The sequence below is a fragment of the Miniopterus natalensis genome, chromosome 9, assembly GCF_054644295.1.
Source record: "Miniopterus natalensis isolate mMinNat1 chromosome 9, mMinNat1.hap1, whole genome shotgun sequence".
NCBI lineage: Eukaryota > Metazoa > Chordata > Mammalia > Chiroptera > Miniopteridae > Miniopterus > Miniopterus natalensis.
In genome coordinates, this window is record NC_142089.1 from 8,662,816 (window position 1) to 8,773,071 (window position 110,256).

A 110,256-nucleotide genomic window follows, 5' to 3' on the forward strand; every position below is an offset into this window, starting at 1 on the left:
AGAACCCGGCCTGCTTAGTGTACCCCTTGCTTCCAACAGGCTCCCCAACCCTCACCCTCAGTAGTCCCTGAGGCACTTCCACAGAATCCCAGGGCTTGGAGGAACCCAGTTTGAAAACCACTAGACAAGAGTCACTCTTTAGGGTCCCTCCCAAGGTGCAGGATCCCTGGGGAATGGTGGGGAGCCCCTGCTTCACCCAACTTGCAGATGAGAGTTGATCCTTGAGCAGCTGTCCAGCTGTGTCCCGAGGGTCATGAGAAAGAAGGCAAGGGCAGGCTCAGGGCGCAGGAAGTAGAGCCGGCCAGCTGGGAGGCAGTGACAGGCGCGGGTACCCTGGCCTCCTGGATGGGCTGGTGACATCACAACCCCAGGAAGCAGCTGCCTGAGAGGCCCTCGCTGTCCCCCAGCCCTTCTCTGGGAAAATCAGCCACCAGCTGTTGCAGTCCTCTTCTCGCTCTCTTGCTGCTCTGGATTGTCCCCTCCTGATTCATCATCTTCAACAGCAGCAGCCACTTCCTTTTGTGAACAACCTACTAAGTGCCAGAACTGCACCGTCCTTTACGGAACAGCTTGTGAGCGTGTGCATTCCCTCATATCGTTTAATTCAAACATCACAGCAACGTTATGGAGTAGGGATCAGTACCATCCCCATTTTACAGACAGTGAAACTGAGGCTCAGAGGGGCATGACAGATCGCACAGGTTCCCCCAACTGCTAGATGCCACAGCCAGGATTTGCACCTGGTTCTAACTGACTGATTCAAAGCAAAACAAAGCCAGGTGGAGATTTCTTCCTACATGGCAAAGTGACTGTAAATTTCAAAGGCAGTTTTGTTTTGTTTTAATTAATGGTGATTCCTGGCCTATTATCCAGGCCCAGTCGTTGGATGCATGGAAAGGGCTTGGCACGCTACAGATGTTAGCTGTTACTATGACTCTCCCCATTTTACAAAGAACAAAACTAAGGCTCAGAGGAGCAAAGTCAATTAATCAAGACCATAGAACAGGTGGGTGCCAAAGCCAGGTCTGTGTGACCCCAAAGTCAAAGCTGTTCCTCTCTCAGCCCTGAACTTCCTAGCCAGGATTCTCCTCCGGCTCAGCCCGTCTCCTAGGGCCACCATAACAAACTTGGGGACTTAAAACAACAGAAATGTATTCTCTCACTGTTTGGGAGGCCAGCAGGCCAAAGCCGAGGTGTCAGGAGGCTGGTTCCCTCTGGAGGCTCTCAGGGAGAGCCCGTCCCATGCCTCTAGCTTGCGGTGGCTGCAGAGGTCCTTGCTGCTCCTTGACTTGGAGCTTCAAGATGCCAGTCTCTGCCTCTGTCTTCCCTGGCCCTCTTCCCTCTGCGTCCCAGATCTCACTTTCCTTTCTCTTATAGGGACACTAGTTCTTGGATTTAGGGTTCACCCTAAATACAGGATGTTCTCATTTTGAGGTCCTTTTTTACATCTGCAAATACTCTATTTCTAAATAAGGTCACACACACAGGTACCAGAGTAAGAACTTGGGCAGATCTTCGTAGGGGGCATAATTCAACCCACTACGTCACCAGGCCATTCAGCAAATCTTCACTGAGCACAAACAACGTGCCAGCCAGGGACAGAGCAGGCTCAGGCCTTAATGCTGCCCACACTCTAGTGGGAAAGGCGGACGGGACACATAACGGTGGAGTGGTGGTTTTGTTTTTTATAATCTCACCGAGGATATTTTTTCCATTCCTTTTCAGAGAGAGTGGAAGGGACGGGAGGAGAGAGAGAAACACTGATGTGAGAGACACGTCAATTGGTTGCCTCCCACACATGCCCCGACTGGGGCTGGGGATCAAGCCTGCAACCAGTGGAATGGTTTAAAACTAAGTATAGAAATAAAGACTATGCACCTACAAAAGAGCGCAAATAATATTTGGGATAGGGTGAAGTAGGGAGCCTGATGGTTGTCCTAGCAGGCAATAGCTGTTTATTAAGCACCTACTATGTGCAAAGTACTTTAGGGAAATATATATATATGTGTGTGTATATATATATTTGGAAAGAAGCAATACAGAGCAGAAGAATGAGCCTGAACTTTAGCTTTGGAGGCAGAAAGACCTCAAATTTAGGTTTTAACCTGTCTGTGCCTCAGTTTCCTCATCCCTAAAATGGGAATACTAATAGCATTTGCCTCAAAGAGTCATTATCAGGTTTAAGTGAAATCACCCAAGCATTCAGTCAGCAGATATTTATGAAACATTATCTATGTGCCAGGTACATAATACACAGTGAGCGGCTTGCAAAATGCCTGGCATCGAGAAGGCACTCAGTGAATGTCAGCCATCACCCCCTTTCCCCTAATTCACAAGTTAGGTAAAAGTTCAGGACAGAAATGCGAGAGAGGTCGCAAGGCGGGACAGGCTAAAGGTCAAGTCAAGAGCACAAGTCCTGTGCGTTAAGGAATTAGTGAGAACATGGCCAGATAGGCCTGCAAATGCTTCCTGGGGGAAACGGGCTCTGAACCTGACCCTGGGGGACAGATAAGAGGGAGAAAAGGGAAGATTCCATGTAGGAATAGTGGTGTGAACATAAGATTAGGCCGAATGGTGACCCTTTCTGCAGGACTCTGGGAGCAACTGAAACATCAGTGAAACAAGTTTTCTAACTCGATGCCCTGGCCGGGTAGCTCAGTGGGGTAGAGCATCGCCCCCATACACCAAGGTTTCAGGTTTGATCCTGCGTCAGGGCACCTACAAGGAGCAATCAGCGAATGCATAAATAAGTGGAACAACACATCTGTGTTCTCTTTTTCTCTCTCCCCTTCCTCTCTCAAATCAATAAATAAAATTTCTTTAAAAGTTTTCTAAATCGAACACAAAAAATCAAGGGTAAGCACAGATGAGAACGTACTTAACCCTATCACAAGTGTTTGCATTTCTTTAAATTTTGTTGCAACTTTGGCATCAATTTTTATGCAGGACATTTCCTATAAGGAATTGCTCCATATGCTTCTACGATATTTAACTTGTCTGCTTTTTCTGTTCAATTCCTATTCCTATTAATTTTAGAGGGGAAAAAGGTTCCATTTCCTTGAAGGCAGGGGCTACATCTTAGCAACAGTACATCCTAGTGCCTAGCCCAGTGCTTGGCATATAGTAGGTGCCCAGTACGAATTTCATTGAATGAATAAATTACTTTTATATTTCTATTTTACATAAGAGCACAGCATTTTAAATGGCGTGCTTAAATTCATGTTTCCTGGTCTGGGGCAGGTATAACACGGATACGTACAGTACCCATGCCAGGTAGGATTGTTTAGTTGGAGACGGTCATGGGAACGGCCAGGCCAGAATCTGGTAGGGCAGAGCCTTGCTAAACGAAACTTATGAACGCACAGGCTGTGTTGTAAACGCATTAGGCTCTGTTGCTTTAAACTCGGGTCAGCCAACCAAAGGTAGATGCAAAAGACTTTCTTTAAACAAGCCAGCAGCTTGAGGCCTGAAATAGAACAGAAAGGGAATTCACAGGACTCAGCCCTGTCTTCTGGGGAGCCCTTGAGACCTGGGGATGCTGGCCTGGCTAGCTCTGTGTTGAGATAAGAAATGGCAGCTTCTTTAACGTTTATTTTGTTTGTTTTTGGAGCCACCAGATCCAGTGGGTGGATCATGCCTTGAAATAGAAGCATCTTGAAAGGCCTGTGAATCATTTCTTAGCACTGGCCTGCAAGGTTTCATATCCTGTTCTCGGAGTTGCACTGGGTGCTGTGTGCGCGCGTGTATTGTTTTCAGGGGTGTTTGCTTAGGATTTGGTTTTGAAACTTTTACTTTCTTTTAATAGCTTTTTTTATAAGCTGGAAGAATTTTTCAAATGGCTTTTGCGAGAAAGTTCAAATCCTGGAATGACTAAGTCTCTGAAAGAATTTGGACTTTGTGAGGGGAATTTGTTTGTACTGTATTTGGTATGAGTCACCCAGTCACTGGTTTCTGCAGTGAAAAGACTTTTTGGAAAGCTTTTAGGTCAACCCCCTCATTGTACACATGGGGAAACTGAGGCTCGGAGAGGGAAAGCAGTTCCATCAAGGCCACACAGCATGTCAGTGGCAGCGATGGGACCAGGATTCAGGTCCGACTCCTGGAGCCAGCTTTGGGTTTGCAGGAAGCTCTCAAGCACCCAGCCTACATTTAGCTGGGCTCATCTTCAAGGTCAGTAAGGAACAGAAAGAGAAAAAGTGTTGTGAGGGGTCAGAATTCACCGAATATAGGTAGAGAAGGATGGGGAAAGGAGTGAATGGAGGCATCTTATATGTGTCACCTCATTTAATTTTCCCCAGATCCTATTAGAACAGTGGTTCTCAGCCAGGGTAACTACCCCAGGGAACATTCGGCAAGGTCTCGAGACATTTTTGTCTGTCACAGTTTGGGAGAGAGGGTCGCTGCTGTCATCTCATGGGTAGAGGCCAGGATGCTGCTAAGCATCCTATGATGCTCAAGGCAGCGCCCACAACAAAGAATTGTCTGGTCCTAAATGTCACAGTGCCAAGGCTGAGAAACCTGCTTGTCTTTGGTAGATGGAGGAAACTGTATATACATCCCAATTTGGCAGCCGAGGAAGCTGAGGCTCAGAAAGCATATCCATTCCCCAGCCAGGTGGTCCTGGGCAAATTACTTAACCTCTCTGTGCCTCAGTTTCCTCATCTATAAAATGGAGATAACAGTACCACTGTCAACGGTTATTATGATGGTTAAATGAATTAATATTTGTAAAGCACTTAGAACAGTGCTTGGCACATATTAAGTATTACATGAGTATTTTATATAGATAAATATAAACAAATAAACAAAAACTTGCTCAGAATACACAGAGCGTAAGTGGAAGAATTGTAATGAAAGCCTGAGGACATTTAAGGGCACGGGGGCTGGAAGATGGGAGACTTTCTGAGGGTGTGGGAGCTTGAGAGCAGGTGAGGCATGTGGCTGTCATGAAACATCCTACACCCTCCTGGTCACGAGGTTTTCCTTTTCAGAAATGCTACTTTAAATGCCATCTCATCTTTTTATGCTAAAGCTGAACTGTTAAACATGAATATCTTTGGCAAGTCTGACACAGTAAGCCACTATCAGTCATCAATAATTTCCCAGGCCCTGGCCGGGTAGCTCAGTTGGTTAGAGCATCTCCCGATACCCATCAGTCACGCCCATACCAGCCAGCACCACCTAAAGCGGCCTGGACCAACCCTGTGCCCTGCCCACCTTGCACCTCACTTCAGGACCTGCTCCTGATGCCCCCACCTGCAGCTCTGATGGCCCTTTTCCCAGCCTGGGCCTAGTTCCTGCTTTTCCGTTTTGACCCTCTAATCCTGTCGTCAATCAGGGATCAGATTCCTCCTCTGGCTGCTGCCACCTGCCACCTCTCTGAGTGATTACCGGGTGCAGCCCCCAAGGCCCAACGGCTCAGCCCAGCTCTCGGCGAGCACTGGACTCGGAACGAAACCAGGAGGAGGGGTGTTATGAGAGCAGAGGGAGAAAGAGCCAAAGCAGGAGCCACCTGTGTCTCCCCTCTGGGACCTACCTTACATGCTATTTACGGAGCAATTTAAGCTAAGTGTCTTACGTACTTACAACAGTTCCCACCAGCTGTGCCCCATTCCCCCAGCCCCAGGTTTCACTGAGCAAAAATCAAGGTGTCCACAGGGCTGTGTCTCTTTCTGGAGGCTCTGGAAAATGATCCATTTCCTTGTCTTTGCCACCTTCTAGAGGCTGCCGACATTCCTTGGTTCATGGCCCCTTTCTCCAGTTTCAAAGGCAGCAACATGGCACGTCTATGGCCCTGTTTCCACAGTCACATCTCTCTCTCTTCCCCTGACTCCCTGTTCCCCTTTTAAGGACCCTGTGATTACGTTGGACACAAGATAATCCAGGAGCATCTTCCTACTTTGAGATCAGCCGATTAGCAGTCTTAATTCCCCTTTGCCAAGTAACCTAACGTTCACAGGTTCCAGGGATTAGGATGTAGACATCCTTGGAGGGGCTGGTAATGTGCCTACCACATTAACTGACGGGGTGTGATGGTGACCGTGACAATCCAGACAGCACACACTCCTTCTCAAGGGGTTACTGCCACTCAGCACCAGCTGACTGCACCATGCTCCATCCAATACAGGGTCAGTGTGGCTGGCTCTGCCAAGAAGCTGGAAAACCAGATTTTCAGGTGAAGTTTTCCAACTTTGAAATCACTGGGCAAACCTCCACCCCACCTCACCCCGCCAAAAAAAAATTCTCATGGCTAGATTTGGCCTGAGGCCACCCAGGTGTGACCTCTGGATCCACCTCCCCCGTCAGCTGCGGTGAGGTGAGACTTTCTCTGGCTCTTACAGGCGCTGCGGGCTCCACAGCAGGGCCTGCAGGTAGCAGGGCACGTGGTCAGGAGCGCAGTGGGGACTGCAGGGGATTCCTGGGGAAAGTTGAGAGGGAGAAGGGACCAACCATCCCCCTAAGGGGCCCAGCATCACCTGCAGGAAGCGGCGATGCTTCAGAGGGCACAGGAAGTCAGGCCGGGCCAGCCTGAAGCAAGCAACCAGAGTGAGGCGCACTGTGTGCCTGGCGGCCTGGGACAAATCCAGCACCCCCTTCTGATGCCACCAAGGGCCGGCTCCCCTCGCCCTGGAAAACGAGCCGTATTGGCTGGCCCTGAGGAGAGGCAGGCTGCGGGAGGCAGGGGTGCGGGTGGGAAGGAGGTTTTCACCTTATGCCTTTTCATGATTTTTGAAATTGGAACCAGGTGAAAGAGTTACCTATTTAAAACATTAAACTGAAATCCTTATATTCATTTTAAGATATTTAAAAATGCAACAGTTTACATTCAAGGTAAAATCATGAATGCAGTTGTCGTGGTGACCCTGTTGCGCTTCCAGAAAGAGGATACATGGGACCTCATGGCAGGATGGTTTAGAAATGGTGAGATGTTGATAAATTGGGCCAATTACTATGGATCTGTCTTAACTGACTGCTGCTCTTCCTTAGGCTCACAAGCCGGGTCTTGAATAAATTGGACTGGTGTGTTCTTGAGTTCTGTTCTGTTCCATTCTTAATGGCAAAAAAGTTAAGGTTCCACAGGCAGTTCGCTTGCCCCTTCCATACTGGGTGACCTTGAGCAACTTACTTAACCGCTCTGAGCCTCAGTTTTCACATCTGTAAAATGGGGGTAATAATGACACCCACTTCATGGGTTATTACAAAGATTAATGAGTTAATGCATGTAAAGCACTTGAAATGGCACAGAATCAGTGTCCATAAATGCTCTCGCTTAACTTTGCTTCTTTTGAGTGGGGGAATTATTAAAACCATAACTGAAGACATGAAATGTAGGTGGTATAAAATGAAGTGAATTTCACCTCTGGTCCCCCCAATCCTTGCAGCCGCCCTTTGAGAGGGTATCATTGTCTCCATTTCATAGATGAGGAAACTGAGGCTTGGAGAAGTGAGTGAGTGCTCAAGCACACTGAGTTTGGAGATAAGATAGGGGCTTGAACAAGACTCTAGGCCCCACGACTTCCAACTCAAATCTGTCCTATGGCATAATTATAAAACAACAGAGTTGAGTGGGACAGTTGTTTTTTGGTTTGTTAGTTTGGTTTGGGGACAGTCCCTCCCCCATCATGGCCTCAGATCCAGTAGATTCCAAGGTGGGGGTCAGGTCAGGTCTCTGGCTCATACTCTGCCCTCAGCGATGGAGCCAAGTTCCTCTTCCCTTGGGAGGGAGGCAGGGCTGGGGAGGGGGTGTCAGAGCCTGGGGGTTGCCGCGATGACCCTGGCCCAGCTGCCGCCTGTGGTTTCTCACGAAGGAGGCTCTCCCAGTGTCCCAGGCCCTCCGCCACCCCTCCCTGACCCTCGTCGTTGAAGAAGCAGTTGCTGCAGCTTGAAAATATGTCTGGCATCACCCTCGAGAGCTAAACGCCCCAGGAAGATGGAGGGCAGCGCCCGAGCAAGCTCCAGCGAGCGGGAGAGCCCAGGGGCAGGACCGAGACCCGGCTCCCCCACTCCCCAGCCTCGGACTTCACCTTCCTGAGGTTCTGCAGCCGAGACGGAGGATAGGAGTGTGTGTCACCAAGGCTGTCAGGAGAAGTCTCCTTTTTTAAAAGAGCTTTAAAAAAAGCTCTTGAGGGATAATTTACATACCATAAATTCACCCACTTTCAGTATACAATTCAATGATTTTTAGCATATTTACAGAGTTGTGCAACCATCACCATGTTAATTTTGGAGTATTTTTATCACTTCCCTCCCCCCCCAAAAAACCCTGTACCCATTAGCAGTCACTCCCCTTCTTTCCAGCTTTGGGCAACCGCTAATATACCTTCCGTCTCTATAAACTTACCTTTTCTGGAAACTTCACGTAAATGAAGTCCTACCATATGTGGTCCTTTGTTTCTTTCTCTTTTCACTTAGCATAACTCTTGAGGTCCATCCGTGTGGATCTCATGAGAGGTCATCCAAACAGACAGTCATTCTGAAGAATTAATGCCCACATTCTTTCTGCTGTTAGCCTGGCATTCAAGGCTCTCCACAAACCCTGCCTCCAGCTACCTACCCAGCCTTGGCCAGCATCCACCCCACCCTCTAGCTTCTGCCCAACCCAGCCGATCAACACCTTTGCTCACCCCATTGCCTCCTCTCCTGTCTTCCTAATGCCTTCTCGTCATGTGTTAAAATCCCACCTGACCTTCAAGACTAAGCTCCAAGGTCCTTTCCTAAGGTCTATCTTGACTTTCTAACTAAATCAGCGTCGGCCAGTTGGTACCACTAGCCGCATGTGGCTATTGAGCGCTTGAAATGTGGCTAATCTGAACCGACTGAGATGTGGCTAACCTGAACCGACTGAGATGTGCAAAATTTTTCATATTCTAATATGAAAAATAATGTAAAATTAATAGTTTGTTGTATTAACTACATGTTCAGATAATACTCGGGTATATTGGATCAGGTAAAATACACTATTGACATTAATTTCACCTGTTCTTACTTTTTTAAAATGTGGCTGCTAGAAAATTTGTAATTACATGTGTGGTTCACATTTGTGCTGCATTATAATCCTCTTGGACAGCATTGGTACAGACCAGCGATTCTCAGTCTTTTCCATCTCAAGGCACATAACCTAATTACTAAAATTCTGCAGCACCCCAAAAAACTATATTTTTTGCCAACCCGACAAAAAATAGGTATAATTTTGATTCATTTACATCGGACGGCTATTGTTGTGCTGGCTGCTGTCACTTTTTTTATCTGACAATCTAGAGAAAAAGAGGTCAGTGCCCCTGACTGAATAGTCAGGTACTGCATGTTTTAAAAATTCTTGTGGCACATCGTTTGAAAATCGCTGGTATAGACGATCAATATCCTAATAGTTGCTATTTATCGGGCACCTATTTCTTACATTTTTATATGTTACCTGACATCATGCTCAGCACAGTCCAGGAGAGCAGATATTACGACTCTCTCCTTTTTACAGATAAGGTAACAGAGGGAGGGTGTGACCTCCTCAAGGTCACACAGCTGGACACTAGCAGATTCGGGATTCAAACCCAGGTCTGCCATGGGATCTTGCTGCACAGACTACTAAAGCACCAAGGGCTTTGGGGGTCTCCCTGGGGCGTGTTGGGCTGGAATTAGAACAGCTCTGCGTGGCAATGACTCATGCTAATCAGAAGCTCTGAATGAATGCTTGTCTTTCATAAATACAAAATGAGAAAGCAGATTAATTAATATAAGCAACGCATTTAGAATAAATCGGATCTTGGGATATGTGGGTGCAAGAAAAGGTTGAGGACCACTGGTCTAAGCAAATACCTCATGTCACAGGTGGGATGCTCATGCCCACAGAGGGCGAGTGGCAGAGCCAGGGGCAAACCCTGGGCTTCCAGGATCCCAGGCTGAGCTCCCCGCACGGACCTCAGTCTTTGCACGGATGGCCCCTACCCCCAGCCACCTGGAAGCCCTTTGTCTGGAACCGGCCCCCCTCCTCCCCCAAGGACTAGAGAGGAGGGGGCCAAGAGACCCAACCCATTTCCCATCAGGGTCCCAAGGCCACCATCCGGTCCTGGGCCAGGAATTCCTTTCAGAGACTGAATTAAACTCAGCGGAAAATAATTCTGAGCCCTTGGAGGCCTCCAAGAGCCCCTGCTCCTCCTCAACCCTGGCCTAGGGGGCCAGGCCTCCCCAAGTCTCCCTGGGGCTTTCTGGGCTCCCGCAGACTTCCCCGGCCGGCTCCATCCGCACTCGCGCGTGTGCCGGGCGAGGGGCGTCCGAACCAGCTGCCCGCAGCCGGGCTCCCGCCCCGCCCTCCCCGCGCGGACAGGGGCGAGGGACCCCGACGGCTGAACGCGGCGCGTCCCCAGGAGCCCGCGGAGGGAGCGGGGCCGGGGCGCGGGGGGCCGCGGAACCCGCAGAGAGCGAGCGCGTCCCAGGCAGAGGGGGGTTACGAGGCTGGGCGCTTAGGCCAAGATAACGGGCGGAGAGCCACAGGGGAGATGAGGGCAGAGAGGTGCGGGACGAAGGGACCCGCGAAAAGTCAAGTTAGGGGGGCAGTCGGAAGGAGATGGAGAAATGAGAACCCGAGAAAACTGGCTGGGGGGAAAGACTGAGAAGCAGCGCGCGGGGGGCGCGGGGGTCCGGGCGCGGGGCCCTCCTGCCCGCGGCTCGCCCCGCGCGCCGGGCCGGGCCGCCACATTCCTCCGGGTTTCCCACACACTCGCCATCAAAGAGTCCCCAAAGCCCCGGCTTTTCCCGCGCCCCTCCCCCGCCCGGGCTGGAGAAGCTATTTTTCACCCCCTCCTGGTCTTTAATCTGTTGTGGGGGAAAGAAAGCGGCTTTTGTTGGGCGAGGGGCTGCGCGGGGGGCGGGGGCGGGGAGGGGGCGCGCGCGATTGTGTGTCCCGCAGCTGCGCGCCTGGGGCCGCCGGGGGTGGGGGCCGCGGGGCGCGGGGCGCGGGCGGGGCCGGAGTGGGGGGCGCGGGGCGCGGGCGGGAGGGGCGTGTTGGGTGAGGGAGTGGAGGAAAAGGCCACCCGGGCGCACAAGCCCATTGTCCTCCTGGCCCCGTCTGCACCTGGCCCGGACACGGGGACGCTGCGCAGTCACCAAGGCGGGCGCCCAGGCGGAGGCTGCGCGCTCGGAGGAGAGGCCGCACACTCAGGCGGGGGCCGCCGCGCTCGGGGGACGCGCAGCACGTGTAAATAGGCTGCGACACTCGGGGGACACTCTCCAGGGGCCCAGGCACACACAAGCCTCGGGGAGGGCCCCGCGCTCAGAGAGGGAGGAACACACGCGCCCAGAGGAGAAGCCACTTACTCAGAGACACACACACACATGCGCACACTGCTTGACTCCGTAAGAGCAAAATGGATTTCAAGTATGAATTTCCTTCTTCCATCCCCAATTTCCCCTTCAGACAGTCGCCCATTCTCCAGCACTTGCTTCCTTTCTTCCCTCCAGTTGGTCATCTGGCTCCTGCTTCAAAGCACAAGCTCTGGATTCAGGCAGCCCTGCTCTGCCTCCCAACAGCTGTGTGACCTTGGGCAAGTCACCTAACCTCTGAGTTTCCATCGATGTGAGGATGGAGGGAGATAATACATGCAAAATGCCTGGCTCATTGTCTCAGCACAAGTGATCTTTTACGAGCTTGCTGCTGCTTGGGCCGCCGTAATAATTACGCTGAAGGACAGCTTTGGCCAGCAGAACTCGCTGCAGAGTTCTGGCCAGGTTGGGGTGGAGGAGCCCTTTCCTCTCTGGCAGGGTCAGCTGGGTCCCCAGGCCAGATCCCCGCTCCCCTCCCTCCCTACTTACTACCCTCCAAGCCTTTGAATTGCTGCTGGGACCTAGGCCAACACAAGATAATATCTAGACAAGCTAAACATTGCTTTTCAAGGCCTTTTTTTTTTTTTTTGGCCTTCATCTTTTCTTGCCTTGGACTCCATCATCTTTCTGAAGCATTTTCTGAACCCTGTTAGTGGGAGCCCAAATCCAAATGTCAGCATCTATCTGCAGCAAAGAACATTATGCCTGAGAGTAACAATCAGAGAGTCATCCAGCACAACTTGTATTTGAGTTTTAAATCCCCCTCTAAGTGGTCTCCCAAAAGTGATGACTGGGGTGGAACTTAATTGAGTACATTTCCACTAAGTGCCCACTCTGTTCTAGGCACTGTGATACTGAGACCAGGACACAAGACTTGACTACAAAGCAGGTGAGCTCTATGCCCTGCATGGTAGATGGGAGTGTTCAATGAAACCAGGACTATAGGTGCTTTGGAAATAGCAAAACCACTGCAATATATTCGTAAGTCAGAGTTAAACTCCCACATGACCTACTGATGCTTTCCAGAGTCTAGAAGTTCCAAAATTTTCCCTTTGCAGAGCTATGAGGTTGTCTCAGTCTGTCCCCATTAGCCTAGAAATGCTGGGGTGAGGGAACGAGTCCTTTTGTGTCTGGACACTGTGCAGTTTGAATGTCAGTCTCCATCTTCGTGTGTGTCAATGTTTGAGCCACAGGCTTGGGTTCAAATTTTGATTGTTGGAGTTTTTTCCCCTACCAGCTGTGTGGACAAATCTCTTTGAATTTCTGTATCTTTGTCAGAGTAATACCTACCCCTAAAGACTTTAGAGAAGATTATACAAGACAGAATGTATAAAGCACCAAGATAGGTTCTCAGAAAATGAACTCCCTTCTTACTTCCCTGTGGGTGTCCACCCCCCACCCACCCCCGCCAAGCTAGCCCCTGGACATCCCACGGTCACTACCTACCTGCTGAACAAGCAGTTAGTTGTAACTTCAATGCTCTCTGAGTCTCTGCTTAAAAAACAATGTTTTTCCCAGCCCTGGCCAAGGAGCTCAGTTGGTTAGAGCATCCTCCTGATATGCTAAGGTTCTGGGTTTGATCCTTGGTCAGGGCACATACAAGAATCAACCAATTATTGCATAAATAAGTGGAACAACAAATAGATATTTCTCTCTCTCTCCCCCCCCTTCTCTCTCTAAAAACCAATTTTAAAAATGAATTAAAAAAAGAGGACACACTCTTTGAGACAGGCAGACCTGGTTGCAAATCTTGGATCTGCTACTTACTCTTCTTGCTAGGTATGTGACCTTGGGCAAGCACAAGCACATTAACCTCTTGGAACCTCCGCTTCCTGGTCCATAAAATGGGTCAATGAGATAAGATAATGTGAGATAAGATAATGTGAGAGAAGGCAAACAGGGCTTGGCAAACACTTAAGAGTTGTGCCATCAGGTACTTCTGAACTGTAGTGTAGCCCACCCTGGAGGCCCTGAAATCCCCACCCCTCTAAGGACTCATGACTTAGCTCCAGATGCTCCCACACTCCCCTCCTCAGTATTGCCCAGATTCCTGAAAACAGTCTCTCAGGAGGAACCATTAAACTCACCCGGCACCACCTCTCCCACTCACCAGGGACTACTTTACATCATAACACATAAAAGTAATTACAGTAATTGGCTCCCACAGCACTTTCCATCCCTTGTCCCTTTTGACTCTCCCAGCTGTGAGGAAGATGGATATTACTTTCCTCCCCATCTCACAGAGGGGACAATTGAGGCAGGGTGAAGGTCCACGCAAGGATCTGAGCGTGGCCCTGCTTCTGAATCTCCTGTGCTTTCTTGTGCGCACAAGTCTCAAGCAGTACTCCGAGGGATAGCCTTGCTGAGGTGAGAAGGAGGCATGGATATGCCCCACGGATGCGGCTGGGAAGTCCTCAGCACACCTCTACAGGCACTTGGTGAGCAAACAGGTACACGTTAGGAAATGCAGCGTCTGGGGATGTCCTGAGGCCACAGCAGCCCACTCTGATGCTAATGAGAGTTAGAGGGCAGAGTGGGCAGAGGAGGAGGTCTGGGCCTTGGCCACACGTGGGCAGCTGACATCCCAAGTCACCTTGGGCAAGTTTCTGAGGTTTCCTTGATCCTCACTTTCAAAATAAATGGCAAAAAAAAATGATAGGTAGATAGATAGAAGCTCCGTTTAGGCAAAAAGACATCTGCAACTCTCATCATCATTACTTTGGCTTTGAAATCGACAGCTCAGAGACCCCCCACCACTTTAAAAAATTTTAAAGACAAAACAGTATAACTTAATAGTTCTGCCAACTCTTAAAAAAAAAAAAAAATCAGAGTACAACACTGATTTTTTTTTTTTTTTCTTTTGTCTCTCTTTTTTTTAATTTTGGCAAAGAAAAGATTCAGTTCCTGGAAATGCTTACAAAATAATTCCTGACACTGGGAGGAGATAGTTAAAAAAAGGAAGGAGACTACGACGCCGAAAAGCTATCTATACATATATCGATAAAGGAAAAGGGTGGAAAGAAAGAGACTAAACAGAAGAGAGAGGAGAAAAAGCAAAAAAAAAGACTTTAAAAGGCACCAATTCAAGGAACCTTATCAAGTTCTCAGTATCTGCGATTCACTAGCCGCTCGCGGGTTGGGGCGGCGCAGGCCCCGCCCCTTTCTCGGGTGTCGGGCGCCCATTGGCCGGGGCGGCCGTCGCCGGCCGGTGACTGCCCGAGGAAAGGTTGCCTGGGACACGCATCCCTGTGTGAACGCATGACGTCCCACCCTGGCGCCAGGCTGTCTGGGGCTGAGTCTTAGATCAACACAGCTGTGGGACCGGGACCCACAGCTGGGCAAAGGAGCGGATTCCTCAACAAAAAATAGGATTGTGAGAAAAGTTCTGAAACAAAAACAGTGCAGACAAAAGCCTTAATGACATCCTTTCATAAAAATAAAAAATGCAAGAGGGGGGAAAAAGCTGGTAAAAGGAGCAGAACTGGGAACAGAAAGTTCAGAGGCATTTGGAATAAGAGGCTTGAGGCCCCGCCGCCGCTAAACAAGTTGCAGAAGGCCTGAGCTAGCCCTCCAGTCTGCTGTGGGGAACAAGACGTCTTTGGGGTTCAAACTTCGTTCTGGGTTCCAACCTTAACCTGCTTGTTTCAGAATTAGAATCTTAGATTGGAGAGGACCCTTAGAGGTCATGTGCTCCCCCCACCCCCAATTGTACAAAAAGCGAGGCCCAGGAAGGAAGGAAATTCATCCAGGGCCACACTGGGAGTAATTGGCATGGCCGGGACAGAATTCTGCTTGCTAATCCCACTGCGTCCCTCTCTTGCCTCATGTCATACAGCCCAAAGGCATTTCAGTCTGAAAGCATCTTGGGAAATAATAAATGTGAAGGTGTTTTGAAAATGGCTTTACAAGCCTGAGGAGAACCTGTGAGGACCTGTGGACGGTGCACCTACCACACACCTGGCCTGTGCTGCGTCCCCAGGCACGAAGACGACTAACCGATCTGATGCAGAGAGCATGCCAAGCGCCTTGCAGAGAAGAGACATTCAACAATTATTTGTTGAAGGGATGAGGTTGGTCTAATTAGGTCAATTTTATAAATTAGGAAATTGAGGCACAGAGAAGTGACCTACCCAAAGTTCCCATCATTAGTAAAAGCAAATGGGGATTTGAACAGAAATCTGCCTAGCCCTAAAGACCATGATTTTTCCAGAACCTCCTGAGCATGGCCATTTTGCACAAACCGTGGAAATCTGCATGATGAAAAAGGAAAGGGCTTTCTGTTTGGTCATTCAGGAATCCCCATATACACCATTTCCCGTTTCTAAGACCAAATAGCTGTAATGTTCTTCATTTCATGTCTGTAGTATATGTAGACTGACTTGTCCATCCACAGGTTACTTTCTTCCTTTTACTTGAAGAGGCTATCCTTGAAAACACTCATCTCTCTCAAAGACCTTTCTTGGGACACAGCCCTGTGGCACGTCGGCAAAGACTTCAAGTCTGGCTCTGCCATTATTTGTGGTATGACACTGGATATGTTTTATAGCCCCTCTCTGCACCCTTTACCACCCCACACCTGCCTGTCCAAAATCACAAAGCCTTAGACTTCCAGAGTTGGAAAGGATTTAAAATAAGCACTTGGCACCATCTCCCCATTTATTCACAAGGCAAATGAGGCCAGGGTAGCTGGGCTTCTTCAAGGTCATGTGACAAATTATTTGCAGGGTTGGGGTGTTGAACCTAAAGCTCCTGATTTCCAGTCCCGTATCCTATTTTTTCTATGACAATTTTGAGACTCTCCTAGCTCTGAGCTCTCATTGTCCTGCCAGTCGGTGCCACATACTATAGAACTCTTAATTGCTTCCTGTGTTAACCTCAGTCTCCCCAAATTGTGAGATTCTTGAGAGCAGGAGCCACTGCTTCCAACTGATTAAGGAAGCAACCACTGGGGGATCCCACTTGGTTGGTGTCAAGATGGAAACCAGCATTTTAAGGCAGCCAGTTCCCAAAATTTGGGGGAAGTGATAAGAAGACCATCGAAGGATACCGAATGGAATGCCCTGTTGCAATACAGGGCTTAACTTGCCTGTTCTCTGGTCCCTTTCCTGGGCTTTCAGATAGAGCTAGAGCTATTTCAGCAAGTCCAAGAATAACCAAGTCCAGGTGGCCTGCCCTTCCACAGCAGAAAGGGATAGACAATAGAGCTGTGGTGTCACCAAACTATTGTGTTTCTGCATGGAGGTGTTTGGGGAGTGGGGAGAAAGGCTAACTCCATGGGGGGGGAGGCTCCTAAAAAGGCTATATAGAAATCATCCCGTCTGTCACTCCCCACCCTCTATTCAAAACCTGGTCCAAAATTCTAATCAAACTCACTTCCAAAACATCACTGGGCATATAGTTGGCTCCTTGTGGAGTGCATGGGGCCAGAGGGTGGGAACCCTTTTCCTTCCCTGTGCAAAAAGCACCGATTCAGACTCCTTTTTTTTTTTTTTTTTAATTTCTTTTCCCCTGTTGCTCAAGTAGTGTTTTTTGCTCAAACCCTTTCCCCCCTCCTCCTCCTGTAATCTCAGCGCCTAGCCCAAATCTGTTTTCTTCATTGTAACCTCAGCTTCACCGCAATTAATTTTTTTCCCCTCTGGTCACAAGATAATTCCTGACGCCAGTGAGTCTGGAGGTCAGACAACAGCAAATTGGGGAACAAGGCGGCACTAATTCCTTACAAGTTTCCCTTGAAAAAAAATCTTTTGCCTTTAAAAAAGAAAGAAAGAAAGAAAAGCTTCTTTGGCTGTTCAGGGATTTATGACCTCGGAGGAGCTGTGGGTTCGAACTAGTGTTGGGCTGTGGGTGGACCGGCAGGGGGGCAGGGGAGCTCAAAGATCTGGGGCGCTGCCAGGAAAAGGCAAATTCTTAAAGTTAATGGTTTTAAGTGATTTTTGAAATCCTCGCTGGCAAAGAGGCCCGCCTCTCCCCAGTATCAGCGCTTCCTCATTCTTTGAATCCGCGACTCCGCGGCCGCCGGCGTCAGACCGGCCGGAGAAAGCCTGTTTGCAATTTACCCGCGCCGCGGCCGCCCAGGGCTGGCGGGGGCGGGGCCGAGGCGGGCTGTTTAGCATAAAGGGGCGTGTCTCCTCGCGGGAGCTATAAGTAGGGGCCGAGGCAGGCTCGCGAGCCTGGCCAGCCGCTGCAGGGTCTCCTTCGGTTCTCTCGTCCTCCCGGCGCTTCCAACCGCGGTCCTCAGCATGAAGGCGCTCAGCCCGGTGCGCGGCTGCTACGAGGCGGTGTGCTGCCTGTCGGAGCGCAGCCTGGCCATCGCGCGGGGCCGCGGCAAGGGCCCGGCCGCCGAGGAGCCGCTCAGCCTGCTCGACGACATGAACCACTGCTACTCGCGCCTGCGGGAACTGGTACCCGGCGTCCCGCGAGGCACCCAGCTTAGCCAGGTGGAAATCCTGCAGCGTGTCATCGACTACATCCTCGACCTGCAGGTGGTCCTGGCCGAGCCCGCCCCTGGACCCCCAGACGGCCCTCATCTTCCCATCCAGGTACGCGTGGGCGCGCGCGGGAGCCGGGGTGGGACTGAGCTCCAGGGCTGGGATGCTGCTGGACCCCCGTCGAACAAACCCCTAAGTGCTTGCATAACTCTCACCCTCTTTTCCTTCGCTTTCAGACAGCCGACCTCTCTCCGGAACTTGTGATTTCCAACGACAAGAGGAACTTCTGCCACTGACCTGGCTGTCCTGGCGCCTCCAGGTGAGTATCCCCACCTTCTCGGAGGGGGTGTGTGTGTGGGGGGGTGGTGGCGCGCGGTGGAGCTTAACCAGTAAATCTTGGAGTTGGTAGGCGTTTTAAGGGATTACCACCCCCTCTGTTTAGAGAAACCGAGGCCGGAGAGGGGCAAGTAACTTGAGCCCAGGGGTCATAGCAAATGAATGACGGGAACCAGTTTTCATCCCGTGCGCGTTGCGTTTGGCCGCTGCCCTCCCCCAGCGGCCAAAGCCCCAAGAAAGTCGGCGCAGGTCCGCCTAAATAGCCGTTCTGTTGGCGGTTCGGAGTCGTAAAGGGAGCTCTGTCTTCCGCGGCCCCCTCCCAACCAGTGTCAGTTCCAAGAGGGGAGGGGTGGTGCAAGCTCCGCCTGTGGTCCTTTGGCGCCAACTGGGTGGGGGTAGCGTGGGGCGCGGAGTTATCAGCTGGAGGTAGAGACCAAGTTTCCTCCCTGGCGCCGGCCAGTCTGCGGACGGCCCCCGCCTCGGCGCGCTCGGCGGAAACCGACGGCTCTCTGGTCTTCTTTCCTCCCCCGCCCAGAACGCAGGTGCTGGCGCCCGTTCCGCCTGGGACCCCGGGACCCCAGGACTCTACGGCCGGAAGCCCGAGGGCATGGATGGGCCCTAACCTCTCCCTGCCCACTTCACTTCCCAAACCCCTGCCTCGAGGCTGGACCTGGCGCCCGGGAGCGAAGGACTGTGAACTTGGGTGGCCTCAAGAGCAAGAGCTAGCTCTGGGCACCAACTGGGCAACCCAGCTCCACCCCACCCCCAGGTTTTAAAGACTGTCTTTCAGAGTGTGGAGGGGTATGTGTGGGGGGAGAGGGGCTGCTCTCCAGACTCTGCCAAGGCAGCAGTAGAGCTGGTCTTCTGGTCTCCTCGGAAAAAGGCTCTGTTGCCCTGATTATGAACTCTATAATAGAGTATATAGCTTTTGTACCTTTTTGCAGGAAGGTGACTTTCTGTAACCATGCGATGTATGTTATTAAACTTTTTATAAAAGTTAACATTTTGCATAATAAACGGTTTTTAAACACTTGTGTATATAATTTGATTCCTTAAGTGCTAACACTCACACAGCTGAATTTAGGGGAAATATATGTTCTTAGAGCCCAGGGAAAACCAGTTATTTCCTTAAAAGGGAGATGGGAAAATGCCCAGCTAACACTGGGGTGGGGGCGGGGGGAGGGGAATAGAAAGGGCTCAGGAAGAGAGCCCTACATCCATTGAGGGTTGGGTGCAGAGAATATCCTGGCGGTGGCTCATTTCACAGGTGAGGGAAGAGTGGGGAAGGGGAGGTGACTGGCACAAGCTCACCCAGCAAGTTGGAAGCTCAGGTTAGAAATCTGGTCTAAGTCCCAGTTCTTAAGTCCCTTGGGCTTTTGTGCTACACTAGCAGATGGCAGTCCTCAATTTAATTATTCATGTCTTTCTAGCAGGGGATGTGGAAGAGTGGAGCCTCACCTGGTGCCCAAAGAGGGGTGATGGTTCATAGACCCACTTTAAAGATGAATGAACAAGTCACTGGGTCTGGTTTCATTTCCCTCCTCAAGCTCTCAGGTTTGGCTTCCTCTCGGGCTTCCAAAATTGGGAAACAGGAGAGGGGTCTCTTCCCTCAAATCCCTAGGCATTCTGATCAGGATTTTGGTGCTGGTTGGGAAATACTGGCACTAATCCCTCCTCTGCCATCAGGTATTTGAAGACTGACCCTGGACTGGGAATTGGAGCAAGAGGCCCTACAGCCTCATTCCTTCTGATATTTTCTTCCCAAACATCTCTGTTGGGAGCCTTCTCTGTGAGCAAGCATCTTTATCCCTACTTCAGAAGTGGAGAAACTGAGGCTCAGTGGAGAATGGGTCTGAGCCAGATTATTACAGCCCCTTGAGAGGCAGAGATGGAATTTTAATCAGCTACAGTGACTAACGTGACAGGAGCAGGGCCTGAGACCCCAACCCATGCCACTTTGCCCCCTACCTGGCAGCTCCCCAGGTGGGTTCCACAGGCATCTGGCCTCACAAGATTCCTGTTTATGATATGATCTCATCTGTGTGTTGGCCCCTGGCATGAATTAGTTCAATATTTCATAACAAACAGCTCACGTCATTACCACCCTTAACCCTGGTGAGCTTTCAGGGGTGAACAGGGGCATATGGTGGGGAAGGCAATCAACCTATCTTTGCCAGGCATCCTCCCAGCCCACCAGTGGTTCTCGATCTGTTTCCTAGTCTCCTCAGATGATCTGATGGGAGGTATGAACACTCTTCAGAACATAAAACAAATATACACACACAACTGCAAAGCAACCCCCTGGAAAGCCCCCAGTCTTCATATGCGGAACTCTTGCTTCAAACCAAGAGGTACAAGACCCAGGCTGGGTCTGTCTACCTTGGATCATTAATTAGGTGTGCTGTGCTGGCTCTGGAGACAGCCACACAAGGGTGCAAATTTTTTTGCTCTGCCACATAATAGCCGTATAACTGAGCCTCAGTTTTCACATCTGTATAAAATTGCTGACCTTGAGGATACAGTTCTGCAGCATCTGGCCCCACATTACACCATTAATTGCAGTAGAGCCAGGCACTGAACTCAACGTTCTGTACCCTTCTTGCTGCTTCTTGCTTGCTCAAGTTGTGGGGTTGTGGAAGGCCAGAAAGAGCAAGCCACTTCCCCTCTCCAAGCCTCTCTCCGCCCTTGCCCAGCAGCTGGTGGTTCTTGCACTGCTGCCTCCCTGGACAGAAGATGGTGGTGGGAAAGTTCTTTGAAATGCATCACACACCTACAAGGTATTATTAAGCTAATTCCAAGGAAATTGCCTGTTAGGTCAGCTGAGACTTGGGCTGTTCAGGTGGCTGAGACAAAAGCTGAAACCAGCACACCAATTCATTAGTCCTTAGAGAGTGAAAGCAATTTGGCCCTAAGGTCAGAAAACTCTCAGGAAGAGGATAGTGTCTTCTGTCAAATCTCGTATCCAGTGCCTACCAAGTGCCAGGCTCTATTTTATCTTAATTTTTTTCTAATCATCACAATCCAGAAAAGTATCATTCTTTCCATTTTACAGAGAAAGCAGATCCAGAGAGGCTGAATAATTTGATCCAGGTCACACAGCAAGGATTAGTAAACCCATCTCCATCTAGCTTCAAAGCCCATGTTCTCACCTCCACGCCCCGCCAGCTCTTTTCCCTCGCCATTTCCCCGGCCAGGCACATATTTGGGTCTCCAGCGGGTGCTTGCTGAACAAAAGACCTAAGGCCACCCTAGGTCTCCCTTTGATTTGTAAAAGGGCGATGAAGGTGCCTCCCTTGCAGATTTGTGGTTCAGATGAAAGATAACGCGCCTAAAGCATCTACCCGGCTCCCTGAAATGCAAAGTTCACTGTTAACCGCGTGTCTTAACACGCATTATCGCATCAGCTCTGATATGCGGACATTTGGAAGGAATTTTTTACTTTGTGAAAAAACAACAACACAGGCAAAGTAACTTGCCCGTGTCCACACAGCTCCTAAGCAACAAAACAGGGATTCGAATCCAGGCCTGCGACACGGGAGATGGTGGTGCCCCCTCGAGAAGACCAGTGACAGCTCTTCCCAGGTCGGGGGCGCCGCACAGCCATCAGTTATCTGTCTTCCCGGCCTCATCACCTCTCACGGCCACCCCTCTTCTCCATGCCCCAGGCTACACCCTAAAACCTCCCGTCGCTCTCTTTCCTGCAGAGGCGCCTTTCAGGGTCCCCTCCGCCTGCTCCCGGCCCAGCGAGAAGAGCGCGGCTCCCCCGCGGCCGCTCCGCCCCGGCCGCGCGGGGCGGGGCCTCGGCCCACGTGGACCCGAGCGCGGCTGAGCTGAGCCGCGTGGCCCCGCCCCTCGCCCCGCCCCCGGCCCCGCGACCCGCGCTCCCCCCGCGGGCCCTGGGGGCCGCTCGCAGGTGTTCGCTGGCGCCCGGATGTCTGAGCTCTGGCTCCGCTCTGGCTCCGGCTCCCTCCGCAGCCTGCGGGCGGGGCTCCCAGCCCATCCGGAGTCTTGCGGCGCCCCCGCCGCTCTGCCAGCAGCGTGGCCTCCCGGTTCCCAGCCTCCCGGCCTGGGGGGCCCCCCCACCCAGCGGAGTCGCTGACCCAACTGCTCTCCCGCTGCCCCCAGCTGCGCTCGGGCCGCTGCAGCCTCGGCGCGCCCCCACCCTGCTTCCTGCCTCGGCAGTTTTGCAGTTTTTGCCCCGGCCGGCCGAGCGGCAGCCCTGGATCGCGCCCCGTTCCTTCCTTCCTTCACGCATTCCTCGAGCGCCTGCGGCGTGCCCCGCACAAGGCCTCCCCGACCTTCTGAGTGGGGCCTGGGGCCCGCTGGGGTCCTCCGGGAAGCCGGCCCTCCACCCCCGTCCCCGTCCCCACCCGCCTCGGCCTCTCCTCTCTGAGGCCCTAGTTCACTCGCAGAGCTTAGCATTTAATTGTTCTCTCTGATTATTTCTCCCCGTTAAGGGTCAGTCGGTGGCTGGGTCAAGAGGTCGCTTTGCGACCAAAATCAGGGGTCGGTGTGAAAGAGCGAGGGGCCAGAGTGTGGCCAGAGTCGGGGTTTCAGCCTGACTGAGGCAGGGTTTGGGGATAAGTGTGGGTAGAAGTTGGCAGCAGGATTGGCAGCCTGTGGCCCGGGCTCATAGACGGGGTGCGAGGGGTTAGTTAGCCTGAGTAGCATCAGTGGCCAAGGTTAGTGAGTCAGTCTTTGGGTAGGGTTAGCGGATGGTCTGGATCAAGGTAGTCAGTCACCCTGAGACCAGGATTGGGGGGTTGCCTTTGACAAGCCAGGTGAGCAGAGGGGGGCGCTGTAGCGGTCTGAATTCAGCTTCACATTCCTCCCTGGCTGGGGGCTGATCATGGTCTCTCCCTATGCCACCCAGGTGGTGGGGGAGCCGACCTGCCATCTGGGCACACTGCCTCTCCTCCTCAACACCATCCTGCTCCTGCTTTGTGCCAGAAGCTGGAGGCAGAAGCCCTCGCTGGGCCAGACTGTGGCCAAAGGCGGCCCAGACCTGCAGTAACACTGGCCATGGTAGGGAGGCCTTAGGCTTCCACCGCCCCAAGTCTGGAGCCACCCATATTCAACAGGTAAGTCAGTGCTCTCCCCTGTACCTTCTGTCATTTGTTCACAAATCTAAAGTCTGTCGGGGACAGAAGAGCCGGTAGAGGTCATGAGTGTGATCCAAGGGGGGAAGGAGCCTACTCAGGAACACAGCAGGTTAGTAGTTGAGAAAGGACTCAAGTCCAAGCCTCCTAGCTGGGGACCATCCAGGGCTCTTTCCGTGCTCCTCTGCCTGCCCTGAGTAGGGATTGTTATTCCGGCTTTAGAGATGGGACAGCTGAGGCCTCACCCACAGCTCTCACAGACGGACTGCAAGGGGCTGGTGGGCTGCACAGCCCCTCACCCTGAGGATCTGGAAATGTGAAGTCGGAATGGTGGTTCCCTAAGGCATTGTCTCCTTGTCATTGCCACCCAGCCCCCTCCCTCCCGTTCTCATTAGGAGCAAATGAAACAAGGGTGGCCAAGCATGAGTTGGAAGCCTGGGAGGGGAGAAAACACTTTTTAAGAACTGCTGGGGAAAAGCTTAGCTGGTTTCTTATGGAAACATATGGAACTCATTACTCTAAGTCGAGGTGGTCGGTGGCCAGCTGGCAGTTGGTTGGTTTGGGGCTAAAAGTGTGTGTTGTGTGGCAATGAGGGTACCCAAGACACAGCAGACTCCCCAGAATAACCCTCCCCCTCACTGGCCCAGGTTCTTCCTAAACTTGGTTTTGTTTTTGGCCTATGCCATTTCTAGACTCAAAAAAAGGGGGTGGGGGTGTTCAAGACACAACAGGATATGGGATCTATAGGTTATGCAGGGAGGTGATGAGGACTTGGGGACTGTCAGGACAGACAACCACATGCCCCCACTCCCCACACATGCTCCAATTCATGCCAGGGGCCCCTAGCAGGTCTTGCTGTGGGTCCAGCTACATGAAAGATCGATCCCAGCTTCCATTGAGGGTTCATCCAAATGGGCCACCAAAGGTCACCCTGGAGTAAGTATCAGAGCCCAGGCCTCCAACACAGCCTACATATCTAGTGCTGTTGCTGTCTGCAGCTAATTTTAAAACTTTCTACAAACCAATAGGTCATACAGAATTGTCCTCTCTTAGCCATCACAGCCCTCCTGGTACTTTCTGTGAGTCTGAGAATTAGAGAGATGCTGATTGAAATCTTAGCTTTGTCCTGTATCAGCTATGCCACCACAGGTAAGTTATTTATACTCTCAGAGCCTCACACGATTTGCAGTAGTGATTAAATTAGATGATATATGTAAAGCACCTGGCACTTGGTAGGTCCTGTGTGGCCCCAACCATGGAGCTGGCTGGGCATCGTCAGATTCCTAACATAATTCCTTCCTTAGTTGTTGGCATAATCCAGTCACAGTACCTCAGCATGGCCTGTCCAGCATCTGTGCTCCTCAGAGCCCTTTCACACACACCCAGGATAGCCTGGTGCCTTGGGGAATAGCACAGGGACTAAAAGGGGACCTCCAGCCCAGTGCCTTCATTCCTAGGATAAGCCACTGTGGGTAAGCTCTTCACCTCCCTGAGCCTCAGTCTCCCCCTGTAATACTGTCTGGAACCTGTCCACAGAGTCGTGGTTAAGATTTAGTAGGGAACTGATGTCAAGCACCTAAAAGCCTGCTAGCATGCGGCAGGCACTCAGTAAGTCAGGCTAGTGAGCGTTACCATCCTCTTCCACAGATGGAGAAACTGAGGACCAGAGGAGGAAGCGACTCACCCAGTGTCATGTGGAAAGATTCCCTCGAAGACCTGGGGATTAAAAGCCAGGTCTTCATGCTCCCAGGCAGGGCCCAGCTGCTACTTTCTTATTGGGATTTGCTCTTACTGTATTTCATGGCAAATGTGTTATCAGCTGGTGGAAGGCCAGAGCTTCAGACCTGTGAGCCTGCCTGGGCTCAGCCTGATCCAGAACCAGCTCACTCATGAGATCTCCCCTGTCTAGAAGAGAATGGGGGCTGGGGGGGGGGGGGGGGCATAGGCCAGAGGACATGGAGACCAGAGGTGGTGCACTCATGGGCATGAGCGGCAGCTCTGTGATCAGACAGACCTGTGTTCAAATCCTTTCTTTGCCGCTTCAGAGCTGTGTGACCAGCTAAGTGACACTACCTCTCTGAGCCTCAGTTTTTCACCCGTAAAACTCCATATAGTAACCGTTTTAGAGGTTTGTGGTAGGAATTAAATAAGACAACAGAGGTAGAGAACCTGACACAGCTGAGCTGCTAGCAATTGGTGGTCCTTGTAATTTTATCAAGAGGAAGTCCAGTGGCATCCAGCTGCTGCTTCATCATCATTCGCAAATCAAATCTGTTTGTAAATTTCCAATAGAACAAACAATGGAGAATACAGATGTTCTAATATGTGGCTACTGCAATGCCTATGTGCCCAAACTCCTCTTCTTACCAGCTGCGTGAACTTGGACAAGGTACTTAACTTCTTTGTCGTCAGTATCTCCACCTATAAAATGGGGATCATAAAAGTCTCTGCCACAGACAGTTGTTGTGAGGACTAAATTAACATATAAAACTCTTAGACTAGTGCTTGGCACAAAACAGAAATCCCCAAATGCCAGGTGCTCTTCATTCTCTTAGCGCACTATGAAGTTTGTGTTCTCATACCTTCTACAGCCACCTGCGCTTTCCTATAAAATCAGAATGCCTCTCCCTCTCTTCTTTAAGTAAAATTGACATTTTAGGAAGATATACAGATTTTTATCACGTGGCCTTTGTGAGACCTGGTACCCAGCCAACTTCTCACACAGTCACACATGCGTGTGCGGACACACATGCTTTGAGAAGACCGTGCTCCGTGGTGCTGCTCCCCAAATGGGCTGAAACGAGCCCTCTTACCTTGGAGAACTGCCTGCACTCTCCCTCCCACTCATCACGCTCTGTGGGGTGAGGCGAGACGGGGTGCTCACCTCTCAGCAGGAGCGTAGTCCTTGGCAAAACTGACCTGGGAGGAAGTCCTGGCTCCAGCTCTGGACCTGAGTGTCAGAGCCCGGGGCCCAGTCCTGGCTCTGTCCCCTCTTTACTGTGCAACCCTGGGCACATAGTTTCACCTCTCTGAGCCTTGGCATCTTATCCTTGACAGGCAACTGACCATGCCTACCTTTCAGGGTTTATGTGGGAATTGAAACACATAAAAAGTGCTGGGCACACAGTCATTGCTCTATGAATGACAGCACTTAAAGCCTGGCTGGCTTCTTAATTCTGTAAAAACTGTCTTTTCTATATTCTTTAGTAAAACAGGGCTATGGTCTCTGTGCCTTACATAATCAATATACTCTTTTGTTTAGTATATCCATTAATCCAATAGAGATGTTTTTCTTCCTAGAATTCTTTTATTTCATGTTTTATTCATATTTTATAATGTCTGGGCGAGTCATTGGAGCCCACTGAGCCTCAGTTTCCTTATCTCTAAAATGGGAAAAAAAGCCTTTCTCACGAGGTTGTTTTGAGAATTCATGAGATGGTGTAAAGGGCTCTGTAAATTGTAAAGTTGAACAAGTGAGAGAGATTATTTTTTTTTGCACCCCACCCCCTTCCCTCTCACTAGGCTGAATTCCTCAGACAGGAAGGAGTTTTATTTACCTTTGTAACCCCAGCATTGAATGTGTGGCAATAAATTTAATAATAATGGTGGCATGGTGATAGTGATAAGAACTTTTATTTCTTGAATACTTGACTGCGGGGGAGGGGGGAGGCTCTGAGCTAAGTGCATTTAATGGAAAGTTGACTGATAGACACTTAAAAGTGTTTGGTTCCCTCTGCTGATTGTTTAAAGGTGAACAGATTGTGTTCCTTCCCCTTGGCCAAGTTCTGTCTTCCTTACTGCAGACAAATTAATTTTATTCTTGGGTCTTACACATCGTTTGACCAATTCAGCGGAATAACAAAATAGCAATCTTTAGTTTCCTTATCTTTAAAATGGGGCTAATGGTCAACTTGCCTCATATAAATGGGTCCCATAAACGACAATAAGTTCGCCTTACTCTCCGCCTGTACACACCCTTCCCTTGGAGAAGACGGCGGGACAGGCAAGATGATGACACTGGGCAGCACAGAGCTGAGTCCCTTCACCCTTTGGTTCTTTTTGGCATAGGGTGGCAGATCTTTCTAGAGTAATTCCCCAACTCTGAACCCCCCCGCCCCAAGTCTTGCCTCCTTCAGAAAATCTCTCTTATTTGCCGTAGCACCCACCAAAACGTCAACTCACCCAAATGCCACATGCTCACCCCCTATAATCATGTTGCATATTTCAAGTAGACTTAAGTCCTGGGAGGCAGGGTTGTGTGTTAGGGGTTTGATTTCTGTTTTTCCAATTGCTGTTTTTTTAAAATATATCTTTATTGATTTCAGAGAGAGGAAAGGAGAGGGAAAGAGAGAGATAGAAACATCAGTGATGAGAGAGTCATTGATCGAGCCCGCAACCCGGGCATGTGCCCTGACCGGGAATTGAACCCCGATGGCCTGGACCCTAGGTAGATGCTCAACCACTGAGCCACGCCCGGCCGGGCTCCAATTGTTTTCTTATCATCATGTTATTTAATCTTTTAGAAACCTTTCAAAATCCCCAAGTCACAGGTAGGGCAGCTAAGGCCCAGAGAGAAAAGGCCTTCCTAAGGCCACAGAGTGAGTGACAGAACCAGCCCTGTGACCCAAAGCCTGCCATGAGCCTGTCTGAGCCCAGGTTCTCTTTGAGCACCTTCTTTTGTTTGTTTTTCTATGAGAATCCCCACCTCTACCCTGCCCACCACCCGCTCGGAGCACCTTCTTGACAGGAGTCTTTGTGCTTGGCGCTTCCTCACAGTAATTGTGTAAAGCAGGTGTTGTCCCCACTTTCAAGATGAGCAAACTGAGACTTGGACGGGTAAAATAACTTGCCCAAGGGACATCATGATTTGATCAGGGCTGACTCCAAAATGTGTGCTTTTTATTTAACACCCTGTGGCCTCTGCAGCTTTGCTGTTTTGGACCCTCAGAAAGACAGGCCTCTCAGAGCCTGTGCAGCAGTAATGTGCCCTAACACAAGAATCGATTACCAAGGCTGACCCCCACGCCCCACTCTCTCAGCCCCAGCAGCCGGGTCAGGGGATTCACAGAGCTGGGCACACAAGGCCCCTGCCGCAGTGATCTGCATGGAGTGCCCCGCCCCCCAGCCTATTGTCTCTCCAGGAGACAATACAGATAAAGGACCCAGCCTAGTGGGCTGCCTGCATCAATCTGTAACCATGGAAACCCCCAGGGAGACAATTCCAAAGCCCTCCCTGCCACCCTCCACCCTGCAGCTGTGGCTCCAGGAACCCAGCCTCCAGCAGAAGGGGCATGGCTGATAATTGCCACCCCCCACCACTACCACCACCAAATAGGACACAGCTGGGCTCCCCTCCTCATGCACCCTTCCCCCATGCCCCCCGCCCCCAGGCCCAGAACTGTTCTTGGCAAAGAGGCCTTGGATGGTTTAAGGCCTAAACCTTATTTCTTTTTCAAGAAGGTCAGTTCTAAGAGGTTCTGTACTGGTTAGATATGTCCTTGGTCCCAGGGTTGGGCACAGGGCAAAAAGGGTTCCCCAGAATTCCTAACCATTGATCAGTCAACCAGGTTCCCCGGGCAGGGCTTAGGTCTTCAGCGCATGTCTCCCCTCTGGTGGCCAGTTGCTGCAATTGTCCGCTGAGGCTCTGGAGAAGAACAAGAATTATTCCCTCTTCTTCCTGGGCATCTACTGTGTTCCAGATGCCCACACATAATAGATCTAATCATCACAACCACCCTGGGAGGTGGGTGTTCTTACCCAGCTTAGACATGCTGAAGCCAAGGCTTTCAGAGGCTATCCCAAAGCAGAGGGGTCAAGAGGGAGTACCCAGGCTAACCTGCTCCACCACCGACAGCCCTGTGACCTTGGGCAAGTTGCCTAAACTCTCTGAGTCTCAGTTTCTTCATCTGTGAAGTGGGAGTTACAACAATACATACCTCAGAGGGATGTTATGAGGGTTATATGAGTTAAGATTTATAAGCCTTCAGAATGGGGACTGGCACATAGTAAATAAATAAAAATTCCAGGCCCTGACACTCAAACTGTGTGCCTTCAGGCATATCATTGAACTACACCTAGCCTCAGTTGTCTCGGCTGTAAAATGGGGCTAATCGTGGCTTCCCCACAGGGCTCTGGTGATAACTGAAGTGGATTTGGGGTGTGACTGTCCTCACTTTGCTACTATTAGCATTGTTATTTTGGATCTGCCTTTAGGGGGGAGGAATAATCATGGGGCCAGAGGGCGGATGAGGTTAGAAAGTGAGAAGTTTTGCTTCTCCACAGGCCAGGAGAAGGAGGTGCCTGAGAATTCAGCCCCCCATTTTTTCCCATGCAGAATCACAGAGACTCTGACAGTGTAGCCAGAGACTTTCCTGGGAAGAGATTAGGGGTGGTCTTCAACTATTCAAAAACCCTTCCCTGAGCTCACTTCAATAATCAATTGTTGAACTTCTACTCTGCAGTGGGCACTGGCCTGGATATTGGGGTGTGGAGATAAAGAAGAAAAGGATTGCCTGGCTGGTGTGCTCAGTGGTTGAGCATCAACCTATGAACAAGGAGGCCATGGGTTCGATTCCCGGTCAGGGCACATGCCTGGGTTGTGGGCTTGATCCCCAGTCGGGGGCGTGCAGGAGGCAGCCGATCGATGACTCTCATCATTGATGTTTCTATCTCTCTCTCCCTCTCCCTTCCTCTCTCTGAAATCAATAAAGACATATTTTTAAAAATGAAGAAGAAAAGGATCGTCCTAAATCTCCACAGGGAAGGACAGAACAGCAAAACAACTGTCCTCATGTTATTGGCGGGGAGCACTCCTTGTTGCTGGGGAAAGTGGGTTTCTTGGTATGCCACTGGAGTAAGAATTTTAAGAGGCCCCCATGGGAGGATGAGGTATTGTAGGAAGTTTTATTTCTGTGGAATTACACGCCGAATTTCCAAGGTCCCACTTCCCTTTGTCCCTCCCTAGAGGAAGTGTAGTGGCGACTTCCCTAGGAACAGGATTAAAGCCATTGCCCAGAGTTTCCATTCCACGGCTGCACGGCCCAGTGCAGCATCGGGCCAGCTTAGTCTGTGTCCCAGTTGCAGCCTGGCTGTCCATTTTGTGTAAAGTGTGCATGGCCCTGAGGCTATGGGGGAACCCAGATGAATGCAAGGAAGCGGGGGCAAAACTAAAGGACCCAGAGAGGAGAGAGAGAGAGAGAGAGAGAGAGAGAGAGATCCTTTGTCTAGGGGATTATGTGTTCCCAAATGTTGGTGGGTTTGCAGTGGCCCTGCCCCATCTGGCCAATGATCTCTGTCCCCAGGTTTGACTTACAGGCATCTTCCCTTTGTCATCCCGACTTTACTGCACATCCATCTATCTTCCCTTTGTGCAGTCCTTTCCCCCAGTGACCTGTAGGGAATGGGATGGTGGTTCCTAGGGAACGTGAAGTTGCAGCTTCCTGGTGAAGCTGCCCAAATGGCAATGCCTATAATGTCTGGCCTCTCTTTTGCTCCTTTCCTATTATTAATAACTAGCTAATTACAATAGTATCAATTACAATGTGAAATGACGACAGGCTGAAATTCCTAACAGGAGGTGGGGAGCAAGGTCAGAGTCAGCTTCTGAGCTGGATTCCAAAGACTGAGTGTCTTGCTTATTTCAAATGAATTCGGAGTCTTATTTTTCAATGGAATTAATCTGTATTCTTTTTTTTTTTAAGAGAAAGTTTGTTTAGAAAGTCACAGACATAGTAGAAGTGAGCCCACTGGGCTGCGTAGGCTCAGAACACAAGTTACGGAAGCAAAAGAAGGGCCCTTGGAGCTTAGAAAGGCAAAGGTAATGCTGGGAGGGGGAGGGAGAGGGGGGAAAGGCGCAGGCTTGCTCCTGAGAGGGAGAGCGCTGACCTGGATTCTTGATTTTGCTGCCCCAGGTTTCAATTCTGTTAGTCTGCCCACTTTTATTGATGTTGTCTGAGATCATGTGTGCATATGGGGGTGCACAGCATTCTCAGTGACTTGTGTATCTGAGAAAATTGTGTCTGGGGGCAGGCCTCTTTTTCCTGGTGAAAGAGGTGGAGAGAGGCACCCCAAGCAGAGAGAACAGCATGGCCAAACAGGGAGAGCAGGGAGGTCTGAAGGGGAGTCTGAAAAAGTGTGTATGATCAGAGCCTAAGGTCCCTCTGTGAAGGGGGCTGCAGATCAGAGGGGCTGGGGGTGGGGTGGCCAGGCCTCAGCGGGGAACTACTTGCCAGACCTTAAGCTAGAGAGCAACAAGGTCAGGTGTGCGTTTTAAAGAGTTCCAGCAGGAAACAAGAAGGAATACACTGCTAATCAGAGGAATTATAGTGGCTTCCCCTAAGCTCCTCTGGGCACCACTGTTAGGACCTGAATCCGATTGCCCCCCTCCAATGTGGGGCCACTATCACAGGAACAACATATGTGCAAAACCTCTCCAGGGCCTGGAGGCATCTGGAGAGAATCTGGCCAATCTGGCAGCCCTGGCCTGCCTTTCCCCCCTCCCCAAGCCCGTAGGGGTTAACTTGTTGACTAGCCAGCCTTGCAGGCCCTGGCAGGCGCTGGAGTTCACCTCTAGATGGCAGCCGCAACCCTTAAACCCCATCAGCTTCCCCACGAAGGCCAGAGAGAAGGAAACAGGAACTAACACACAGGCAGGATGTGCAGCCGCCCTCTCACATGCATCCATTATCTCCAATTTACAGTTGAGAAAACTCAGCTGCTGGGGATAAAGCCACTTTCCAAAGTCACACAGATAAGCAGACCCAGTGTAGCTCTGCTTGTCTGACCTCAGTTTCCTTATCGGCGAGATGAAGCTGATCCACCCCCTGGTAACACTAATCTCCTTTCCGCCTCGATAGATTTTTCTGTTCTGGATATTTCACCTAAATGGAATCACACACTATGATTTTTGTGGCCTTTTGTGTCTGATTTTGTTCACTTAGCGTAATGTTTTCAAGGTTCATCCATGGTGTAGCGTGTGCCAGCACTTCATTCCTTTTTTGTGGCTGAATAATATTCCATTGTGTGGTACGCCTCATTTGTTTATCCATTCATCAGTTGATGGACATTTGGGTTGTTTTTAATTTTTGGTTATTCTGACTAGTGTTCATGTGCACATTTTTGTGTGAACATTGGTTGTCAGCTCTCTTGGGTATATATATATCTAGGAGTAGAATTCCTGGGTTATCATATGGTAACTCTGTGTGTAACTTTAGGGGAACTGCCAAACTGTTTTCCAAAGTGGCTGCACCAGTTTACATTCCCACTAGCAATATGTGAATGTTTCAATTTCTCCACATCCTGGCCAACACTTGTTATTGTCAGTCTTCTTGATTATAGCCATCACAGTGGGTGTGAATCTCACTGTGGTTTTGATTTTCATTTCCCTAATGACTAATGATGTTGAACTTCTTTTTATGTGCTTACTTGGTCACTGTATATCTTCTTTGGAGAACTGTCCATTCAAATTCTTTATTTTCTCGGTACATTTTGGTAATATGCTAAGTACACACATACAAAGTACATTCGCACACCACCCCAGGTTTACTTCAACCATCACAATAGCCCTATGGAGCAGCCATGACTAGCCCCATTTCTCAGGTGAAGGAATTGAGGCCCAGAGTAGTGCAATGATATGCTCCAAAGCACACAGCTTGAGTGTCAGGCCCAGAATTTTATTTAACAGACATTCATGTAGTATTTACTATGTGTCAGTCCAGAGAACCCATGAACTTCACATTCCAACAATTTTCCAGTAAAAGTGTTATCACTAACAGAACTTCCCTGAAGCAACTTCAATCTTTCTATTTTAAATACACTTTTCAATTACCAAAATAATACATGCTTACTATATAGAGAAGCACAAAGAAGGTTCAGCAAAAATATTTCTCCCTTCCCACAGCTCCAATAGGGCTTCTCTCTGGTTTTGGATTCATGTGAACAGGTGATACACTGGGGAGTCCCCGGACAGGAGATCATGCCTTTAGGAAGCTAATATTCAGCATTTTGTATTTTGATATATAGGACTTTGGGAAGAGGGAACTTGAGGCATTTTTCAGGAGAAGATACACCAGGGATGAGAAAGTTTGCTGTGGGGGCTTCGGGCCTGGCTGGAGCAGGGGCTTCCTCCTTTACGGGCTGTGCAACATCAGGCAAGTCACTTAATATCCCCTACACCTTGCTTCCTCCTCTGGAAAATGGGACTATGCATCCCTAACTTACCTAGTTGTGAGGCACACTTTCCATGCCCAACAATGTCTGCAGCACTGGAAGCCCTGATTCATTGGCAGAACATACCCTCCTTTGCATGGGTACTGGGGCTAAGTTCTTTGTTCAAAATGGCTCAGTTCCTTGGGAGACAGCTAAGTTCCAATCCTGATTTCATCTTTAATCAGCCCTCAGTCAAGTCCTTTTACATTTTTGAGCCTCATTTCCTCATCTGTCCAAATTGTACCTGTGTTATAGGGCAGTTGGGAGGTTTCAACGTAATAGTGCATGTAAAGTGGTGCTTTACACTGAGAAGGTGCTTGGGAAATACGAGCTGTTACCACCACCCTCATTGACTGCAGCCCTACACGTCTGGCACTCTCAGCGAGGAGGGCACAAAGGGGAAAAGAGAGCCTGGATCCTGCTCTCAGGGAGTTTGAAGTTTCACTGGCTATCTGACTTCAGACTCTTTGCTCCTGCCACTCTACCATTTGAGTTGGACCTGGATGGATGGATCAGATTTGAGCACATGGGGATGGAAGGGAGGAGGGGCCTTGTGGATATGAAGCCAGTAAGCAAAGCCTGGATACAAGAAAGTGTAGAGTATGTCAACATTAGGAAACATCCACACCTGTGGAGAATTTGTATGAGTTTATTTAAGCCAAACTGACAGCATATGACAGGGGGTAAGGTCTCAAATGCTCCAAGATAGTAACAGTTTGGCAGCTTCCTCTATGCATTTGAATTTATGTGGAGGTGAGAGAAAGCAGCATGGAGCTGGATTACAGGACAGTTAGCAAGACCATGTGCTCTCTTGGGGGTTAATAGCCCCTTTCAGGGGTGCTACTTCTGGTTGCGATTAAAGGTGTGTTTGCCCAGATGCTCGAGAACTATGGACAGGGCTTGCTTCAAACTTTTCACTAAAGAAGTTACAAGTTCTGGGGCGTGACTACCCACCATGACCTGCCCAGTTAGGAATTTATGATCAGATCACCCTGGGAGGTTACTTTCCTTAGAACTCCTTTTTTTGGTCCACAGGCATGAATGGAAAACTGCAAGTATTTTAGCTCGATTCCATGTGAGGGCCTGTCTGGTTCATCTCACACAAACTTTAGCTAAAACATATTAAGTACCTACTATGCATGCACCCCTCTGAGGATTTTATATCCAACACCTGTCGTCCCCACAGTAAATGGAAACATCATTTCTGCCATTCCCATTGCAGAGATGAGGAAGTTGAGGTTCAGAGAGGTCCAGTGGCCAGACCAAGAATAGAACACTAGGGGTGGGTGGAGCAGGAATTCAAGTTCAGGGAGGCAGACTGCAGACCTGTGCCCCACACCTTTTGCAGGAATTAGTTCCCAGGCAGTGAAACTCTAAAGCCAACCCCAGCTGCCCGAAACTCAACCGCAGAGAGCTGGCTCTCAGCCCCCTTGCTGGCTCCCTTCTTTCGTCTCAGCCCCACCCTGCCACCCCCATTTCCCTTCCTGGCCCTGGGGCTCTGCTTCTTCCCCAAACCTGCTCTTCTACAATTTCTTCCAGGTTCCCACATCTGTAAAATGGGAATAAAAAGAGTGCCTGTCTCAGAGGGGTGTTATGAGGATCAGGGGAGATGCCCAAGAGCTTGGAGCCTGGCACACAGTAGGTTCTCATAAATATTAACAATCATCATCACCACCATCGTTTTATTTTTTTTTTTCTTTCTGTCTTTTTAAATTTTTACCACCACCATTTTAATAGTGTCTCTGAAGTCCTGTGAAATAGGCATTATCCCTGTCCGATGGTTGAGAGGTGAAAGCAGCAGTTTGTCCAAGGTCACTCAGCTAGGAAGTGGAGAGTGGGACTTGAATCCACTCTTTGGGACTTGCCACTCTTTACTGGGAAGAGGAGTGGATCAATCATATAGTCAATATTTATTACCTACCTTCTGCATGTAAAACCAGGCTCTAGATGGTAAGGGGCATTCAGAGGGAGTTCCTACTACATCCTTTGAGGCAGAAGGGTTGAAAGTGGAAGAGATGCTCTGGTAAAGGGGAGGCAGGCAAGGAATGCTTCCTGGAGGAGTTGACGCTTAAGCTGGGCCTTGACGGACCAGGGAAACATGTAGAACGGAGTGAAGGGGTCTGGTACTGGAGATGGCAGAGATGTAACTACAGCTGCCATTTCTTGACGTTCCTTATGAACCAGGCTCTATGCCGAGGGCTTTACATGCATTATCTCATAAAATTTCCCCAGAATCCTATAAGGTGGTTGTTACTAGGGCTGAGAAAACCTAGGCTCAGAGACTTTACAAAACTTGCCTGTGGTCACACAGCTAGTAAAGTGACAGGACCTGGGTTTAAACCCGAGGCTGTCTACTTGTCTACTACAAAGTCTGGGCTCTTAATCACCATGTTACTGCCACCTTAGCCTCACTATCTGAGGATAAGGTCTAGGTATTAAGCTGGGTACTGACCCTGAAGGGCTACAAACGCCAGGCTCAGACGTGCAAAACATCACGCGGCACCGGGCAGGAACCGGCAGACCTGGAATTTAACAGCAGCTTCCAGCAGCTTTGCCATTCGCTAGCCGAGGTCACTCCTCTGCGCCTCAGTATCTCTAAATTGAAGAGAAGAGGAATGTAAATGGATTATCGACAAAGGTTTTGAATGAGGGAGGGAGGCTCTTGTGACAAAAGGGATTGCTTAGGAGAAACCTGCAGATATTCAAATATTTACTGAGTGTTGGGCTCTGGGAATAGGACTGTGAACAAGACAGAGCTCTGCACTCTGGACACCCCCCTCCACCCCCACCCATGCCTACCAGGGGCAGGGCACAGCCTGGGAGAGCTGGGGAGGAACCTTTTACTGGAACAAACACGGGCTCAGGAGCTGGCCTGTCCCAGATTAGACTGCTAGCTCTCAAATCAGCAAATCTCCCCATGTGACCAAGTTACCCAGCCTCGCAGACGCTCCATCTTCCGCAGGAAGATCCTCATTCCTCTTCCCAGGGATTGTTGGATTAAATAAAATAAAACAACACTTGTAACCATCTGGCAGGGCGCTCAGTAGATGCTAGTGTCCCCCTGCTAAGAGGTGTGTTAGGCTCCGTTCCTCGCCCCCGCCCCTCCCCCACCCCTCACCTGCCAGGAAAGAGAACAGGTTCCTGGCTTTCATTTTAGTGAGAAAAAGGGTGGAAATGCATATATGCCCGCTGAGCGACCATGCCCAGTAACAAAAGGCCCTCCAGCGTGGGTGAGGTACGGTTGGGTCCGGGCTCGGGGCTGCGCTGTCGCCGCCCCGCCCCCGGGGGTTCGGGGCTGCCGTCCTGAGCGCCCCGCGCCGCGGGGCGGCTCCTGCTCTGCCCCGGAACCGCCCTCCCGCCCCGCTGGGCCCGCGACCGCAGGTGCGCCTGTCCCTTTAAGCGGCGCAACTCCTGTTGCAATCGCCGCCAGGGGGACCGGTCCTTTCCGGAGGGCGGAGCCTGCGCTTGTTGCAGCGACCAATTGCAGCGCGGCATTTTCCGCGGGAGATCCGAATTTCGCGGCACGCAGTTTGGCGCTAAAAAAAAAAAAAAAAAAAAAAAGAAAGAAAAAAAAGGAGGCAGAGAAAAGCTCGGGGACTACGGAGTGAGGCAAGAAGGAGTCCGTGCCGTCGGTCCCCCTCCCCCGTCCGAGCGCCTCGCGTCCGGGTCCAGCCCCGCGGGCACGCCAGAGACCCCTCCCCAGAGCCGCAGGACCCCAGGCGCCCAGGCCCTCAGGGGCGCGGCGCCGGCCCGGGTCGCCGCAGCCCTCGGGGCGGGGCGGCCCCTGGCTGCGCGGCCGCCGCAGTCGCAGCCGCGGTGCGGTCTCCTAGCCGGGATCTCCAAGCGCCGCTCCGCTGGGCCGCGGGCCAGGAGGGGAGGGTCCGGCCTTGCCCCGCAGGCGTCCATTGGCGGCTTCCCCTGGCCTCCGCACCATGCCGCGGGCCGTGTGAGCCGCCGCCGGCTCCGCAGCGCGCCGGTGCCCGCGGGCGCGCCAGGGGAGGGGGCGCCGCGCTCGCCATGCTGCGAGGGCCCGGGGCCCAGGCGCCGGCCTCCGGGCCGCCCCTGAAGGCGCTGCCCGCGGTGAGCCCCACCGAACTGTGGGCGCCTGGCCTCGGCAGCCCCCAGCTCTGCCCGGTCACCACCACCTACTACACCTCGCTGTACCCGCAGGCTGTGCCTCCCGCTGCGGTGTCCCGCACCTGCCTCGACGCCACCCCCCACGGACCGGAGGGCCAAGCTGTGCGGTGCGTGCCGGCTGGCCGGCTGCCGGTAATTCTGGGGACCCCTTCCACCCCCACTCCACCTCTTCCCCCTATGCTTTCGGGGTGTGGGAAAGGAGGGAGGGGCGCCTGGGATCCAGTTTGAGTGAAGCAGGTAGAGTTTGGGGAGGAAGCAGGGGAGCTTTCAGTTTCCAGAATAATCCAATACCCCCAATGGAGAAGAGCCCTTCATTTTCAGACTTGGGATGAAATAAACTCATCCATTGGAATGGAGTGGAATGAACCTGAACTGGGAGTGTGGAGACCCAACCCACTATCCCTAGGGCACCCTGTGTAACCTTGGGGAAGTTCAGGGAGCCAACTTTGCTGTCATTCATTCATTCTTCATTCATTGTTTGGCCCAGTAACCGGTACTGGGCACCTGCTATTGTGCTGGCACAGAGCTAGGCCTGCAGATACTGTAGGGACTTTAAAGTGTGTGTGTGTGTGTGTGTGTGTGTGTGTGTGTGTGTGTGTGTGTTGGGGGTGAGGGGGTGGGGTCTTTCAGGTCCAGTATGGCTTGGACAGACTCCAAATTTTCCATCCAGCCAACTCTCTCCCAATTATTTGCCTTGGGCCCTCCCCCAGGCCCAGTCTTCCCTCCCAGCCAGCCAGTAGCAGGTGCAAGTTGGGGGCAGCTCCCTGTTCCCTCCTCAAGCCCCCAATCCTGCTGCCAGGGAGGGCTCAAAGTGTGGTGGCACTACAGGGTGTGTTTTGTAGGAGCGGAATTCCTGGATGGAGTCCATGTGAATCTAAACAACCATAGGGTGAGGGTGGAGTGGGAAAAGCCCTAGGGGAATGGGGGTGGTGGTTGGAGAGCCTGGTTTCTGGTCTTAATTTCCACCAATTCGCTGTGTGTCCTTGGACAAGTCTGGGCTTCAGTTTTATTTTCTTGAAAATGTGTGTGTGCACTGGAGTAGCTGTGGGGCTAACTCAACTCAGGTCACTTCCAGCTCCAGGGCCCGGGTTTTGGAAGCAGGCTCCAGGAAGAGGTGTTGTAGGTTTCTTAGTTGTGAGTGAATAACTTCAGGTACAGGAACAAGGTCACGCCCTTCAGAGGCATCTGGTCAGACCTGTGTCAGCAGGCACAGACCCCCAGCCATTTCTGGGTGCAGGTAGAGCCCCAACTCCCTGCTACCAGAATCGTGCTTTGCCCATATTCAAGGCTTTGACCTTTCCAGAGCCCCTTCCTGCATATCATTTCCAACTTGGAAGGAGAGCTGCTCCCATTTTACAGGTCAAGCAGCCAAGGATAACTAGAACTGGGTATCTATCTTGTGTTCAGCATTTTACAGCCAAAAACAGTTTTGAACCCTGTGAAGTAGATGGCATTAATAGCTCCATGTCGCAGGGGAGAACTGAGGCTCAGAGAGAGGATGTCACCTGTCCAAGGCCATGTAGGGAGACGTATGACCCACAGGCAGGTGATCATTAGTCTCTTCTCTGCAGCCTTGACCTTCCCCAGTATGGCTTAGCTTGGGAGCTGGGCACTCCCCAGGGCTGGGCTCAGTGGCTGGCCCTGGTTCCTCTGGCCAGCTGCTTTCAGGCACCCAGGCGGAGTTTCAGCAACAGCTGTGGTTTTGAACTGCTGCCCTCCCAGAGGAGCCAAGTGCATCTGTTTGTACCTCCCCCCCAGAGGGGCTCAGTAATCACAGCAAGAATGGCTCTCTTTTTCTGAAAGCCTGTTGTGTGCCAGGCACTGCTTGTCACTCTTCATTGGTTATCTTGGTCAAGATTCCTGGGATGAGGCATCTTACAGATGAGGAAACTGAGCAGAGATGTGAAGTTACTTGTCTGAGAGCCAAGAGGTGGGAGAGTCTCCTTGCATCATACCACCCTAAAGGCCTACCAGGCCCAGAGTCCCTCTCCTGTCAGTCCTCAGATGCATGGTGCCCCCAGCCCTGTTTGCAGGCCTTGGCCCCCTGCTTACTCATTTTACTAGGGTGTGACCTGGAGCAGCTCCAAACCCAACCCTGGGTGTGGCCACTTGCTTTGTGGCCTGGCTGCAAAGTGCAGGGTGAGCAGGATTTGTCAGTGAGCTGCTGTTTAAAGGGACCTCAGGCACTGCCCAGGGATGGCAACCAAGTTCAATGGCAGAATGAGGGCCAGAGCCCAGGCTTCTGTACTCCCTGTGGAGTGCTTTTTCCACCACTCTCTGGAGAAGGCTTGGGATGATTATCTGTTGAGTCCCTAACCAGCCTGGCACACTGCACCATTGTCTTTCATACCTGCAGGAATCTGTGAAGAGGGTGGGATTCTGCACTGCTCCCCCTTCCTTTTAATGTCGCTATGTTTTCCAAATTTCCTCTGAGAATCATGAAAGAAAATCTTAATGAACAACCCTACAAGGTGGGTCGGTTGAGGAAATGTGGGCTTAGAGGGGTGAGGTAGTGGATCCCAAGCTGGGATCTGGAAGTGAGGCTCCCCACCAAGGCCTTACACTTGCTCCTGCCCCCATTATCTCACCTAGGACTTGGGCCTAGGAGAGGCCTGGCTCTACTCCCTGTGTGACCTTGGGCGAGTCACTTCCCCTCCAAGCCCCAGTTTCCTCACCTTGCTGCCTGTAGAGGGGTAGTGTCTGGTGGGCTCTGGCCTCCTCTGGGGCAGCCTAAGAAAGGAGCTCTGCTCATCTCCCTTGGGGTTGGCTGGGTGGCTTGGAATCTTAACCTGGCCTTTAAGAAACAGCCAATGGGGCTACCTAAGAGGGTGCAGGATAGATCCAAGCTGGCCCCTGGGTGTGGTCCCAGACTTTTGCTCTTGGCACATCCCTGTCTTTTCAGTGTACCTCTGAACTTTCCCCCTCCTGGTGCCCCTGGGGCTTTAGTGATAACAGCTCCCCTGTGTGAGCAAAGTGCTTTGTTGACTGTCTCACTAAATCCTCAGCAGAGGCCTAGCAGCTTATTCCCATTCTACAGGTGGGACTCAAGAAGTCAACTGCCTGGGCCAGTTCACCCAGCTAAGAAGTGGGGTGGGAGAGCTAGATGGAACCCAGGTGGGTCTGACTCCAAGGCTTGTGCTCAGCCTCTCCTTGGTCCTCACGTCCTGGGCTTGTCCTCTGCTACTTGTGTTCTGCAGGCTCAGGCATGAGCTGACCTTTCTCTGGGCAGTGCACAAAGGTGTCAGATGTCCTTGGGTGAGGGACACTTTGCTGCTTGGGGACTGTGAGAGTGCAGGATAAGGGCGAGAGAGAGTGAACAAAAGGGAGAGGGCTGGTGTGTGTGTGTGTGTGTGTGTGTGTGTGTGTGTGTGTGTGTGTGTGTGTGTGTGTGTCAAGTAAAGTGATGGGAACAGATGGGTATAGCTAGGCCTTGGCCCAAATTCCAGCGGATTCTGAGGGAATGTGTGTGGATGGAGCTGAGGCAGGCTGGTACATGGCTTTGGAATCAGACCTGGGTTCACACTCTGGCTCTGCCCTTTGTCTGTGTGACCCTGGGCACATGGCTTAACCTCTCTGAGCCTCTACTTCTCTGCCAAGAGAGATTGCCAATACTGATGTTGCAGGACTGATGAACACATGATAGGCCCAGCACAGGTACTCTGTTCAGGTCGTCCCTTCCTTCTCTCCAGTCTGCAGGTAGTGAGGTTCTTCCTGGTACATTCTATGAATTCAGCAGGGGCTGGCTTCTGTCGGGTAGGGGAGGTCATTGGGGTTGGGGAGATTCTGGGTTGCCCTACCTCTGTCTCAGATAGAACTCAGCCTGACTTCCCTTCTGTTCTCTGCCCTTGGCATTCTTTTTGAAGGATTGGATGAAGGATTCTGGGATCAATAACTTTGATCTGGATTGATAAAGGCCTTGGAGCTCACCAAGTCTCAGTTACTTGAGCCGTAAAATGGGGGTTAGTGGTGTTGGGAAGATTCGGTGAGGTGATGAATGTTGGGGCATGGACCAGGGCATGTGGATGATCTTGGTGAACGACTGGGCCATTTTCTAGAGACAAGATGGGGCCAGAGCAGGTCGCCTTCCCTGGAATCTAGGATATGATCAGCTGGGAGGTTAGAAAAGGAATATTCCAGAGAAACTTAAAGAGGAATGAGCAGACAGGCATTTGCATTATGTCCAGGTCTGAGTAGGTATGGAGGAGAGAAATATCATATTTAGGCTGCTCAGATCAATTCAGGAAGACTTCCTGGGGGGGGGTGCAGAGGGGACCGTAGAGCAAGAAGAATTGTCATCACTTCCCACACCTGTCAGCCCAGCTGTGCTCAGCAGCGGTTAGAAGCATCAGCCCTGCCGAGCATGACCTCACCGCCAAAGGTTAAAATAGGCCTCTCTGTCCCAACCAGGGTAAGGCTGACTGGGGGAGGGGGAGAGGAAGAAAATAGACTCAGCAACCCCCAGAAGAGTGTGTCAAGAAAGAGGCTGAGATTGGGTTTTAGAGAAAGGACTGCGTTTCCTGAGCATCTAATGCATGCTGAGCCACTTTCTGGCTGAGCACTTTCTGCCCCATTTTACCGAAGAGGAAACTGAGGCTCCTAGAAGTGGAGCATTTCCCCAAATCACACAGTGAGCTGGGAGGTGCAAGCCCAGGTCCCTGACCCCAGTGCTGCAGTGCCCCAGTGCCCTAGCCCTGCCCCTGCCCAACCCTAACTAGGAGAGAGGCCCCTTCCGGGCCAGTGCAGCTTCTGGTCCTAATGGGGCGGGTGGCACTGGGGTGTAGAGGAGCAGATGGGTCTGTGGTTTGATTTCCCCAGCAGGTGTTTCCCAAGCTTGGCGGGAACAGGGAGGGGGAGCAGGGGGACCTCAGCTGCTTGTCCTTAAGACAGGGGAAGGATTCATTGTCTGTCCCTCTCCACAAAGAAAGAATGGCAAATGGAGTCTATTCAGGAGGCTCTGGGGCCCTTGAGCTGGAGCCCAAACATGGGGGTGGGGGATGTTTGCACTGCTTCCCAATGTGGGCACCTCCCTGAGGTGTGGCACCGATCCAGGAAGTCCCCTGGGCCTGGGCGGATGCCCGGCTCCACCCTGATAAGGGCCAGCTGTGGGGCTGTGATGGGCACCCAGTCTGGCTGGGCCAGCTGCTTCGGGGGGGGGGGGGGGGCTCTCCCCAGTCTGATGTGGTTTAGGCCCCACCCACTCCTTCCTGCATCATCCTCTGTACATGGAGGGGAGGGGGCAAATGTAGAAGTGACCTTGTGGCCTGTTACTAAGGAACTCTGAGCTCTTGGCCGGACTGGCTTTGGTAGGATCTCAAATGCCTGGGCCTCAGAGGATGGGAGTATTGTGTGCCTCTCAGAAAATAGGACTTCCTTCCCCTCACAGGTCACTTTTCAGGTCATTGATATTTCCTTACCAAGTATAGTGATGTTTCACCAGGACTAGTGGTAAACTGAGGCAGGAAGTGTCTGCTGGTGGCCTCAGTGCTTTGGCTCTACATTGGGGAAAGGCTGAAGGACAAATGATTCTCAAACTCTGCCTCTCTCTCCAAGGCCAAAAGGAAGCTGGACCTGGAGGGGATCGGGAGGCCTGCGATCCTGGGATTCCAGACTCCCAAGGGGAAGTACATTAGAGTGGATGGCTTCCCCAGCCCTAAAAGTAAGTTGTGCTGATGGGGCATCTGGGGACGGACTCAGGAGACTGGGGGTGGGGTGGGCAGGGGCAGAGGGCAGCAGCCCTACCCAAATCATCAGGAGTAATATTTGTAACACACTTCCTGGTGTATAAAACAGTTTCCTGTATGTTCCCTCTGGATCCTGCCAGGTAGGCAGGATTACCCCTCTTTTACTGATGAAGCAACTTGGGACTCAGAGCTTGAGTGTCTTGCCCAAGGTCACTCTGCTGGTAAGTGGAGTCCAGACTACAACCTAGTCTTGTATTGCTTCTCTCACACTATACCCTGCTCCTGGATTCTAAATGTGATGACCAACGATTTGTTTGGGAACTTACTATTTTTGTTCAACCTGGCCTTTTCTAAAGAGAGAATCCAGTGCAGAGAGGAGCAGAGTCTTCCTCCCACATTCAGACAGAGAGCTAAATAAGGGATTCAGGGAAGTGAAGCTTGGGTCAATCCAGCCCATGCTACCTCAGAGTTTTTTAAGATTCAGAGGCTGCCCAGGTAGTGACTCCCTAAAACTAAGGTGGAGGGATTTTCTGCCTCGATATTTGCAATTAATATTCTGGTTAGAGTGGGATTCAGCACCTGTGATAGGGAGGAAGACTAATTTTGGGGGGTCAGAGGCCTAATGAAGAAGGTATGTGACTGGGTGGGAAGCATGAGGGTCAGGCATTTGGGGACCCTGGCAGGGCTGTGGCCATTCCTCTTCTGTAAACCCTAGTTGTCTCATCTGTAAAACGAGGTACAGCTAGATCAGGAATAGCATGAAAGTTTCCTTTCCAATTGATTGGTGGAAGCTGTCCAGAGCTCTTTATCAAAGGGTACTAAGTGCAGTTATCAATTAGTAATGTCTGCCATGGGTGCAAAAATTGAAAAAACAGCCAGTGTGCCAAATACTTGTCATCTGTATGTTAAGGGTTCTTAAAGTCTCCTTCTTGAGGAATCTGAGACTCTTTAAAACTCAGTTTCCTGAACTAGTTTGGACATTAACTTGCTCTATGACTTGCAAGTGACTTGATTGCAAAAGTTCTCTTGTGGTTTAAGATGTTGCAGCTGAGATGTGGTCTTGTGACATCAACTTCATTAAGAAAGGGACCTTTTCATGAACCTGTCCCATTTGATATTATAGGATTCATCTCAGATAACCTTGGGCTGCATATAGAAAGAAAAGGCAAGTCTATAAGAATGTTCTCAAATCCAAGCTCATCATTCCCTCCCTAATCTAATTCCAAATTCCTGACGTAACTGGCAGGATAGGGTAATGGTTAAGAAGGAAGACTTGGAGCCAGACTGCTTGGATTTTAATTCCAGCTTTGCCACTTTCTAGCCGAGTGAGCTGAGCAAGTTACTTAACCTGTCTGTGCCTCAGTATTCTCATTTATAAAATGGGGATGGTTATACACCAAATTTATAGAATGCTGTAAGGATTAAATGTGTTGTATATGGAAAGTGCTTAGAACAGTGACCTACATTCAGTAAGTATTTGCTGGTGTTTTGTTGTTGTTTTTTAAATATATCTTTATTGATTTCTGAGAGGGAGAGGGAGAGAGAGAGAGAAACATCAATGATGAGAGTCATTAATCGGCTGCCTCCTGCATTCCCCAGACTGGGGATCAGGCCCGCAACCCAGGCATGTGCCCTGACCAGTAATCAAACCGCGATCTCCTGGATTCTAGGTCGATGCTCAACCTCTGAGCCATGCCTGGCCAGATGCTCTTGTTGTTGTTGATGGTGGTGATATGGCGGCCCTAAACTGTGGTGGAAAGGTCCTCTGAACCAGGAATTAGGACACTGGTTTCCAGCCCTGACATTGCCCTTGACTGTGAGACCTTAAGCAAATCACTTGCCCTCTCTAGGTATCAGGCTCCCTGTTTGGACAATAGTAGTGAATGACCCCCTGCCTCACAGTGCTCTGTAACTGGAAAGTGGGTGCCCATGTGAAGGGTGGTACTGAATGGGTCCAGGACAATGGAGGATGCTCCTTAGTCTGGCCTCTCAGCAGTGACTGGGTCCCTTTCCTCCTCAGCACCCAAGTCCCCTGGGGAGAAGACTCGGTATGACACATCACTGGGGCTGCTCACCAAGAAGTTCATTTACCTCCTGAGTGAGTCCAAGGATGGGGTCCTGGACTTGAATTGGGCTGCTGAGGTGCTGGACGTGCAGAAGCGGCGCATCTATGACATCACCAACGTGCTGGAGGGCATCCAGCTCATCCGCAAGAAGGCCAAGAACAACATCCAGTGGGTGTGAGTGCCAGGGCTGGGGCTGGTGACACCCATGGGTGCACATGCTGGCGGTGGAGCCAGGAGCGAGGGCTGAGAGCAGCATCCAATAGGCACACGTGCTAGGGCCGGAGCCAGTGTATCTAACACGATCTCCTGGACCCTAGGGCGGTGCTCAGAGCGCTGCGGAAGAGCAGGTGTATATGGAGGAGCAATAGTAGGAGGGCAGGGCAGGGGCAGGGTGGGGAATGCTTTCTAGTATGTGTAAAGCCAAAGAGGACTGCATCCTCGAGTCAGGGATCCCAAGATTTCCCTCTTCTAGTTTAGGGAAGTCCCCTGGGAGCTGAGAAGTAATAACCCAGACTCCTTCCAGCTCAGAGATATGAGTGCTCCAGGCTCCTCTCCTCACTTCTACAAAGTCTTAAAGAGCAGCCCTGCAGCCCCTGGCATGAACCCTAAGATAACCCAAGCAGGGGGTCAGGACTGAGGTCATTCTAGCTCCCTGCCATTTGGGGGAGGCTGGGACAGGGTGGACAGAGTTGAAAGCCCGCCACAAGTGGGGTCATGCCCTGATTTGTTTCTTTTCCCTAGCGCAACCCCCCAAACCTCAATGTTCAGTTCCTGGCAGCTCCCTGGAAGCTAGACAGGACTGCTGATTTGCACAACCCAGGAGCACCCTTGGGGACCATGTGAATGGCCTCATCCTGGGGTGTTACATCGTCTGTGCAGCTCTGCACAGCAGTCCTTGGGTTGGGGTCCCTGGTTGTGGACCAAGACTGACGCTGAAGGGCTGCTCTGTTACAGGGGCAGGGGAGCTTTTGAAGACCCCACCCGGCCTGGGAAGCAGCAGCAGCTGGGGCAGGAGCTGAAGGAGCTGATGAGTACAGAGCAGGCCTTGGACCAGCTCATCCAGAGCTGCTCTCAGAACTTCAAGCACCTGACCGAGGACAAAGCCAACAAGAAATATCCTCTTTGGATGGGAGGTTGTCAGGGAGCTGGGGCCTGCTTCTTGCTCATATCTACCCAGAGTTGATACAGTGCCTCCCTCAGGGTCTGGCACATCTGCATATCTGCTTTATCCTTTCTGGGGGGCTATCCCTCCTGACTCTATTGAAGTTACTTTCTCATAGTAGAAGCAAGACAAGTACATTTCTTTAAACCTGCAAAGTGGAGAAAAGAGGAATAGCTGCTACCATAACATAGCCATTGTCCTTTAACCATACACAGACTATTATTTAAATATAGCCTATGACTGCTGTACGTAACATTTTACATCCTGCTTTTCTCCGCTTTGCATATTACCAAAGACAGTTACGTGGTTACAAATCCTTCCCCACTGTTTGGTTGAGCCATATGAAATGGTTGATATTGAACCTTTTTTTAAAAATATCTTTTTATTGATTTGAGAGAGAGGAAGGGAGAGAGAGATGAGAGACAATCATTGACCTACTGCCTCCCACACGCCCCCTACTGGGGATCAAGCCCACAACCCGGGCATGAGCCCCTACCAGGAATCGAACCCTGACCTCCATGTTCATGGGTTGACGCTCACCCATTGAGCCACACTGGCCGGGCCTTGAACCATTTTTTATCTATAAAAACAGCAATCTCATGTGGTTTACTTAATATTTAAAATAGTTTGAGAATGTCGTACTCAGACTACACTCCGGTTTGTTGATAAGGCCTGAAATCAACATTTAGATCTGTTCTGGATTTCTGCTTTTATGAAGTGACACAACAATGAATCCCTTCGTATATAGAACATTTTCCTATGTTTTAACTTATTTCCCTAGGTCTTAAGATTAAAATGATCAGATCACAGAGCATAGACTTTGCTAAGGTTTTTCATATATTTTTTCCAAATAGTTTCATCATCTAATTGGTTTTGAGATAGGACCTTGTATTTTTAGAAGGATGCTAGGCATTGTGAGAAATTTAAAGAAATAAGACATGTCTTCCTTACTGAAAATCAGCAAGTGCAATAAAGACAGAATTACAAACAAAAAAAGAGACATGTCTTCCTGTCTTCTCTAGTTTGAGAAATGAAGCCTTTTATGTAAATTCTGATAAAAGGCAGCATTAAAAAAATGATTTATATCCTCATTTGCTTTCTAAAGGGATCCAAAGTAGCTTATGATATTAAAAGGACAGGTTGCAGTTTGGGGTTATTTCTAAGCTAAATAAGCAGTGAGAAGAAATGTTCAGAGGCCTGGGAGAGGTGGGTTGGATCCATGTTTGGAGGGCTGGGGGTGTGAATTCTGACTTTCCTTGACTTTCCTGCCCCCTACACTGGCCTATGTGACTTACCAGGACATCCGTGCTATTGGCACCTTTAAGGAGCAGACAGTGATTGCTGTCAAGGCTCCTCCGCAGACAAGACTGGAAGTGCCCGACAAGAGCGAGGTGAGAGGGGAAGTATTTGGTGGAGAGCAGGGTTAGGAGGGTCCCGGGCAGCTCTGCAGGCTCTGTCCCCAGCACTGTCCAGCTCCAAGCTACCCCAGTTCATGCTGGTGCCCACAGCAAGATTGATGGTCTCTGACTTGGGGCAGAAATGACAAGCTGGAAAGGGTAACAGATTCTGACCTGAGGAAAACCTCTGTTTCTGGTTTCTTTCTGCATCCCACCAGCCCCTGCATTCCTGCACACATTCATGTGTGTGCCCACACACAGCAGTGTTAGTGCTCACAACAATACTTTCATGTCGACCATGCTGTCCTGGATTAAAGATCAAAATTCTTCTTTTTTAGATTGATTTTAGAGAGAGAGGAAGGGAGAGAGAATCAAAGATCGGCTGCCTCCTGCACTCCCATTACTGGGTGGGTATTGAGCCCGCAACCCGGGCATGTGCCCTGACGCGGAATCAAACTGGTGACCTCTCGGCACTCAGGGCGTTGCTCAATCAACTGAGCCACACCAGCTAGGGCCAAGGCCAAAATTAACACTCCCTGTGAGGCTTTCTGTGCTCTGACCTCTCCAATCTCCTCTCCCATGCTTCTCTTCTTCTCTGTCTTTGCTTTAGCCACAGACCTACCTACAGTTTCCCCGCCACACTAAGTTTGTCTCCAGTACAGGACCTTCACACATGCTGTTCCCTCCAGCTGAAATGCTCTTCCCTCTCTCTGCCTGGTTTACTGCTATTGATCTTATAGAACATCACTTCCACAAGGAAGCCTTCCCTGATCACCCCCAGGCTTCATAACCACCTGTGCTTTCCCACCACACTTAGCCTCCATTCGCCGGAGTATTTGGTGCTTATGTGACGTTATTCTGCTTTGTCCATTAGAGTGCAGACTCCACAAAAGTATGTCCTCTCATGTGGTACCCGCAACCCAGAGCAGCATTAAGGCTCAAGAAATAATTTGTTTAATGGAATAACAGTAAGATAAATAAGGCCCTACCCCCACCACCTTGGGGGAGCTCCGAGCTGAGAGGGGAAAAGACCCAAGCCAGCAGTGATGCTGTGCTTTGCGGGCGGGGAGGAAGGCGGGTTGGAGGAAGCACCCGAAAATGGTGACAGTTAAACTAGGTCCTAAAGAATGAATAGGGTTTTGTTTTTAAATTAAGTCTTATTTATTCACATGTAGTTGTACACAATATTGTGTTAGTTTCAAGTGTACAGTATAATGACTTGGCAATTATATACCTTACAGTGTGATCACCACACTACGCTGCTGGTGTGTGGTAGATAGAGGCAGGGGTGGGAAAGCCAAGAATCAGGACTCGTGGTTACAAGCACCAGAAAGGCCCAGGGGGAACATGAGGGTCGCAGGCAGGGCTGGACGCGGGGGCTCACGTTATGGCCAAGTTCACCGCGCTCTCCATCTCTCACTGTGCCCTTCTCTGTGCTGACTCTGTTCCCAGGCGGGCTCTCCCCTGTGGCAAAGATAGCTTTCATGACCCCAGCTCAGCAACCCCAACGGGAGGGGAGCTTCCATTTCCAGGTCCTGGGCCTGATGCTGGTTGGACCAACCCAAGTTATGTGCCACCCTGCACCAGTCACCGTCACTCTGACTCTCTCAACTCGCATCCCAGGCTCACCCAGTGGAGCTGGGGGAGAATGCCGCCTCCCCTCCCAATTACATGACTTGAGAGAGGGGCAAGACTGATTTCCCAAAGGAAAATCCAGGCATCCTCCCTAAAAGAAGGGGCCTGGGGCCAGACAGACAGACAGACAGAGCAGCAGATGTTCACCACAGGCCAGACGGAGCAAGCCCGAGTGCCCAGCACAGGAGTTGAGCTTGTTCTCATGAGTGGTGGAAGCCACGTGTGTCCGTCCATATGCACTGATCCATGAGTAAGTGTGCAGCTGCCCAGAGCCATGACCTGGCTTCTCTTCCTTCTCCAGGAGAACCTGCAGATACATCTGAAGAGCACGCAGGGGCCCATCGAAGTCTACCTGTGCCCGGAGGAGATGCAGGAACCAGACAGCCCTGCCAAGGAGCCCGTCCCCTCCACGTCCACCCTCAGCCCCACTCCTGACTCTGCCCAGCCCAGCAGCAGCACCAACCCTGGGATCCTGGAACCCACGGCATCCCCAGGTAGGGCCCTCTGTCCAGAGGGACAGGAGGTGGGGCGTGCAGCTGGCCTTAGTTTCCTCTTTCATGTCAACATCTGTTGGGTAGTGGCCGGAGGTCTGGTCCTGCCTTGTGCGTGCGCGTTGCTCTCTGCGCTCTAAAGCACGCGCATTCCTCGTCTCATTGGCAGGCAGATCCTGCTTCAGGGAGGGGGAGCCAAGGGGCTTGGATTTGAATCCCAGCTCTTCTACTTACCAGCTCTGTGACCTTGGATAAGTTATTTAACCTCTCTTTGCCTCAGTTTCCTCATCTGTAAGTTGGGCCTAGTTGTTAATAGTTTCTACTTCCTAGGTTGTTGTGAGAATTAAGTGAGTTTAATACAAGTAAAGCACTTAGAACTGTGCCTAGCAATAAATGTTAGCTGTTATTGTCATTATTACTGCCACGGCCATCACTGCTGCTGTGACAGCTACTAACAGCAAAGCTCCTGGCTCTCTATAAGCCCACAGTAAATGGAAACTATACGTTTTCTGGGGAAGGCTCAACACTTTCTTGGTCAATAATAACAGATTTTTTGAACCATGACCATACCAGGTACACCCATTTTCACATTACTTTTCACAGCAGTTCTTGAGGTAAGTTTTATTACTCCCAGTTTACAGATAATAAACTGAGGCAGAGAGGTGATGTGACTTGCCCCAGGTCTCCGAGCTGGGAGACAACAGAGTTGTGTCTTGAAGCTTAGTGTCTACATCCTAGCCCAAGTGCTGTCTCGAGGCACAGAACAAATCGGGGCAGGGGATCCTGGCTCAGCCTTGGCTGGGAGGTGGCCGGCACAGCTGAAAGCTGCTACACTCAGCAGCTAGAATGAGGCAGCTGCCAGGGAGTAAAGAGGTTGGAGAGGTCCCCAAGGGCTTCCCAGGGAGGGCAGGAGCCCGGAAAGAGTAGAAATGGGAACCTGTGAAGGCCCCTCTACTGGAATGGTTTTTGCCCTTTCCTGGGATCACGCATCAGGTCAGACTGGCAGGATTCTTCAAGGCTGTGTAGGCTGGTGATCCACCTTTTGTGTTCTTAGCAGCAGAATTTCCCTAAGTAGAGCCCTAGTGTTTAAACAAATGCAAAGCGAGAACTGATCTGATAGAAGAGACATGTTTGGGAGGGTCTATAGAACACAGGTTGGATTCCATGTCTTTATTTAACTCAAGGATTGATAAACTATTGTCTGCAAGTCAAATGTGGCCTGTTTTTATATAGTTCATGAGCTAAGAATTGTTTCAATTTTGTTAAAGAGTTGTAAGGGAAAAAAGAAAACAAAGTGACTGTGACAGAGACTGTAAGTTTCCTACAAAACATAAAATACTATCAGCCCTTTACAGAAGTTTGCTGACCCCTGATCTAACTCAACCCTTCAGTTTTCATATGAACACAACAAGCTCAGGGAAGACAAGTGACTTCCCTAAGGTCACACAGCAAGTTGGTGATAGAACTTGGGCAACAACCCAGACTCCCAACTCTTCTCTAGTGATCTCTCCCGTGTCCTGGCCTGGTCGGGGGACCAGGGCTTCTCCCTTCACCAGCCATCTGTCCCTCAGGGCACCTCCCAGTGCCTATCTCCAACTCCAGACCTGTGCCCCGCCCTGTTCTCCCTCCTGCTTCGTCTGCCTTCTCACTCCACTGTCAACAAGTACACTGTTGTCTAAAGTTACAACTACTTTCACTTCAGTTGTCCTCTGAGACCTTGGGCACAGGGGAGGGGGGGAATTACGAAGTAAGCAAGGGCAAGGTTTTTGCTTCAGTTGTATAGCTTAAGAGGCTGAGGCTCGAAAGGAGTAGAGGCTTATAAAGAGCAGTTGGTGGTGGGACCAGCCCAGAAGCCGGCTCTGTCTACCTTTGCTATGTGGCCCCTTAGTGTTATCCCTGCTGAAGAGAGCAGAGGGATCTTTCTGGATGGTGTACGCACATGCACACACTCCATGTTCTGGCCTGAAGCAGGGTCATTGTGAGGCCTGAGTGCCTGGGGTCTCGCCCACAGAGGAGGACACTGTGGTCTTGGGCCCAGGTTCAGGCTCTAGTTTGGCATCCCAGGGGAATCGCTAATCCATTTGGGGCCTCAGATTCTGTCATCTGTAATGAAAGGGGTTTGAACGGGAGTCATCTCTAATATCCTTCCAGGCTCTGATGTTCTGAGCTAAACCTAAATGTGGCTGATGGCACAGGAGTTAAAATTGGGAGACTCGGGTTTGAGTCTGTACCTTACCTCCTGTGACTTGGTGACAGTGGGCAAGTCGCTTTAACCTCTCTGAGCCTCTGTTCCCACATCTCTAAAATGAGGACACTGGAAACTCCCTCATGATCATTGGGTGGGTTACAGTGTGCATGTGATTTTTCTTTTTTTAAATTATCTTTATTGTTGAAAGTATTACAGATGTCCCCTTTTGGAATGTGATTTTTTAAAAAGCTGATGTGAGCCCTGGCCAGTGTTGCTCAGTTGTTTGGGTGTCGTCCTGTGCACCAAAATGCTGCCAGTTAGATTCCCCGTCAGGGCTCATGCCCAGCTTGCAGGCTCGATCCCTGGTGTGGGGCATGCAGGAGGCAGGCGATCGATGTTAAGCTCTCACATTGATGTTTCTCTCTCTCTCTCCCTCTCTCTTGCTCTAAAAATTCAATAAACTATTCTTTAAAAGTTTTTTTAAAACAAAATAAAAGAGTAAAAAGCTATGCGAACTGAGCACCTACTGTGTGCGGTTTGGGAGATACGGAAGTGAATACGAGCCATTCAGAGTGAGGTGAAGGCACAGATGTGACAAAGAGTAATTCTCTTCCGGATCTGATAAAGCCCGAGAGGGAGCAAGGTCCTGCCGGTAGCAGAGGCTCTCACACGTGTTACCCCAGCTACTGCTTCCAGCAACTCACTGAGGTGGATCCTTATTTTTTCTTGTGATAAAACTGAGGTGCCGGGTCCTACAGCTGGTGATGTGGGGTCTGAGCCCAAGTCCTTCCCAGTCCCGAACCAGGCCTCTTACTATAATACCTGCAGGCTCCTGCAACGAGATAAACAAACATTTGGGGTTGGTTTTATTTTTCATTTTAATACATTTAATTGACCTCTTTGAGCCTCAGTTTCCTCATCTGTAAGTAGGGGTAACAACATTGACACTTGAGTGTACTAGGAGGTGAAATGTGCCTCTGCCTGAGAGCAGAGCTGGGCCCAGCGAGCCCTCGGGAAATGGGAGCCTTTGTAGTTATTGACAAGGGGCAGCGTGCAGACCTGATCCGGGGCTTCTGCACACCAGCCGTTCTTTACCTGCACTTACCACCTAATCCTCTCAGCAACCCTCTGAAGTTGGTACAGTCATCCCCGTTTTAGAGGTGAGGAAACACAGGCTCATAAACGTAAAGTCACTTGCCCACAGTCACGCAGCTAGTGAGGCCAAGGAGTCAGTGTTCCAAGCAATGCTTGGTTGGGCTTTAAGGAATGACCCAAACGGTGAGATTCTAGGCATTGGGATATATTTGGCAGTGGGTTTCTGTATTTCTGTGCCCTACTCCACATCTCTGTATAGGAAATCACCTTCTTTCCTCTACATGGAGTTGAACTTGGTGTCTGAAGAGTAGCTGATGGCCAGTGCGCTAGAGCAGTTGAGGGTGAGATGTGGGAGGGCGGTAGGCAGGGGCCAGATCATGCAGAACCTTCTCAGCCCTGGTAGGAACTTGCATTTTATTTTAAGTTCTCTTTATATCAGAGCATAGACTGCAAGGGGCAAGAGTCGAAGCAAGGTGACTGCCAGGAGGCTCCTGCAGTGGCCCTGGCAAGAGAGGAAGGGGCTGGGACAGGGATCGAAGCAGTGGAACTGAAGAGAAATGGACAGCCTGGGGAATTCGTGCGGTTGTGGAGACGAACTTGCTGCTGGATCGGATGCAGGGGAAGTGGCAGGATTACAGGATCCTTGGGCCTTTTGGCCTGGGCGAATGAGTGGGTGGTGGTTCGTTCATTGTGAGTGAGCACAGGCAACTCGAGGAATTTTACTCTGAAGGGGAGTGGTAACATGGGCTGGTAACGGGAGAGTCATGAGGTCAGAGACGGATGCTTTTTTTGATGTTGATTTTTAGAAAAAGAGAGAGAAACATCGATTTGTTGTTCCACTCATTTATGCATTCATTGGTTGACTCTTGCATGTGCCCTAGCTGGGGACAGAACCCACAACCTTGGCATATTGGAACAATGCTCTAACCAACTGAGCTATTCAGCCAGGGCGAGAGGGTGCCTTTTTTTTTTCTTTACTCTTCACCCTAGGATATTTTTTTCCCATTGCTTGTCAGAGATCGTGGAAGGGAGAGAGAGAGAGAAACACGGATGCGAGAGATACATCAATTGGTTGCCTCCAGGGCGCCCTCACCAGGGCCAGGGATCGAGCCTACTTGAGTATATGTGCCCTTGGCTGGAATCGAGCCTGGGACCCCTCAGTCCTTGGGTCGACACTCTAGCCACTGAGCCAAACCGGCTAGGTAATGGGAGGATGCTTTTTTAAATACAGGAGTTATTGGAGTATGTCTCTGTGTTGATGGGAATGATCTAGAAGAGTGAGAGAAATTGATGATGCAGGGGGGAAAAAAAGATTTCCGGGACAAGCGCCTTGATGGTGAAGGAGGGTGGGTTTTGGGAGCAGGAGACCCCAGCCACTGTGAGACAAGAGAGGATAGTGCAGGAGAGTGAGGGCAGGTGTTAGAGCTGGTGCCGGGAAAGGGAGGGTAACCCTGTGCCACTGGGTGTGGGGCAGGGTGGGAGAGCAGAGAAGGGTACTCAGTCACCCAGAGAACCGGAAGGCTGTTCTTGTGCTCCGAGGTCTGACCAGAGGCTCTGGCACCCGGGCCAGTCATAACCCTTGTCTTTTTGTCTCCAGCGCCACTGCTGACTTCCCAGCAGGTCCTGCTGCCACCAGCATCCCTTGTCCCCCTGGAGGCCACTGACAGCATGCTGGAACTGCCACACCCTCTTCTGCAGCAGACCGAGGACCAGTTCCTGTCCCCAACCCTGACAGACAGCTCCCCTCTGATCAGTTTCTCTCCGCCCTTGGACCAGGATGACTACCTGTGGGGCCTGGATGGGGGCGAAGGCATCAGTGACCTCTTTGACTCCTATGACTTTGGGGACCTGCTGATTAATTGAGTCACCCTGCCTGCCCCCAGCAGCTCTGCCACTGTCTCTACCTCCTCACAGACAGACTGACAGGCCCTCTGCCTGCACGGGGACATTGGACACAAGATGCTACCCTTGGGGTACGGGGGTCTCCTCTCCTTCCTGCTCCCCCTTCCTGCCAGCCGAAGCTGTCAGGGGGGTTTGTGGAGGGTATGGGTGAGGATCATATCAGGGTTTGGGTCCTGTCTTTCGTAGTGGAAGCTGGGCCTGGGAAGGCCCATTTAGCCTTCTGACCTCTAACATGAAGGGCCACAGATGAGATGACCAGGTCCAGGGAAAGGCCCTGCCACTGCCTTTTGAGGGGTAAATTGAACCCTCAATTTATTGAAGAGCACTTACTGCATTGGTATTTATTTCAGGTTGAGTTTTGTTTGTATGTTTTCCCTGAGTTTTAGCAGGGACATTGTTCTAGATCTAATAAGACTTCTCAGACAGGCCCAGCACTGTCTGCTGTCCAAGGGCAGCCCTGGGCTTCCAGGGACCCAAGGCCAGCCCCCTGATTTTCCCACCACGGTGGGGACAGGGTCTCTGAGGGGCCATCCAGTCTGCTGGCCAGATCACTGCACTTCGGCTCCTAGTTCTAGTAAGCGGTAGCTGAGGCCCCAGCCCTGGCTTCCTGGTCTCTGTTCTCCAGATGGTTCCAGGGAGCCATCCCAGCGCAGGTGAACTGAAACTCCTGAGGAAACAGAACCAACCAGTTCAGGAGCCTCCCTCCCTGTGGAATTCCTTATTTCCCTCCCTTAGAATGTAAAAGATGATCCTTCAGGGAGACCCGGACGCCCCTGAGGAAGCAGGGACAGGAGAGTGGGGGCGGCTGCAGTGGCTGCCCCGGGCACCTCTCCGTTTTTGCCTCTTGCTGGGATGGGCTGTTTCACACTGAGGACCTGGGAGGCGGAGGCGGACGCCAGTGCACCGTGGAGAGGGTGAGATTAAACAGGAAACTGCCAGCACTCACCCCCTTCTGTAGCCACCGGTATCCTCCCCCTTTCTGGAAGGATGTTTTTTTTGCTTTGTTTGTTGAAGGGGTGATTCTTTAAGGACATCCTCCCCCCAGCTCTCACAGACTCCCAGGGACAGAGGTGACCAGGGCTTGATGGCATGTTGACTCCTTTTGTCACAAGAATGCAGGAGAGGTGGCAGAGAGGGGTCTTCACTGCACATCAGACCTGGGCAGCTAATGGAGAGATGGGCTCATGTTACCTCTTCAGACCTGGGGTTCTGAGAAGGTCTTTTGGCCTCACCCTGCCCCCCCCAGAGGTTTGACCATCCCCCATTGTCCCTGTAGTGGGGGGTGGGATGGACAGTCAGCTCTCCTCTCCCACCCAGCCTGGGGTTGGAGTGCTCTGGGCTGAACCAAGGCTGTACCTTCTAGACATAGACAGCCAGGGGCAGTGGTCTGAGAGGCCCACTACCCACCTACCCTCAGGGAGCTAGGTCTCCTTAGAGGCTCAGCTGGGCAGCACTTTTCTTTTTTTTAAGTTTGTAGCATTAAGTTGTTTTAAAATATGAATTTGGCCTTGTGGGATTGCTCTTGAGCTGACCAATGGGTATCTGAAGTTTTGGAGGTGGGCTTCTTTGGGGCTGGGGTCCAATGTGAGCTAATGCCCAGCTGATGACAGTTGTGCCTTGCCATTTGCAGGTCAAAGATGCCCAGTTCTATAAACAGGGCTAATTTTGTACGATTTACAGAAGTGCTTTTGGTCTTCCCTCCTCCACAGCTCCACAGGGCTCTCATCAAAAGCCTATTTTGAAGCCCAGCATGCCCAGGGCCAAGGGCCCACTTTGGCCCGTGCGGGCAGGCGGGGCCGCATGGAGGGTTTGGGCATGTGGGGCTGGAGGTGGCGATGCTGTTCGGGGTTCTTTGCTAGGCTGCTGTCAGCCACTCGCCATCTCTGAGGATGGCGATGTTTGCCTTCCATGCCTTGGGCTCTCTCTAGAGCAGGGGTGGGGAAACATTTTTCTGCCAAGGGCCATTTGGGTCTTTATAGCATCATTCGCAGGTCAGACAAAAAATTATCAACTGGAAAATCAGCCTGCTGTATTTGGTCGAACGTTTAATTAACTCGCTCCTAACGTGATGGCTGGAACTGCCTCTCTTTGGTGAGGCCTTGCCAGGGCCACACGTTCCCCGCCCCTGCTCTATAGCTTTCTCCTAGAATTAAATCAGAGAAAAGGAAGAAGAGACCCGCAGGACCCGCCGGGAATGAGTTTCATGGTGAAGTCTGGCCAGAATTCAAGTTCATTCTCCAAAGCCCCAGCCATAGGGGTGAACTGGGGCTGCCCCGTGGGCCCATGGCCTATATTCTGAGCAGTTGCTCCTGCCCCCTCCTGTGTTGTTCCCTGCCCGGCCCAGAGGCTGGACCACCCAGGCGAAGCCTCAGGCTCAGGGTAGGAAACAAGTTCAAGCCTCTTTCTTACCAGTGACACTTGGAAACCTCCCAAGTTCACACAAGTGCTTTAAGAGCGCATTTTGAGAGGTATTCCCTTTAGAGGCCAGGTAAGCTTTAAAACTAGGGCAGAAAAAAAAACCAGTTTCTTTCTAAGGTATATTATTTCTGCCAGGAAATTCCCCAGCCCCACTGTCAGCTCCTAAGTCACCTGTATCCCCAGGGACATCAAAGGCTCTGGGCTCCGGGGAACCCAGTAGTATTAAATTGTTGAGTAGAGTCTAAGAGATTTCTGAAAACCAGGGACATGCTCCCACGTCCCTTCCCGTTGAAAGTGTCAGCTAGACCAGGGCGGTGTCCCTTCACTGCAGCGATGGGGAAGCTCCTGAAGCTGGCTCTAAGATAGTTTGGGCTTTACTTTTTCTTTCCAAGTGTTCTCAGCATCAGTTCTGCACAGTGTTTAGAGATTTTAGTGACAGAGTTTGGATGTTCTGTGTCCAAGCCTTGTGTGGTTTATGCATCTGAAGTGAAAGCCTTTGGGGGTTGTTTGCAAGCAGCTTTCTGGTTCTCATTGTGTCCTGAGTCCCCACCTCATCCCGGTACCCTGTTCTCCCATGAGGACCCTCAGTAACCAGAAGCCGGGCCAGCCTGGGTGAGTGAAGGAGCCTGGTATGTGGCACGTGTATCTCGAGGGGGAGCAAATCCGAGGGAACCTGGTCTCTGTGCTGGGACTCTGTATGGGTCACTTACTCCGGCCTGGTTTCACCCTGGGTCCTACTTTGATGAGCACCATGTAAACCTCCTTGTGTTGTGATCATCAGGCATTAAACAGCAACTCTGGGCACCTTGTCTCTGTTGTGCTTTCTGAAGATCATTACCAGGGGGGATCTGGTCCTCCCAGGTCGGGCATGGAGACTATCCTAACCAACTGGCTGATTTCTTCCCAGAAACAGCCTCCCTTTTCCACACTGGCTTATTACCATGCCTGAAATCTCACCATTAAGACACTGAAGCCCTAGCTGGTTTGGCTCAGTGGTTAGAGCATCAGCCTGCAGACTGAAGGGTCCCGGGTTCGATTCCAGTCAAGGGCACATACCTCAGTTGTAGGCTCCATCCCTGGCCCCAGATGGGGCGCCTGCTGGAGGTAACCAAGGGATGTGTCTTTTTCACATCAATGTTTCTCTCTCTCCCTCTCTCTCCTTTCCACTCTCTGAAAAGCAATGGAAAAAATATCCTCAGGTAAGGATTAAAAATAAAAAAAATAAAAACTCTAACTTAAAAAAACACACACTGAAAAGTTGGCAGCAACCACATCTAAAATGTGAGCACCTGCCCTGCTCTGCCGGCATCACCTCTGACCTGGGCGAATTCAGCAGCTGCCCTAATATTCCCTCTGCGGCCCAGGCTTTATCTCATCCCTTCCAGCAGTGCTTTTCACAGTGTCCTCAGACCAGCATTACCTGGGAGCTTGTGAGAAATGCATATTCTTGGGCCCCACTCGACACCTTCTGAAGAAGAAACGGGGTAGGACCGGGAACCGTGTCTTAGTAAACCCTCCGGGTGATTGCAGCTGAAGTTTGAGAACCATGTCCTCTGCTCCCCCAGAGAGATCCTCCTAAAACAGTTCTGGTTACGCCGCTCCCCTACGTCGTGGATGGCTCCTCTCTGCCCTTAGGGTTAAGTTTCCCCCTTGGCTTGGCACGAATGCCCATTTACAGCCTTCCAGCTGGCTTACCCTAACTTCCAGCCTCACTGGCCACTCCCCGTCACTCAGCCACGCGACTTACTAGTTCCTGAAAACCATGTTTTCTCTCTTCTTGGCCTTTACATGCTGTGCGCTCCTCCTGGCGCGCCCTGCTCCCCATTTCAGCTGAACAGACTCCTGTTTTATTCTTCAGGGTCCAGTGCAAGAGTCTCAGTTTTCCTGGACACTAACACGTGACCTTCAATACTTTGTGCATGGATATGGCTATTTATGTGTTATTTATGCTAGCCACTGGGGAGATAGAAGCGAGTAAGAATAGGCTCAGGACGCGCACAAGACACAGACACAAAAGTATAATTACAAATGATGTGACGGTTGCAGTAATATACATTATAGGAGTTGAGGGGTCATTAGGGAAGGCTTCCTGGAGGAGGTCATGTCCGAACTATGTCTTTAAGGATAAACAGGAGAAGCCTGGAGTTGGGCATCTGGGGGACGAGAGCAATCAATACGCTCTGCAGAGCAATCAATACGCTCTGTCCTGTGGTCCAGCAGACCAAGGTGGGTGCCACAGAGCACTGCTGGCTGCCCCAATCTGCCAATTCGGAGTGAAAGCCCGCTGAGTCAAAGAAGTCAACACAGACCTTGAGGGCAGTGGGATGGGGGACAAGGTTGGGGGGTCCTGTGAGACCATAGGGGACTAATGAGAAGGGTCTGGAACTTAACACCAATGTGTCAGTTTACGTGGAAGGCATGAAGACAATCTCTAACAGGTAAGCAAAGCAAGGTCGAATTTGGGACATTAGTATAGACAAGGGAACATTAAAAAATGCCATTTGTTAAGTTTTTATGGGTGTCTGGGCCCAGCACTGTGCTAAGTCCTTCACATATAATCTCATTTAATATTCACTTAATGAAGTCAGTATTATTATTGGCACTTTATAGATGAGGAAACACTCACATATTTTAAATATATTCCCAGGTAGCCCTCACACTTTGCTGGTGGGAATGTAAAATGGTACAGCTATTTTGGAAAACAGTTTGGCAGTTCCTCAAAATGATAAACATAAAACTACCATAGGACCCAGTAATTCCACTCCTAGGTGTCTACTCCAGAGATACGAAAACATGTCTATGTGAAGACAAGACTTGCACATGAATGTTCATAGCAGCATTATTCATAATAGCCCCAAACTGGAAACAGCTAAATATCCATCAACTGGTAAACAGATACAAATGCTAGATCCATATAGTGGAGGATTCACACTATTCAGCCATAAAAGGATACAATATGGATGCTCAAAAACATTATGCTAAGTGAAAGAAGCTAGTCCCCAAAGATAACATTTATTCCATTTATATGAAAAGTCCAGAATAGGAAAATCTATAAAGACAAAAAATAAATTAGTGGTTGCCTGAGACTAGAGGTAAGAATGAAGTTAACTGTAAATGGGCATGAGGTCTCTTCTGCACAGAGATGCAAAAATTCTCAACAAAACACTAGCAAACCAAATTCAGCAACGTAAATGAGAATTAGACACCAGGAGATTTCTCCCGAGAATGCAAGGTTAGTTTAAAATCTGAAAATCAGTTAATGCAATGCACCATATCAGTAAAATAAAGGATGAGAACCACATGATCATCTCAATAGGTGCAGAAAGAGTTAAGTAACAAAATTCAACACCCCTTCATGATTTAAAAAAAAACCCTCAACAAACTAGGAATAGAAGGGAACTTTCTCAACCTGATAAAGAGCATCTGTGAAAAACCCACAGCTGGCATCATACTTAATTGTGAAATACCAAATGCTTTCTTTCCCCCACCAGATCCGAAAAAAGACAAGAATGTCTACTCCCTCCATTCTGTTCGCCACTGTGCTGGAGGCTCTAGCCAGGGCAGTTAGGCAAGAAAATGAAATAAAAGGCATCAGATGGGAAGGAATGAAAACTAGCTTTATTTGTAGATAGCATGATCCTCATATATAGGAAACCCTGAAGAATCCATTAAAATATATAAAACTAACAAGTGAGTTCAGTGAGGTTGTAGAATACAAGCCCAACATGCAAAAATCAGTTGTGTTTCTATACTCTAGCAATGAACAATCCAATAAATGAAATTAAGAAGAATTAATTTATAATAGCATCAAAAAGAGTAAGATACTTAGAAATAAATTTAACAAATGCAAAACTTGCTTTCTGGAAACTACAAAGCATCACTGAAAGAAACGAAAGAATACCTAAATAAATAAAAAGACATCTCATGTTCATGGATTGAAAGACTTAATAGTGTTAAGAGGCCAATACTCCCCAAATTGATTTACAAATTCAATGCAGTCTCCATCAAAATTCTAGCTGGCTTCTTTGCAGAATATTGACAAGCTGATCCTAAAATTCATGTGGAAACCCAAGGTTACCCAGAATAGCCAAAATAATCTCAAAAAAGAAAAAAAGTTGGAAGATTCACACGCCCAGATTTCAAAACTGATTACAAAGCTACAGTAGTCAAGACAAAAATAAGGATAGACATAGCTCAATGGATTAGAACTGAGTGTCCAGAAATAAGCCCTTACATTTACAGTCAATCGATTTTTTTAACAAGGTGCCAAGACAATTCAAAAAAAATTTTTTTCAACAGATAGTTTGGGACAACTGGATATTCACATGCAAAAGAATGAAGTCGGACCCCTAACAAAACACCATATACAAAATTTAACTCAAAATGGATCAAAGACCAAAATATAAGCACTAAAACTACAAAACTCTCAGAAAAAGCATAGACATAGATCTTCATGACCCTGGATTAGGCAATGGTTTCTTAGATATGACAACAGAAGTGTTGAAAGCCAGACCTGTCTCCAAAGCTTGTTCCCACTAGGCTTGAGAAAAGACCAGTTGTCTCCATGGTAAGAGTATATAGAACAGCGTCCCAGTAAATCCCAGTTCAAGGGTCTCAGGCTCCTGCCACTCCTCAAGTGACTATAGCAGAGAGTGGGAAAGTGACCAGCAGGATAGGATGCCCAGTGTACCTGCTGGCCGGCTGCTGTGTCCATCCAATCAAGGCCATACACCCCTCCTGGCATGGGTGAGCACGTGTGTGTGTCTGTGTGTGTGTGTGTGTGTGTGTGTGTGTGTCTGTGTGTGTGTGTGTGTGTGTGTGTGTGTTCCTCCAAAGGGATCCCAGATCACCAGGCAGATTATTTTCCCAGCATGGAGACCACTGCCCTCTGGTGGCCACTCTGACAAAAGCTGAAATTGGGGAGAAAAAAATACCCTTTATAAAAACTGTTAAGGATCATTAAGGATCAGGTGTTACTTTTTAAACTCCCCAAAACTTTATTGAATAGGTATTATTGTTTTCAGTGGGGCTCAGAGAGGTGAAATTACTTTCCTAAGGACACACAGCTGGAAGTAGTGGACAGGACCAGGGGCAGGGCGAGGCAGGAGGGTGAGACAAGAAGGACGCCTCACCTGCCTAGTTCTAGTCCCAGCCCTGGTGATAGAACAGGGCTGGAATCGGGCCAGCCAAACTCTAAGACTCATGGTCTTTTTTTATTTTTATTTTTTATTTCAGAGAGAGTGGAAGGGATAGAGAGATTGAAACATCGATGTGAAAGAGACACATCGACTGGTTGCCTCCTGCACACACCCCAACCAGGGCCGGGGATGGAACCTGCAACCGAGGTACGTGCCCTTGGCTGGAATTGAACCTGGGACCCCTTCAGTCCTCAGGCTGACGCTCTAACCACTAAGCAAAACCGGCCAGAGCAAGACTCATGGTCTTAACCACCATGTGGCCCAGCCTCCTAATTTGCATTGAAGGGGTTTCATTCTGACCTTGGACATTTCCTTTGTGTGTACAATGCTAGATGCCAGGGAGACAAAGACACAGCCCTTTACCCATGAAAAGCATGCTTATGTCCTGCAAATGTAAATTGTGAGACGACACCTTGCTCCAGGAGCAGCAAAGGAAGCCTTATGTGTGTGCGTGCTCGGTGTCCTAAGACAACAGGTCTCAGGGAAGTCTGCAGGCAGTGTCCCAGCCACAGGGAGTCTCCTTCCCCAGGCAGTGCATCCCCTGAGGCAAGCTCCTTGGAGGTGCTGGGTAAATGACCCTGAACTCATGACATAGTTGATCTGCTGCCCGTTGTGATGATACACATGATTGTCACCATGCTGTGTGTCACGAGGCATAGAAGGAAAACGCTCACCAGTGTGAAGGTAATTAGCATTCCTTTCACCCAGGCATGTACAGTTTGGCTATTTCAGCTCTTCTCATTTTGCCAGCATTTTTCATCAGGGTCCAAGTCAGTAGTTTTCCCTAAAACCAATTCACAAGTTTTTATTGAGCACCGACTAAAAAGTCCAAACACAGGGAGAGGGAAATCATAGAGGTAGAGCATTGTGCCATTTATTCAGCACCATCAAGGTACATGGCACTGTCCTGAGCCTGTTACTCCTTACATCTGCCTACTGTGGGGGAGGGGGATGAATCCTTGCAGAGATGAGAAAGCAGCTCAGAGAGGGCAAGGATGTAGCCAAAGTCACACAGTGACAGGCAGAGCTGAGATTTGAGCCCAAGTCTAGCCTCATGCCAACACCTCCACTTCTGTGCCTGTGGTCCTCAAAGTGTGTTCCCTGGACCAGAAGCATCAGGATCACCTGTTAGAAATGCAGATACCAGGTCCCACTGCAGATCTACTGAATCAAAGATTTCAGGTGTTAGATCCAGCAGCCTGTGTTTTAACAAGCCCTCCAGGTGATTCTGTGCAGTTCTCAAGTGTGAGAACCATAGGCCTACAGTAGTCCCCGTGCTTCAACTGCCCACAGTCAGATGGGGACCAACTCAAACCAGGACACACACAAATAACTCGTCAAGACCTTCTCTAATAGTGCTAGAGGAGGGAGAGTGGTTTTGAGGGTTCTGAAAAGGTTTCATGGAAGAGATGACATCTGAACTTGGCCATGATGAATGGAAGGACTTTAAAGATCATTAAGTGGAAAAAAAAGCCTTTCAGGTAGAGCAGAGGCAAGGAGGCCAGAAAGTGCCTGTTCATAAGTAGCCTTATGAAAGGCCTTGCCTGCCGGGCTGAGAGGTCTGGACTTATCCTGGAGGTAGTAGGGAGCCATAGCAGGTTTTTGAGCACAGGTGTGCTGATAGCTCAAAGTCCAGGTATGTCACTGCCCAACAACAGCGCTTCCTTACTTACCCACTGTGGTAGGCAGAATAATATTCTAATCCCCAGAGCCTGTGAATATGTTATGTCACATGGCAAGGGGCAATTAGGACTGCAGATGGAATTAAGGCTGCCAATCAGCTGATCCTGAGATGGGGAGATCCTGGATTATTCAGGTGGGCCCAGTGCAGTCACAAGGGTCCTTATAAGTGAAAGAGGCAGGAGAGTTGGTGTCAGAGTCAGGGAGAGATTTCAAGATACTGCACTACTGGCTTTGAAGGTGGAGGAAGAGGCCATGAGCCAGGAAGGCAAACAGCTTCTAGAAGTCTGAAAGGCAAGGAAATGGATTCTTTGCTCTGAAGGAACACAGCCCTGCCAACACCTTGATTTTAGCCCAGTAAGACCCATTTCAGACTTCTGACTTCAGAGCTATAAGACAGACCTCCAGAAAACTATACGGAGTTTTTTTTTTTTCTTCCATCAAAGATAAATAGCAATATCAATCACCATTTTCTGAGTGCTTACAGTGTTATGTACTTTAATCCTCACAATAGTCCCACGAGTCAGGCATTATTATCTCCATTTTCCATATGAGGAAACTGAGGCTTGCCCAAGCTAATAAGGAGCAGAGCCAGCACTGAAAGCTAGACCTGACTCCAAAGCTTGTCCCCACTAGGCTCGAGAAAAGACTTTAGACCACCCATGGCATCCTCCACTTGAGGTTGCCTGGATAGGCTTCACCCAAAGTTGCTGGAGGTCTTTCTTGGCTAGAGCAGGGGCAGAGGGTAGAGCACCCTGGTGATCCTCTGCCTCTAATGAGGAAGCCAGTGAAGACAAACTTGAATTTTCCTGTGTTCCTCCCTGGCTTGGATCTGCTTTCACCTAGGCCAAGGGAAATAGAAGCCCAGACATCAGGCACCAGCTCACAGCCAAATTGCCTGCGTTGTCTCCTGGTTCCATCAATCACTTGCTAGTAAACTTGGGCAAGCTCCTTAGGGCTCCCTGTCTTAGTTTCCTATTCTGTAAAATGGAGATAGTAATAGCACCTACCTTTGAGAGAATTCTGAATTATTGTATGTAATGGGCTGAGAAGAGTGCCTACACAAAACAAGTCTGATAACTTATTATTTTCATTATTATTTCAAGTTGTGGAATCTTGCAGATGTGATTCACTTAAGGATCTTGAGATGGGGAGATTATCCTGGATTATCCAGGTGGACCCTAAATGTAATAACAAATGTGCTTATAAGACTGAGGGAGAGTTGGCCACAGAAAAGAAGGCAGTGTGGTGCCTTTGCAAACACGAGATGCCCTTGCAGATAGAGGAGGTTGGCCAGGGGCCAAAGAATGCAAGGTATGCAGTTCTAGAAGCTGACAAAGGTTAAGGAAACGGATGCTCCCCTAGAGCCTCTGGAGGGAGTGTGACCCTGCTGATACCTTGATTTCAGTCCAGTGAAATGCATTTCAGACTTCTGACCCCCAGAACCGTAAGAGAATAAATGTGTGTTGTTTTATGCCACCATATTTGCGGTAATTTGTTACAGCAGCAATAGGAAACTAAACAGGAAACATCAACATTGACGGTGTAAAGGAATCTGGTGATGCAGCATGAAGGTGTCCAAGAAGCCTGGGTACAGTGAGAAGAGCAAGGAGTCCAGCAGAGGGCTCCCAGTGACTCCGGCATCTAAGATCCATGCAGAGAAACATCTCAGAAAGGTCCCTGAGAAGGAGCAAAGAGGAAGGAGGACCACCAAGGAAGATGGTTGTCCCAGAATGCTAGGGAAAGTGTGTTTCAAGAAAGAGGGAGTGGGTAACACTGACAGATGCTCCTAGAAGTCAATCAAGCAAGACAAGTAAGTGCCTGTTGCGTTTTAAGAGAAGGAGAGCCTAGTCGACCTTGAAATAACTCTGGATGCTTGGGGCTGAAAACAAACTGGAGTGGGTTGAAAGGTGCCTGAGGGGTGAAGCAGAGTTGTATTTCACAGCACATTTGTCCTGTCACCTCCACCAGACTGTACATATTTTTTTTTCAACGTTTAATTCTATTACACAAGCAGTATATGTTCCTTACAGAAAAGTTAAGATACACAAATTAGCCAAAAGAAAAAAAAAATTACTCATAATGTCCTCAGACGGTAATATTTTAGTGTATAGCTCTTCAAGTTTTCTTTTTCTACGCAAGCTCTGTCATTCTCTCAGGCACCTTATGGGGTAAGAGACCATCAGGCCACTTCAAGAGGAAGAAATTCAGCCTTAGAGAAGCAAGCCATTCCCCCAGCTGCACGCAGCTGGCCAGCAGCAGCACCAGGCCTGGGACTTCATCCATCAGACCCACAGCCAATGCTCTTCACCTCGGTGCTTCCCTGATATTGTACCTGAAGGAATCTTTTCCAGAACTACATCAAAGTCGATTTGTATTCTGAACCCCATCCGTCATCCACCCAAAGACATGGGTGGCTCCCAAGAGGAGAGAGTGAGTGCGCGGCGAGGGGCGGCCCTCCGCAGCCTGGCGGGGGCGAGCGGGGCGAGGGCGAGGGGCGAAGGGCGCCAGGCTAAGCGCAGGGAGGGGAAGGGCGAGCGGGAGCGCTAGCGCCTCCTGGGCACCCGCACGCTGGCGTCTTTCCTCGAAACATCATCACCGAGCGGGCGTCAGACCTCCCATTTTGCAGGGGAGGAAACGGGTCTCAAGCAGGGATGTGACTTTTCCCAGATCAGTTTCCCGGGGACGCCGGGCCCCCGGCTGGGGGCGGGGCCGAGGGGCAGGTGGGCGGCCCCAGCAGCGCGCGGGACCGGGGGCGCACAGCAGGGAGCGGGGAGCAAGGGCGATGCGGGGTGATTCCGGGCGGAGCGGGCCGCGGAGACCCGCAGGGCTTGGGGGCGGTGGCGAGGCTGAAGGGGCGAGGGCATGAGGGCTGGGAACGAAGGGCAGCCGGTGGGAGGGAGGAGAACCGGGCAGCGGGAGGAAAGCGAGCGGAACCTGGAGGCGCCGGGAGGGCGGCGGGGGGCCGGAGGCGCTTCAGGGGAGGCCGGGGGCGGGGCAGCGAGGCAAGGGGCGGGGCCGAGGAGCCCAGGGAGAGGCAGGGGGCGGGGCGGTGAGCCAGGGGCGGAGCTCTCAGGGGCTGGGCGGCCAGGGGGCGGGGCCGAGGAGCCCAGGGAGAGGCAGGGGGCGGGGCGGTGAGCCAGGGGCGGAGCTCTCAGGGGCTGGGCGGCCAGGGGGCGGGGCCGAGGAGCCGGGAGAGGGGCCGCGAGGGCCGTGGACGCTAAGCTGGGGGGAGAGGCTGGAAGGCCGGGGCGGGGCCGAGGAGAGGACGGGGTGAGGAAGCCCCGGGCTCCGGGACCCGAGGGGACTTGGCGGTAGGCAGCGGAGGCAGTCGGGGGCGGGGCGGGGCGCAGGGGGCGGGGCCTTCGGAGGTCCCGACGGCGCCCGCGGGGAGCTGTGAGGCCAGCCCAGAGCTGTGTGACTAGCGCGCCCCGCGCTCCGCTCCCGCAGCCCCGGAGCCGCCGGCCCGCGCCCACCATGCCGGAGCAGCTCAGCATCGCGGAGTTCCTCGCCGTTACAGCCGAGGACCTCAACTCCCCGGCCGGGGCCGCAGCCTTCGCCGCCAAGATGCCCCGGTGCCGGGGGGCGGCACTGGCGCGGGAGGAGGTGAGGGGGCCGAGGCGGGAAGGGTGCGGGGTCGCGGCAGGGCCTCGCCTTGACGTTCACAGGCGTGACCGGAGCTGTGTTGGCCCTTACCGCTCCCCAGGAACCTGCTCCCCCCCTAGATCTGTGAGAACCGAGTGCATCTCAAACATCCGCGTCCTCACCGTCGAGGCCTTGGGGAGGGCCGGAGGGACCGTTTGTGGGAGGTCTCGAGGTCACCTCGATGACAGACTTCACAGGTCGGGGAACATACCCCCCGGGGTTCTTGGTGACCTGCACCGTCGCTTGTGTTTGCTCAGCTCCTCACTGCATCTGTTTGGGTTTTCATCTTTGGAGCCCCCACAAGTTTGGCCCCAAAGTCACTCCTCTTCTGGCCAGCAGGCCTTCCCGCCTCAGTCAAGAACTTGCTTCTCCCTGGCTGCAGGGAGGCCCCCTCCCCCTGGCTGCTGGCTCTGGTGGCTGTGGAATGAATGCGAATGAGGAGGCGCCAGGAGCCGGGGTTCACCTTGGCCAGGCTGTTGGCAAGTTTCTAGTCTCCTCCCCCTCCCCTCTCCTCTTTGTCTTTCCCAGAAACGAGTCCCAGGCCTTTTCTTTTACCCCTGCAGGCTGCCCCACCCCATTCCCCTACTCTTTGGAGTTCATTCCTCTTCTGGAGTTCATTGCTCTTCTCGGACCTGCAGCGCTTTGCCGGGCCTCCCCTGCAGGGAATATTCTAGGGCAGACACCCTGCAGCTTTGGGCCAACGGGGAATAATGTGTGTTCGCAGCTCCCTTTCAGAGGATGCCCTGAATTTGGGTGACATTTAGGACCTCAGCCGTTGCCCTCACCGTCCATCCTTCACCATAAGAGTATTGAGCACCTACTACATGGCTGATACAAAGCTCAATAGTTCATAATATCCCGGATCAGTGTCTTGGGAAAGTTCTTTTCCTTCTGTCCTCTGGCAGGCTGAACCCCTTCTCAGAGTCTGTGTCTGTCACTTTGTAGCGGGATGATAGAGGTTTGTGAAAAGAGCACTAACTTTGGGGGAGGCAGACTGTGTTCAAATTCTGGCTCTGCAGCTTGCTAGCTGTGTGAGCTTGGGCATGTGACCTGATTTGTTTGAGCCCCACTTTTGGCATCTGTAAAATGGAGATAATAATATTTACCCTACAGGGCTATGGTATTTCATGAGGCAATGCGTGTAAGGCATGCACCTTGATAAATGGAATGAAGATCAGGTTAATTGACAGGCCTCTTTAGACAGTGGCTGGGTCTCTTTTGTCCATTTCTCTCACAGAGCCCAGCCTAATAGGATATAGGTTTTAATTAAAATAAGAAGCAGCCAATGATCCTTTGGCCTCCTTCCTTGGGCAGAACCAGTAGCTTCCACCACCTAGGAATATGAATTGTATTTTACTGGGAGGCTCATAGGGAAACTGCCACAGTGCCTCATCCCGAGGAGAGAGCTTCCTGAGGTTTGTCTTCATAGTCTCACATTTCATGACCTGGAAGAATTCAGTGCCATCAGCACCCTTAGTTCTGTCACAGTTCACCCTCCTCTCTGGGTTGTTCATTAAAATGTTAAATCAGAGCCAGAGCAGGAGAAGGGGCTGTACTATGAACCCTTCTCCAGGGACAGAAATGCCCATTTATGCCTGTGCATCTGGCCTTGCCTGGCTTGGTGTGTGTGAGCACTTGTGTGTGCCTGGAGGGGATGGGGGAGCCCTTGGAATGGGTCTGGAGGCTGAAGCAGGCTGTGGTCAGGGCTCCGTTTTGCCTCAGTTCAGGCCTGGCAAAACCAGGTCTCCTTTGCCTTTGAGACTGGTTTGGTGTACACAAGGTTCATTTTTACAGCAGAAAGCCTGTGGCACCCAAACATGACTTTCCTCATCAGCATTTCACTGCCCCAAAAGTTAGAATCTGACCTTTGGATTGGACTTTCCGGAGGTTTCCTGTTTGGTTTTGCATTCGTGTTTGTATTTACATGTAATTTGAAACTGGCACCCCCCCCCACTTGAAGCTGGGTGAATTTGGATGAATCAGAATGTAACAGATTCTTTTTTTAAATTTAATCCTCACCAAAGGATATGTTGTTATTGATTTTAGAGAGAGAGGAAGAAAGAGAGAGAAACATCGGTGTGAGAGAGACATTGATCAGTTGTACCCCCTGAAGGGCGATCCAGCTGAAACCTGGCTATGTGCCTTGACTGGGACTCAAACCCATGACCTTTTGGTGCATGGGACGACGCTCCAACCAACTGAGCCACACTGGCCAGGGTGCAACTGATTCTTAAATCAAGTCTTCCAGTCCCAGCTGGTTTCCTGGGAGTAACTAGGGACTCTGTTACTTGCAGTTACTCTAGGACTTGCAGCCCTTCTTTGCAGTCCTTCTGGGAAGGACCCTGGGTAGGTCACAGGAATCTAGAATATCAGCGTTGAGGGCCACTTTAAGATAGAGATCATCTAGGGAGGCTCTTATCTGAGATGGGGAAACTGATGTCCTGAGAGTGCAAGACAATTCCAAGCTCCCACAGCTGGGTAAGGGACAAATTGACATTTCTACTGAAATGTTCTAACCTCTGGTCCTATTCTCTTTCCTTCTAAAGTCCAACTGCCTGTCCTCCCTTTGTAACTTCTCTGAACCTTTTATTTTACCCTTAAAATGGGTCTAATCATCCCTCTCTGGGTTGTTAAAGTTTTTGGATTTTAACTGTGAAATACTGAAATACAGGGAGTAAGACAGATCATCATTATGTCAACCACCTTCTTTGGTCCTGGACCCCTTTACATCCATCATCTCATTGATAATCACAATAACACAGGTGAAAATGGGCCCAGGGAGGTTAAGGCAGTTGCCTTGTGTCACATAGTAGGTCTGTCTGACTCTAAGGCCTGTCCAGTTCTTCATGCCATTTCTGTGCTAAGCACCAAGGACATTAAGATTCTGCTCTCGTTTGCTGGCTCTCATTTGCTGGATATCTTAGGGAGATAAGTAGGAACCTAGGAGTCTGTCCTGAGTGCCCAGAGAAAGTTCAGTTAGTGCCATAGAGGCTGGTAAAATAGGGCAGGGAGAGAGCAGTGAGGACTGGTATAATCAGGGAGAGCTTCCTGGAGGAGGTGACACTTCCAGGTGGGTATTGAAAGATGGAAGAACTCCATTAAGTGAGGAAGACAAGAGTGAATTTTGAGACTGGTAGGAAGAGAGCATATGTAGGAACCAAGTAAGCCATTTTGACAAGTGCTGAGAATTCATGCTAGATAACACATCTCAAGCTACTAGTGAAGTTTTATCTCCTACTGGGTCTCAAATGAAGCAGTCCACCACATATAGATATTCAAAAGCTTGTGATATGTATATATATATATATATATATAGAGAGAGAGAGAGAGAGAGAGAGAGAGAGAGAGAGATTTGATGAAGTTTTAGTTGTACAAAGGACATAATAAGTTTTAATTAAAAAATCTAAAAACATAACTGAAAAGTCTAAAGTCACCTCTGACTGTGTCTCACAATCGCTATACTCTCCCCAGAGGTAATTGCTATGGAAATGTGCATGTTTCCCAATGTGTATCCTCAGAGAAATTATATTACCCGGAAAGGGTTGGTAGGGAGCATATTTGCCTAAATTGATATCATGTCTTATAATGCACAGTTTTAAATTTTATTGGAGTCAAATTTATCTTTTCCTTTGTGACTTTTGCTTTTGTGTGTGTCTCTGTGTTTAATTTATTGTTTTTAGAGAGAGAGGAGGGAGAGAGAAACATCGATTTGTGGTTCCATTTATTTATGCATTCATTGCTTGATTCTTGTATGTGCCCTGACCGGGGATCAAACCCACAACCTTAGTGCATTGAGGCAATGCTCTAACCAGCTGAGCTACCCAGCCGGGGCCAACTTTTGCTTTTTTATATTTTGTTCAGAAAGGATTTCATTCTTAATTCTTAATATGCTTGTGAATTTTACATTCTACTTTGTCTACATTTATTTTACCAAAAAAATCATAATATCACATAATCTTAGACATTGTTTGTAAGAAACATAAGCCCTCTCAAGCCTGTTTACACTGAAGGGAAATTTGTTTTAAGGAATTAGAGGTGCCTCTTGGGACTGAAGAGCAGTCAGGAAAAGGAGACCTCACCAGGCCTCCGTGGAGGCTGGAAACTCCCCGGGGCCTCCGTGGAGGCTGGGAAGTCATCAGAAACAAAGGCAGCTACTTCGTGCTCCTCTCTGTCTTCTGCCTCTGTTTCTTTCTGCATATCTAAACACTGCTTTTGATCACTTGTCATCACCCAGGCCTCAAAGGGCATAACGCAATCTTCTGGGGAAGACATTCACGTGACCTCACTGGCCCAGCATCTAAAGGTTATCAAGCCAGGTTTGTGTGCCACATCCAAGTTCTTGGCGGAGAGGTTAATGGCCTGGCCCTGTTCTGGATTGGTTCCAGAAGCCCAGTCTCCACCCTGGTTTCATCAACAGAGTTCATGGAGGATAGACTTGGGCAGGGTAAACATGGCACAGAGATCTACACTGTGGAGGGGTGCACTTCTCAGAGAAGAGGGGCAGGGCCCAGAAAGTTCTCTCTCACGTGTCCATGGCAATTCTGCTTCATCTGCCACAACCTAGGATCCGGGGAGAGGCACTGTGCTCGTTGTGTTTTGTGCCTACCTAGTTATCCTGGTGTAGATGAACCTCAGTTTGGAAAGCTTAGGTGTAAGGGAATTAAAAAGATGGATTGGAGATCTCGGGATAAAGCACGACTTGGAGGGTCTTGAATGCCAATTAGGCATTTGGGGTTTTTGCTGGGCAGTAGGGACCAGTGGACCCAATCATGTTGGAATGGATGAGGCCGGTCCTGCCGAGGGACATAGCAGCCAGCATACTGCCTGGGGACTGTTTGTGCCAGGCCCTGTATTAGGCACCGGGTAACACACAGCTCGTTAAAGGAGATGCCGTCTTTGCTCCATTGAGCCTACAGTTTTCTGGGTGGTAAACAAACAAGTCAGTAATTGCACGTTGTGATAAGTGGCATGAAGGCTCATGCTCCTGGTCAAGGCCTCCCTTGAGGTTTGGCCGTGTCTTCATCTCTCCTCGTGCTAGCCTCTGTCCGCAGGGAGTCTCACCCACACCCATGGCTTTAGTTGTCTCCCGTCTTTTAGGTGACTCACACATTTGTACCTCCAGCCTAGACCTTCATGTCCAACTGCTCATTTGGCTATTTCACTTAGATTTTGAAACATATCCAAAACCACACTCTTTTTTGTTTTGTTAATCATCACCCAAGGATATTCCTCCCATTGATTTTTAGAGTGGAAGGGAGGCAGGAGAGAGAGAAGAGAGGGAGAGAAACATCGATGTGAGAGAGACAACATCAATTGGTTGCCTCCTACACGCGCTCTGACCAGGGCAGGAGGGCAACCCTGAAACCCAGGTGCATACCCTTGACGGAATCGAACCTGAGACCCTCCGGTATGCAGGCTGACGCTCTAACCACCGAGCCTCACTCACCATGGCTAAAACCACACTCTTGACTGTCCCTCTAGGCTGGCCCTTCCGGTGTTCCCTTCTCAGTGAGTGGTACCTCCCTGTATTCTGTTACACCAGACAGAAGTCTCTCACCCCCACATGCACACTTCACCATCAGGAGTCATCAGTTTTACATCCTAAGCATCTCTGAAGTCTACCCATTTCTCTGTATTTCTGCCCTAGTCCAAGCCACCATCATCTCCCCTGGACCACTGTGTGGCCTCCTAACTTGCCTCTGTACTTTTACTGTAGCTCAGTTCTCCCTGATAGCACTGTGTCTCTCTCTCCTTCGCAGCAGACATCATAGATAAAGTTTACATTTACTTGCATAATTCCTTTATTAAAATCTGGTTTTCCACTAGTTATTTGACTTCCAAGAGACAGAATGTATCTCACCATTGTATCCCTAGTGTTCGCACACCATGGTAGGTGCTCAGAAAACGTTGGTTGAATAAAATATAAAAAAGAAACATAGAAAAGGAGCAGGCAAGCAGCATGACCCATCTCGAATTTTAGGAAGACGCGGTAGCTGCTGTGTGGAAGCTGGAGTCGGGGAGGAGAGGGCTGAGGGAGGCCCTTGCAGTTGCTCCTGGAGGAGATGATGGTGGAGGGGAGAAGCGGGCAGATTCTACAGGTGCTTTGGAAGTACAGTTGACCTTGAACACTGTGAGTTTGAACTGCATGGGTACACTTTTATATGGATCTTTTTTTCAATAAATGTATTTTTTCTTCCTTATGATTTTCTTAATAACATTTTCTCTAGCTTAGTTTATTATAAGAATATAGTACATAATACATATATAAAAGTGTGTTAATTGACTGTTTATGTTATCAGTAAGGCTTCTAGTCAATAGCAGGCTATCAGTAGTTAAATTTTGGGGGAGTCAAAAGTTATGTGTGGATTTTCAACTTACTTATGTGCGTAGGGATGTGGTTATCAGTGTCCCCTAACCCCCATGTTGTTCAAAGGTCAACTATACAGTCATGCACCGCATAACAGAGTTTTGGTCAATCACAGACTATGTGTATAATGGTGGTTCCATAAGATTATAATGCAGCTGAAAAATTCCTATTTCCTAGTGATATAGCCATTGTAACGTCGCAGCTTAGTGCATTCACAGTTGCCTACAGTAGTCAGTAGATTTACATGCTGTATAGGCCTATAGCTTAGGAGCAATAAGCTAGACCATATAGCCTAGGTGTGTAGTAGGCTATACCATCTAGGTTTGTGTAAGTGCCCTCTATGATATTTGCACAATGATAGAATCATCTAACAATGCATTTCTCAGAATGTATACCCATTGTTAAATGACACATGACTGTAGTAACATCAAGATTTATTGATGGAGTACATGTGGGAAGTGGTCAAGAATGGTTCCCAGATTTCTAACAGGGGTGGTGGTGCCATTTACTCTTCTTAGGAAGGGGGAATCTGGGAGAGGGACAGGTTTCAGGGAAAGTCAAGAATTCTGTTTGTACATCTTATAGGCCTTTGAGACATCCAAATAGAGATGTCAAGAAGGAATTTGGATATATGAGTTTGAAGATCAAAGGAGTGGGCTGGAGATACACATTTGAGAGTTGTCAGCATTGAGATACTGGGTTTCAAACTCTGTGTAAGAATCACCTGGCATGATTCCCAGAGAGTCCAATTCAGTAGCTGTATCTTACTTGGACTTCTTATTGCAAGTAATAGAAACCAACCTGAGCTGATTTAAATAGAAAAGGAGTCCATTAAAAGGGAATATTCAGCAGTTTGCAGAATTTCTGGGAAGCTGGAGACTGGGGTAAGGCATTAGGCAAGATCTCAGCCACAATCACTTCACTGAGCCAGTTTGGTGAGGACACTGCTATCACACACTAAATGTCACAGCTTGCACTGCCACCATCCCCTGGGGACTGGGCACCTTCACTGCTGTTGCCATCAGCATAAGATTGGATCTTCTACTCTCTCTGCTCCTGATTCAAAGTTTGCAGTGAGTGCCTCTGATTGTCCAAGCCTAGCGCATACACCTGTACCCTAGCTGCAAGAGAGGCTGGAAAAGTAAGAATTTGGTTTTATCAGCTTTTATAGTAGGCAAACTCTGCCAAGACTTGTGCAGCAAGTAATTTCCCAGCCTGGCAAAAAAAAAGCAAAAAAAAAAAAAGCCGGCCTAGCCAGTTTGGCTCAATGGTTAGAGTGTTGGCCTGTGCCTGAAGGGTGTCAGGTTCAATTCTGGTCAAGGGCACATACCTCAGTTGCAGGCTCAATCCCTGGTCCCGGTCCAGACATGTGTGAGAGGCAACCAATCCATGTGTCTCTCTCACATTGATGTCTCTCTCTCTCTCTCTCTCTTTCTCTCTCTCCATTCTACTCTCTCTGGAAAAAATATCCTTGAGTGAGGATTGGAAAAAAAAAAAGCCAAATGTCCTTGGCAGGTTTGCCAGCATGCAGGAGGGTATCTGGGAATCTGCATTTTAACCAGAACCCCAGGAGATACCCATGCAGGCAGTCCATGAGCCACATATGCATACATTGAATTAGCTGGTGTTTAAAGCCGTGGGAATGGATGAGGTCACCCAGGGAGAGGAATGAAGAGGGCCCAGGCCCAAGCTCTGGGGAGCTCCAGTGTTGAGAGTTTAGGATGGGAAGATGAAAGTTAATAAAGGAGACTGAGAAGGAGCTGCCAGTGAGGAGGGAGGGAAATCGAGAGAGTACAGTGCCTCGGAAGCCAGGAGAGGAATGTTTTGATGAGGGAGCTCTGTGACATGCTGCCTGCATGTCCAGAAATAAAATAAGAAAATGACAGACATGACCCCTGGCTTTCACAACATGGAGGTCATCGATGACCTTAAGAACAGATTTAGTGCTATTTTCCCCTCCACACCGGGCCGGACTGATTTCAGGAGGGGGCAGATGAGAAGTTCTCCCCGTGTAGGGATGCAGAGACATGGATGGTGACCAGGGACCTGGGCCAAGGAGGTTTTCCAGGGTGGACTTAGACTCAGCTCTGCTGAGCCCAGGCTCTTCCCACACCAGGCTGTCTCCCTGGAGTTGTCAGCCTTGAGCCCAGTCTCCCAAAGCCTCCTCCCCTCCTCAAATTTCAGTCTTCGGTGTTTAATTCCTTGCCTGGTGTTGAGCTGTTTCTGGCCAAGGAGGTGACATAGGCAGGTTTGAGAGCTTGAGGTCAGAGTAGAAGGAAAATGCTTTTCCCTAAAGGCAATTCGGTAGTACAGGCAGACCTCAGACATAGTCAGGGTTCCGTTCCGGGCCACTGCAGTAAAGTAAGCATGGCACTGAAGTGAGTTATAATCTTTTTTGCTGGTGGAGGGTCTTGCCTTCAATTTGTAAAAAATGCAACATCTGTGAAGCACAGTAAAGTGAAGCACAATCAAATGACACCTGCCTGTATAGTCCTCAGAGTTCTTGCTAAAAGTTTCCTTTGATGGGCTCAGTGAGGCCCACGGAGGCACAGTGAGTTCCCGAGACTCTAGGGCAGGACTCTGGGCTCTGTTTGTCCGGGGAACTTTGTGATTGTGGAAGGTATGGGAGGCGGAGTGGGAATAGCTGCTAAAAGTTCTCTAGCTCAGCTGGTTTTTCACCTGACTGTGCTTTTAAGCACTTCAGGCTCCACCCAGACCTACTGAATCTAAATCTCCTGGGAGTGACGCCTGGACGAACGAGCAGTTCAGAAGTTCCCCGGGCGATTCTGGTGAGCAGTCAGGGTGAAAACTATTGTGGTGAGCCGTTTCATGCCCACTTAAGGTCAGTTATCCATTAAAGTCTATTTATTGAACACCCCCTGTGTTCAAAGGCGGCATGGTAGGTTCTGAGGGCAAGAAGATGACAAGATAAGGTCCCCATCTGGGAAGGAGAAGGACTCATGTCCGTGAAAAGATAGGTGATTGACAACCTACAACACAGAGGCTCGTGCCTGAGGCCTGTGGGGACAGTATAATAACCGAAATAGACAGACTGGGTTTAAGTTCCTACTGGTTGTGTGACCTTGGGCAAATGACTCAACCTTTCTGAGTCTCAGTTTCTCCATCTGTAAATCAGGAACCACACAGAGAAAAGGAGATAATTGCAACAGGGACGAGGTAATTACTTGAGTGAGTGCTAAATTGTCTGTGCAGTCCTGGCACCAGCTCAAAAAGAAATAGTGTGTACCTTGGAGGTGCCCAGGAACTAGTAGCTGCACCTAGTTATGGACGAGGCAGGTTCTCTGCCCTCGCTCTCTCCATCCATTCGTTCTTTTTTTTTTTTTAATTTTTAAAAAATATATCTTTATTGATTTCAGAGAGAGGGAAGGAGAGGGAAAGAGAGAGAGAAACATCAATGATGAGAGAGTCATTGATAGAGCCCACAACCCAGCATGTGCCCTGACCGGGAATCAAACCCCAATTGCCTGGATCCTAGGTCGACGCTCAACCGCTGAGCCCCACCCGGCCAGGCTCCATTCATTTCTTCATTGAACATTTGTTGAGAGCCTACCCAGTTCTCAGTCCCAGCTGGATATTATAATCCCCTGGGTTGCTTTTAGGTAGATTTTCAAAAATTGAGAAAAATTAGCCATTTAAACTGTTCTAAAGTGTACAGTTCAGTAGTCTTTTTCAGTGTTGTGCAGTCGTCACCATTGTCTAATTCCAGACCATTTCCACTGAAAACCTGTGTTCATTAGCAGTTACTCGCCATTCCCACTCCCTCAGCCCCTGGCAACTTTCCTTCCCTATGTCATATCAATGGAGTCCTGCAATAGGTGGCCTTATCCATCTGGCTTCTTTCAGTTAGTGTGATGTTTTCAAGGTTCTTCCATGGCATCTGGGTTGTTTTAAAAGCAATAAGAATAGGTATGGCAAACCCCAGGCAGCATTGTAAGCATTTCCCATAGATTGATTCGTATAATCCACATAAGGAAACAAAGGCAGGAAAAAAACAAAAAGAGAAAAAAGAACTTGGTAAACAGGGTTGTCAAATACTCACAGGATGCCGGTGCAATATGTGGGGCATACTTATACTAAAAACGTATTCATTGATGATCTTAAATGCATGTCTTATATTTATTTTTGCTAAATCTGGGACCTCCACTAGTGATGTCTGCCCCCACTCCACCCCCATCCCCAGAGACTTTGATTTAATGGTCTGAAGTGAAACTCTGGCATCCTTACTTTTTTAAGCACTCCAGGTGACTCCACTGGGTAGCCTGGGGATGTGTGACTCAGGGCTGGGGACTACAGAGATCTCTGCTGGGAGGATAGCTGCCATGAAGTACCGTACGCCTGTATGCCCGGCACTGGGCTAGGTGCTTAAATGCTTGCTCACATTCAGTCCTTTAAGACAGGTGCTGTTATTATGCCATTTGACAGATGGGGAAATGGAGGCTCAGGGAAACTAAGTCATTTGCCCCAGGTCACACAGCTAAGGGTATTGGAAGCAGAATTTGGACCTCAGAAAACAGTGTGATGTAAAAGCTGGAGTCCTTAACTCCTGCTGTCTTTTCTGCATTTCCATAGGGCCTTGCTAATATCCATTCATTCATTTACTCATTTGTTCATTCCACAAACATTTATTGCTACTCATGTGCCGGTCTCTGTGCTGGATGCTGTGGGTGCAAAAGCACATGAGCCAGTCCTGCCCTTTTGGAGTTTTCAGAAGTCAGGCATGAGAAGTAAATAAGGGCCATGAGTGCCCTGATAAAAGTGGGCACGGGGTGGCATAAAGGCAGGAGGGGTGAGTTCTGGAGGGGTCCGTTCTGTGTGGTAGGGATGGGGGTGATCTGTAAGCTGAGTCAGGAAGGATGAAGTGTTTACTAGGCAGAATGGGATAGGGCTCTCCAGGCAACAGGAGCAACATGAGCAAAGGTCTGGCAAACTGAGGAAATTGCAAAAAAACTGGACAGGCCTGGGGTTTAAGGCCTGGGGTTAGTGGTGGTTAGCAAGTCTAAGTGGGGGGCAGGGAGGGATTCATCCAGGCCTCCAAGGGGGCCCAGAGGATGGGAATGCATGAGACCCTGTGACAGTTTGTCTGGGAGGGCAGGCTAGGATCTCGCCAGGGTTGGGTGGAATTCAGGGCTTGGGGCCAGGCTGGGGTCGGACCAGAATCTTCGGCGGTCTGCCTGCAGAGTTCTTGCTCTCTTAGCTCATCTCTGCTGAGCAGTCTCCTGAGGAAAGTCCCAGCCAGGAAATTTGGGGTTTGCAGAGGCCTCAGCATATGGTGAGGGTGAGGCTCCCTTCCTGCAACCCCTCTTCCTCCCCGCGTCCCACCACCCTGCACTGGGCAGCTGGTGAGGCTGAGCTGGCAGGACTGGACAGGTTCCCGAGCTGGGGAGCAGTCTGTGGTAACCCCACCAAGGGGCACATGGCCAGTCACGGGCTCTAGCAGCAGGAAGGAAAACAGCGAGAGAATAATAATTATTTATTATTATGAAATAATAAATGTCAGGGCTGGCAGAAGCCTTTCACAGCACCGCCCCACCTCTTAGTTCCAGACAAGGAGCCAGGCAAGGGAGGGAAGGAGACTTCTCGAGGTCACACCAGAGGCTGGGGCTGGCCACTCGTCCTGGCTCCCAGGCCTTGAAATGTAGCAGGCAGGCAGGAGCACCACGTGGGTGATGCAAAGGGCAGCTGGAAAAGCCCTACTCTCCTCTGGCACCTCCTGACTTGCCCAACCTGGACTCTCAGGTGGGGGCCGGGGCTTATCCACCTGAAAATCATTTGGAGACTTGATCCTGCTGCTGGTGGCTGAGGGTGGAGCAGCCCTGTAGGTATGATTAACCTTGACTCTGAGTCCCAGAGCCTTGACCTTGAAGGGTATTTAGAGTTCATGTTCATCAGCTCTAAATTGTACAGGTGGAGAAACTGAGGCACAGGAGAAATGAACTTGCTCATAGGGGCTAATGGCAGAGGCAAGCCTAAAATTCAGCACCCCTCTTCTCTCACAGTGTTTTTCTGCATTGCCTCTCAAGATGCCAACATCCGCCATTAGACTAAATGTAACCTAATTTAATCTTCACAGCCACCTCACAGAGGTAACCCGGGCTCAGTGAGGTGGGATTGACCTCATGGTTTGCTCTAGCGTGACAGCGAGAGAGGGCTCTGGAGGCAGAGGGCTCTATACTTCCTAGAGCTATCTTCATGACCTTGAGCCAGTTGCCTAACCTGCCCCAGCCTCAGTTTCCTCCTCTGTAAAAGGGGGAGGATAGTAACTACCTCACAGGGCTCTTGGGAGGAACAAACAAGGTGCCTGCCCCAGAGCCAGCACACGGTAAGTGGGCGGAGGTTGGATTCCTGTTAGTAAGTGGACACCCTGAGAGCTTGGAATGGAGTCTTTCCTGTTGGGTGATGTGCTTTGGGCCGGGCTGGGCTGTGCTCCCCATCGCCCTGCCATGCCCGGGAGGTAAGGTGTACCCCCTTTCTCCCACTTGGCCAAGAGTCTGCAGCCGAGTCCCAGAGTTGAACTTCTTACCACGGGAATGGATCAAGTCACTGCTGTCTGTCGTCTAGAACCCTCCCAGAGCTCCCCATCACTTGTGGGGTAACTTAGAGGTTTTGGTAAACCATGTACTCTGGAGCCCGATGCCCTGGGTTTGAGTCTAGGTCTCACTACTTACTAGTTGTGTGAGCTTGGGCAAATGCCATAACTTCCCTGGGCCTCAGTTTCCTCATCTGTGAAGCCTCCTGGGGTTGTTGACAGGATTGCATGCAATACTATAAAGTATGTCATGTACTTAGAAAAAGCCTGGCACGTAGTAGTAATGAAATAGGAGCATCTGTGCAGCTCTCTTTGTGAGCATGGTCTCCCAGCGCGTCACTCGGGGCCCCCGTTTCCCCCCAGCCCTGGCTGTTCCAGAATGTGCTGAGTGCTCCTACCCAGGGACTTCACAGAGGTGCCTCTCCTCTCTTAGAGTCATCTTCCCCGCCCTACTTTGCCTCATCAGTGTCTCCTCATTTTTCAAGGCCCTGGTGGAACATCACTTCATCCCAGGTTAGGGTGGGTGCTCCTTGTCTGTGCCCCCCCACAGGTTTCTCTCCTGCTCCAGGCTCGCCAAGGCCTCCTCAGCCCTTAGCAAGCCTATCCTTGTCTCCTTGTGAGCACCTTCAGGGCAGTGCCCGAACCTCACATCCCTCTCCCCAGGACCTGCACAGGGCCTGGGCACAGCCAGGCACTCAGTATGTGTGAATGAGCTCCTACTGTGTGCCAGTCTCTGTTAGAGACTTTACCCCAGCCGCTCCCTCTGTGGCCCACTGGGCGGAGAGGGGCAGGTTTGCAAATTTGAGATTCTGGACACTATTAAGGGAGTGGAGCTGAGCTGGGATTGGCCGGAGGTGGGATGCTAGCAAATACTTCTCAGTCCCACCCTTTCCCCTCCTTGCTGGCCACCCAGGAAGGCCCTTTGGGGCTCCCTGCCTTTCTCTGGATCTGGTGATTGGGCCAGTGGGTGAGAAAAAGCAAACTTAGAGCATGACATGACTAGGACACCTGTTTGCATGGGCTACGAATATCCCCAGTCTTTATGTGATGTGATTCTCAGTGGGAGGGGGCTGGAGCAGCAGCGACTATCATTCCCATTTTGCAGGTGCAAATTCGCCTGGAGAGGCAGGGACTTGCTCAGCTCAGTGTCTCAGAGGTAGTAAGGAATTGGGGCTGGAATAGAACCCAGATCTATATCCTGTGTCCTGTGCTCTTTCTACTATGTGTCCTCTTTATATATTTACGCCATGGAGCTTGGCAGCCACCTTTAGCCAGCCGATCTGCCTTAACCCCTTCCTGCCTCCCCCTCAAGGACCCTCCACCTGTTCCTTGCCCTCCATTGGTCATGGGCCCCCAGCTCTCAGGCTGACTTCTCCAAATCCCACTCTCCCATCCCATCCCTCTGCGAGAAGCCAGGCCCAGACCGCTGTCCATTGAAAGGGGCCAGATAGTTTCAGGTAACTTAGTGCAGTGGTTCCCAACTTTTCTGAATATAAGAATCTCTTGTTTTCTTTATTAACTTAGTATTGTAAAAATTTTCAAACATCTACAAAAGTATACTCACCCAGTTTCAGCGATTAATATTTTGCCAGTCCTTTCCATCTAGCATCCCTAACTTTTTTTCTGGTAATGGAGAATATAGAATATTCATAACAGAATGAACAGAACAGAATGATGACCCCCCCATTTACCCGTAACCCTGTCCTGCCCTCTCCACATCCCCACCTGCTTCCCTGACTCTCATCTTATTTTCAAGCAAATTCCAAACATCATATAGCTTCATCCTTAAATATTTCACATGAATCTGTAAACAGTAGGACTTCTTTTTTTGTTTACATAACTATAATACCATTATTATTTTTTTTACTTTTTTTTTTTAATCTTCACCTGAGAATATTTTTCCCATTGCTTCTCAGAGAGAGTGGAAGGGAGAGAGAGAGAGAAAGAAACATGGATGTGAGAGACACATTGATTGGTTGCCTTCCACAGACGCCCTGATCTGGGCTGCAACCAAGGTATGTGCCCTTGGCCGGAATCAAACCCAGGACCCTTCAGTCCGTGGGCCAATGCTCTAACCACTGAGCCAAACTGGCTAGGGCAAGACTTATTTTATTGGTCATTAGTGTTCACTATAAGTGCAGCTTCTTAGGGCCCTGGTAGCAACTCCATGCATCTCCAGTGCCTAGGGCCCACAGACTGGAAGTGAACAAGGGAGTTACACTCTAACAGTTTAGGTCCTGGGTCCATCTCCGCTGCTTTCTGTCTGTGTGAGCTCAGGCAACTTTCTTTACCTCTCTGGGCCTCACTGATTCATCAGCCAGATAGGATCAAAAGCAATGACAGCCTCATTGGGATGCTGAGTCTTAAAGGGTGGGTGTCAGGCTGCTTTAGAAACTGTAAAGCCCTGTACAAGATTTGGTATGTATTCTTTTTTAGTTTGAGTTTCCAATGATACCTCATCTGAGACTTTGGTTTTCAGTCTGTAAAATGAAGAGGTAATGTTAGATTATCTCTAATGTTCTGTGACTTTGTTTTTAAAGGGACAACATCATGGTCCAAAGCAAAGATAAAGGTTTCATCTCCTGTGCCAATTTCAGTTTAACTGGTAGAACTGTCTTAGCAGAATGATGAACCAAACGCAGGGTCAGTGGAAAAAATACTGTGATTGATTCATGATGGCTGTAATGGGCATGGGATGCCACAAACATGGTGCCTATGTCTTATAATAGTCCAAAGGAGTGAATGTCTAATGGTGGAATTTAATCTGCAGCTCCCAAGGCTTTAGCTTTAGCAGCTCTGCCCCCTTGGCTGAGTCGCCATAGTAACCACAGCTGGCTCTGAGAGATCACAGGAATGAAGAATGGGCCCTATTGAGGAATCCTGACCCAGGAGGGGGCCATGAAGAAGGCCTTTCCAAGCAGGACAGCTGGGCATGGCCCTGGTGCTGCCATCTGTGGTCATCTGACTGCAGAGAAGACAAACCAGAGAGCCAGAGCACGGTGTGTGTGTGTGTGTGTGTGTGTGTGGTTCGGGTGGGGTGGGGCAGTGCCACCAGCTGGAATTCAGGCTTTGTCTAGGACCAGCCAGGCAAGGCTATCTGAAGGCCTCCAATTGGTTTTTCAAGTTCAGACATGTCCCTGATGTTCTGTTTTACCTGACTTTGTCCAGTGCCTGCCCAGGCTCTTGCATGGAGCCATTGACTCTTAGCTTTGAGAGAAATCTATGTGGTAATCAGTGCTAAGCCCAAACCCAGGGCCTGAATCACTGTCCAGCCCCTGAAATCCTTAGGCTCCTCAAGTGCTGGGAAGCCTGCTCATTCCCACGGCCCTTAATTTTTCCTTAGGGGCTCTTCCTCTGCTCGAGCTCAAATCCGTTTTAATCTCTGCCTCACAGTCCTGGGGACCCTCTCCAGGGTCCGCCTGAACTAACCTGTTTTCCCTTCGGTAGCACAGTCAGAGTATTTGTAGTTGGGGCCCCACCACTGTTGTTAACCTTGCTTTCTTTGGAGGGGTCTCCCTCTCTCTCTCTCTTTCCTCTCTCCTTGAAGTTTGAGAGGATGGTGAGAGGTTATGGTAGAGGTGTGGAGTTGGGGTTCAGGTTCAGAGGCAGATCTAGTCCCAGGATCAAAGAAGTCGTGTCCCCTAACCTTTGTGGGGCAGCTGGTTGAAATGGAAAGAACATTGGCCCTAAATTGGCCAGACCTCGGTTTAAATGGTCTCTGCCATTGTTCAGCATTCTGTGACCTGGAAATACCTGGACATGTTCCTTCCCCTGGCAGCTCCATCTCTAAAATGCGAATGGCAATGCCTACCTCAAAGGGTGGCTGGGAGAGTGACAAGTAACGTTCCTGGCACAGAGCCTGCACCCGCGACATGTAACATCTTGCACTCTGTGGCTGCCCAGTGGCAGAGGTTGCACGTGGCCCCTCTGCACCTGTGGTCCCACATCTTGCTGAGCAGGATCATTGGGATCATCTTTAATTAGCTCAGGGAAAGTTAAGAAATCCCTAAATGAAATTGAATTTTGAAATAGATTACAGTGTTAGCTATCACATTATAGTGTTATAAGCACTTTACCTATGTGAATTCATTTAACCTCCCCAACAACCCTATTAACCCTATTTTGTGAATGGGGAAGTTGAGACACAGAGAGGTCACAGAGCGAGTACCTAAGGAGCTAATATTCAAAACCAGGTAGTTTGGGGCCAGCTCCATACTTTTAACAATGATGATTTACTGCATCTCAGAAGGGTAGAATTAGACCAGTGATTCCCAAGCTTTAGTGTACATCGGAATCACCTGGAGGACTTGTTAAAACACAAATCCCTGGGCCCCACCCAGATTTTCTGATCCAGCCAGAGAATTTGCATTTCTAACATGTTCCCAGGTGATGCTGATGCTGCTGGTTCAGGGGCCCCACTCTGAGAATGACCGACTATTGGGGGTTAAATGGACCCACCTAAATCTAGACGTGAGTTTTTCCCCTAACCTATCCAGGCTCACACATGGGAAATAAGGGTTGGCCTCACACAGAGGCAGAAAACAAACCACAGTAAGAATCATGCTCATATTTTCCAAATGCCTCAAGCCTTGTTGGCAAGTGTCTGCGATCTCATGTAAGTCTCACAGTAACTCTGAGTTAAGTGGAAAATGGATTTCCCTCCATGTTATATTACTTTTCTCCCATTTTAAAGAAGACGCAGTTTGGAGAACTGGCTGGGCTAGTATCTCCCCGGGAGATCATTTTGGGGAGACTGGGGCCAGCATCTCGGCTTGTGACACATCACTGCAGGGTTCTGGACACCTCTGTGTTTTTCCCCAAATACCTTCCCATCCCCAGGCTATGATCAGAATTTCCTCCTTAAAATTATATTTCTTTAGCTTAAATCTTTGCCCATGTATCATAGAGGGTAGGTATTATCATTTACACCCCAGTGTGAATGATTTTCAGATATTTTCTTGAGAAGAGGGTGGTTAGAATTCTCCCCTCTTGTGCCCCCTTCAGGCACTTGTGTGTTTATGTCTGAGAGCCTCCTGAAGAAAGGGCCATCCCGGCTGAAGAGGCACCAATAGATGCTTGTTGGGATGAATGAATGAGCGAGTGAGCAACTATGTTAATCTCCTTGCCCTTTCTTCTCAGAGCAAGCCTCCCTCTAGCAGTCCTGCCTTATACTCAGTGTTCCCCACGCTGCCTCACAGCAGTCTCCTAGTTTCTTTTCTTCCTGTTCAGCCCTAGAGTCAAGCATCATAGCTTATGGAAGCTTCCCTGTTCTTCCTAAGCAGACAGGGCTCTGCTTCCCCTGGGCGCCCAGGTACCTTATCCATCTAACATGGTGGCCCTAATAACATTGCTTTACAAGTATCTATTTACTTGGCTCTTTCTCCCCTTAGATGGTGATGTCCTGAGAGCTGAGATTGTGTCTTTTAAACAGGGTATGAATGCATAGCAGGCACTCAGTAACTAGTTGAATGAATGAATGAATGAAGAATGAATGAATGAATGAATAGCTGTGTGAACCTTGGTTGTTAAGAGCAGTAGGGACAGGAATAGTATATTTCTGGGAAGCCATGTCCTGCTATGCGTCTGGCAAAGCTATCAAGGGACAGTTTGTGGGCGATTAGGGTGACTTACCTGCCTGTGCAGGGACAGAATATCCAACATAACAGGAGCTGGAAGTTATCAGAAACCAGGGCAGCTCATTCCTTCGGCCTTTCTGTGGCAGCCTGGGTCTCATGTTTCTTTCTACATGTCTGCTTTGTTCTTTGTTCATTGCACGTGGTGGGCAAGATGTCCCAGCTTAGGCACTTCCAATCAGTTAGCTAGCTTCCCAGAGCCCAGTTCCAAATTCCTTGGGGAGAGAATCTGATTGGCCTCCCTTGGGTCAAGTCAACTGTGGCTGGAACAAACAAGGCAGCAAGGGTTCACTTCTAGAGGGGAGGAAGGCAGTTTTCAGAGAATGGGTATCATGGGGTGGGAAGACTCCCCAGAAGGCATCTAGAGCATGGACATAGTAGACCTCTCAGGTCCGTGTCCAGGACTTTGCAAACTGTCATTCATTTAGGTAGACAATTTTGAGCACCTTCTGTATGCTATGCACACAGATCTACCTTCTAGGGAGTTTTCGAAATCTCTTTGGAATTTGTTCATATCTTTACCTTGTACTGAATTTTAGGGTGAAGTCATAGCTCCTTAAGTTGATCACCTCTTAGCTTTCCCTTTTCAGGTCTCAAGGTGGGGATCAAGGGCTTTGGTGGACATGTGTCTCCCCATCCTGGTCTTTAGGAACTATAGTGATGTCTGTGTTCTCTCCTCTTGTCTTTGTCTCTCTAGTAAGAAGTGTCTTAGTTCTTTAGCTGATTCCATTATGACCCCCTCTCCCCAGTCTCTCTTAAGTTCTTGACTTTCGTTCTTTCTTCAGCCCTGTGATGGGCCTCCACTGGTCCCGAATGAAAGTATCTCAAGTTCATACCCAGGGAGGAGAATATTAGGTTTCTAATCTATATAGGAAAAGTATACAGAATGTAATTGGCCTTTTTATCACTATCAGCAGCTGCTGCTAATGATCATAGGTACTATTCATCGAGGACACACTCTGCTTGGCACCATGCAAACCTTTTATGTGCATCACCTCCTCCAAAATCATCCTCATAATGCCTTGGGGAGAGAATCTGATTGGTCTACCTTGGGTCAAGTGTCCACCCTGGTCCAGTTAACTCTGGATAGAACAAACAAGGCAGCTGAGAGGTAGGCATTCTTTCCCCTTTTACAGATAGCTGATCAGGGAGCTCAGAGAGGATAGGTAACTTCCCCAAGGTCACACAGCATCTGGGCAGTGGAGCTGGGCTTCAAAACCAGACACTCTCCTTCCAGAGGCTTCCCACATGCCAGAAGCTTCCAAGAATACCCCACATGGCCTCTAAGCTCTGCCCTGTGTATGTCCTTCTGTGAGCATTGTTTAGACTCTTTGGAGATACCATTCCAGTGTGTTTGCTAACTCTTGTCACATTGCAGTAACTCTTTGGAGATGAAACTCAGATCCCATTTTAGTCACTGGACAAAACAGGTGGGGCTGGGGTCAGGGAGGGGCCGTGGTTAGAGCACTGTCCTGGGGCACCCCTGGACAGCTCTGCTGCCTGCCCACTGTTTGACCCTGGGCATGCCCCCCCCCCCCGGCCTCAGATTCCTCATGTGTGGCTCTGTGGGCCCTTTGCAGCCCTAACATTCCAACTTAACTAAGTATTTCATAAGGGTTTCATGAGGTTGGCAGCTTCCACACCCCACTGAAAGGGGTGGTTTCCACATGGCATGAACCCACCTGGGGCATGTGAGGCCTGCTTCTCGCCACCATACCTCCTGGCATTCCCCTGTTTGCTGTTTGTTCTGCAATGCCTTGACTTTGAGGTTGCCTGGTGTCGTCCCACCAGTTCTCTCCAGGGGCATGTTGAATGTGTCCCCTCTGCCCTCTCTGATCTCACTGCCCACCCACGGTATCCCAGCTCTGCCTCCTCGCCCTCACATGGCAGCTTATTGAGCCTGGGATTTGGGGAACAAGCATTCCCCCATCCATGTCTTTTGAGAATGTAGAGATGTCCATGTTCTCTCCTGGTCCTTGGCTAAGCATTTTGTACATATTCGCAGAATCATTAATTCCCTCAGCAATTCCTGGAGTCTACAGTATCAAGCCTATTTTGCAGACAAGTTCAGAGAAGTTATCAGGTTTGTCTAGGTGACACACTAGTTAGTGCCAGAGCTGAGATTCAAGCCAGGCCTGGCACATCCCTCTACACCACACGCCTCGGAATCGCTACATTCGCTCAGCCTGCACTGGAATCAGGCAGGAGTCTGTGTTGCGACTGGCCTGTGGTTTCCTGTGTGGCCTGGGTAGAAGAGGGTGGTCTGTTTATGTTTGGTGGGGGGTGCAGGGGGTCACTATGGAGGAAACTCTATTTGTGTGTTTGGAGGGTGGGATCGTGGAGTCAGGCACCCGTCCCAGCTGGGCATCCCTGAACCTCTGTCCACTCTTGCTTCCAGATGCTGGAAGGAGACCAGGCCATCCTGCAGAGAATAAAGAAGGCTGTGCGGGCAATCCACAGCTCTGGCCTTGGTGAGTGAGCCCGCTCGATGCCCAGCCTGGCCAGGCAGCCCCTTCCCCAGCCCCAGCCTGGAGCTACCTCTGAGCACCTTCCCTATCTCCGCAGGCCACGTGGAGAATGAAGAGCAGTACCGAGAGGCCGTGGAGTCCTTAGGCAATAGCCACCTGTCCCAGAACAGTCACGAGCTGTCCACTGGCTTCCTGAACTTGGCCGTGTTCACCCGCGAGGTGGCCGCACTCTTCAAGAACCTGGTGAGGCCCTTGATCCTTTCTCAGCCAGCCCCCCCGCCCAGGCTCAAGGTAGCTCTAGTGGGCTTAGGCACCTGGCCGGAAAGGGTTGGGTTCCACCCTTCTTCCAGGTTGTCATTGATCTCTAGTCTCCCTTGACCTCTGACCCATGACCTGAGGTCCCTTTCTAGTTCTGACTGCCTTTGCCTTCTTCCTCCCTTCATCCTCAAAGCCTAGAACCTGCCTTGTCTCAATAAGCCTCTTAGCCCTGCATGCGTCCCAGTGGCCTCAGGTTCCTTTCTGAGACTGCCTCCTCCCCTGTCCTTGGGTCCCTGCCTTGAGGCCACCTGAGATAGAATCTCTTCCCTGTGCAGGCCTGGTTCTCAGTACCTTACGTGTTAACTCATTAATCCAGGAGCACAGCTCGGTGGCGTTGGTTTTACTGCTTTCCCCACTTCACAGGCTAGGAAACTAGGACACAAGGTTAAGCAATTTCCTAAGGTCAGATAGCTGGATTGAACCCAGGATGTCTGGCTCGAGTGTCTGAACACAAGACTGGCCATATCCCTTCCCAGGAAAGCCCCTCTCCTTCCAGGCTTCCTTAGGCTGGCTCTTGGACCTCGTGGCTCGTCCCAATAGTGCACTCCAGGGCTGGCAGGGCCGCATCTCTGAGGAGCAGTTTGCTCAGTGATTCAGTACCCGGACCTCAGGCTTAGACTGGGGTCTCAGATGCCTGCTTTGCTGCTCACTAGGTGTGTGACCCTAGGTGAGTCACTCAATGTGCCTGAGCCCCAGGTCTCTCATCTGTAAAACTGGGGTAGCAGTGGTACCCGCCTCACAGTTGTAATGAGGATCACACAAGTTGAGTGCCTACTCCAGAGTAAGCGCTGAGTGTTAGCTAATATTGCCATCTGTCATTATAGCTCTTTGTGTAGTGTTGCCTCTCACCCTGGCCTACACAGAGGCCTTTCACAGTGTTTGAGATGAGCTGCATAGTGATCTCCTTTGTCTCTACCTCTCTTTCCCTTGTGTCACTCAAGCCGGTGTTTGCTGAGGGTCTAGTCTATCATAGGCATTGTACCAGGGGCTGGTGACACAGGAGTCAGGCTCTGCCTCAGAGAGCCACAGTCTAGTGGGAGAGACAGGAGCTGAGATGTAGGGTGATACCAAGCAATACCAGCAGTGTGGCACAAACTCAAGGACTTAGCAGGTTGGGTCAGAGTAGTGCTGCCATGGTTCAGAAAAGGGGAAGTCAGCATAGGTCACGGGCAGAAGTGGTCAGGAAGGCTCCCTGGAGAACGAGAGGCGTGGGCTATATCTTGAAAGGTGGACTGAAATATTATACAGGCCATTTGAGGTTGCCAAATGACAGAAATTCAACCCAAACTAGGTTAATTTTTAAAGGGGGAATTCATTAGCCCCTGTAATGGAAAGTCTAGGAGTGTAACTGGGTTTAGGCTCCTTCTTTCTCTTAGATAGTTTCTTTTTGTCTCTGCTCAGTGGGCAAGATGGCCCAGCAGGCCCAGGTTCATATCTTGCCTGAAGAAAGATACAGTATTTCTCCCGTGACTGTGGCAGTAAAGTCCCAGAAAGGATCTGATTGGCTGGCTTGGGCCACATGCCTGTTCCTGATCCAACCCCTATGGCCTAAAAATGGTCAGCTCTGGTCAGCTCTGGTCAGCTCTGACTGCTGTGTTCTCCCCTGGTGACCACAGGGAAGGGGTTCCCCACATTAAAGGGGAGACAAGGAACTAGTGAGAACAAAAACAACAGATGGGCACGATACGGGGACAGAGAGGGGAGGGGAGGTGCTCCTGGCAAAAGAACAGAGATGGGATGGATCATGGACATGCCTGGGACAGTGAGGTGCTGAGGACGGTTAGTCAGGGGAAGTGGAACAGCTTTTATGGGAGGCCGACTGTGCCACCCCTTCTACCCTCCCCCCTTCCCATCTTTCTCTCCCCTGCTTTCCTTGCCCCCCAGTGATAGCCTTTGCCTCTCTATACTTGAGCCCCTTGGGGCTGGACAGATGATCACCCAAGGTGGGTATGGGGGTCTCTGCTTTTCCAGGTTCAGAACCTGAACAACATTGTCTCTTTCCCACTGGACAGTCTGTTGAAGGGGCAACTAAGGGACGGGCGACAGGTGAGTTTCCAGGTGGGGAGAGGTGGTGGGATGGAGCAAGTCAGGGGTGGGCAGGAGACCATAGCGGAGGCCAAGTGAGGCTGTCACAGTGGAAGTACTGGCCCCATATTACTGACTCTCGGAAGGACAGGAGGACCTGGCTCCAGGGTCAGCCTAGGATGGCTGGCCTGCTGTCTGCCAAAGCCCTATGTGAAATAGCTCACGGAATTCTTATAACCCTATGAGGTGGGTTCTGTAGGTACTGTCATCCCCACTTTGCAGTTGAGGAAATCGAGGCCCAGGGAGTTTGGCAATCTGCTTACAGTTTACACAGCTAGTCAGTGGAGGAGCCAGTGTGGGATCAGGACTCTGTGCTTGGCTGCTCTCTCTGTACCTGGCAGCTCCTGGCTTGAGGCAGAGTGGAGCTCAAAGAAGGTGACAATAATCTCCCTGGAAAGGCTGCCCCAGAAGGTCCTGGGCAGGAGCTGTCCTCCCCCTAGAGGCTTCCCTCCTCGCCCCAGGCTAGACACCAGATTGGGAACCACCCAAACCAGACAGGCAGCTTTTCACCTGGCCGACTGGGGCATCCGGAAGTCAGGGCTGTTCTGAGGGTGTGAACAGCTGGGCCCGGGCAAACTAGGGCAGGGATGAGCCAGGTCTCACTAGCTTGCTGTCTGGCTTTGGGTAGGAGACCATAGGGGACCACTTCTTAGCCTCTCAGTGTTTGTTCCTCTACCTGGACCCTTCCCGGTGAGAGGATGAGCTAGTGCCAGGCAGGAGAAGCTGATAGGATAAAGTTGAGGGGGGGTCTGACCTTCATCCCCCCTCCTCATCCTCATGGTGAGCTCCATTTCTTTTTTTTAAATATGTTTGTATTGCTTTCAGAGAGAGGAAGGGAGAGGGAGAGAGAGCTAAAAACATCAATGACGAGATAAAATCATCGATCGGCTGCCTCCTGCACACCCCGTACTGGAGTTCGAGCCTGAAACCCAGGCATGTGTCCTGACCTGGAATTGTACCATGACCTCCTGGTTCATGGGTTGACACTCAACCACTGAGCAACACCGGCCAGGCAGTGATCTCCATTTCCAATGGAGGGAATTCAGGGAAGACCCCCAAAATCTCCCCACCCCCTGGCCTGGGCCCACTAAACCCTACTGATTCTTGGCAAGTGTGGGAAGAGGTCAGGTGGGAGAAAAGGCTCAGCCCTGATTAATAGGGTCAGTTTCTACTGGGGAGAAGGTTTGCAGTCAGGACTATGGGGGCAGGGCTGGTTGGAGTATGGCTCGAATAGCATAGGGGAGCACAAAAGTGCAGGGTTCCCTATAGATAGTAAAGTCTACTGTTGATTCCACACCCCAAGTGCCCCTTTGGGAAAATTGTTCTTTTTAAACCACAGGATTCCAAAAAACAGCTGGAGAAGGCGTGGAAGGACTATGAAGCCAAAATGTAAGTGTCCGCAGCCAGGTGGTTTGTCCAGGAAAGTGATGTTTGTGTTGTAGCAGGAGACTGGATTCGGGAAGAACCTAAACACTGCCAGGACATGCCACCCAAAAGTGCATGACATCTTGCTCTCTAGTTGCATTTATGGGGGGTGGGAGTGGTCGTGGTGGGGGTGGTTTATGAACAGGCCTAACTAGAGTCTGGGGGCTGGACCACAAGACCACCACAGGGGAGCTATTGCGAAGGGATTGCAGAACGCTGCTCTCAGAGACCCAGCTACTTTGTGGTGCTTGGTGTGCCAGAGACAGAGGAGCTACTGTTTACTGGACACCTCTATATGCTGGTCATTTAACCCTCACAATCACCCAGCCCTGTGAGGGAGATATTAGTATCCCAATTGGCAGAGAGGGAATTGGAGGCTCAGAGAGATTAAGTCACTTTCCCAAGGCCACACAGCTAGGCAGAGGCAGAGCTTGGGTTTGTGCACCTTGATCCTCCTTCTGCACCACCAGGTGGTATCTATAAGCAGTTGGACATAGAGGAGGAAAGGGAGTTGATGGCATACCCTGGCCTCTTGTGTGCACCACCGATGACATCGTGGGGATGAAGGAGCCTCAGGCACCCAGTGACCAACTCCCTGTGAGTGGAGACACCTCAGGCTCTGACTTCTGGACTCTGCAGGTCCTACCTCAACCCTCTACCAGGGCCCAGCCAGGCCCACTGTACCCCTTTATAAAATTTTTTCGCTTGCATTTTGCAAAAGCTATACATGTTCATTATGAATAACTTAGAAGCTCTGAAGTAAAAGAAGAAACATTTTAATCATCCTGAGGAGAGGATTAGGGTCATGCGGGGAGTATCTAGTACTTCTCTGTTGTTTGAGGGTTTCTTTTACATGGTGTGGGTAGCACAGTAATTTTATCACTTAAAAAGGGTGAGGGAAGAAGGAACTAACAAAAACTACGAGGAAAATCCTTCATTTCCAAGGCTAAAGTATTAACATCTTTGTAGCTATTTTTCTATATATAAATATTTGTATAAATCTCTACATCATTACATGTTCATATACAGTCACTTAAATGGTGCAAGGTGTGCCGATGTCTGCATGTCCACAGTGTATTTCATCTGCCCCTGTCACTGGGGAAGCATCCTTGGAACTAAATCTTTGCTCCCACTCATAAATATTTCTGTAGGTTCAATTCCAAGAAGTAGATCCTGGAGCTTTATTGTTCCAGCTCCCGGAGCCACGGGGAGGAACCTCTCCCTCTACCATGAAGGTTATGACTTCTCCCTCCACCACCAGCATCTCCATCTGCACTCCAGCTATGGGTGTAGATCCTGCAGTGGTGGGTGTGGGAGCTATATTGGGTGTTGCCATCTGCCCTCATTAAAGGCCTAGGGAGGGGTGTGGACACACAAGCTATCTTTTGCTTTATGGATGTGGGTCACATGGCCTTCCTGAGTTACCTTGAAAAAGCCCTTAGCCTCTCAGGGCATTGTCTACCAAATGGGAAGAATTAACCTTACCCTGCTGACCTTCCCCAAGAAGCTCTGCTTGTACCAGGTTTATATATTGAGCTTGCCTATGAGGGTCCATTTATTTTTTTATTTTATTTTATTTTTTTTAATATATCTTTATTGACTTCAGAGAGAGAGGAAGGAAGAAGGAGAGAGAGATAGAAACATCAATGATGAGAGAGTCATTGATCAAGCCCGCAACCCGGGCATGTGCCCTGACCGGGAATCGAACTCCAATCACCTGGATCCTAGGTTGATGCTCAACCGCTGAGCCACGCCCAGCCGGGCGAGGTTCCATTTAAAGAAAAGATTCTGTGTAACTGATGGGGAAAGGGGCTTGGCTGAGATGATTTAGTGAGTTATCGATAGGGCCTGGCCTAAAACCCAAAGCTTCTGAGTCCAGTGTTCTTCCTGCCTTGCTACGTGGTCTCCTGGCTTCTGACATGCATGTTACATAGGTTGAGCTACATGTCCTGGCATAGGTGATTTGTACATTTCTTTTTATGAGCGCTCCAGGTACAGCTAGATATTGATGAGCCATGAGTCAAACCAGTCTGGGCAGCAGCTGGAAGGGCCCAGGGCCCTGATAGCATCTGTCTGAAAACACGAGGAGTCTCATCCGTGGATTGTTCATATAGGAGGAGGGTTCCTGCTCCACCTGGCACTGCTGAAAAGGCATCTCAGGCCCCGTGCAGGGGCCAAGTTTATCTAGGATGTTCCATGTGCAGGTCTGTTTCCTCATCCGCAAAATGGGGCCAGTGATACCTTGCAGCATTGCCATGGGGATGAAGTAAGTGTAGTGCATGTGAAGCTCCTGGCACTGCATTTCAACAAGTATGTATTGGCCATCTTTCTGAGCCAGAGCTGGGACCACAGTAACACAGCAAGGGGCTGAGAGGTGGGAGCCCAGACCTCTGCTCCCAACATTTCCCCTAGTCAGCTTGGGATCGTGGGCAATCATTTCCCTTGTCTGGGTCTCAGCTTCATCATTTGCAGAATAATCCCTGACCATGATCTATTGAAAAAGACACCATGACTGTCACCAGCTGTGGGAGCCAGGCATGGAAAGAGGGATGGAACAAATCTGAGCACAGTGTTGGCCAGGTAGACCTGGGTTCAAATCCTGCTCTACCAGCTAACAGCTGTGTGACTTGAACAAGTGACTTATCATCTCAGGCCCCTCAGCTATAAAATGGGGTTATTGCTTTAGTGCCTAAAAATAATAATTAGTAATAATAGCAGCTAATACCTATACTTAATTAAGAGCTTCCTTTGTACCAGACACTGTGATAAGCCCTTTACATCTGTTACCTGATTTATTCCCCTTAGCAGGGAAAGGTGCCATTATTACCTCCAATCTGTAGGTAAGTAGTGAGGGGAAAAACCACCACATTCCCCGCCTTAGTGGGTCCCACTGGTTTGTAAGCAAGAAGAGAAGTGGCTCAGTAAATAAGCAATAAGGCCATAATCAGCACACATGTAGCAGAAAAAGCAAGTCGTTTTGTTTGGGTGGAGGGGAGGGTGGTCGGAACAGGCATCACAGGAGAGGTGGTTCCAGGCCAGGCTGGTGGGTGCCTGACCCACTTTGTTTCCTCTCCTCCCCTCTCCTCCCCTCTGTGTTTCCCGTCTCCCGAGTGTTGCGCTGCCATCCCCTCTCCAGCCACCTCCTCCTTAGTAACCAGCATTTCAGCGTGTTTCACTCGCCATTTCATTTCACTCCTGCTGCCACTCCATTCAGAGGAACTAAGAGCCTTCCTAATGGTTGAAATGTTTATAAATGTTGGTGATCCTTGAGGACAGGGAAGGAACGGGAGTTGCTGTTATATGTGGGGGGGGAGGTGTGTGTGATGGAATAAAAAGCACTCCCCAGCTATTAGTTTGAGGTGTCTCAGGTCATCTGATGTCAGACTTCGTAGGGTAAATCTCTGTAAATTACCAGAGCTGAGGCTGAGGGACAGAGCCATGGTAATTCACAAAGTCATGTATGTACCTTACAGTTTATCTTCATCCTGGGCTAACTTGCTCTGTCCTTTAATCTCCACTAGACTCTGTATTTAAAATATTGAATAAATAACTAAGGAAGTACCCTATACTGGAAAGATTATCTAAAGGAATCACTAATAGTTCTTATTTAATCATTAGTATCATTATCATCACCATAATCCTGCCATTTATTGAAGGCTTACCATATGCCAGGGACTGTACTAAATGTTTCCCATGTAATCACATCACCTGAGAACTAGACAGTATTAGTATCATTTTTGAAATGGAGGAACTGAGGCTTAGAAAGGTTTATAAAGGTTAAGTAAGTGAGGGAGCTGCCAGTCAGTTCCAGAATCCACGTTTCTAGCCACTGTACTGTATTGTCACTTCCTTTCTGTCCATTTACTCTGCAGCAGACAGCCTTCCATGCCACCATGTATACAGAGCCTCCACATCCTTTTTAAGAGCTGCCTAATGTCCCTATACAGGGACATAGCATAATTGATTTAACCACTTCCTATTGGTAGACACCTAGTTTGCTTTTTTCACTATTGAGAGATATAGTAACAAAATATACTTGGGAGAGTCCCCTGCCCCCTCCCAGCTGCTCTGCCCACTCAGTCTCCTGCCCTACTTAGCAAGCTGCCAGGCTCATCATTGCTAACACTGCAGGCCTAGCCATTGCCTCTCTACTGCTTATCTTCAGATCCAAAATGAGGCATCTGCCCTGATCCTCAGGCCCAGTTCACAGATCCGGTACTTACCCCTAACAGCACCCTGCCACAAACTCCCACTCAGAATGAAAAACAACCACTTGTGAGAAAATTTAAATAAACTTTAAAAGCCTGCAGAACCCCACTCTAGAGCAGTGGTTCTCACCCAGAGATACTTTTGCACCTCCACCCTCACCCCCAGGAGACATTTCTGGTTTTCACAACTGGGGAGATTGGCATCTAAGAGGTCATGGATGCTGCTAAGCATCCTACACCCACAAGGCAGCACCCACAACAAATGTCTTTAGTTCCAAGGTTGAGAAACTGCTCCAGGTAGATTCTGCATGTAAACACTATCCTAGAGGTCTCACCTCAGTAAGGCCTGGCGCCTTAGTGCCAGAAGGGACCATTCTAGGCCATTGCTCCCTCATTTTACAGATGGGAAATTGAGGCGTAGAGGGGCCTATAGTCTTCTATGTGCTAAGTCTTTTGCATACTTGATCTTATCTGGGTGCAGATAAGGGTCCCCATTTTCCAGATGAGAAGATAGGCTCAAAGAGGGGAAGTAATGCAGCTCCTAATGTATCAATGTCTGGCTGCTCTGCTCTGGACTGGAACCCACTTGGGAGCAGAACTGTTAAAGTGAGGTGTTTCCTTTATACAAGATTTGTGGTCACATGTATCCAGCCTCCAATATGAAAATACTCTCCTGGCAGGAGTGGGTGATCCAATGGGTGTGGGATTCACACACAGTTCCACCCATCCCTAAAGAGAAAAACAGACGACCCTTAAAATCTGCAGGGAGAAGGCCCAGGTTACTTTCGGTTACAGGGATGGGAAGTGCTTTCTATTTTCACTTACAAAGAAAAGAACAAAGGTTTTCTAAGCTTTAATGGGGAGCTCCACAGCTCAGAAGACAAGGTGCTGAGTGGTCGTCTAACCCACATGGTTCTAAATCCCTTCCAGCAAAATCAGAAGTGGTCACCCCAATTCCCAGCTGGTCCTTATCTGAGCCTGTCACCTGTATAAAAACCCTTAGTCCTTCCCATTGCTTTTGGGATAAAGGCCAGAACCTTGACAGGCTCTGAATTAGGCTCTGCATGGTCTGGCCCCTCTTTAGCTCACCTGGAACCACCTCCCTCTCCATCTGGGCTCCTGATCCCTCCTGCCTCCAGCCGTCACATGCTCTGCTCCTCCTACCCAGCCCTAGATTCCTCCAAGGCAACTTTTCAGACTTCAGATCCCAGCTCAAACATCAATTCCTGAGCAGCCGCAAAAGGTTGAGTCCCTCATTTCTCTCCCACCTCTCTTCTCACGGCTGTGATTTGATCCATGTCTCTCCCCCACGAGCCTGTGGCCTCCCTGAATCTGCCGTGTTCACCATGTACCCCAGCCCTACGACACAGCCGGCACACAGGAGGGCCCCGTCACTCTCATGTGCCCATGGCAGAGAGCAGGATGTAGGGATGGTGGGACGCGAAGGGGACTGGCGAGAGATGTTCAGGCCTGTCTCTCCTTGGGTCTAGGGCCAGGCTGGAGAAGGAGAGGGACCGGGCCAGAGTGACAGGAGGGAACCCTGGGGAGGTGGCCCAGGACACGCAGAGGGAGCGGCGCGTCTTCCAGCTGCACATGTGCGAGGTAACAGGGGCTCTGGAGGAGGGTGGGTGGGATGTGTCTTCCTGTTTGCCTCTCCTGATCCTCCATGGGCCCAGTCACAGGCTCAGCTCAGGTCCTGGTCAGATGGCCTTTGGGATGTCACCAAGCTTCAGTCATGGCCAAGAGGATTACCCTGGGGTGGAGACGATCCTTGTCCCTAAGATATAGCTTCTGCTCACGTGGTACATCTTGCCCTGCCCTCCCCCCAGTACCTGCTCAAAGCCGGGGAGAGCCAGATGAAGCAAGGTCCTGACTTCCTGCAGAGCCTCATTAAGTTCTTCCACGCCCAGCACAAGTAGGTTCCTCCCCACATCCCCAAAGTCCCCAACCTACCCCCACACCTTGCCCCTTAGCCCATCAGGCAACAGAGAACACAGCCGGTGGCCAGGTCTGGCAGACCCTCAAGGACTCTGTATGTCTGTACCTTGTAATGTTTTTTCAGCTTTTCTTTGTTGAGCACTCTCCATTTGTCAGGCACTAAGTGCTTGACTCACTTGATCTCAATCCCCCAACACCCCTGTGAGCAGGTACTGTTATCCCCATTTTACAGATGCAAAAACTGAGGCTCAGATTTACTAGTAAGTGGGCTCTGGACCCAGACACTTTAACTCCAGAGTGCCTGTTCTTGACCATCAGACTATACTGCCCGGTGATCCTTCGAGCACCTTCGCTGATACTTCGTGCCTCATTGCTCGTTTTCATTTCTCTCTGGTTCCTTGTTTGGCCTCACACCTCTTAGCTTTTTCCAAGATGGCTGGAAGGCTGCTCAGAGCCTGTCCCCCTTCATCGAGAAGCTGGCGGCCTCGGTACATGCAGTAAGTGGGGCCTCACCCTTTGGCATGTGCTCAAGGCCCCTGTCCTTCCGGAGAACCTGTGGGTGTGGGAGAGCTGGTCCCTGCCCAGAGAGTGAGGCTCCTGCCCTGCCGCTCTGGTGTTGGGCTCTGCACCAGGCACATCTGCGGGTGGATGATGGTGTCCTGCCCTCTGTCCCATAGCTGCGTCAGGCCCAGGAGGAGGAGCTCCAGAAGCTGGCCCAGCTCCGGGACTCCCTGCGAGGGACGCTGCAGCTTGACAACAGAGAGGTCAGCCCCTGATTCATCCCAAAAGAAATGCCTTCCCCCAAGGCACACCATGTGGGGGGTGGGCGGAGAAGGAAGGCTTCTCAGGGCCCCTTAAGTCTGCTTGTGGGAGACCCCTGCAGAATGGGGCTCTTCCCAACCTGAGGTCTCCTTTGCACGTCTGAGGAACAGGAGAGCATGAGCCGGAAGAACTCAGGAGGTGGTTACAGCATCCACCAGCATCAAGGCAACAAGCAGTTTGGGACAGAGAAGGTGGGCTTTCTATACAAGAAAAGTGACGGGTAAGTGACTGGAGAGCCTAAGCAACTTCCCTAAGCCACACAGCCAGTAAATGTCAGGGCTGGAGTTGCTGACCAAAGGGGCCATTCTCATCATCTGTGTAAACCTGAGGGTTCCCATACGCTCCACTGTGGCGATGCAAAATCATCACAGTCCGGGGCACACAGGCTTCTGAAAGTCACTGGTGGCTCTTAACTTGAAGAATGGCAGCAGCTAGCACTTTGAGCGCCCATATGCCCTAAACAGTCTCCATGCCCTCTCTCAGCCTCTTCAGTGTACTGAATATGCCTCGAAATGAAAGGGTTGCCTGCGCCTTGCTCCCTGGTGTAAAAAATTCAGTCTGGGAAATGCAAACACCCTTATGGGACGTGTTCATGTTTCTACTTTCTAATCAGTTTTTTCAGAGAAGATAACTGTTAAACCAATTAATATTTACAGGAGAACAGAAGTGTTAGGTAGCTTTGGAGCGTGGATTTGCTAATTGTATTTTTGGAGTCTCGATATTTATGTTGCTTTGTCTTTAACCATAATTCATCTGTTGTGGTCATGAGCCTGTTCCTCCTGTCAGATAAGGAACCCCCTGAGGTTGGGAGCTGTGTCTCCTCCATCAGACTAGAAGCTCTCAGACAGTTAAGGTCACGTGGTCCCCTTTAGAATAAGGATTCCCAGAGAGTGAGGCTGTTTCTCCCATCAGACTGGGAACTTCTTATGGGCAGAGCTGGGTCTCCTCCTTCAGAAGGGAGCCCCAGAAAGTGAGGGATCTAGGGGTCAGGGGTCAGAGAGGTGAAGAGGTGTGTGGCTGGAGGTCATTTGGTGGGGCTGGAGACCTGGTCCAGGACTGTTTTTCTGATACAGGGGAATTAGGTGTGAGCCTTGGGTCACTATCTCTCTATCCCTCTGGGCCCTAGAATTCGAAGAGTCTGGCAGAAAAGGAAGTGTGGAGTCAAGTATGGCTGCCTGACCATCTCACACAGCATGGTGAGGCCTGGAGGGGTGGGGGGGTCTCGGAGCCTCATGGGTCCTTTCCCCTCCTGGTGTTCTGAGCAGACAAGTGTCAAGCCTTCCCCTCCAAGACTGACCCCCAAACCTGGATCCAGGTTACTGGAGACCACTTGTGGAGGGAAGGATGAGACCCAAAGCTCCCAGCCTTGTCTTGGCCCACACTCCACAACCTTAATGTGCTGGGGGAGGAGAGACATAAACAGGAGCAGGATTATGCCCATTTAACAGAGTGAGAAACAGACGCCTAAGAGTTTGGGAGGCCCAGAGGGTAACGTGCATTTTCCGCTCCGACTCCCCACAGATAAACCGGCCCCCAGTGAAGCTGACCCTGCTGACGTGCCAAGTGAGGCCAAACCCCGAGGAGAAAAAGTGCTTTGACCTGGTGACTCGTGAGTAGTCCCTGCCTCTTCCCCACAACTGCCCAAGGCTTCTCTAAGTGACCTGTCAGCAACCAGGGACTGCAATTAGGGGCCTGGGTCCAATTCCACATGTTTATCAAACATCTGCTACTGCAGGCAGAGGACTCCTTAGGCCCTGGGCACTCTGTAAAGCATGTTTGAATGAATTTGTGTAATTTGGCTTTTGGAATTATTATTACTTTAAAATGTTCACTTTTCACCCTTTGGAGCCTTTGATGCCAGGCTTTCCCAGGGGCAGCTGTAGTCTGAGAAAGGCCTACGTCTCATCCTTAGGGGGCCCTCTCTGGCAGGGGTGTGACTGGGGACCCAGGACTGTAAGATGAGGGGGAGTGTCCGGAGGACGGGGGCAGATTGAGCACTGTCAAAGATTAAAGAGAGGAAGGCCTGCCCTGCTGTGGGGAATTGAAAATGCTGCTTGGAGGAGAGAGCATTTGACCTTACTCTTGAAGGACACAGGAGGTGGAATTTGGGGAGGGCATTTCAGGGACAGAATTGGTATGAGGAAAGGCATGAAAACAGGAGTGGGTCTGGCCAGTTTGGCCAGAGTGTAGGGTTCACACAGGAATAGTAGTAGATGAGGCCTCGGAGTGCCTCTTAAAGGTCTGGACCTCATTTCCTGGCAGTAGGGAGCCTAGGAGGGTCTTGGAGCAGGGGAGTGGTGTGGTTAGAGCAGGACCTTAGGCAACAGCAATCTGGCAGTTGGTACAGGCCGAGGGAAGGGGAAGAGATGGGGAGCAGGGAGACCAAATAGGGGGCTGTGGGACCAGGTGGGGTGTGGCAGTGGGTTCAGAGGAGACACTGCCTCTGAGCTGGGTGGGGTCCTGTGCCCTAGAATACCTCCCCTGACCCTGGAACCCGGCTTCTGTCAGTGAGCCTTGCTGGTATCCTACTTTGTAGGTGACTTGTGAGAAACGGCCCCCTCTGCTGGCCACTGCCATTACCCGCCCACTGCTGGCTTGGCAGAGCCTGGCCTCAGGGACAAAAGCTCTGTCTGCACCCAGAGGTTTGGGTGAGGGCTCCCTGGGCCCAGGGAAGGCCCACAGGACTGCTGTGGGCCAGAATCTCCTCCTCTCCCAACAGACAACAGGACATACCACTTCCAGGCGGAGGACGAACCTGAGTGTGAGGCGTGAGTGCTCCCTCACAACCAGCCCGGGGTGGGAGCAGGGCAGCCTGAAGGGCGGGCCCCGGGCCCTGGGTGTCATCCCCACCCTGCGCTGCGGCCTACGCACTCTCCGCAGGTGGGTGTCAGTGCTGCAGAACAGCAAGGATGAAGCTTTGAGCAGTGCCTTCCTTGGGGAGCCCAGCGGCAGCCTGGGGCCCTGGGGGGCTGCTGGGCTGGACGGGGAGCTCCAGGACCTCACCAAGCTCCTCATCGCGGAGGTGAAGAGCAGGCCCGGGAACGGCCAGTGCTGCGACTGCGGGGCTGCAGGTCTGCGCGGTGGGGCCACGGCAGGGAGGGAGGTGGCAGTGGAGCACAGGGCCCCGCACCTCCGGGAACTAGCTGCTGTCCTCTGCAGACCCCACGTGGCTCAGCACCAACCTGGGCGTACTCACCTGCATCCAGTGCTCTGGCGTCCACCGCGAGCTGGGTGTGCGCTTCTCCCGCATACAGTCCCTCACCTTGGACCTGCTGGGCCCTTCTGAGTTGTTGGTGAGAGTGAAGCGGTGCCAGAGGGGATTCGGGGTGTGGTTTGATCAGGAGGCGGGTTTGGGCAGAGTGGCTCTGCCTGAGCTCGTGGGGTTGAGGGGCTTGGCTGAGGTGAGGCAAGATCCAGACCCAACAGAAAAGGAGACTTTCGGGGCGGGGTCTCTGGGGGCTCAGTCCTCCAGGGGGCGCTGTCCTAACCACCTCGTCTCACTTTCCTGTGACTCTAGCTGGCCTTGAACATCGGAAACACTCGGTTCAATGAAGTCATGGAGGCCCAGTTGCCCTCACGTGGCTGCCCTAAACCCTCTGCTGACAGTGACATGTAAGGAGATTCTCAGATGGAGGGGTCCTGGCTGGGAATTTTGCTTCCCCAGTTCCCGAGGTCTCAGAAGGACCTTGGACCAAGAGTCTGGGGAGAGGGGAGCCTCAGATCTGGAAGAGTCCAGGACAAGTTCTGGGGAAAAGGAGATCCGTCTCTCCTATGGGATGGCTCCAGGGGTCAACTGGATAGAAACGGGTTTTGCTCTGAGATGCTGTGGTTGTCTTTGGCAGGAGTGCCCGCAGGGACTATATCGTGGCCAAGTATGTGGAACACAGGTTTGCTCGGCGGTCCACACCCGATCCTCAGAGACTCTGGATGGCCATTTGTAACCAGGACCTCCTGTTCATCCTGGAGGCCTTTGCTAATGGGCAGGACTTCGGACAGCCACTGCCAGGGCCTGAGGGGCAGGTGAGAACCCCCTCCAGGGACCACTTATCGCCCACCCGCACTCACATACTCCCCAGTCCTCTAGGACCAGCTATTACTCGCCTCTGCCCACCTCTGACATCTGCTGAAACCCCACCCATCAGAGGGATAAATAGGAAAGAGCACAAGTTCAGTCAAGCAGACCAGAGCCAGAATCCTGGTTCTGTTTTTTCCTGGCTGTGTGATCCAGAGCAGGTTACTTAACTTCTCTGAGTCTCATTTTCTCATCTGTAAAACAGATTTATGGTAGCACCCACAGCTTTGAAATGAGAATTAAGTCATGTGAGTAAAGGGCCTAGTGCACGATATGTGTGCAATAAATTGTTAGTATCTTTTTTTTTCTCTTGAGTACCCTTAGAAGTGGATAAAGGTGGGTCAGGTTAGAGCAAGAAAGGCCATTGTGTGGCTTTCCCAGTAGCAAACACCATGTGAAATGGGGAGTGGGGGAGGATATCAGAGATATTTGAAAGATTAAATCACCAGGAGTTGCTGAACATGGGAAACTGAGTGGCATGTCTTTGAGCTGTCTGATGTCTTTGTGGGGCTGTCCAGGGGGCAGTGGAAGTGCAGTGTGAAAGGGAGGTAAGAGCTTGGAACAGCCTGCATGAGTGACAGCTGAAAGCATGACGTTAGCTGAAGTCCTGGGTGGCAGTGAGAGGAACAGAGAGGAGCCTGGGGCCAAGAACCAAATTTGAGAAACATCTTCTATTGGGGTTAAGAGGAGCCAGAACCATTGAAGGAAGAGATGAAGGAATGATCTTCCACCCTCCTCTCAAACATGAGGCCTGTCCATTCAGTCTCATCTCGCAGGGGTTCTGGCAGCTTCTTATCTAGAGGTGTCGGTGCAGCAGGAGTTCAAGAGGGTAATATTGGGCGGGGGCAGGTGAGCTGGGGGAAACTCAGAGGTGTGGGTATGTATTCAGGCACCTGGAGAGCTCCCCCTGCACTTGGCTGTCAGAGTCGCCACCCAGGCCTCCCTGCCCCTGGTGGATTTCATCATTCAGAATGGGTGAGAACCTCCGTGCCCGTCCGTCCATGTCCGCACGTCGCCCCCCTGCCTTGCTCTTCTCCCACTCTCCTCCCTCCTCTCCTCTTCCTCTTCTTCCTCCTGACATTGACCCCTCACCTGTCCACTCCCTTTCCTTCCTCCCTGACCACACCTCCCCAGCGGTCACCTGGATGCCAAGGCTGCTGATGGGAACAGTGCTCTGCACTACGCTGCTCTCTACAACCAGCGCGACTGCCTCAAGCTGCTGCTGAGAGGGAGAGCTTCTGTTGGCACAGGTGGGGCTCAGACACCTCCTCCATCAGACTCCCATCCCTGACCACCCCTCATGTGGGAGCCCCTGCCTTTTTCCCAGACAGAGAGCACTGGTCACAAGCATGGTCTTTGCAATCCGACTTGGGTCCTAATCCTGGCTTGCCTCTGGTCACCTGTGTGACTGTGGGGTTTGTCCATTCAGCTCTTGAGCCTCAGCTTCCTCCCCTGTAAAATGGGAACCAACCTAGTAGGCCTGTTAAGAGGGTAAAATCAAAGATTGTTTCTGAAAGTACCTAGCCAAATAAATATGAACTGAACCTGAATTATAGTGATTATAATAGCTACCGTTTACCGTTTAACATGTGCCTGGTAATGTGCCAAGTGCTCTGTGCATATTAACTCTTTTAATTTTCACAACAACCTGGTTGGGTAGTTACAAGTATCATACTCATTTAATAGATGAGAAAATTAAGGCCCAAGGTCACACAGCCAGGAAGTAACAGAGCCAGGATTCAAACCCAGACAATTTGATTCCAGTGGCCCATCTTAACCTCTAAGCTATCGTGCGACTTTGACCCTGACCGTGACCCCTGACTTTACCCCTCACAGTGAATGAGGAAGGAGAGACAGCTCTGGACATAGCCAGGAAGAAGCAGCACAAGGAGTGCGAGGAGCTGGTGAGGTCTAGGGAAGGAGGGGACCCTGACCCCTTCTCTCTCTCTGAGCCCTACCCTCTGAACTGGCAAGGCTTTGTTTTTGGCAGCTGGAACAGGCACAGGCTGGGACCCTGGCCTCCCCACTGCACTTGGACTACCCCTGGGGAGTTTCCGCGGAGCCAGGCTCTGACAGCGAGGAGGATGACGAAGAGAAGGTGTGGCCCGGCCCCTGGCTCTCAGGCCTGTAGACAGTAGAAGGAAAGAAGCAGCTTGGCCTGGGGTGGGGGAGGGCGGGGTGAGCTGGAGAAACCAGGTCCTCCCTCCCACCTTCTGCCCCAGCAGCGCTGCCCTCTGAAGCCCCCGGCCCAGGTCCGCTGGGCCAGCGGGAGGGTGGACATCAGCAACAAGACCTATGAGACCGTCACCAGCCTGGGATCAGCAGCCCCTCAGAGCCAGAGTGAGGATTGCCCCCCACCCTTACCGGTCAAAAACTCTTCTCGGACCATGGTCCAAGGCCGTGCAGGACATTCCAGTGGAGGTATGGTTGGCTGCCATTCATTGAGGGCCTACTGTGTGCAAGGGCACTGAGCTCAGAGTTACATGTGTTAGTCCATGTCATCACAATCACCTGACAGGTTGGGAGTATCATCTCTGCCTTGTAAGTGCAGGAACGGAGATGTTAAGTGACTTACCCAAGATCCCACAACTAATAAAGTCCCTTATGTGGGATTCAGACTCAGGTCTGTTTTATTCCAAATCTGTCAATGCTTCACTTAAATAAAAAGAGAGAGAAGCATTCATTGAGCACCCGCCATGTCTTGAGGCCTTTAGGGGATATAAAAACTGGAATGCAATCCCTTATAGTACAAGGCATAATGTCATGTGGAATGTAAATCCCGAAAGGACAGGGACTTTGAGTGTTTTGCTGACTTCTATTTCTCCAGCACCTAGCACGGTGCCCGGCTGTTCTCAAGAGCTATTTGTTGAATGAACGAACAGGTTTGTTCTGGGAGTTCAGGGGAGGGAGAGAGCACATCCTGTTGGGACTCGAGGGTGGTTTAGGAAGGATCCTGGTGGGATCACCTCTGAGCTGAGCCTGAGGATGAGCAGGAGAGCCCAGACCGAGGAGAAGGTGTAGGCAGAAGCAAAACTGTGTATCACGGTGGCCCTGGCTGTTGTGAATGAATGTCGTGGGTGAAGGAGAGTACTGGACAGACAGACAGGGACTGGGGAATGGGGAGATCCTAGAAGCCAAAGTTCACTTTGAAATTGAGCAGAGCAAGAGATAAAGACAGGCTTTATCACTTCTGATTCCAGATCATTCCGAAGTGGCCAGCCTGAGCTCAGAGCCTCCTGCAGCCCCTGAGAGCCAGAGCAGCCCAACGTCTTCCTTGTCTAGCCTTACGAGTCCTGTGGAACATGGGGGTACCAACCAAAGCCCACCCAGCTCTGAAGAGGGTCTCTGGGAGTCCCCGGGCACCTCCCGACCCATCCTGACATCTGGAACCACTCCTGCAGAGCTGTATCCCCCCGTCAGGTTCAGGTTGGTGAGAGCCCAGCTGTGCAACCCGGGCAAGTGCCCTGACCTCTCTGAGCATCCATTTATTTCCCCGCCTCTAAGCTGTATCTGCCTGAAGGCTGGGCTACCTTCCAGCTCTGTGGCCCATGGCTAATGCAGAAATGCTAGCGTTAGAGTGGACTGCTCTCTCCTTTACACACCTGCCCCGAGTCTGGCCTGGAATGCTGATTAAGAATCCAGGACCCAGACCGCTAGCTGGAGCAGAGGAGGCTTAGTCCAGAGGATGTCTTTGCTCTGTCCCCACCTTCAACCCAGGAGCCAGTCCTCTCTTCCTTGCAAACCCTTTCAGTTTGGAGTTTGGGGAGTAGTCATAGGGGAATCTCCAGAGCTCTCCCAAGTCAGTTCCAGGCCTCTGACACCTGTGATGGACCCAGCGTGGGGGGCTTGTGGACTCTCCCCACCCATCCTAAGCCCTCAGCCTTGCTCTACACCTGAGCCCTTTCTCTCTACTTGGGGGGCTCTCTGGCATGGGGGTCACATTGGCCTTTCCCTGCTTTCCAGCTCTGAGAGCACTCGCTCCTACCGGCGGGGCGCCCCAGAACCTGGAAGACTGTCCCTCAGCCAGGCAGCCTCTACACAGAAGGAACATGCCGGTAGGTAGGAGCTTGGGACTGTGGTTTGCGGGGAGATGGCAGAGTACCTGGGAGGCAGAGTTGGTCAAGAGTAGGTGTATTGGGGTGGGACACCTCTCCCCATGATCGGGGTACATATGGCCCTAAGTGGCAACAGTTTGGCCATTCCCTGTCCTGGTCTCCTCCTTCCCCACCCCAGACGAGGACGGGTGAAGCTGGGGAGCGCCCAGGCCTTGAGAGATGGCAGAGGTGATGAGGCCCAACCCCTGGCTGCTCCCCAGGAGAGGATGAGCACAGCTGTGTCAGCCAAGCCGGTTGCTCAGGGGGGTCGCTGCCCTTCAGTCAAGGCCGGGTTAGGGTGGCTGTGTACAGCCCTCGGTTTGCCTAACTCTCCGCCTGTACAGGAGTCCCCTGGAGCCTGCCGAGGCTGCCGGCTCCCAGGCACAGAGGATGTGCATACATTTAGTTGAGGAACCTGGGAAGGAAGCCTCCTCTCTTCCTTGGCCCCCTGGGAGTTCCTCAGGGATGGCATTGGCTGTCTGTGTCAGGAGTGGAGGAAGGTGAGGGCAGGGGCTGGGTCTCTCTGGGGAATTGTCATCCCCAGTCTATCAAAATCAGGCACCAGACACAAATCTGTGTCCATAACCAGGTATCCATCACCCAGCATTTAGTTGATGCCTGTTGTTGAAGCATGAAGAGCCCCAGCTTTAGAGCGAGGAGACCTGGGCAAGTGGCTTCACTCCTTTAAGCCTCAGTTTCATCGTCTGTGAAATGGGGATACTTTCACCTACCCGCATACTATGATATAATTTCATCACCATAGGGCAGTTGTGAAACTAAGTAAGATGAACAGCTGGTATATAATAAGTGCTTAGAAATGTCCGTTTTCACCCTTCTCTCCCCAGGTTGACTTCAGTGAGCAAGAGGGCTCAGGAATCGGGGTTCTTCTGGCAGGTTCTGTGCAACATTTGCAAGACTGGCTCCTTGCTGGCACTTGCATGCCTGGACCACCCTCGTGCTGGACCCCGACATTCCGAGCTAGGACTTGAGCCCACAGCACTGGGGAGCTGAGGTGTTCATTTCCATGGGCCTTGCTCTCTCTGTCCCTGTGCCTCTGTGGCTGCCTTCCTCCCTGCCATGGGCCCCTGCCCTTGTCCCAGCCCCTGCCAAGGACGCTGGGCCCTTCCACGTTGGGGCTGGTGGTGGTTCTTTCCCCTCTATCTCATTACCCCCCAGCACCAGGGAGCCCTTTGTCTGGATCTGAGTGCTCCTGAGCTAGTTTCAGTTGCAGAAGCCTCAGTCTCTCATCAGACCAGGACTGTTTCTTCCATCAGTCTGGGGGCCCCACGAGAGCAGGACCAGCAAGCCCTCATCATTCACCAGACCAGGGATTCTGCCAGGCTAGGGACTGTCTCCTCATTCATTCACTAGTATTTCTCTACTGAGATCTGGCTCTATGCCCAGACCTGTACGAGGCACTGCAGATGCCTTGTGAGTAAGACAAGGGTCCTGCAGACGTGGCCCCTTCCTGGGAAGCTGATCCCAAGGGTTGAGCTTGGGAATGGGCTGGGCAGATGGCTCTGGGACCAGGGGCAGACTGACAGTCATCTGTATGACACTGCAGTTGTCTACAGCCCATATCCATTCTGAGTGGCCAGTGTCCATGCTGGACTCCCTGTTAACTAAATAGTCTGAATGTCACTCCTTTTGAGGGACAGCACAGCCTTCCTGGGGGACCTCTTCTACATTCCCAGTCAAGAAGCAGAGTACGAATCCCCCTGCAATTGTCCACTCTCCTTGACTTAGCAGGAAAGAAAGAGAAGGTCCTAGAAGATGGGTCCTCGCTTCTTTCTTCTTTCTTTTGGTCAACTCAGGAGCCTTCCAATCTCAGGGAAGGAAAGGGTCACAAGGAAGAAGGCGAGTGATAGAAATGGGGGGGCAGAGGCTTAACGGTTCTGCTTCCCAGCGCCAGAAACTCCACCCTGGCTTCCAGCCCCACAGAAGACAGATCCACCTAAGCCATTGCCAGTCTCCAACACCTCAGCGTCACAGTCGCTGGTGGGACGCCAGAGGGTGCCAGTGGCCAACGCGGCAGCCTGGCCCGGAGGCTGGGCCGTGTACCCTGGAGACCTAGCTGCCCTGTGATCCCACAGGAACAGAATTGTCCTCTGAGCCCCAGTGTCTGGTTTTCATCTCTGACTTGTTCTTTCGTTCATCTCTAATAAAAGATTTTTTTAGTAAATCCCAGTGGTTTTATTTATG

At 50.5% G+C, this 110,256-nt stretch overlaps 3 protein-coding genes across 3 annotated transcripts; all 3 read left to right on the plus strand.

Moving 5' to 3' along the window:
- Positions 1-17,466: 17,466 nt before the first annotated feature.
- ID3 (inhibitor of DNA binding 3) lies at positions 17,467-19,107 on the plus strand. The gene is made up of 3 exons (XM_016214563.2): positions 17,467-17,852; positions 17,978-18,060; positions 18,613-19,107. Exons 1-2 carry the CDS (start codon positions 17,553-17,555, stop codon positions 18,035-18,037), a joined length of 360 nt encoding a protein of 119 aa, XP_016070049.1. The 5' UTR covers positions 17,467-17,552; the 3' UTR covers positions 18,038-18,060; positions 18,613-19,107.
- An 18,292-nt stretch (positions 19,108-37,399) lies between these two features.
- On the plus strand, positions 37,400-58,358 carry E2F2 (E2F transcription factor 2). The gene is made up of 7 exons (XM_016214540.2): positions 37,400-37,651; positions 43,070-43,175; positions 45,221-45,440; positions 46,221-46,379; positions 47,705-47,819; positions 49,762-49,954; positions 54,832-58,358. Exons 1-7 carry the CDS (start codon positions 37,400-37,402, stop codon positions 55,095-55,097), a joined length of 1,311 nt encoding a protein of 436 aa, XP_016070026.2. The 3' UTR covers positions 55,098-58,358.
- Positions 58,359-67,847: 9,489 nt separating this feature from the next.
- Positions 67,848-108,019, plus strand: ASAP3 (ArfGAP with SH3 domain, ankyrin repeat and PH domain 3). The gene is given in 26 exon segments (XM_087820162.1): positions 67,848-68,038; positions 89,023-89,095; positions 89,190-89,335; positions 91,382-91,456; positions 92,835-92,884; positions 98,213-98,371; positions 98,619-98,730; positions 98,958-99,043; positions 99,488-99,563; positions 99,744-99,830; positions 99,999-100,108; positions 101,015-101,084; positions 101,410-101,497; positions 102,608-102,656; positions 102,769-102,959; positions 103,048-103,181; positions 103,406-103,500; positions 103,731-103,908; positions 104,850-104,935; positions 105,095-105,210; positions 105,797-105,864; positions 105,951-106,058; positions 106,186-106,381; positions 107,161-107,386; positions 107,924-107,955; positions 107,958-108,019. Coding segments are annotated over 26 exon segments (2,802 nt in total). The 5' UTR covers positions 67,848-67,909.
- The last annotated feature ends 2,237 nt before the right edge of the window (positions 108,020-110,256 follow it).

Coding starts and splice junctions, on each gene's coding strand:
- ID3 (XM_016214563.2), top strand. CDS start 17,553: ATGAAGGCGCTCAGCCCGGTGCGCGGCTGCTACGAGGCGGTGTGCTGC. Junction 17,853..17,977: donor GCCCTCATCTTCCCATCCAG/GTACGCGTGGGC, acceptor CTTCGCTTTCAG/ACAGCCGACCTCTCTCCGGA.
- E2F2 (XM_016214540.2), top strand. CDS start 37,400: ATGCTGCGAGGGCCCGGGGCCCAGGCGCCGGCCTCCGGGCCGCCCCTG. Junction 45,441..46,220: donor AAGAACAACATCCAGTGGGT/GTGAGTGCCAGG, acceptor GCTCTGTTACAG/GGGCAGGGGAGCTTTTGAAG. Junction 46,380..47,704: donor GAGGACAAAGCCAACAAGAA/ATATCCTCTTTG, acceptor CCTGCCCCCTAC/ACTGGCCTATGTGACTTACC.